We start from the raw sequence: 129,142 nt of genomic DNA, 5'->3' as shown, positions 1-129,142 counted from the left end.
TTGTAGATGGGATGATCTTAATCATCCGCTAATCCAAAAGTACCTCTTAATCATCGATCCGATACCGTTCATTTGTTGGGCCCCGACGCAAACAGGCTATTCCCAGTGGATTTGTTGAGAGACAGCATGTTATAAAAACCTCTATAGATTGAATGGTTAATCATCCTGTGAAAATGATCTACGGGTATAGCCTATGGAGATGACTGGCAAACAAATGAATGGTTTAGATCATCTTGAACTTGTTGAAAAATATTGGACTTCACAGACACTCCCCGTAAAAAATCTCCTTATGAAGTCTGTTGTTGTACCATCCCTTATATTACACACACCTAGGCACCGACATAAAAAACTCTCCAATTGGACCAATTGAGAGCCATTGTACATTTATACTAGGAAAAAAGATACAAACAGTAAGGAGGCGCCAAAGGGAGAAAATTGAAGATAATAAGGTCATGTACTCATGTCTGGCAGCTAGGAATTTTTTTTCATGATAAATTAGTGTCTCCATGTGGTGAGGGACAGGTAGGACGGGTGGGAGAAGGAGAGAGAGGGTGAGAAGTGGCTAAAAAACAGAAAAAAATCAATCCTATTTTGAGTAGAGTTTTTTGTTTCTTGATTTTTAGACACTTCTCACCACTCGGAGACACTAGTTTCTTGACTTTTAGCCACTTCACCCACCCTACCCCTCTCTCACCACACGGAAGGACAGGTTTATCGTGAAAAGGAATTCTTGGTTGCCAGACATGCCCTAAAATTTAGATGTTACAATCTTATTGCTTGAGGAAAAAGATATGCAACCGGAGAGAGTAAATGGAAGATAATAAAGCATAGATTTTAAAATCTTATTTGGGAAGGAGAACATGGGAGGGTCTATCCATCTATTCTCCCACCCCAACCTAAGAAATTAATTGATTATAAGTAGCCCTCTTAAAAAGGTATAAGGTATCTCTTGCTACATTCTATAGAAATTAGGCATCATATGTCCCATCATAAAGAATTCAGCATGATTGTTATTTTTATCTCCAAGAAAACCATTGAATGTTGATACATAAGTCCCATGTTGTCTCTTGATTAAGAACACCTCGTATGTCTGTATTTAGTTGAAAATTGCATGTTTGTTGAAAAAAAATTGTCGTTGTCTTCCTCACAACTAAGTTCTTTGCCTTTTCACATGTTGTTTGAAAATTGGTCTTTCACATTTTTACTTAGGGCCAAGATAAAAGAAAATGTTATTTAGTGAGATTAATCATATTGAACTTCATAAAAAAAGTGAAGGGCAAATTTCATGTCACCATAAGTTTCTTTTAGTGACAGCTAATTTATCCGTCAGTGTAAGTTTCTTTTAGCAACGGTTATTTTCTCTATCGGTGGTGAATATTATAAAAGGAAATATATTAACTTTTTTATATATTTAGTAATGGGTTATGTGAAACTGACGCTAAAGATTTAAAAATTGTAGATGGTTATTTTCCCTCCGTCACCAAATATATGTGTGTGAGTGTGGGAGAGGGATTCCAAAACCGTCGCTATATGTCATTTATGGCAATGGAAAAATCACAGACATAAAATATTTGTCGTGATTAACTTTTTTTATTGTAATGTATGTTTTTATGAGACATGTCTTATAATTGTAAGAAAGAAGTTGTTTCAAAATCTTCAGCTAAATCAAAATATCGATCAATGTCAGCAGCATCTAATGAAGTGGTGTGACTTCACACATTTCACTGACACTCTGTCCATCAACTCCTCTTTGCGGAGATGACGGGATATTAAGAGTATCACTAATTCAATATCTCACGAGCAAACAAAGCACGTTAAAGTAGATTGCTATTGTACGGATCGCGTATGTTCTTTCATCACATCAACCCATGCAGATTCAAAAAAGTCATGCGTACCATGAACTAATTTTTTATTAGCAAATTGATGCTTCATAATCACGTGAATCAATTTGATTATTTGAGTGTGAAACATAGACTACTTATACTCAACTCGACTCAACTCAACAAAGCCTTTGTCCCAAACTAGTTGGGGTAAATTCACGAAGAAGGTGAGAGGAATCTACCCTGCTCTAATCCCGACTCTAGTTGGGTTCTTCTACGAGGATCATTTTCTTCCATTCTATCCTATCCAAGGTCATGTTCTATGTTATTTTCCTAGCTATCAAGTCTTTCCCCACTGTTTCAACCCGAGTTGTTTTCAGTCTGCCCGTACCTCTCTTTACTCCATCAATTTGGCACGAGTCGCCTCTTCTCACTGGACCATCCAAAGGCTTACGTTGGATATGTCCAAACCATCTTAAGCGGTGCTCTCTCATCTTCTCCTCAATTGGTGTCACCCCCACTTTTTTACGATTGTCTTCATTTTTAATTCTATCTAACCTTGTGTGGCCGCACATCCATCGAAGCGTTCGCATCTCCGCTACACTCATCTTATTATAAAACTATTTTTTGAGCATATGATGTAAATGCTTTTGTAAGCAAACACATGAAATGCATTTGCAGGCTCGTGGGTAAAAAAAAACCTAAAAATCCTTTCTCCGATTGCTCCGAGCTACTTACATTCGATTTATTTTTCTTGGAGTTTGTCAATCCACGATAAAATTCAGCTGATCTATGAGTTTTAATTTAATTTGAAGTGCAAGGAGACCCTATCGACAGTTGGAGATATGGTTTGAATAAAGGGGGTTGTGGGGAGACACACATAGAGTGCGCGCGTGCGGGGGGGGGGGGGGGGGGTGTCGTTGCTACTTGTGAAACAACGAATTACTCCAAAAGCTAAGCTTAAGTTGTTGGAGATGGCGTCGTGTAATCTTTTATGCTTTAACACTCCCCCTCGAGTGTGGCCCCTCCTTTTTGGGATTGGCCTACACGTGGGCCCTCTTTTGGGTTGGCCATTACATGTAGAATTTTTAATATCACGGAGTTTTGAACTGAAGACCTTCGCTTTGATACAATGTGAAACAACCAAGGACTCCAAAATTTTAAGCTATTTGAGATAGCGTTGTTACTCTTTTATACTTTAACACTGTTAGAAAAGTGATATGTAAATCTGTAATTTAGGATTCGAGAATGCCTTATAATGAATTATCCCCTTAACTTTAGAAGACAGAAAACAACAGTAACTATTCTACAAGAATCAATTGTAATGAAACAGGGAAATAGTTAGACCACTTATCGAGTTGAGGCACGAAGGATCTTCGTTGTCCTTAAGGCAAATCTCGCCCCCACTGTGACGAATCAATGGTGCAAATGGGCGTCTCAGCATATGCCTCCGGGATATAACAACTCTTGCTCCAAGAGTGTGCACTCACGCAGCCTGGATGCCTAAGAACCCGCTTATATGTGCCAACAACCTTGATAAAAAAGCTTGGGGGAAAAAGATCAGAAAACCAGAGAAAAGAAAGAGAGCAGAAGAATAATCCGTAAAGAATGTCTTTCCGTTTTCTCTAAAATTGATTTTATAGAAAATCAGTAGACCCGTTAGGGTGAAACGTCGCACTCTTTTAGTGCGTAAGAGACGTTTCTCAAACGGTCACAAAACCACAATTAAAGAATCTCAAACAGTAAAAAGAGTTAAAATAAATAAATAAACTCTTGAACCGTTAAATATATATATATATATATATATATATAGAGAGAGAGAGAGAGAGAGAGAAAACGGTTCCTACACATATGTGTAGAGAGTTCTCTACACACTAGCTTAAAATACAGTGGGAGCCCACATTGTTTGGGTGATCCAAGCCATCCATTTTAAAGACCCTCACATAGATAGGGTGTCTACAAAAAATCAGATTCATAGGATCATCCCAACCCTACGATTTGTGGAGGTAAAATGGATGTCTTTAAACCTTCACAAATTAGTCCATTTTTTGCCCCCACAGTTCGAATGGTTAGGATGATCCTATGGATCTGATTTTTTGTGGACACCCTATCTATGTGAGGGCCTTAAAAATGAATGGTTTGGATCACCCAAATAATGTGGCCCCCACTGTATTTTAAGCTAGTGTGTAGATAACTTATCTACACATGTGTAGGAACCGTTTTCTCATATATATATATATATATATATATAGAGGAATGTGTTCGTGCGCTTGATCTCTAACATCAAATGGTGTGCTTGAGTGCACCAATCACATGGGTCCCACAATTTCTGTGAGGATCCAAACCATTCATTTGCAAGGCCCTATCATAGATAGGGTGTGTACCAAAAATCAGCTCCATTGAATCATCCTAACCCCTCCAAAAGTGAAGGGCAAAAATGGGCAGATTTGTGGTCTGTCCATTTTGACCTCCACAAATGGATGGGTTAGGATGATCCTATTGAGCTGATTTTTTGTACACACCCTATCTATGTAAGGGCCTTTCAAATGAATGCTTTGGATCATCCTAACAATGTGGGCCACATGGGTTTGAGAGCTCAAGCGCACCATTTGATTGGACCGCTCAAGCTCACAATCCTTTTCATCATATATATATATATATATATATATATATATATATATATATATATATATATATATATATATGGGAAAGGTGTGCGTACTCGGTCGGGTTAAAAACAGTGGGGGCCCACATTTTTGGGGTGATCCAAACCATTCATTTGAAAGGCCCTCACCTAGATAAGGTGTCCACAAAAAATCAGCCCCATAGGATCATCCTAACCCATCCAACAGTGGAGGCAAAAATGGGCAGATTTGTGGACAAGCTGTGTTTGTCCATTTTTTTTCATTTTTCCCTCCACTGTTGCATGGGTTAGGATGATCCTATGGGGCTGATTTTTGGTGGACACCCTATCTAGGTAAGGGCCTTCCAAATGAATGGTTTGGATCACCCCAAAAATGTGGGCCCCCACTGTTTTTAACCCGACCGAGTAGATAAGCTTATCTACTCGACCGAGTACGCACACCTTTCCCTATATATATATATATATATATAAAGAAAAGGCCTTGGGCCCACGGGCGGCGCACGTGTGTGGTGAGACCAAAAGCCCGCCAAACCCATGTGGGTGATTCATGCGCGTAGGATCCCCATAACCTCTTGCTCATTTACAAGGCTAAGAGTGTGAAAGTATATATATGGCCACTCTCACCCTCTCACACTTCCCATCTACGACTAAAGTTTTCTTATGACTTTAGTCTTTTTGGAGGGAAGCCCAAATAAATTGAATGAGCCATATAATGACTAAAAAAAAAACACCCCATTGTAAGTTTCAATTACTTTTACACATAAAAGTCAACATACACTATAAAACCTTGATTATGCTAATGACCAATTGAAGGATAGTTGAGGAGACAGCATTGTGATGGGTAAAGGACTTCTTCTAGAGTAGCCAAATTAAAGTAACCCACGACATAATCAAGTGGGGAATATGACAATCCCGCTCACTACATGGAAAGGAAAAACCAACTATGGAGTTTGTCACCATTTATAGTAAAAAAAGAAAATCAAGAGGGCAACTTCCTACAGCAAAACCCTCTCTCTCCTCATCTTATTATTCTCTTTCATTCTTAATCTTCATATGAAGTATTCAGATTATGAAGACCGCAATAAATAAAGATGCCAAGGAAGGAATATATCGATTTGATACAATGCAATCGCTGGACGATAGATATGGATAAATTGGTGTATGCATTTATTGGGTATGTTGCGATTGATAGAGATGGATCAATTGGGGTACTCGTTATTGGATTTGTTAATTGATGAGCAAGATAGCGTCGCAGACACTATCAATCGATAAAGTATACTAGAGTCATCATCGACTCATGCACGCAGTCAGAGGGAGCAAGCTGTGGACCCCGATTCGAGGGAGGCGGGGGGACGAACCCCCAGAAAGTCTTTAGATCATCCACGTGATGGAGAGTTCCGCCAAGGAACTCTCGAAAGAGTGCCCCTCACAGCATGAGTGGCGATGTAAAGTGAGATACCTCTCGATTCGGGGACTAGCTCGGATTCGAGACGCACCTTAAACAAAGAAAGAGTCGTCATCCAAGGAAGTGAGCCCTGGATCCCATACTGTGCTCTGTCTCAATGGATAACCAGAGATACAAAAGGTCCGTGCCTGATGATGAATGGGGAAGGGGTTAGGCGCCCCCAATTCGCCCAAGTGCAAGCACTTGGTCTCTTATGCCATTTATTATTAACTTTGAAGAGTTTTGGGCAAAAATCATGCGAAATGGGAACGAATATCCCCGAGATAACGTCTAGCTAATCATGCATGTCTCGGAGAGGAATAATAAACACATACAAAGGAAATAAAAGGCATGCCACCTAAGAATAGCTAGGTTATGAGTCTCATGCCTAATTGGTGTCTCAGTTCTGATGGACAAACACATGCATGCTAAAGCTAAAAGTATAGGGTCTGTACATGAAAGTAAGAAAACACAACAAAACACGCAGCACGACTTGACTCCACACACAACATAACAGGACAAACCCTAAGACTCTAATATGATACTTGACTCGGACCAAGATGGCCATCCATCCCGGCTGCTCTACGTATCCCGGCCCCGGAAAGAATCAGAGTCAACGCAGTTCGACGGCCTATTCTAAACTACAATGATTAACCCTCTAGGACCGCTATCCTAGACTCGATCAACTAGACCTGACTAGTTTTTAAAGCTTCTTGCGCCATTATTTAAGTTCAAGTGAATGGTAATTTTTAGGACTCCCTATATGCCCTAACTAATGCAAGTGGACCCTACACCCTATGTGTGACTAGGTTGTGCGTCATAAGGAAAACCATGGGCTATCTAAGTGCATTCTAGTCTAGCCATCGGACTGACTAAGTGTCTAGCTGACCACGACTCGAGGCCTCCTAACTCTAGAGACACTCACACGACCAGACACGACAAATCAAAACATCCAGGACAGATTCCTAACTATATGGGAAGATCTTTTGAAAAAATGAATTGTAAGGTTATTTTGAAGAATTTTTGTAGTTTTGGAAGGTTTAAAAGGTTTTGAAGCTTATAGAAGTTTTTGAAGTTGTGACTGAATTCAGGATGCCAGCTGCAAGCCTGAGCTGCCTACGTACCCCTCAGCTAGGGATCAAGCCATCCGTAGTTCGGAACATTTCTAAACTACAAAGCCTAGGAACATGCAAAAGACTGACTCTGAAAAGATGGAAGGACGGAATCCTAAACTCTATGAAGGTTGGACAGACTCCTAAACTCTATAAGGGTTGGACAGACTCCTAACTCTATAAAGAGTAGGACAGACTCCTAAACTCTATGAGAGTAGGACAGACTCCTAACCTCTATGAGGGTATGACAGACTCCTAAACTCTATAAAGCTAGGACAGACTCCTATGACACTATAGAGGTAGGACAGAATCCTAAACTCTATGAAAGGCAGGACAGACTCCTATACTCCATATAGGTAGGACAGAATCCCATGACTCTATGAAGGTAGGACAAACTCCTAAACTCTATGAATAACCCTAAAAAATGAAGAAATCCCTTAACCTGCGAGAACCCTAAGGCAGGAATGGAAGGGTTGGCTCAATAAGCATTCCGTCATAGCCTTACCCACAAGGGCAGATTCATAGATTAACAACCAACTTCCTTAAAGAAAAGAAATCAAAACACTGCTTCCCTTTCCTTGCACTAATCAACATCTTTTCGCTATAAAAGTTTCACATTTAGATTCTTGTTACTGACGAAGAGAATAAACTACACACCACATTCTTGAACTGATAAAGGAATATCATTATTGAAACCCAAATAACTGACTTCAGCTATATGGTAAATAGCCCAAGTAACCCTAGATTGCATGTAGCTCAGAGATATAAGGACTGAAGAGTAACAAAAGGCCCAGAGATGATCAAGTTTAATACTTCATAACTGCACCCCAAATTATACAAATCTCATCTCTCACTGCTATTATCACATTGAAATCATGTGAATATATATCACCCTAATATTATTTAAAGGGGAATTCAACCAACATTCTTTGAACTGAAAATAACCTGCAGAATTTTTGAAATGGGTTGAAGAGAAGAGGAAGAGTGATGATGACGATCGGACCTTCGATCAATTTGTCGAAGATGGAGAGATGATGGTAGATGGAGGTGGAATGGCTGCGGTGATGGTGGATGGGAGAAGGTTGGCCGGAGAAGGAGTAGCTGGAGGTTTTGAAAGAGGGTTCTACAGATGTGGGTTTTTTGAAATGGGTTTTGAGGGAAAAGATGAAGGTGTGGTGAAATAGGGTCGGATTCCAGAGGGTTCTCGGTCGGATTCCGGCAAGGTTGTCGGAATCAATGGAGAAAGGTTTGGTGGAAAATGGTGGTGAAGATGGGTGGAGATGAAGAGGGGAAGATGATGGGTTGAACTGGGTCTGGGTTAGAGAGTTTTGAAAGAAGGTTTGGGAGTGGATTAGGAATCATCGGAGAAGAAAGGGTTGAGGTCGGAAGTTGCAGAGAAAGGGGAAGAAGAAGGTGGTGGTTAGGTCTGGACCCCGATCCGAGGACGGTGAGGGAACGGGTCCCTACATCATCTGGATCATCCACGTGAATGGAGAGCTCTATCGAGGAACTCTCGAAACTGTTGCCACCCTCACAGTATAGCATGAGTGGCGATATAAAAAGAAAGAGATACATCCTGATCCGGAGCCAGGGCTCGAAACCAAGATATATCTAAGAATACCTCAGAGTCGCCATCCATGGATGCGCCATGGAACCAAAACAAATGCTCTGTTTGCAATGGATAACGAGAGATACACTGATGACGAATGGAGAAGGTCTGAAGAGCGCCCCATTAACCTCGAAGAGTTTTGGGCAAAATTCATGTGAAATGGAAACAATCCTCAGGAGTCGTATATCTAAGCATGCATTTCCTGCGAATAGAAATAATAAGCGCACACAACATAAATGAAAGAGGTGCCACCTAAATATTGCTAGGTTATGAGTGACATACCTAACTGGTGTCTAAGTTCTGGTGGACAAACACATACAAGCTACAGCTAAAGGTATACGATCAATACAAGAAAGTAAGAGAACATAACAAAACAACAACATAACAAATCTTAAGACTCTAAGTGCGTGTTTGGCGTACCGTTTAAAACACCGTTTGGCGTTTGAAACACCGTTTTGGGGCCAAACGGCCGTTTGGGAGTGTTTGGGTGCGCAGCCACCGTTTGAAACGCCGTTTGAAACACCGTTTTGAACCCTCAAAATGGCGTTTTGCAAACGGAGGGGGGGAGGTACGTTTGCAAAACGCCGTTTTGAACGGAGTTTTTAGGCAACGGGTTTTTACATGTTTGCCCTCACCAAAACCCATTTTTACGTATATGCGTGCGATTTTATGCGTTACGTCAAATATAAAAAAAGTGGGGGTGTTAATATCATTCTTGAGGACACAAATTTGTTAAATTGTTAATATTTAATTCAAAACAAGGGGCTGCTGATATCATTATATGATCTCTTAATTTTGATTTTTTAAAGACAAAAGAATTAAAAGAAACCCTAGTTTCTTACTTTCTTCATCTACTTTGTAAAGTTGCAAACCCTCTCACGCCTCATTGCCTCAGCGCCTCCACTCGTCCGTCAAATCCGGCCGTTGAGAAGAAGAAGGAAAAGAACCCCAAAGGTATAACCATTTTTTTTTTGGCAATGATGTTAAATTTTAATAGTGTTTGAATGAGATCTTAATGACCTTTTAATATTGGGCCTAATGAGAGAGTAGTTGAGTTACATTGAAGCCAACCAAACAATGCCCTTTTTGGTCATTGTACCACTAAAACTCCGTTTTGGGGCATTTGCAACCAAACACACAATACCTCCGTTTGCCGTTTAAAATGCCGTTTTGATCTGGCCAACCAAACATGAAAATGCCGTTTGGCAAGACACCATTTTGAACCAAAACACTGTTTTGCAAAACGGAGTTTTAAACGCTATTTCAAACGGTACGCCAAACACACCCTAAATGATTAGCCCGAGTCTTCGGATGGTCTGGTATTCATCCAAAGAAGCCTACGTATCCCCGCCTCCACGAGAATCAAGGCAACGTAGTTCTTCGCGCCTACTCTAAGCTATGATGCCTAAGACACCTAGACCTCTATCTTAGACTCGATCTAAAAGACCGGACTAGTTATTAAAACTTCTTGAAAGATTATTTAAATTCCAGTAAATTGTAGATTTAAGGACACCTTATATGCCCTAACTAAATGCAGATTAGCCCTAAGCTAATACAGGTGGTTCCTACAACCTATGTGTAACTAGGCTGTATTTCCTAAGGAAAACAAAGGGTTGACTAACGCATCCTATTCTAGTCATCAGTCGGCGATGTGGATCGCCAACTGACCGGACGGAGGCGCTCCTATAACTCTAGGACAAACCCCTAACTTTAAAACAAGCACACAACAAACAGACAACAAATCAAAACAAAACCTCAACTCTAAAACTCTCTATCTAAGACAAAGTCCTAACTCTAGAGGAAGATTTTTTTGAAAAAACAATGCTTTTGAAGATTTTTGGTATTTAAAGGGTTAAATGATTTATTTACAAAGTTTGGCTGGACCTGAGATAAGTATCTCAAGCTGCGCTACGTACCTCGTGAAAGAGGATCAAGCCAACGTAGTTCGAAACGAACTTTCCAACTACGCTACTAAAAACACTCAACACTTTAGATTTTTTTAAGGTTTTTTATGCTTTCAAATGTTTTTGACGTTTTAAATTTCTAATGTTTTTGAGTTTTCAAATATTCCAATACTTTTGGACCTTAAAATATTTTCACTCTTAAAGGGAACACGCAAGCAACACCACAAACTAGGGCAAAGCCCTAAATCTAAAGGGAAAACCCCGAACAAACAACAAGCAATTAGCGTCTCAAAGAGACGGACCACAACAAGAAAGATAGTGTCCCAAGAACAGAGAAAACAATCTAAGATCCTAAGCAGGGAAGGCTCTATATGACTGAGTTAGTCTCTAATGGAAAAACTCCAAACTAATAACACTAAGGAAGGAGTACAAATGAGTCAGAGACTCTCTAATAACACTACCAAGTCTAAGACTCGCTCTAAAAGAGGAGGCCACTCTAACATGAGGCTAGGTAAGCCTCCTAAAGGGGAAACTCTCTATATGAGGCAAGGCTTGTCTCTGAGACACAAATGACGTAAACAAAGGTTCTGATGAGACTGGGCAAGTCTCCTATATACAAATGAGGGGTATGTTACTTGGACTTAGCAAGTCCCCTAAGGATGGGCTTGGGCTAGCGCCTTCATCGCCCCTTTATCTATTCCCTGGCCCAAAAATCAAAAGCAAGAGCTCTGATGAAATCCACTATCAAAGCTGAGCCCTATCTTATGTATCATGTCATCACTGCACCTCAAGAGTATCAACAGTATAGTTCATATAAGGACAGAATATTACCCTCATATCAATATTTCAACTTATGGCAATTACAGGACAACAACATTTTAAGCTCTTGCTACTCACTCCCTTATCCAAATTATGAACATAAGGAATAAAATACACACATTTGCAGAACAGGTTCAACATCTACCCAACAAACCGCATGCATGAGTTAAAGGGATGCAAGTATGAACGAAAGACTCAGCTAGAGAATAGAATATCCAATGCTTGATAATATTAACACCCTAAAAAGAAAATTAACTCATTAAAACAGGGCTATATTATCATCAGTAGAAGAATGAAATCGAAACCTGACAAAGCATTGCTTGGATTATTACCAATTAGGGGCGGCAACCATCTGAATTTGGTTGGGCTACTATCATTTCTCACAAAAGATATTAAGACAAAAACAAAGTGCAGAAGCATGCCCGAATAAGAACAGCAGGCTCCGATACAAATCATCTAAATAGGTTTAATGATTTATTCCTTATATTCAAACAATCCAGACCCATATGACTAAACCATTCCAACAAAATGTACTAGGAACAGGAGAATTGGGTCAAATGACCAACTTCTTATCAAATCAACATTTCAGATGCAATCCACAAAGAAATGAACAAAAGGAAATGAGCTACGGGAATGAATTACCTGAAATTTCAGAGATGGAATCCGTGCCAGGAAGTCGGTTCCGAGACTTTTCTCCTTCTTAGATTGGATGTTAGTGACGGTCAGCGGCAATGAAGAAGGCCGGAAATGGCAGAGCAAGGAAAATGTGGTCGGATCTCTTACTCTTCTTCTTCGAATGATGATTCGGTGGGGAGCGTCGGCCAACTTGCTGGAATTGACAAGGTTTGTCAGCGGAGGAGAAAATGGCCGGAAAATTGATTGTGGCTGCCCGGAGATCGCATCTATTGATGAGAATCACCAAATCTATTGAGGGAAATGCGGTTTCGAGATGGGTTTTAGATGAATAGAGGAGTGGTCGATTGAGGGGTTTGAGAAAATGGTGGAAATGGCATGGGTTTAGGGAAATGGGAATGGGGTGGTAGCAGAGGTGGCTGAGGGTGGAGGAGATGGGGTTGTGAAAAAATGAAATGGGTTCAGGGGATAGGGATGATGGCGGCTGCGATGGTTTTGCCGGATTCCGGCAAACCCACCGGAGAAGATGGGGTTGGATCGGAATGGTTTTGAGGATGGGGTTGATGAGGCCGGATTCCGGTAGGACAACCACCGGAGAAGATGGGTAAAGAGAATCAGATTCCCCTCTGTCTGTCTGTCTGTCTCTCTCTCTCTCTCTCTCTACTTTTCCCCGACGAGAATGGGTTTCTCCTCCCTTCTCTTTACTGTGGTTTTCAAAATGGAGAAGGGGGTTGGGGTTAAATGAGGGTTTGATTAAAGTGGGTTTAATCAGAATGTGGTGGATTATGGTGGTGGTGTTTGAGAAGGTGGAAGATGATGGAAGAGGGTTGAAGTGGGTTGAACGGAGAAGATGATGAACAAAATTAGGAATGGAGGAAAAGTGGCTAGCCGGAGGAATGGCCGTATTCCGGCAATGATTTACCGGAGAAGATGAGGTGGAGATTAGAGGGGGTTTTGGTAGTGGCAGATCTAGGGTTACCCAAATGGAGGAGGGTTTGAGATGAATGGGTTTGGATCTAGGGAAGGAACAGAGGAGAGATCACAACCGGAATTTGACCGGAGCTTTGGGGGAGATGATCGGAGAATGAGGGACAAGGGTGAAGGTTTCGAGACTTGGGTTTCTCTCTCTTCTCTCCCTCTCTGTGAACGAAAACAAAAACAAAAAAAACAATGAGAACCCCTTTCTTCTATTTGCCCTTGTTCAATTGATATTTATGAGTAAAATATATATATATATATATATATATATATATATATATATAGAGAGAGAGAGAGAGAGAGAGAGAGAGAAAAGTTTCTCTAGTCGGCCGACTAGAGAACCTTCTCTAGTCCGCCGACCCAAAACACAGTGGGCCCACAATGTTTGGATGATCCAAAGCATTCATTTGATAGGCCCTGACATAGATAGGGTGTGCCCAAAAAATCAGTTCCATAGGATCATCTTAACCCTTCGATTCGTGGAGCTAAAAATTGGACAAATTAGTGAAGTTTTATACCCATCCATTTTAACCTCCACAAATCGTAGGGTTGGGATGATCCTATGGAGCTGATTTTTTTGGCACACCCTATCCATGTCAGGGCCTATTAAATGAATGCTTCGGATCACACAAAAACTGTGGGCCCGCACTGATTTTTTGGCAGACGGACTAGAAAACTTTTCTAGTCGGTCGACTAGAAAAATCAACCCCATATATATATATTCGACCCCCTATTCTTCCCACAGACAGCCACCTCCAGCGCATTTTTAATACCTTTTAACACACAGGGGGGTGCCCAAGAAGAAAACGAGAAATGATATATCTGATACCCCCAAACCTTCCAGGACACCCCCCTTGGCAAATTTAGGTCAACTATTATTCTATAAGAGGCGGCCCAAGTAGAAAACAGGGGGAAAAATTTGCAAAAATATCTTCTTTTGAAAAATGATCTCAACCATCCAAATCACCTTTTTATTCAATGGTGAGTATTTGGAGCTCTCTAACCACCTAGGAAGCTTCCAGGAAGCTTCCTAAGATTCTCCCATAACTAATTCTGTTGCACACTAATCCGTATAACCCCTGCATCTCCCTGGACAACCCATTACGGAAAATTTGAACTGATTTTCCAGGTTCCAATGCACCCCTGTTTCTGACTAAATCGCCACTCTTCTGAACTTGCACCACGACATCGTCTTAGCTCGTTCGCTAGGCAAACAGGCTCGGATCGTGACGAAATTTTACAGGGGATTTGGTGGGATCCTAACCTAGCTTGGGAACACGTTTGGAATATTAAAACACTAGTTTGACAGGGTTTCTATCATAACGACTCTATTAGGGTTCGGTCAAAATGGGGTGTCTACATTAGGACATGGGTTTCAAGGGCCTGAAATTTGAAGGAGGAGATGAAGTGGGTTCGAATGGTGGATCTAAGTGGAGATGGCGCTAAAGGGTATGGTGGTGGATCAAGTCGTCGGAGATGGTGGTTTGCCGGATTCCGACAGCTTGACCGGAGAAAATGGTGATGGCGGGTGGAAGAAAAGAAAAATGATGATGGAGGTTGAAGAAGGTAGGAAGAAGATGAAGGTGGCTGCTCTACTCTCCTTATCCTCTCTTCCTCTCCCTCTCTCTCTCTCTGTTTTCTCCCTCTCTCTGTGTTATTTTCTCAAACGAAAATGAGACCCCTCCCCCCTTTTGCCCTAACCCGATTTGGGTTTTGTATGGGGAATGATATATTCAACCCCCCCCCCCCCCACATCTCCTAGGGGCAACCACCTCCGATGTATTTATCATTACTCTTTTGTGCTTGCAGGGGGGTGGCTCGGGAAAGAAAAAGGGATCAATAAAAAGGAAGATTCCTTTCACCCTACACAATCTTAGCCTTCTAATTTGATCTAATGGCTCTTAAGGGGTTGCTTACAACCAAAGTAATACCAGACTTACAAACTTACCCTTGTAACAAATGGCAAATCCCCTCTCTTTGAGTGCTGTCTTTTATATAAAAAAGGAGAGTGATATCTGCACAACCCATTTTTGATAATTCATATCCTAACACAACCCAGCTTTGATTATTGCACACACTCCGCCTGTCTTATTCTACATTTTTCGCCCGATTGCCATGAAATTTTGCAGGGGCACCCCTGAGAACACTAATAATATTATGGGGAATTTGTACCCACGAATGCGAGCGATAAAATGCCCACAAACCCTAGCCCTCCTCTCATTTTGGGTCAATTCTTCAAGAATTTCTTCAACTCCAAGACCTCGACTCTATTTTAGGGACTTTAGGGCCTGGTCAAAATGGGGTATCTACACAAGCCACTGCACATTGCCAGACCATAATCATACATGTTGGCCCCATACTAGTATTCATCTATATCAAGATGGATTAATGTAGGAAATGGGATTTTCTGTTAGAATTTGTATCTCAACACATAGTCGGTCTTTATTTCTTGTATTTTTAGTTCGTTTAAAAGTCATGTTTCAACCGAGGAGCTTTGATTGTAATAGGAGAAGAATTTTATTTCTATTGGAACTAGTCTTCGGAGAAGTCTATATAATAGAGTTGTGCGTGCAAGTTAGAGAATCAGAAAGAGAAATACTTCGAATAATGAGTTCAAGTCTTGTACTAACTCAAGTCTATATATTTATATATCATGATGAAGAAACATCATAATGAAGTTTTTTTTCCACAATCTCTTTATCTTTCACCTCCTCTTTTCCTCGTACTTTCTTAAATTATCTTTTGTATGCTATAAACAGTGTAACAAGCCATCTGTTCTTGAGTAAAATACTGAGAAAATTCAATTTACTCTATGCATCAGGTAGAAGCACCTTCAAACAATACCACCATAAGGGCAATGCATACTAGACCATAAATAGTAGGATTTTTAGTGCAAACAATTTATCTGATGGATCCCAAGCAGAATATCTCATGTGAAACTGATATTTTCCTATATTCTCTTTGCATGTTTGACAATCGACAAATGGCAATTGAAATAGAAAAAAGACTTTTCGTATCTGAGATGTATTTTTGGATTCCCATAGTTAGACAACTACATAATTTGATCCACGTGTTTGGAACTACAACCAATCTCGAGCAAGGCCCACATAATCAAGATCGCCAATCATGCGGCTCTTTCTCAAACATCATTTTTATGAAATAGAAATATGATAATGACACAATTGATAAGGAAAGGTAGGAGATTCTCTACTAAGTTGAGAATCGTGCTGTGTATAGAGGAATGCTAAACGAAGGGCGCATTGATAGAGCAGTAACCCCAACCGATCCATGGCACCCAACCACATCTAGATCCATGCCACCCAACCGCATTCATAACAACATTGAAAGATGCAAAATTAAAGGAATAAATTAATGTCAATAGGTGATGCGATTCCAATTGAGGCCCGAAGTGCATTTTTATTTTTATTAGTTTTATATTTTTTGGTGCCACTGTAAATGCACCTTGATGAGATGGTCCAAAGGGGCCACCCTTGTAGCCTATTTTTGCATTGGTGCCCTTAAGTTTAGCATTACTATTTTCTTAGTTATAAAACTACGACAAAGGAGTGTCCCTATTAAATGAGGAGTGAATTTATTAGTCAAATCATATTAATGCTCCATTGGCTATTGTAATAACAATCTTCACTTAAGGCATGTTTGGCAACTACCAATATTTTTCGTGCTAAATTAAGCTTCCCAAGTGGTCAGAGAGGGGCAGTGCTAGTGGGAGGAAGGAGAGACTTGAGAGGGCTCGTACGAGTAGAGGGCGAGAAAAGCCTGGAAACAGAAAACTCCTCAAAATATGATTGTTTTTTTTTCTTATTTTCAAGGCACTTCTTCCTCTACGAATTCATGCGATCTCAAATATATACTTCTCCCACCCGCCCTACCCTCCCTCACCACTCGAGAAACTCACTATACTATGAAAAAACAATTCTCTGTTTGGTTGCCAGTAAAATTTTTGTCCTAGAAAGTTTTTAGTAAAATTTTATTCCCATCCCATGTTCGGTTGCCTTTTAGCACTAGATTTTTTATAATCCCACTCTTCTAATGATTGCTTCTATGGTGACATTGACTCCTTGTCCTCTCTTTTTCTTTCATAGGGAACGATACCCTATCTCTTTCTCTCTCCTTTTCTCTGTTCCCTCTTTCTCCTCCCTTCCCATATTTGGTAATGACACCCCTAAATTTTGGCAGGAATTTTAGGAATTGTAGGAAAAAAAAACCTAGCAAATCCTGTTGACTTCACTGTTTGGATTAAAAACTCCCTAGAATAAAAAATTTATTGGCAACCAAACAGAGCAATGATTGCCAAGCATGGCCTCAGTAAGTTCAAAAACATGCCGTTGAGAAATCCTTCCTTAAGATATGCCACTGAGAAATCATTGCTGAATGATATGAACCATTCAATTATTGGGCTCCATGTTTGATAGATTATGCTATTGAAGGCTGTTTGATGATCATGGCCCCTGTATTTGGGGTGATCATTCATTCGTATGGACTCACTGTCCCTTTTGGGCTGCACGCATGTGCACCATATAAATGCTTCAAAATCAGGGTCTATTTAGATGTGCATCATGGATTCAGAGAGTAGTAGAATAAGAAGTCATATGGGAGGAGACAAGCATTGTATTTGCCTGAAATTACCTCAAAGAACTATGTTAAGTAGTGTTTGGTTGCGCACATAGGCTCAGAGAGTAGGAGAATAAGGGGTATCATTACCAGTATAGAGATAAAAGAGTGACAGAGGGAAGAGATTAGCAATATAGAGAGAAAAGAGAGAGGGAAGAGAGAAAGAGAGAGAAAGAGCATCGTCTCAACAAAATTTCACCTTTGAGAAGAATTTGGTTTGAAAGCTATATATAAGGATTCCACCTCAGCAAACATGCAATAATTACCCATGAAACATGCCGAGGACTTTCCGGCGAGTTCAATACAATACAAACAACAAAACCAAGAATAGCAAACAAAATTCCTTCAAAATCCCGACAGCTGCTGAGAGTTTGTGCAACCAAACACTGCCTAAAAGAAAAGAAAAACAGCTACATTAAACGCCACATTCTGCCTTCCCAGCTTATTCTATCAACTTTCTCCATATATTCCCCAAGCGGACCCCACCTGGAAATGTACCATATAAAAAGAAATGATACATTCACCCTTTTTATTATACATTGTACAGACCCACTAGAGAGAGAGACGCTAATGGCGGGTTTTTTCTATTTCTGCGAACGCAACTGCATTGCCGTATTTTCAGTCATCAACGACCTATTACTAACGTGCGCAGCTCGTATATATCTCACGCCCTGAGAGAGAGAGAGAGAGACTGTAAAAAGAATCTTCTCTTTCGTTCTCCTCGGAGAAATCGAGGCGAATCTAGGGTTAGGTTAAAAAAAAAACTGGAAACGATCGCGGTTTTTTTTGATGAAATTCTCGAGCAAGGTCTGATTAGAAAGAGGAAAAAAGATCGGAGCTTGAACCTAGCATTTAGGGTTTTTTTAGGAATTCAGGATTTTAGAGTGGTGCTATCTTTTACTTGAATTCGTGGTTACTGAGGGATCCTCCACAAGGTTCCCTCAGGGATTTTAATGGTGGTTTTTCTGTAATTGATTGGGAACTGGAAGTTTTGTTGTCGTTTTTTAGTCATAAAATATAATTTATTTAGGGTTTTAGGAAGGGTTCTGATGGTTCTGACGAGGTTCGCGTGGCCTTATGGCGGTCACCATGTTTTCCTCAGTGGATCCTTCACAAGGTGAATTTCTTATCTTTTTTTTTTCTTCGTTTTTTTTTTAAAATATTTTTATTTTGCAATTGGATAATGTGAATTTGTGAATTAATTGATTTAGGTGGAGGGAGCATTCTATGACACTGGTGGAGGGATCATCGACAGTCTTCCAGGCGATTTGCGATCTCGAACCGGGTTATCACCAGGTGATCATTGAATTTTCCACTATCTTTTTCGATAATGTCATCAGTGCAAAATCTCTCTATAAATTTAGAATAGATAGATTGACCACAGAATATGAAGTAGCAGAAGATCTTAGAACTTTTTTGTGTGTGGGTAAGCTGGGGTTATATGGACCGCTACCAGTGATTAGATAGAGGAAGATATTACATTTGAGAGTACAAGACACTCTTGCCCAATCCTTAGAACAATGACTAAAGGAGAGGGGGGAGCATGCAGCGTGTGGAGACCATTGAAAACAAACTAAAAACAGTAAAAAAGGAAAGGAAATACATGAACTGACTGGGAATAAATTGGTGGGACCTAGGAGACCTTTGAACTACCAATTAACGAGCAAAAATCTGCAATTAATGGAATAATTTGCCGCGTGATTTGCTTTTATTTGAATGTAATAAATGTCGCTAAAAATAAAAACAATTGCCATTTGGATGCTGTTGTTTTGATACTTATGGTATAACATGTTTGTTTTCTAAATTTTGGTTCCATACATGTATATATACTAATTATGATATCAACATGGTTATTTTGGCAAATTGTTCAAAAAAGCAAAAAGAAAAAGCAAAAAAGAATCTCGCCATATACATGCACAGGCATATTGATGGGTTGTTTCTTCTTATACGCGCTACAGTGTTTAAGTGGCTTGCTTCGAGGGAAACCGAGACCTCATAAAGGAAAGAATTTTGGAGAAAAGATTGCATGCATTTTATTAACAGTTCTCTTTAAATACAAGTAAACCACGCATGATCCATGATTTGTGGACACGGACACGAGTGTCGCATGATCAACGGCTCAACTACTCTTGTCCTATTATTTGTGGACACGGACACGAGTGTCGCATGCTGACACGGACATGGACACGAGGGTCGCATGCCGACACGGACACGGAGTGCCAGACACGACAAACCCCCAAAATTTAAAAACAGAGACACTGCTAAAATAGAAAGTATACATAATCATGATTTGTGGATGCTGATTCGTGTGTCGAGTTTCAACATGGATACGAGGTGTCTAACATGGCAGAACCTAAATTATCTAGAATTGGTGACATCCCGTATATAACAACAAATATTAGTTAAAGAAGAGATAAAAAGAAGAGTTTAGAACAAAAAAAAGAGTTAATAATAAAAGAGTTAAACACAATTTTTAATAAGAAAATAGCTTGTCACATTGGACACGGTACAAAAACGTGTCGACATGCCCACATTAAGTTTGATACTTCTAACACATTTAAAAGTGTCGCATGGAGTGTTGACACGCGTGGACACACATGTCATGTTGTGTGCCAGCAATAAATTCAAAGTGTTACTAAATCATAGCTCCTATCTCTAACTCAATTGTAGAGATACTTCTAGGATTTCTCTAGATGAGTAAATCCTTCTAGCTCTATTAGCTCACACCCTACACATCATCATATCTTTATTAGATAACTTCAAAGAGTGAATCCTACCTCCTTACTCACTTTTTTTGAATGGTAGCCAATTTCATTAACTAAAGACCGAGATGATAAAAATACAGAAAGCAAGCACAAAGCAAGAACAAGAAAAAAAATGAGAAATATAAGATGCATCAAGAAACAGAGCTTCAAGGAGGAAGTGAATCGTAAAGGGCCAAATCCTCCAAAATCACACCATCTCTGGCCAGGGCATCTGCCATCGAATTAGCAAATCTACGAATGCGCCTAAATAGGAACGTTGAAGATCCCATCCAGTCAAGCATTTCGTCACAAAGATCATCAAATCTCCAAGGGTGAGAACCTGCCCCATTGAGCCAACACACACACACACACACACACACACACCCCACATGCAAGGAAAAAGAAAAAAAGGTATGCTGAACTTTCATGAGCAATTCCACAAGAAAGACATGTTTCCTGGAATTTCACCCTTTACTTCTGAATTTTATTCAAGTTTCAGAATTGCATGGCCTGCAAACATTGCATTTCATGGGTTCTAAAAACCCTCCAAATCCCTGTCCAAAAGTCTTCAAAATGTGCCCATTGAATATAAAATAAAGAACAGCGAGAACCTTGGAATTTACAATCTCATTGGCATGGTTGGGTCCACTTGCTTATATCAGCAAGTCAGACTGACATCATGCTGATGTCAGGAACCTGATCCTCTTCAGCCCTGATGTTTCATCTCCCTCCTCGTTCCTTTATACACGAGTCTTGATCTTCCTTGGAGCCGATGGAGATGGTAGGTACACTTGCATCAGTTTAGTGGTAGGGCGATCTCTGCTCTCTGCAGTTTGCTTCTCTTGTATTTTCAGTAATTTTTCTTTTCGGTTGTGAACAAAAAATTGTCATCTTTTCAAGAAATGAAAGGAAAAGCACGGTTTCTTGTTGCGTACAGTTGTTATGGGCTTATATCTGCCATGGATTAACTGGATGCATCTGTTTTGTAATCTGACTCTCTAGTTAAATTGCTTTTTTATTTTTTTGTGATAATTTTCCATTCGACAGTATAAGTTCTTGGTTGATGGTATATGGCATCACGACGAGCAACTACCTTATGTGACTGATGACTACGGGGCAGTTAACAATATCATATATGTAAGGGACCTGGAGTTGGTCCCTCCGATTTTACTTCCTGTGGCGTCTATTCCTGGCATGGATGTGGATAACGATGTTTTTCAGCATGTGGTAAGTTAATCTAGAAGCTAACATTTGATTTTTTGCTCTTTCTTCCTTTTTCATCCTCGATTAGTCGTGGAAAAGTTAATCCTCCTTCATACTTTTGGATTACCTATGTGTTGTTCATTCCTGTCATACCAATCAGGCTTCATTTCAAGGTGCCATTCGTCGGGAGCCTATCACACGGATATCGGATGCCGACATAGGGGTTTCACGGCTCCAGCTTTCCTTACTCTTGTCTAGATATACGGCATATGAGTTGCTTCCCGAGTCAGGCAAGGTTCGCATACTTCACCCGCTTTTTTAGTCATTGGTCTTTTCATCTCACTTGCATGTATCCATTTGTTTGTTGATTGGATGGTCATGTATGTTTTCAGATTTTCGCACTGGATGTTAAAGTGCCCGTGGAACAAGCTTTCCATATCATGTATGAAGAGGTATACATTGTTTAGTTAATCTGTTAATTGGTTTGTGCAGTTTCTTCAATTATAAACCTCTGTTTGATGATTGGAATCTAAATATTTCCCGGTGGCTTTGCCATTTGTCTGATTGTTCTGTTGCATCATTTGTTTGGAGTGTCCTATTCTTTTGGCCAAATGATTTATCTTCCTAAATCACAGTAAGACACTTTGTGCATCATAGCAGTATGGAAGGCTTTGACTAAAGCCTTTGCAGTGCTATTTTGTGTTTTAGTAGACTAATATATCCTTTATTTATTATTGAAAAAAAAGAATTCCTAATATTTTTAAGGGATTTGCTATCGACCATTGCAGAAGGCATTTCGCAGAACGGCTGTTTCATGAGAGCGCAGCCACCTCAGATGAATTAAATGAATACGACAAAATCTGAGCATGTGTCTGCAGTCTGCACTTTCATGCAACAGCAGTTCCGTGAAATGCTTTCTGTGATGGTCCCTAGCAAATCCCTATTTTAAAAGTTCCTTAAAATGCGTTTTCTTCTATTTGTAGCAGTCAATTCCAAAATGCATTAAATTATTATATTTCTTTTCAATAATGATGATTGCATTAGGAAACGTTTACTAGTGCTTAAAAATTTCTATATTATTGTTATTGATTATTTGGATTCTTTCGAAAATATTCATACCTATTTCCACGCAACTTCGCTTGTTTCCGTCTGTCGTGGAATCTTGAACTCATTGGTTTGTGATTATAATGCTGGGGGTAGCTAGTAGTAACTGAACACATTGGTTTGTTATTTTCTTATTGACTTTGGCATGGTCAAACCTCACACACACACACACACAGTTTTTGAATCCATTCCATGTTAGTTGCCAACCTACCTCTGGGTTCCCTTGCTCATTAGCAACTAATGTTACATGAGGACCAAATGGGATACGGACATACCTTTGATCGGTCTGGTGATATGCCCTGTTGATAGGGGTGGCCAACCGGTTCGGTTCTCGGTCCTTGGTTACTTTTTTTTTCGGTTCTCGGTTCCCGGTTCCATGAACCGTAAGAACCGAACTGAACCGTAGTACATAGTAGGACTGAACTGAACCGGACCGAACATAATCGGTTCGGTCCGGTTCTCCGGTCCTAATGGCTAATTACTAATTACTAATTATAATTTATAAAAACTTTTAATTAAAGTTATAATATAAGTTACTTTCTTATTATAAGAATAGTATTAACTATTACTTATTAATATTATAAGTAATTTATATTAATAAGTATATGAATAATAGAAATATAAAAAATATTATATATATATATATTCAAAGTTCGGTTCTTCGGTTCCAGAACCGAACCAAGAACATTAGACCCGGAACCGAACCGAATAAGTTCGGTTCTTCATCAGTGGAACCGAACCGGACCCAAAATATTTTTAAACAGTTCGGTTCCGGTTCGGTTCTTTGGGTTTGGTTCGGTTCTGGCCACCCCTACCTGTTGAGCAGTGAGGGAGGACCAGTGAGAGTAACCAGTAACGGTAGTACGAGCTGCTTCCCTTCCTCCGTTTCCAATGGAGGGAAGGAACTGATGTAGCTGATTATGTGAGTCGGTGTTTAAAAACTTATACTTGAACAGAAACTCGGCCAAGGTTAAACCCAGTCACCTTAGGCAACTCAAAGGAGTTATTGATTGACTTGATTGGGCCAAAACTTGTCAACTCGGGGAAGTCAAACATTGACTCAGGGTGCTTTTGAACAGTGATATGCACCGTGTGCAACTTTGTATTAGGAAATGAAGTGACAAACTGATGTCCTTTAGTGGGCTTCCAGCTAGGGAAGGAAACTGAAGGAGGTAAATCTTAACGAGGAAATAGTAAAGGTGAGTCAGGTGACAACGTGAGGAACCGTGCAAACACAGTTAATTTTGGTTCCTAACCATTGTTTTGCTTAGGGCCTTCATTATTTTGGGCAAGAAGCTTGTATTACCTGAAAGTACAATCTTGTGAGATGGCATTCTCGGTACTGCTAGAAGTCTGATGTGGTCCAAGAAAGTACTGTTTTGAATTATCCTAGCAGAAAGCCGTGCCCATGTAGCAGTTGCAAAATGAAATGAGAATTTTATATTTTTTTTCTTTTTCTTTTTTGACAAAAGAACGGTTGTAAAGCAAATCGACGGAAAATTTTAAAAGGTGCCAACCCCAAAAATATGAGAAAGTGCAATATTTAACTCTGTGCAGGCAAATTTTTTTTTGGGGGGCGGAGGGGCTGTATAAGCTGGGATTGAACCTCCGACCTCCAGGTTGATGAACAGAGCCTTGGCCATTGAGCTAGAGGCTCAATCTCTGCAGGCAAAGGATATCAGACTTTTCAATTGAAAAAGGAAAAAAACTATAATCTTTGGTAAATATGAGAAACAGAAGAAACACGTACTCGATAAATGGTTCTCTAATGAAAAACTGGAAAAAGAAAGAATCATAGGTGGGGTGAGGGTCTTCTAAACAAGAAGACCTGGTAAGCATGGGGTTGTACCTTGACCAAGAAACCATCCAAACAAATTTAATTTGGTAGTGTCTTACAAAAGAAGAAATAATTAATGTGATTGGTTTTAACCCCTGTTTTGCTTAGTGCCTTATGTTGAGCAAGAAGCTTGTATTAGCTGAAAGTACACTCTCGTGGGATGACATTCTCAGTGCTCGTAACAGTCTGCCTAATCGGGTTTGAATCATGACGGAAGAAAATCATGCTCATGCGGTGAATTAAAATGAAATAGAAAGAGAATAACAGTTATGAATCAAATGGAAGGAACATTTAAAATTTGGAGTTGGAAGCTACTGAAACTTGCATCAACCCCAAAAATATGAGATGAGCGAATGACCCATATTTGACGATGCACATGCAAATGTTGTTAGATTATTTATTTTAAAATAAAAAACACCTTTTTTGGTAAATAGGAGAAATAGGAGAACCATGTAGTTCAGAAAAGTCTCTCTCTCTCTCTCTCCTCTATTTGATATAATTTAGAAAACTTTTGGAATGCATGATTGAGATGCGAAGGAGAAGGTGAGATGTTTTGGTTGAGGGCATTTTTATAGCCTTCAAAGATTCTATTTTTAGGTATTCTTAAGGTCTCTTGGCTAGGAGACCTTAATGCTTGAGGATATGGGGAATGTGGGGTTACGAATTGGTTAAGGTCTTTATGGAAGGTGGTGACTAAAAGAGGGACAGTTTCAAAATGACACATTCCGTCTCTTCATTCCTTGAACTTCATATCAAGCTTTAGTATGTTTTAAGAATGTGAATCCTTTAAATTGATCATCCCACACTTTTGAATGTTTAGATAATCAGATATTTGATCTTTTTGGAGAAATCAAGTTGCATAGTAATATGGGTAAATCTAATTTGTTCTGCACAGCTTGTTAATACTTCTATTTAACCTGTATATCCAGCATTCTTTTACAAAACAGTGGAGGTCATACAAGGAAGTTCAAAAGAACAGAATTCATGATAGATCCTGTACTACAACATGAGAACAAAAGAAGTAAAAGGGGAAAACTCTTCAAAAATAAGGTGGCATCTCACAATAAACTGGAAAGACAAGCTTTAAATCTTAAGGCATAATTCCATCAACATAATCATCCATTGAAAGAAATGTCTTACTACTTTATATAATCCCTCAAGTTTTTCTTAACTTTTTCTTCAAGCAACCCAAACTTTTTCTTCTAGTCTATCATGAACTCTCAAAGACCCACTCAATTTTCTAAACATGTTGGGATTCTCAAATTAACAAATAGAAAGATATATTATTCACTCTTTTCTTAGAGGGAGAACACAAACTGTGTAAACTCACTGCCAACTTTAATGAAAAATTCACCAAAATTCTCCTTAAACAGAACCAATATCCACTACGAAGTTTCACCCTAACCAAAGTCCTAAAGACCCCTACCACTCAATTTAGAAAGAAAAAAACTAATTAACATTCAATTAGATGCAACTTAAAACCCACCTACACTAGTCTTAAAAATCAGTTAGAAGTTCCATAAATCCTTGCAAAATAAGAATTATCCAGCCTCTAAAATTTCAGACCGAAATAGTCCTCTAGACCTTTGTTATCTTCAACTTCAAGTTTCAAGGACAGGGTTTTGTGCTATGCGTTGAATTTACTGTTGACACGTGTCCACACATGTCAACACTGACATGTGTGTCAACACATATCGACACTCCTTTTGACACTTGTATATGTATTGCTAGCATTGCCATACTTAACGTGGGTGTGTTGACATGTTTGTGTACTGTGTCAAGTGTGACATAATGTTTATATTTGAATATTGTGTTTAACTCTTTTATTATTGACTTTTCTTTAACTAATCTTTGTTGCTATTCCCACTCCTCCCCTCAACCTAAAACCCTAAACAAACTCTTCTCTCAATATTATATTCATTGTATCCTAATGGTCTCTCATTCTTGCTGCAGTTTGGAGTATCTTATTATCTCATGTTTTTTAGACTTGTATTTGCTTAATCCTAAGATTTATTAGTTTGCTAAAAATATCATATATATATATATATATATATATATATATATATATATATATTTTGCAAATGTTGATTAATAATTAATAATTTTAGGGCGATGATAAATTCGCACCCCTTGTAGGATAATTCACACCCCTTTAAAGGAGGGTATGTCGTAGACTTTAACGCTTTTTAACGTCAATTGACGTTAAAGGTGTGCGAATTATCCTACAGGGGGTGCGGATTTATCCTTGCCGTAATTTTATATGTATGTAAGCGTATAGGCATGTCTCTGTTTCTGGATTTTCAGTGGTTGCTGTGTCGAACACCTCGTATCTATGTCGACACCAGACACGCGAGTCCATGTCCATAAATCATAGGTTTTATGTTGCTTCAAATCCCTTGCGGTTGGAGAGAACTCGTCCCGGATTTCTCTGCATCCTTGCATCGAAAAATTTTGATTTAGCAGATTCATCTTTAAAAACTTCATGTTAAGATTTTCGGGAAAACCTTTCTGGCGAGTTCAAGTATTTTGAGTATTGTGGCATGGTGGCTTTTGCGGGCTTCGTGTCCTTGATCATTGAAGTTCTCCATTCAAACAGTCTCCTAAATCACTTATATTCCACATGATAAATTCTTGTTGAAAATTCAGGATATAAGTGGCAATCCTCTGTGGACATTTGAGGAGAAGAAGAAAAGGAAAAAAGGAGAGATGAAGAGGAAGAAAGAGCAGTTGAGAGGGGAAGTGGAGTTCTTGAATTCCCTGTTCATTCATACTCCACTTGTTATTTCCTCCTTTTAAAAGATTACAACCTTGAAAAGACAGTTATTCCCTTCAGAAAGAAATAAAAGATCCAAGACCCATACGATACATAACTTACAATACTCCAACTCAAGTTGGAACAAAAATATCAATATGCCCAACATGCCTAGGATATATAACAACCGAGCCTTACATACACCCTTGGTGAGAATATCAGCCAACTGTAATTGAGTAGTGACATAGGGTATGTAAATTAGCCTATCCCACATCTTTTTCTTTATGAAATGATGATCCACCTCGATATGCTTGGTACAATCATTCTATACTGGATTGTGTGAAATGCTGCTCACTTTCACACACCACTCATCACTGTCTTGTTGTCACATTGTCATCAACACTCATTTGATATGATCACATCTCGCGCTTATTGCGTTGAGACCTATGATTTGTGGACACGGGCATGAGTGTCATCTGTCGACACTGACACGGTGTGTCGGACACAGTAAACCTCCAAGATTTAGAAATGGGGACACGGCTAAAATAGAAAGTTTTTATAATCGTCGATATGGATTGGTGTGTCGAGTTTTGACAAGGATCTGAATTGTATGACATTGCAACATCTGAAAATCTAGAAATGGTGACACATACATACACAAAAAATTATTGATTATTACGCATATGTATCCACACGCCCACATTAGCTCTAACACTCCTAGCAATACATTTGAAAGTGTCCAAAGGAGTGTCGAGACGAGTGGATACGCGTGTCTTGTCGGACACCGCAAGACATGCGTGTCAGCAATTAATTCAAAGTGTCGGCTAAATCATAGATTGAGACTCATGAAGTTCAATTTGATAGTGTTTTTCTTGAATCAATTGATACTGGATGCCTGTGAACTTGGTTTCACTTTGACTTCAGAATCCTGTTGTCCATTTTTCACAGGGCCTTTCTGTTGTGCCTCTTTGGGATGATTTTAAGGGACAGTTTTCGGGAATGCTGACTACTTCTGATTTCATATCAATCTTAACAAAGGTATGGATGATCATTTTGTTATTAAATTCTCTCATCTTTTGTAAATTTATAGAACTTTTCAATGTTGTTATTATTATTATTATTATTATTATTCTGTTACTAGGAAGCATAACTTTTTTATATAGCTCAGCAAAAGGAAAGGTCAAAAATGAAATTTTATGATCTTAGTCTAATGTTATTTTCTTTTTAGAATTGCAAGTGTGCTAATCAGGTTAACTTTTCAACAGTAAACTTCTGTAGGGATTTTCTAGAATTCCTGTTGATCCATCTTTGGTACAATAGACACACGTTAATCCCGTGTTTAGTTTTATTGGTCTGGTGATTATGAACTTTGCCATTTAACATATGATATTTTCACATTTTCAAAAGAAAAGAAAAAATCATATGATATTTTCATGTGCTGTTCCATTGGTTCTTGTCATAATACGTGCGTAACTGTAGTTCCACGCATATTTCTGCTTGGTGGTACTGACTTAGTGCAAATTCTCAACTCAATCGAAAGTGTTACTCAGAATTTAGCTGTATATTTGTGCTTCTTACTATATGTCGATTCTTCTGTGCATCCACTTGTATCTGATTTCATATCAATCTTAACAAAGGTATGGATGATCATTTTGTTATTCCATTGGTTCTTGTCATAATACGTGCGTAACTGTAGTCCATGCATATTTCTGCTTGGTGGTACTGACTTAGTGCAAATTCTCAACTCAATCGAAATTGTTACTCAGAATTTAGTTGTATATTTGTGCTTCTTACTATATGTCGATTCTTCTGTGCATCCACTTGTATCTTTTTCACATGAGATTATTGAATAACAATTTCAATCACACTACCTGGAAGGAGATATAGCTGATAAATTATGTTGATTGATCACATAGATCAATCAGAAGCAACCAAAGAGAATTCTCTTCAAAAATTTAATTCATGAAATAAGACTGCAGAATATCCTGGCAGAACATTCTTCAAAAAAAAAAAAAAAAAATCCCAGCAGAACACTATATCTATCTAGATCCTATTTCGCAAAATCTACTCCTATGATCATTAAAGTGCTTATTTCCATTCTACTACCATCCAAGATCATTTAAACGTTGAATAAATAATTCTTAGTTCTCTCACACAGAAAAACAGCTAAATGTTGTACACAATCTCAGCAAAGATCATCTCATAAAGAACTTGAGAGAATTCTTCAAATCTTTGTCATCTGTTAAAATTTCCCTGCTGTAGATCACTTTCTAATTTATCTTCAGCCCCAAAAGCTTCTTCTCCCAAATTAGGTTTACTTTTCAACAGTAAACTTCTCTAGGGATTTTCTAGAATTCCTGTTGATCCATCTTTGGTATAATAGACACACGTTAATCCCGTGTTTAGTTTTATTGGTCTGGTGATTATGAACTTTGCCATTTAACATATGATATTTTCACATTTTCAAAAGAAAAGAAAAAGTCATATGATATTTTCATGTGTTGTTCCATTGGTTATTGTCATAATACGTGCGTAACTGTAGTTCCACGCGTATGACAGAGTGGATTGGCAATGTTTAGATTATTTTCTTGAAAGGATGGGTTTCGGTGTGAAGTGGCGGGGGTGGATTAGAAGCTGTTTATCTTCAGCCTGTTTTTCCATTCTTATTAATGGCTCTTCAAAAGGTTTTTTCAACTCTTCCCGAGGCTTGCGCCAAGGGGATCCTCTCTCTCCCTTTCTATTTGTAATTGTAGCTGAAGCTTTGAGCCTGCTGTTGGTGAAAGGAAGATCGGAGGGACTGGTCTCAGGGGTTAAATGCAACCAGAATGGGATTGAGGCATCGCATTTACAATTTGCGGATGATACGTTACTTTTTAGCTCCCCTCAGGCTTCAAAGATTCTCAACCTAAAGGCGATTCTCCGTTTTTATGAACTAGTAACAGGGCTCAGATCCAACTTCTCTAAATCAAGATTGTATGCTGTGAATATCGATGAGGCAGAAGCATCTAGTTTAGCCAATATCATGGGATGTTCCTTGGAAAGTCTGCCTTCATCCTATTTGGGATTGCCTTTGGGGTTGGGTCGACCTAACAAATGTGCATGGGATCCCATTGTGGAAAGAATCGAAAGAAGACTAGATTCTTGGAAGAGGAATTTGGTCTCTAAAGGAGGAAGATTAACCTTGATTAAGGCAGTTTTGGCCAATATTCCCATTTATCAGTTATCCTTATTTAAATGCCCCATGCATGTTGTTAAGCGTATTGAACAGATTTAGAGAAGATTTCTGTGGGGGGGGGATCGGAGAAGAAGAGGTCTTTGGCTTTAGTTAGTTGGGAAAATATCTGCAAGCCAGTCCAAGGAGGAGGTCTCGGTATTAGAAGGATAAAGCAGGTTAATCAAGCCCTAATGGGAAAATGGCTGTGGAGGTTTGGGGAGGAAAAAGAGAGGCTATGGGCTAAAGTAATAGCAGGGAAATATGGTGTTGCTCCAGGTAACTGGGTTTCTCTGAATAGCTTGTGCAAACCTGGGGTGACAATTTGGCGGGATATTCTCTGTCTAAACTCCAACTTTGATCGAGGTGTTAGATACAGAGTGTACTCTGGCGACAGGATCTCCTTTTGGTCCATGAGGTGGTGCTCTAGTTCCCCCTTAAAAGTTTTATTCCCTGACCGATTGTTAGTTGCTGATGATAAGTCAGCATTAGTGAAAGATTGTTATGAGAGAATAACTGGTAAAGTTATCTGGAAACCTCTTTTTAGGAGAAATTTCTTTGATAGAGAACTGCCTTCGGTGCTTAATTTCTTTCAGGTCCTTGATCAGAATTACATCAGCTTATCAGGGGGGACAGACGGCTCTGGGTTTTAAACTCGTCTGGATGCTTTTCAGTCAAGTCCTTCTATAATAGTTTGATGTCTTACGAGGAGAATCCATTGGCAGCAAGGGTGTGGAAAATAAAGGCTCCCCCAAGAGTTTGTTTCTTTGGCTGGTCAGCGTTAGGCAACAAGATCTAGACGGTGGACTTTCTGAGAAAGAGGAATATGTTGATTATCGACCACTGTGCTCTGTGTATCGAATCAGGGGAGTCGGTAGATCACATCTTCATCCACTGCAAAGTAGCTCGTGAGGTATGGGGAAGGATTTTGGAACGGTTTGGTATGAATTGGGTTTTTCCCTCTTCTATTAAAGAATTATTTGAAGGCTGGCCATGTAATCCATGGGGGAAAAAAGGAAAGACTTTATGGTGGCTTTCATTGTTGGCCTTATTATGGGTGTTGTGGATTGAAAGGAATAACAGAGCATTCGAAGGTAAAGCTAAATCTTCGTATTTTCTATTCATCAAGGTCATTGCACTCTCTATCTCTTGGGCTCGGGCTATCCCGCTTTTCCAATTTGTGTCGGCCTTTGATCTGTGGGAGGGATGGGGAGTAGTATGTAATAGTAAGGAAACTATTAATGTAACTTCTCAGGTCTGGCGCTCTCCCTCCGTGGGGCTAGTAAAATTAAATTTCGATGGCTCCAGCTTGGGTAATCCGGGCCCTGCTAGGATCGGTGGTGTCCTGAGAGATTGTACAGGTGCGGTCATTAAGGCTTTCTCTGGTTCAATCGGATCAGCAGATTCTAGTGAAGCTGAGGTAAGAGCAGTTCATCAAGGCATTCTGAGTATGGCAAGGGATAGATTAGGCAGTTGCATTGTAGAGGGTGACTCGCTTAATGTTATAAGATGGCTTAGGGGCCCTTTGAGTCCTCCGTGGAGATTTCTACACTTCTTTGATGAGATAAAAGATCTATCCGAAGGGCTTTCGGTATTATACCAGCATGTGAGAAGATCGGCTAACGCTATGGCAGATAAGTTGGCAAAGGACGGAGTTTCAAAGCAGGTTTTAGAGCTTTTTGATTTTCTTCCGCCCTAATTGAATATGGTGGGGTTGTAACTGTCTTTTGTATCGTCTGTGTATGTCTTTGTACTGTAAGGGGGACCTTCTCAGTCTTCTTTTAATGAAATCCGTTACCATTCAAAAAATAAAATAAAATTGTAGTTCCACGCATATTTCTGCTTGGTGGTAGTGCAAATTCTCAACTCAATCGAAAGTGTTACTTAGAATTTAGTTGTATATTTACGCTTCTTACTATATGTCGATTCTTCTGTGCATCCACTTGTATCTGATTTCATATCAATCTTAACAAAGGTATGGATGATCATTTTGTTATTAAATTCTCTCATCTTTTGTAAATTTATAGAACTTTTCAATGTTATTATTATTATTATTATTATGATTATAATTATGATTATGATTATTATTATTATTATTATTCCTTTACTAGGAAGCATAACTTTTTTATATAGCTCAGCAAAAGGAAAGGTCAAAAATGAAATTTTATGATCTTAGTCTAATGTTATTTTCTTTTTAGAATTGCAAGTGTGCTAATCAGGTTAACTTTTCAACTGTAAACTTCTGTAGGGATTTTCTAGAATTCCTGTTGATCCATCTTTGGTACAATAGACACACGTTAATCCCGTGTTTAGTTTTATTGGTCTGGTGATTATGAACTTTGCCATTTAACATATGATATTTTCACATTTTCAAAAGAAAAGAAAAAATCATATGATATTTTCATGTGCTGTTCCATTGGTTCTTGTCATAATATGTGCGTAACTGTAGTTCCACGCATATTTCTGCTTGGTGGTACTGACTTAGTTCAAATTCTCAACTCAATCGAAATTGTTACTCAGAATTTAGCTGTATATTTGTGCTTCTTACTATATGTCGATTCTTCTGTGCATTCACTTGTATCGTTTTCACATGAGATTATTGAATAACAATTTCAATCACACTACCTGGAAGGCGATATAGCTAATAAATTATGTTGATTGATCACATAGATCAATCAGAAGCAACCAAAGAGAATTCTCTTCAAAAATTTAATTCATGAAATAAGACTGCAGAATATCCCGGCAGAACATTCGTCAAAAAAAAAAAAAAAATCCCAGCAGAACACTATATCTATCTAGATCCGATTTCGCAAATCTACTCCTATGATCATTAAAGTGCTTATTTCCATTCTACTACCATCCAAGATCATTTAAACGTTGAATAAATAATTCTTAGTTCTCTCACACAGAAAAACAGCTAAATGTTGTACACAATCTCAGCAAAGATCATCTCATAAAGAACTTGAGAGAATTCTTCAAATCTTTGTCATCTGTTAAAATTTCCCTGCTGTAGATCACTTCCTAATTTATCTTCAGCCCCAAAAGCTTCTTCTCCCAAATTATGGAACTTAGCAAATCTGAAACTTTCCACTTTTCTGTAATTTACTAGTACAGTTTTGTCCAAAGAGTTGCTTTTCAAAATCCACTCAAATCCCTCACAAAATTGGTTTTTCAACTTGTTGCACACCTTCTAATTGAGTTCCTGTCCACATTCTTTCATCTCCAAGCATAGAAACCTCCAATTGGGAAACTTTCTCAGTTCCTACGTGTTTGCCATTATTGTAAAATCTAGCTAGAGTGTGATGAATCATTAGAGGTAGATCAGAGGAGAGTTTGAATGGAGTAAAAGCTCAGTTCTATTTGTTATGATGAAAATCAGGTTACAAGTCATATGTATAGGATGTGGTCAAAATGACCAGTCCCCTAATACAGTAAAACTATAATCGATCACTTCTATCACTCTTCAAACTAACATGTTCCCTGGAACTTGTTAAGCTTGACTAAATAATGACGGTGGTCAGCTGTGAATCCTTTCATGAAGATATTTGCAATTTGTTCTTGACTTTTAAGTTGTAACATAGCATTATGAGATTTCTCTATTCTCAGCCTTTTCCCTAAGAAAGTGATAGTCAATCTCGACATGTTTGGTCCTGGAGTAAAAAACAGGATTTTGTGAAAACTTGGCAGTGCTTTGGTTGTCACCAACGCACCATACAATTGGAGGACAGTAGAGTGGTTGAGCTTGCACGATATATAATGGTTAAGCGCCCTTTCCCTATCTCGAAATTCCTCTTAGTCTTGGTACTCGTTCCAAATCATTGTGGGATCCAGTGATATACTAGATTGAAAAATAATTGGTGCATGGATGTCGCACATTCTCTTCTTGTAAAGAACATTTTGGAGATGATTCCAATGGAAAGCTTTGGTGAGAATGCCAACAAGCTGATCTTTTGACCTGGCATGTGGAACCATAATGGTCCTTGTCTTTTTTTAATGGTATAATCCTTCTATAATGGTCCTTGTCTCCACCTTCTCCCTAAGAATGTCACAATAAACCTTTGTATTTTATTCTCTTGTGAAACACTGGATTAGAGGTAATTTGAATAGTTCATTTGCTTGAAATTTCTTTTTCATATTTATCTGAACAACTTGAAAATTTTAAAATGTTGCTACTATTTTCAGCACATAAGAAGTTTATGATAATGTGATAAAAAGGAATGCCTTTCTCATGTGCTGATTGATAAACCTTATCCATTTGACCATGGGAAGCATCTTACCCATGTGAAATATGATCTAACAGAACACTTTACATGAGATTATTGACTCTAATTATTATGCAATCCGGAACCTTGATTCTTCCCAGTAAGAATGATACACATGGTCACGGGGCCTTGCCACCCTCATAGGCTTGCTGCTTTACCACATCACTTCACATTGTGTATTTCATCTTTAAAATTTTATACTTAAAAAACTACCAAAAATCAGTAAATCCCGAGCAATCCCCAGAAGTGTGCTGCTGTCTTCTTGGTGCTGAATATGTCTGCATTGTTAATATTATTTGTTCAAGATTACTTCTAATATGGACATGTTTTCTCTTTTACTCTTTCATTTCTATTGTACTAGTCAATTTGACATGCATTTCTCACTTTTCCTTTTCCTATTTGCTTGTACATTGAATATCCCTTTTTTTATTCGTACGTTTAGATACAAGAATGCTTCAAAAATTATGTACATCTTTCAGAAGTGAAATGTGATGCATGCATTATGTATTACTACATGTATGATGGAGCAGGCTTTGTTTTCCGTAGCTTCTAGGGGCTACACGGATTTTAGAATCCTGGTTTTCCTCAAAATCTTGGATGGGAGACAAGAGAAGGACACCGTCCGTTTCGCTTCTCTTTAGAATCTTGAATTTTAAGTAAGAAATCCAGGTTTTAGAAATCTCTCTACATCCTGAGATTTCTAAAACCTGGAAACATGGGATGATCTCCTGCTCTTTTGCTGACAGAAAGAAGGGCGAGAAATCAGAAAACAACTGTTGGTCTCCTTCTTCTCTCATCTCCCATCTACGATTTTGAGGAAATTCAAGATTCTAAAATCCGCGCATCCAAACGCCCCCCCCCCCCTAGTCTTGGTAGTGCTATATACTTTTCATTTATTGCATAGTCACTGCTTGATAGTTGTTTCCATGGTGTTTTTGGCTTCCTTATTTATGAGATAAAAAGAAATGATAGAAACAAATTTCTTAATCATGTGCTGTTAGATAACCTTGTCCCGTTTGCAGCTTCATACTAATGGATCAATCCTAACCAGCGAAGAGCTTGAGATGCATTCAATTTCTGCTTGGAAGGAAGGGAAACTCCAAATTACTAGTAAATCTGAAGGGCCTGAGCGTCCATTTAGAAGACCTATGATCCAAGTAAGGCTTCTCAGTAATTAGAGAACCAAATGTTTATGCAAATTGCCATGTAATCGTTATTATCATGCGCGTTGGGCCATGATGGTTTCTGTTCTTGTCATTATTTAATTAAAATCAAAGCCATCAAAATCATTCAAATAATCGTGTCAAGAATTTTTGTGAATCTTAGAAGCTCCCTCTACCGAAAAGAATTTACAATGAAGTATACTGTAGCTTTGATGCTAATTTTTTCTTGATGTGGTAGTATCTATGGTTCTGGGACGTTGTGATTCGCTGTTAATTAGAACACCGTGTCTGAATTTGACATAAGTTGCTGTAAATTCCATGAAGTAGCCATTCTTAATTTGTGAGTTCCTTGAACTGAATTAGACTAATTTTTCCTATTAGTAAATGTTTTGTAGAGTTAAACCATGCAAATTAATAGACTGAACCTCAATCTCCACAGAAAGGTAAGATTCACAAGCAATGCCAGGAATGCTTACTCTTCTAGCTCTACCTTTTTTTTTTACCGACACTCTGAAAACTTTATTAAAGATAGTTTACCAGAGTTAGGATGCCACGATTTAAAATACAAATTTAAAGCTACACCAGTTGTGTTGAATTGGTGCAACTAGATAATGTGGCCCTATAATCTAGTTACTTTAATATAGATAAAAGTAGTCTTCAAATATGTTGAGATTGTATATAATTTTATAATTAATTTAAACTCATCAGAGCGAGGCAAGGCTTTTCATGAGTGAATTCTTTTTCTTTTTTCTTTTAATTGAATGGTAACATGGGTAGAAACAGTGAGGAAAGACTTGATAGCTAGGAACATAACAGAGAACATAACCTTGGATATGATAGAATGGAAGAAAATGATCCACGTAGAAGAACCCAACTAGAACCAGGATTAGAGCCGGGTAGATCCCTTTTACCTTCTTCATGAATTTTTTTTCTAAAGGATTCATTTGGCCGACCCCAACTAGCTTGGGACAAAGGCTTTGTTGAGTTGAGTTGAGAATTGAATGGCAACAGATTTCATTGAAAAGAGGGAAGACTGAGAAAGTCGCCCGAGAGTGGAGAGAGAAAACAAAAATGGGAAAAACAGACAGTACAAACATGACCATAGAGGCCAATCATGGAGGTAAGAAATCGAACAACACTAAATTCAGCTTATGTATGCCCTCCCTAGCAAGATTGTCAGCAATCTCATTTGCAGATCTCCTCACATGCGCAAAAGTGAGAGAGGAGCCTTCCGTTCTATACTTGATCTCGTCAAAGAACCGAGCAAATCTCCAAGGAGGCACCAATGAGCCCCTTAGCCACCTTATAACATTGAGAGAGTCTCCTTCTACAATAGTTTGGGCCATGCTATCTTTGTCCAGCAGCCTTAAACCTTGATAAACCGCCCTAACCTCTGCTTCGCTAGCATCGGCTGACCCAATTCACCATATGGTTTTGGTTGATCAATTCTCAACAGCCAGGGACTATCTTTCTTGCAAACCCTCAAGGACCCCACTAGTCCCTGGTGGTTTGGTCGAAGCCAGAGCATGCTCGTTATTTTCTTTTTTTGAAATGGAAGCCAGAGCATGCTCATTTTCACACCTTAATACCAATACTGGAGTTATTCCTCCCACTGAACGCATCTTAACACCATAATATTAATCTGAAGCTTTTCTTCCTACTGGATAGAAATAATTGCCCCTTTAGTGAAGAAAACCATCTTACTGAGACGGTTAATTCATACTCATTTGGAACTCCTCTGGGCAACATGGTAATGAGGACCATAGGTGCGTGGGGCCCAATAAGTGACATATTTGCCCAATAGGACTTTTAGAGATTTTACTTTCATGTTATTTACTCTTTGAAATTTTATTTCCATGTTATTTAGATATAGGATTTTATTTTCCATGTTATTTTATTGCCTATATATATGGATGTCTCATGTATTGGAGAGTTTAGTTTTTTGGAATAATGTTATTGGAAATTTCTTGGCGCAATGGTAAGGTTGCTCCGCTGTGACCTGGTGGTCACTGGTTCGAGTCACGGAAACAGCCTCTCTGCAAAGCAGGGGTAAGGTTGCGTACATCTTGCCCTCCCCAGACCCAGCAATGGTTGGAGCCTCGTGCATTGGGCTGCCCTTTTATTATTGGAAATTTCTCCCCTCAGGTTTTTCTTCCCTTTTCTTCTTCTTCTCTTCCCTCTTCTTCTCTTCTCCTCTTCCCTCTTCCCTCTTTCCCTTTCTCCTCCTCCTCCTCCTATTCTTCTTCTTCTTCTATTTTTCTCGTTCTTTTCTCGTTCTTTTCTCCTCTTTCTCTTCTCCTGGCCTGCATCACATGGCTTAATGGTTTTGGGGGCAACTAGGAATGCTCTGTGCATTGCTAGTGCATTTTTTTCCAATTTTCCCAACTAGAGATTCCATTTTAAATTCATTGTGCATTAAATTAAAAAAAATCATTAATTTGATGTCTGAACTTGTAAATCCTGTTTCATCCTTGTATTGTTGTTATTGGTGATTTAGCCATTTAGATTTTGGTTCCCTTATCTCTGTCCTTTTCTCTTTTCTTTCTTGCTTACATTCAGTGTCTGATATCTGTAGGCCAGTCCACATGACTCTCTAAAAGATGTGGCTCTGAGGATTCTGCAAAATGGGATATCCACAGTTCCTATCATCCATTCTTCCATGCAAGATGGGTCATGTCCCCAGCTATTACATGTTGCATGTCTCTCTGGGATACTAAAGTGTATATTCTATTTAACCCTGCTTGTTTTTACTCTTCTCACCCATACTCCATGGTATTGTTTAAGCATTAACTTTCCCCTGTCAAATGTTCAGATATATGCAGGCATTTTAGACACTCCCCTGGGTCAGTGTCACTTTTACAGCAACCAATTTATGCGATTTCGTTAGGTACATGGGTCACAGGGATAGGCAGAGGTAATGGACGTCAACTAGCAATGTTGCGGTCAAATGCCCCTCTAAGTTCTGCCCTTACTTCATTAATGGAAGGTATGGGTGTATTATTTATTGGTTTCCAGCTTTTAAGAGAGCAATATCATTGTGTAGAAATGAAACTTATCTTGCCATGAACTTCTTGTACATCCCTCTAACATCAACATATGTTAGAATTAAATACTGTATTAAGAAACTTGATTGCTATACTTACAAATAATTTTATCAATTGATAAGTTCTCTAAGTCTACAACTTTAAGAAATGGGCAATAATTGTGATATAAATTAAAGCAATAACAACAGAACAAGGATACAACTGGGGAAGGGAAAGAAAGTGGGACATGGTATTATTTGAAAGATTCTTAGGCATGCTTATATTTATGATTTTTTTTTTTTTCATTTCCCCTTCCAAATTTGACAGATGGTAAATGAGTGGACTGGAAGTCATGCTCAAATTTAAGTTTTGTACTATATTGGTATTTCTATCTATCTTAATTGGACACTTTGAAATGGGTGCCACATTTCCATCCAACACTTCAATTTCAAGTCTAAATGTCTTACCTGGGTAACATGGATTTTTGGCACCCTGTTTGGTATGTGATGCAAAGGTAATAAAGCCTATTTGACATATCCAGTCGAACTGGTAAATAATCATGTGCAATAATCATGTTATGGGGGGCATCTTTTCCCCATCACAATGTATGCTTTTGACTATTGGAATGAATTTGTCACTCTTTTAAAAAAGAAGAAGAAAGAATGAGCAATAATCATGGTATAAATTAAAGCAATAATACAACAAGGATACTAACGGGGAACGGAAAAAAGTGGGGCATGTCATTATTTGAAAGGTTCTTAGGCATGCTTATATTTATGATTTTTTCTTCATTCCCCCTTCCAAATTTGGCAGATGGTAAATGAGTGAACTGGTAGTCATGTTTAAATTTAACTTTTGTACTATATTGGTATTTGTTAACTTACGAACTTCTCCAATAGCTTAAGCTTTTGCAGAAAGGCGTTATTTTATCTTTTATACTTTAACACTTCCCCGCACATGTGGCCCACTTGGCAAACACGTGGCACATGTGGTCCCACTTAATTTTTTTTTTTGACCACTGATAAATTCTAGAGATTTCACTAAACTTGGATGCATTTACAAGAGGATCAATGTGTGCTTATATAGAGCACTTACATGATAAACATGGAATGGAATCAAGATAATTCTAGAAGGAAATAATCCTAATCAAATCTATCTAATCAAATCTACTTTCCTAATCTCTATTGCTTGCCTATTCTAATCCACTTGCCTCGTTTACCCAACTTACCTAATCTACCTCCAAGATGATCCAACGGTGAGATCTTAACCCAATCTAACCGTTGGATCCCACATATTCTAACATGGTACAACAGCTTAAGCTTTTGGAGAAGTTGGTAAGTTAACATGGTATCAGAGCCAAAGGTCTCGAGTTCAAACCTCCCAGATAGCAAAAATCCACATGCGATGGTCAGCCCAAAGTGGGACCACATGTGCCACGTGTTTGCCAAGTGGGCCACACGTGCGGTGAAGTGTTAAAGTATAAAAGATAAAATAACGCCTTTCTCCAACAGCTTAAGCTTTTGGAGAAGTTGGTAAGTTAATAGTATTTCTATCTATGTTAACTGGACACTTTGAAATGGGTACCACATTCCAACACTTCAATTTCAAGTCTAAATGTCTTAGCTGGGTAACATGGATTTTTGGCACCCTGTTTGGTATGTGATGCAAAGGTAATAAAGCATATTTTAAAATGTCCAGTCGAACTGGTAAATTAGAGTACAATTTCTCTTGAAACCATGCTTCTCGTGATATTAATTGAGACCTATGTGTAACAAATAGTTCTTGGGAAGTTTAAGGTACCACTTCTCTTGAAACCTTGCTTCTACTCTAGTTTTATTTTGTTAGTAGCTCCTTTGTTTTTTTTGGTTGTCTGGACTGTTGTAACAATTAAAGATCTGATGTGGTTTGTAAGAAAGACTTCTAGATCTTTGAAAACAGTCTCGAAACCACACACAGCACAGATCTTGGGAAGATCTATGAGATCCAAGCAAGACTAAATCCAAAAAGCGGCAAAGAAATATTCAAAATAGAGGAGAAAAAGAGGTTTTACAAGAAGGAAAGTCACAAAATTCAGCAAATAAGGTGCCAATCCAAGTCGAAAGTATTGGACGCCGAGACCCTTGGAGAGAAAACATGTCCCCTCTCAGCAAAAACGAAACCTGACATAAGACCCTTAGTGACCCTTCTCCCCAATTCACCTAAACCCCATGATTTTTTTTTGAATAACGACATAGGAAAAGAAGAAGAAGAAGAAGAAGAAGAAGAAGAATTTTAGGTCAAAATCCATAACCTAGATCTGCTGTTTGACATATCCTAAGTTGTTTTTTTTTTTGGGTGGGCAAGCTGGGGTTAAGCAAGACCCCTTACCAGAATTTTAAGGGAATAAGAATTACAATTGAGTATGAAGGTCTCCCACTGGAATCCTTCATACTCGATTGTAATTCTTATTCCTTTAAAAATGTCTTGTTCAAATTGAACTTCAAGAGTTGCTGGGTTCTTTTTCTTCTCACTCTGAAAGTTTCAAGATTGTGCTATTTCAGCCCTGATTTTGGTGTATTTTTTTGAGGAGGCAAAATCCTCAGGAGTTGCTGGGTTCTTTTCTTCTCAATCTGAAAGGTTAAAAATCGTATTATTTCGGCCCTGATTTTGATGTATTTCTTTGAAGAGGCAAAATCCTTAAGTGTGTGTCAGGATGCTACAGTTGTTTTTGTAAATTCAATCCTGCATTCCAACTTGACTCTGGATCATTGATGTGAAAGCAACACTGCACTTATGTCACCGATTGATTTTTTTTTTTCATTGATTGAAATATTACATGTACTTTACCAAGTAACTAAGTTCATTTTAATTTCTCTATAATCAATTTCCATAATTCCTTGACATGCTTTTCCTCATATTGCGGGTCTATGGATTTCACATTTGTGCATTTTTTCCAGCTCAAATAAGTTCAATACCTATTGTTGATGACAATGGATCTCTTCTGGATGTGTATTCACGGAGGTAATCCACATCTAATTCTTTGTTATACCATTCTAAGGAAACATACTAGAAATTGCTCATATGTAGTCATGTATTTGTTGCAGTTGCCTTTTCAAATTTAATATTTCCATGTAGAATTTTGAAGTTGGGTCAATGTTGCTTTTGTATGTACAGTGACATTACAGCCTTAGCAAAAGGTGGTGTATATGCTCATATTAGGCTAGACCAAACGAGTATGCTTCAAGTAAGTATATAGTTGTTTTTTGCTGTTCGATTCTATACATGGAGCCTTATTTTTCCATTTGTTCGTCGCTTGCTAATTAATCACGCGGTACTGTGTTTAGCTATTGAATATTCTTATGATTATTTCTGCTGCCTATGTGTCAAAAGGGGACTATAAAGGGTATCAATTGGCATGCTCATTGTATAACTTTGTTGGGAAACAGGCATGTACTGCCGATTGTTGTTATTTTTCTTGTTGAGTTATCCATATCTCTATGTTGTGTTTTATTTTTTGACTTTTTTATGTAATGGTAAAAGAAAATTCATTAAAACACGTGACAGGGAACGGATTACAACAGAGGTTGCCCCATATACAAAGAATCCCCATTTACTCCTCCCTTGGCAAGCGAATCCGCAACTTCATTCTCACTGTGCAGAATACGTTAAAATGAAAAGGTGGTTTGAGTTAAAATCTCGAGGATCTCATCAATGATCCTAGCAAGCCTCCATGGGCCTAGAAATGTTTTCTTTACCCACAAGATGATGCTAGATGACCCCTCCACATCAAAGGATGCCACAAAGATTAATAGTCAAGATCTTTAAACCAGCCAGCAATCCATGAGCCTCCGCTTCCCTCACATCTTTCCTTCCAATTGGTCTCAAGAAGGATACAGCCATGTTTCCCAAGTAATCCCTAAACATCCCTGTACTCGACCAGTACCATTTGGACCTGGGTTACTGTGGAAATAAATGACATATACACCATACACGGTGACTAAAAGTTGTATAGGAGGACTTCTTTGTGTTTACTCATTATACATGAAGTACAAGTGTATATAAATTGTTAGGAATTTTCATTTATGCCCCTCGGCTTATGTCCACTACCTAAGGGCTTTCTATTAATTTGGTTTGGTGAATATTTATATAAAGTAGAAAAGGCAAGTCTCCCTATCACATCTTCTCCCACTATTTCACACTTATCTTCATTTGACAATGATAATACCAAGTATCTGCTTGTTTACCTTATGAAAGAGAGGAGTTCCTCACCTCGTGTCAATAAGTATGTTCGCCTTCAGTATGAAAGCGATAAGCTCTCACCTTATGTCAGTAAGTATGTTTTTGTGGGTTATAAAGATGGCCAAAAAGGTTCTGTCCATCGTATGTTCCTATTGAAATTCCCAATATATTATCAATTATAATCAGAGGAAAGTGTTTCTACTCGGCCGAGTAGATAAGCTTATCTACTCCTCCCTTTAAAAAGTACAGTGGGCCCACACATTGTGGATGATCCGAAGCATTCATTTGATAGGTCTTGACATAGATAGGGTGTGCCCAAAAAATCAGCACCAAAGGGTCATCCTAGCCCTTCGTTTTGTTGGGCCTTGTAGAAACAGAATGGACGCATATAAACGTACTGTGTAAGATGCGTCCATTCTGTTTCTACAAGGCCCAACAAAACGAAGGGCTAGGATGACCCTTTGGTGCTGATTTTTTGGGCACACCCTATCTATGTTAAGACCTATCAAATGAATGCTTTGGATCATCCACAATGTGTGGGCCCACTGTACTTTTTAAAGGGAGGAGTAGATAAGCTATCTACTCGGCCGAGTAGAAACACTTTTCTCTTATAATCAACATATTATCATAAAAAAAAACTACAATTAGAATTGATTAAAATATAGTGGTGAATCCACTAATCCTTTTTTCTGAGGTTTGCTGAATCTGACATGCAGTACTTGTACCAGATTACATTCGTACTTGTACTGATGCAACATAGCTACCCTTTTGTAATGGATTTTACTTTTTAATGAATTCTTTCCTTTTCTCAAAATGCAAAAGCCATGTAGCCATATTGACAAATGTCAAACCCCAAGTGCTCCCACTAACAATCTGTCAAATAATTACTGTGTCTTAGTGGAGCACTTTCATCATACCAAGGAACACACATAATATGGTGGATAATCTTGCTAGTGAAAGAGTTGATATAAAAAAGTTCTCTACTTATGATTTAAGAACTACCACTCCTAGAAAGATGGCCTGGTTGGAATCGGTGGTACATCTAGTGATGATAGAGGTGGTGAAAGCTGATTGATCTTCCTCTGGAAGGGGCTAATTTAACATGGTCCAATAATCAGGAGAATCTCATCTTGAGTAGGCTGGACAGAATTCTAATCACTAAGGAATGGGAGGAGAAATTTTCAAGAATTTGTCAATGTTCTTTGCCTCGCCCGATATCGGATCATAACTCAATATTACTCGAGTTGTCGGAGTTCTCCGGTGGACCTAGGCCATTTAAAATGGACATGTCTTGGTGCGAAGATAAAGGGTTTGACGGAGTTCTCCGGTCTCCGGTGTGAAGGATTGGTGGGGGGCTCAGAATGTGACTGGATGGAAGGGTTTTATACTTAGTCAAAAAATCAAGGGTCTGAAAGTCAATATTCGGGAATGGGCAAAACTGGAGCGCGCATCCCGCGAAAAGCGAAAATCGGATATTCTCTCAAAACTTCAGCAACTGGATAGACAGGAAGAATCCAACCTGTAGGGAATTGTTGAAAGGCTATTGCGGGCTGACCTCAAAATCGAATATGAGGAATACATACGCAGGGAAGAAATCAATTGGCATAAAAACTCTAGAGCCTTATGCTTAAAGAAGGCGATGGTACTACAAAGTTCTTCCACAGAATGGCGAACGCAAGGAGAAGGATCAACAGCATAAACTGCTTATCAGTTGAGGGGGTGCTGGTTGAGAACCCGGAAAGCATTAAGGCCATAGTAGTGGAGTAGTACCGAAAGCTTTATACCCAAAACTATTCATGGAGACCCAAAGTAGAGGGTTTGGAATTCAAAGTCAGATCTGAGAATAGAAGGAAATGGCTTGAAAGGCAATTCACAGTGGAGGAGGTCGAAGAAGCTCTTGGGTCGATGAAGAAGGACAAATCACCAGGTCCTGACGGCTTCCCTATGGGATTCTATCTTAAATACTGGGATGTGTTAAAAAACGATGTTATGGGTTTCATGAATGAATTTCATGAGAGGGGTATTCTTAATGAGGGCAGCAACTCTACATTCATAACCCTAATTCCAAAAAGGGTGGGGGCAGCAGAGCTGAAAGGCTATCATCCGATCAGTCTGGTAAATGGAATCTACAAACTTCTGGCAAAGGTCCTAGCACGGCGTATCTCCTCTACCATGGAGGAAATTATCTCCAAATATCAGGGTGCCTTTGCGAATAGGCGCCAAATCCTGGATGGAATATTAATTGCCAATGACATTCTGGACTCAACAAAACGGGAGGGATATAGGGGAACAATCGTGAGGGTGGATCTTGAGAAAGCTTAAGATCACGTGGATTGGAATTTCCTTGATCTAACACTTCAAAAGATGGGTTTTGGCGAATCTTGGAGAGGGGGGATTAGAGCATGCTTATCGTCGGCAACTTTTTCAGTTCTTCTTAACAGACAACCGGCGTGTTATTTCAAGAGTTCAATAGGGCTAAGACGAGGTGATCCTCTCCCCCCTTACCTCTTCATTATTGTGGTGGAGGTGTTAAGTTTGGTAATTAGTAAAGCTGAAGCCAAAGGATATCTGTCGGGACTTATGATCAATCATCGATCAAATTCAATATCTCACCTTCAGTTCACCGATGACACTTTATTACTGCTGTAAGAAGGGGTTAATCGAATGAGAAATATAAAGACTCTTTTGGTGGTTTGAGATTGTATCTGGTCTCAAAATTAACGTGTAGTGGCTGGAATCAATATGGAATCTGATCAGGTATTGGAACATGCACATGCACTGGGGTGCGAGATGGCTGCTTTACCGATCAAATACTTGGGCCTACCATTGGGAATCGGGATACCTAAAGCATCTCTTTGGGACCCTGTTTTTGAACGAATCGAGCGGAAACTGGCGACATGGAAAAAAAGGTATCTTTCCTCTGGTGGACGAATTACACTAATCAAAGCTGCTCTCTTGAATATGCTAGTTTACTTCATGTCCCTGTTCCGAATCCCGGCTAAGGTCGCATCCCGAATCAAAACTTTCTCTGGGAGGGCAACGGACTTAACAAAAAAACCAAACACTTGCTGAAATGGAATGTGGTATGTAAAGCCCGTAAGAAGGGGGGTATGGGGATTGGAAAAATCAGACAAAGGAATCGGGCTCTCCTTGGCAAATGGTTATGGCGATTCGGTACGGAGAAGGACGCGCTGTGCCACAACATTATTAGAACCAAATACGGCTCTGATTGGGGCGAATGGGTATGCGGATCACCCTCAGCCGGCAAGGGGTCGGGTGCGTGGAAGTCCATAAGCTCAGCCCCACCATCATTTCTACCGCACCTACGATTCAAAGCAGGTAAAGGTACTTTGATTCGTTTCCGGACTGATCTTTGGATTGGAGATAAAAAATTTAGCACCGATTTCTGGATCTCTTCCAAATTACGTCTGAAAAAGAGGTGCGTGCGAATTGCGGATGTCTTGAACCGAGGGGATGCCAATGGGCGTGCATTCTGGGATATCAAATTCAGAAGAAATCTGAAGGATATGGAGATACGTAGCTTTTTGTCCCTCATGCAGCTTCTGTCCAATCATTATCTGTCTCCGAATGTTGAAGATTAATGGATTTGGTGCCCTGACTCTGACTCTCAGGGTGTTTTCTCGGTTTGATCCTTTTTCCGTAAATTGAATGAGGGGACGAACCCCGACTCTACTCAGGCTCGTGTTTTGTGTAGTGCAGTTCTCCACGCATCTCAGCATTTGCGTGGACTGTTGCTCATGAGTGCATCAACACAATCGACCGTCTAAAGCATCGTGGGTTGCACTATGTCCACTGGTGCATTATGTGTCGAAAGGAGGAAGAGTCACCGTCCTTTTGCTTTCCAGCTATGGATGGCTATCTTCTGTTCTTTTGGCGTGTCGTGGGTAATGGTCAATCCCGTATCATTGGTTATTTCACACTAGGGTGGTATGTTTAACGGATGCCTGGGAAATTCTATGTGGTTTGCTATCCCCTATGCTATACTGTGGCATATTTGGAATGAACGCAATGGCCGGATTTTTAATGGAAAGGAAAAATCTTGGAGGTAAATCTTGCTGAAAGTAAAGCTAGCAATTATAGCTTGGGCTCGTCGATCTGGCGGAATCCCTTACCCAGTTGGTTCTATTCTCAGACAATGGGAAACTGTGGCATCGGAAAAGAAAATTCTCCCTCAAATTTCGCCGAGATGGGAGCCACCGCCGGAGCGCTGGTTCAAGTTAAACTTTGACGGTAGCTCGCTCGGGAATCCCGGGAAGGTGGGTATAGGTGGAATCATTCGAAATTATGAGGGCCAATCCATAATGACATTCTCCGGTCTAGGTGGGCTCTGTGATGCCAATGAGGCCGAGGCGAAGGCTCTCTTAGCTGGATTGCGATGGTACGCAATCATAACTTGGGCCCGCTGATTATTGAAGGAGATTCGTCTAACGTAATCGGGCTGGCAAAGAATTTGGGGGGTGGTCCTTGGCATCTTCATCAAATTCTCTATGAAATTCGGGATTTAGTGCGGATAGTCCACCCCTCACTGCGACACCGTCGGAGAACGGCAAATACCGTGGCGGATGTCCTGGGGAAAGATGGGGCTAATCTACCCGAAACCCGATTCGTATCTCAAGTCGATTCGGGTGTCGATGCCCTTTCATGAGATCAGTGTATCTTTTGTTTTTTATAGGGGACACCTTGTCCCCACCCGGATGTAATCTGTTTCGTTATTAATAAAAGTCATCTTTCAAAAAAAAAAAAAGAAGGTGGTGAAAGCCTTCTCTGGTCGATTATTGTATAAGCCAATGTGGGGGTCGATGCACTGCTGACTGGAGTTGAATTTTATGTTAATGACTAAACGGGTTATTTTGGGTGGAAGGTGATTCAGCAAATTCAATACCATGGGCGATTCACAAAACTGCGGTCCTTGGATATTAGCATTGGTTGGCTAAGATGTTTGATCTACGTAGAATGCTAGATATTTCTTTTTCACGTACAAAAAGTGGTTAACAATGTGGCAGATATGTTGGCTAAGGAGAGTAGATTGATCATTAATCTATTTAAGCTTTAGGGCAATCTCTGCCTCTCCTGTAATTTTCTGCTTTTCTGTTTTCTTTATAGATAAAATCTGCCATCTCTAAGAAAAAAGAAGAAAACAAAAGATAATGAACAGTCGGGTTTCTTTGAGGGTGAAAGATCCCTGGATATATTACTGTCTTGGTTATTTTTTCTTTCTTCTGTGTGTTTCGCTATCTTATCCCTGGACCCTTTGTTTTTACTATTTAGCCTATGGTTTTATAATTATTATTACATTTAAAATATAATCTAAGCACTTTATTTAACGATGCCATTAAAAGAAAGAACTTGCATTAGCAATCTGGCATATACTGGGACAACTAAGTTGTTCCACCTCCATGACAGTTCGGACACAACTAAGACACTGCTTTCCTGTTGGCCCTATTTGCCAAGCATTTGATATTAAACTGTGAGGAAATGAATGGCCTGAAATTTCAAGCATGCAATGACTAAGGCTCATGAATGACAAGAACAACGGTTCATACATTGTATGCTGGTTTCTTACAAGACAATGGGCCATTACATTTTATCTACAACTGTCAACCCTAAGGAAAAGATATGGTTTGTTCAATATTATTAAGTACACATTTTTGTAGTAGAATTCAAGCTAATGAAGTAACCCGTTGAATCTGATTCCAGGCATTGCAGCTGGGATACAAGGCAAAAGACGTCATTAATGGCCCAAGGCGATGCCAGATGTGCTTACGTTCTGATTCCCTCCATGAGGTTATGGAACGTCTCTCGGATCCAGGTAGTCATATCAATTTATATGTGCAGGTGTCCTGTATCTGCATATACATAACATGTTCCAAATAGTTGATAATTACATTTCTGCTCTCATTTCAGTGGTCCGGAGGCTCATTGTCGTTGAAGCTGGGAGCAAGCGTGTTGAAGGCGTAATCACATTGAGAGACATATTCAATTTCCTTCTCAGATGAAGCCCTCCTGTAAATCTCCCCGAGATTCAATTTTTGTCTAGTTTCTTTCATTCAAAGAAATAATAAATTTTTTAGTACAATCAATCAACAAACTCTCTTTAAGTTGTCCCGAAAGTTTTATGCACAATATCTATTAGAATGCCGAATGTAGAGCGGGGAATACCCCTTGAAAACCATCCAGAATGCTAAGCAATGTTCCTATAACTAAGGGTCTTTGGAGTTCTGTTAGCTCCGTTTTTCAGAAGTAGGAAGACTGCTTGTCAATGACGTCCATCATGCTAAGCACCAATGCAGCCTTCTTCTTGAGTGTCTCTTCTTGGAGAAGGTGGATTAGGATTGTCTTACACCGCTTTAAATGTGGAATCGAGATCTCAGAGTTCTCAAATATCTTTTGGAAGATGTCAAGAGCCTTATTCTTTGCAGTCAGAGATCCCTTTTCCAGCACATCAAGAATAGCGGGCACACCCTTGTTCTGTACTATTTCGGTTGCAGCATGTGAGAGTGTGTCGTTGTCCTTGAACATGGTGTCAAGAGCCTGTAAAGCGGCCTCTGCAACCCCAGAATCCTTCTCACTCAGGGTCTGCACCAGTGGCTTCACTGCATCCGCCTTGACAAGGCAGAATGTGTACCTGGACGAACAGGCGGAGCCATGGAGAGAGCAGTGGCTCTCGTGTTGTGCGGCAGCCGAGGGGAAGCACCAAGAAATGTTGGAAAAGAGCCGGATTAGCTGTGGTATTGGCATGGAATTGTGTGGGCCCGTACCCATGCTGGCGTTGTCTGAGGTTGACGAACTAGTGGATTGGGATAGATGAGCCATTGCAATGGCAGTTCTCTGCTTTGCTAGTGAGCTGCCATTAGAGAGGACGCGAACGAGTGAAGGATACAGTTCAAGCTGACCCAGTTGCGATTGAAGCTCTGGTTTGGTGGGCTGTGAGTAGCGTAAGAGTGCTGCTAAAGCGTTCTCCAACAGGGACTCAGATGGGGTGGCACTTGCCATGACCCCTACTGTCCACTCGTCCGTTGCACGTATAACCTCACCAATGGCTTTCAGAGCTTCAGTCCTATGGAGTATCATGTCAACAGTGGTATCATCAAGGGGAAGATGGCTAATGATTCCGGCAGCAATGGATCTCTCTTCCATCTCCTGTGAACTTGTCAGAATTGTCACTAATGCAGTGATGGCATCCTCTTTGGCAGGGGATGGTGGGAGGGGAATCCCAGCGGGATTTTCTTTGGCAACACAGTATATGAGCTTCAGTGCCTGTAGACTCTCGTCGGGCTGGTCACCATTGAGGGAAGAGAAGAGGTGGCGCATCGCATCGTCATCACACTGCACCAGGTTTCTTGCTTTCTCTGATTTATCACAAATTGCTAGTAGCAAGCGCAAGAATTGAGCCTTCATTTGAGGAGAATTGATCGCGAGGTGCAGAAATAGGTCGATGTTGTCCGGGGATTGTAGCTCCTTGAAGTTTGAGTTCGTCTGGAAATCTGCGAGCTGGCTCGCTCCAACAAGGGAAGTTAGGATATCTGTGGCAGTTAGTTTCCAATGTGGGTCTGAACTGAGAAAGGAAATTATGCGGAGCAAGGCAGGTATTGTCGTGGGTTCTTCCAGAAACCTTTTTCCCATCTCGGGGTAGGCCGAGAGCTTTTTAATGCACTGGAGGCATGCAGATCTCCAAGCAGGAGAACATGAAGAGAGCACCTGAACCAGAGCGCTAACAAATTGCCTGTCTTTGAAGACCTGCACACTCTTTTCGTTGAGCTGCATCGTTACCAGATTTGTAGCCATTGAAGCCTGGGTCTCCAGCGGCCCTGATGGAAAACAAGAAAAAAGGTTTAAAAAAACCATAAGTTTTCGAGTGAACGGTCAGAAAGAATTTATGGGTTTGCATTTATGCACCTTGTTTGAAACGAATGATTAAGGGTTGGAAGTGCCCCGCTTCGGCCATCTTGACAACGAAATGGATGTTGGAGGAGAGATTTTGGACCACCTTCGTGGCTTTCTCTGAGATGTTGGGGTTAGGGTTCTGGAGCAGAGAGACCAAAACAGGGATGCAGTATTTTGCATTTCCTATTTTCTCTGCTAGGGTTTCTTTCTCAGACAGCTCCAGTAAGACTGCTACAGCATCTGGTTCAGTCTCACCTCTGTAGAACTGCTTCACAATGTGGTCGATGGCTCCGGCTCCGGCAATGGCTTCCTATAAATTGTTCCCCAACAATCAAATCTCCTTATTATTAATGGGGAAAAAAACAAGAGATTGGCTTACAATTATGCTCTGGTGTATGTTTACCTTGTTGTCGTCGCTATAATTTGCAAGGTAGCTGAGGCACTTAAGAGCTGCTTTGGTGTTCACGTCGGTGTTAGCTTTTAGCAACTCCGCAATCTTGGGAATGAGCCCTTGTTTTGTAACTTCCCCTCTATAATTTGGCGTTTCCATCAGAAATTGTAGGTCATGTAAGCCCTGGTTTACCATGTTGGGATCGTCATCTGTGATGGCTGATAGAGCGCTCTGGAGCTTCATATTCATGTTCCTCTCTTGCCATTCCTGTATAGAGTTCCGAAGAGAAATGTTTGGGGTTAAACACAGAGAAGATAGTTCCTCTTTGCAGAGAGGACAAGTTGTCGCTCCTCTTTCGAAGTGTTCTGCAATCGCCCTTCTCTCGAAGCTGTGCCCACACCCAATGGCGACCGGATCCTCCATGACCTCGTTGCACAAAGGGCATGTAAATGAGCTAATTGGGTCATGCCGATTTGTGGCAATCCTCTCATTTCGTTTGCTCAAAACTATTTCTGAACTGCTCAAGAACTGTATCAGTTGAGATAGCTGAAGAGCCTCCGCCTGCTGCTTTTGTGCTTCCATCTCTTCATTCTCTTTCTTAAGCACCTCCAGCTCCTTACGCAGGAGCGAAACTTCTGGGCTCACACCGATGGCTTTTGCAATATTTCTCAGGAGCTTTATGGCGTGATCCCTGTTCCTATCATTCTGGCTAATTGATCTTTCTATGTCCAATATGATGGCTTCAGTCCCGGCTACAGATCTAAACTCCATAGACCTTAAATTACTAGCAATTTGATCAGTCTTGGCTTTCAGGTCGAGCGTCACACTGAAATTGGCTGAACCCAATAAAGAGATGGTTTCGGCGATATCTTTGGCTGATTGTTGCATCTGTGAGAGCATCGAACGGCTGTTTACAAAGAGTCTTATTCGACTCCCGGACCTGTAATTTTCTATGATCTTGCATGTATTCCTCAGCTGAGAAGCCAATGTCTGTAATGTCATCCTCATGGATGCAGAGCTCGTTGTGCTCCCAACTCTTTTGTCGTGCAGCACTTGAACAAGGGACTTTATCTTCGCAATGTATTCTGAGAATTTCCGAAAGCTTTCCTTCTCAAACATATGGTCTTGTACTTCAGCTTCAAGCACCATCCCCATGACGTTATTGCAGAGTTCCTGTACCGCAGTGATTGTAATATCCATTGGATTCATATGGTGTCCAAGGATTCTCAGAATCTGATTCACCAACCTTGGATCCACCGTTGCTCAATTCTAAGGATCCTCCAGGGTCTAGTGATGGGCAGAACCAAAGGTGTGAAGCCTAGAATCCGTAGTTACATCCTGCGGCCACAAACCCACTTTTCTCCAGAGCTCTCCTCCATTGGATCTTCATTGAGAAGTAAAAGCACCACCTGAAATTCCTGCTGTTCTGCAAGTTAATTCATGGACCTCTAAAACTTTGTGGAACAAACGCATAGAACAAAAGCTCCGACGATTACCTGATTCTTACACAGCACAGCACGTGAAGGATCGCCAATCTGGGGATCAAAAAAGGAAACCTCTTGTCATCGGATCGCCAGTCTCTGAATAAACCACGGTTCGTTCAATAAAAGAGATGAAGATCAGTGCAGTTCTTTGAAGCACTCTCCAAGAACACCTGCTGCATGGAAATAATAAGTAAAAGATCAATGAGAAACTGAAAATGGATTCTGGAATTCTAGCAGTTACATGTTGAAGGAATTGATTTTTTTTTTTGAAGAACTTAATAGGAGACAAAGGAGAGTTTAGAAGAGGGTGATTGATTCTCTCTTATATTTGTGCTTGGTGTAGATGAGACTTGGAAGGATATTCAAAATTTATAAGGTGGAAACTACCGAGTAGTTCCAAGGAGACGAGGAAAGAAGCCGCGTAAGTCTAACCGCGGAAAACTAAACCAAGACAGGATGTGATGGGGCCTACACGCTGCATTTTTTGTGGAAGTCCTTAGCCCCTCTGAACTTAGTCTGTTAAGTGAGTCCTGTTGAATTTACTGAGAAGTCCCTCTATATGTGAGAAAATTAAGTGCGACTCACCCTTGGGCCTTGGAAAGGGTCATGCCGTCATGAGAGATATTTCTTAAGTAGAGCACATGCCCATTTTCTTTTTTGTGGAGGAGACTTCTGCTTACTAATCCCTAACTTGTAAAAATTTCTCAAAAAAGTCCCTAATTTGCAAAATATTTGTCAGTTAGTCATTACAACTTATGAAATGCCAAAAAGATTTTTAATTAAAAGCCCTTAATTGCTACCCCAAAATTTTGTTGACAAAAAAGCCATTCAATTATTTTCGTATTCAAAATGAGAGGAATGCTAAACTGAAGGGTGACCTTGCAAAAACCCAGCCCCAAGGGCAATCCTATGGGGCACCCTTTTTGGTTGGGTTTTTGGCTAGAGCACTTGACCAACTTTTGGATCTCCATCACCCCATATTCATTCCTTTGGAATGGCTCATGCCACCAAAGCTGACCAATACAAGGTTGAAGCTTGCGTCCAAATTCCAGGTTCCTCATTGAAATTTTCTTTAAAGATTTTTTTTTTTTACAAAGGAATTAATAATAAAATCAACAAAAATCTTCAAAGAAATTAATATATAATTAAATAAGGCCATGCTTGGAAACCTTGAAAATATATTACATGGAATATTTTTGGGTCTACCATTAAATTTTTTTTTTTTGTGGGTCCAGTTGTGAAAGATGGGCTGAAGATGGAGAAACTTGAGAGGGTGGGAGTGAGGGGAGCATGAAAAGCTCCGAAAATTCGGGAAAACAAAAAACCAATTTCAAGTAGGTAATTTTTTCCCACTATTTTAGGTATTTTTGAGGTTCTCTCAACTCCCCCCAACTCAACTCTCTTCCTCTACCTCTTTCTCCACCTCTCTCAATCAATTGGCCCATGAATATTCCATGGAAAAATTTTCCATGGTAGCCAAATATGGCCTAAACACCTACTTCCAGTTCCAATTTTCCATGGTTGCCAAACATGGCCTAACACCCACTTCCAGTTCCAAAAAATTTCTCCTCTAACTTCTTTTCTAATCTGAGTGGCAACAAATCTCGATGCAAATTATTATATTTGTAATACGGAAATGTATTTCCACTCAAATTTTGTTTGTCTTTTCCTGAGAAATAGGAAACAAAACAAGGTGGAAATGCAGCTTTGTTGAAAAGGATCAATGGGAGCGGTCCTAGTAGCTAGGTTTTGCAAAGGCGCCCTTCATTTTATCATTCCTCTTGATTATTAAAAAGTATAGATCAAGGGTTAGTATTGTAGGTTGAGATTGATTTTTTAGGACTTGGGCCATGCCTAGCGGGGCTTAGCCGAGGAATTGTTTTGATAATAAAATTAAAGGTAAAGGCTCCTTTGTTTGATGTAAAAAGGGTGTAAAAGTTTATGGGGGTAAAATGTGAACAGTGTAAAAGTTTACCCTTGTTGAAATGAAAACTCATTCTGATTCCTGCACAATCCTACTCCCGAAGGTGGTGGGGACATCCGACGCAGGGGCGGAGGCACATATAGCTTGAGGGGGGCCATGGCCCCCCCATGACTTGCAAAATTCCTTTTATGGGTGCATGGTTATACATGCATGCCTAACTAGTTTAGTGGCTATGGCCCCCCAATGACCAATGCAGAACAGTGTAAATTAATCCGGCCCCCCAACTGTTAATTCCTGGCTCCGCCCCTGATCCTACGTCATCAAAAGAAAAAAGAAATGGAAAAAAGAAACAATTTAGGGTTGAGGTTCAAAGCATCTAATCACAATTTCAATAAATTGTTGAAGTGTGAAAGAAGAAGAATTCATATTTTAGAGAGGTGAAGGTCAAGCTCCATGCGTGGAAAAATCAAGATGAGTCCACAGATTCCTTTTGAAGGTCCAAATGAATTACGTCCATGCAAAGCGTGCATTAAGAGGCGACAAATAATGTTATGGTCTGTCTTAGAGAAAGGGATAGAATTTCCAACTCAAGGGGTAGAATTTCCTCTCTCTCTCTCTCTCTCTCTCTCTCTCTCTCTCTCTAATAATGGATCCCAGAAAGGGAGGGGTGCAACTTGGGCCGGGCTCACCCCATACCTGACGGGTTCAACCAGTGTTTAAAAACTCCTTGACTCCACAAGGAACTCGCCCGGGTTGACTCTATTTTACCTTGGCCGCATTCCGCGTTACACCACATCTGCATTCCGCATTTTGCCTTACAGAGTCAATAAACTCCTTTTGACTCTCCCGAGTTATGATCGCGATAACCGCGTTCTTGGCTGTGTCCGCGCCAAGTCGACAGGGATTTTTCTTGGCCACGTTCCGTGTCACATCCGTGTTCTTAACATCGGGTTCAACCCAATTCTTGTTCGGGTTACGTTGGCAATTTCTAGGGTTAGGTTGGGAAAAGCCAGCCCGCATTAATTTCGGGTTTGATTAGGGTTGAGGTCTTGGGCAACCCGACCCGTCCTGTAACTTTATTGTGATTTTCAAAATATAGGGGTTTTTGTTGTTGTTGTTGTTGTTGTTGTTTTTGCACTGGGCTAACCTGACTCAACCGGATTGGATTTGAAAAAAAAAATGTTAGATAGATTGGGTTAGGGTTGAGAGAATTAGAGGTGGCGTGGGTTAGGGTTGACCCTTCTCAACCCAAGGCTCGGAGTGTCACCCTTTGATCCAAAGACAACCGACTTTTTAAGATGCTATCATTTGCTCAATGTAGGAAGTATAGTTATTTTCAAAAATTGCAGTGGGGGCTACTTCATAGGATGATCCAAACCGTTCATTCTTTCGGTTAAAAACATAAATTTGTTGTGATCCTAACCCTCCGATCAATCGTTCTCTGGTGTCAGCATCATCCTATGCTGATGATTTGTGGGGTACGAACTATTTACGTTGTGGCCCAACAAATGAATGGTTTGGATCATCCTATGAGGTGGGCCCACTGTACTTTTTGAAAAAGTACCTATAAAATCTGTTCGGATCAGATCTCCATATAAAATGAGGTAAAACTCGTTCATTCCAATTCATTTTTAACACAAGCTACACATGTCACACCTACCTTGTTTTTGGGCGTCTCCGTGAGCCCACTACGCAGCAATTAGCTGACTTTTGACTATCACAATGCCATCCCCATGCATTTCTTTCAAACGAAGTTTTCAATCTAAGTTATCAACTGACGTTATAGAATCATAACATTACATCATTCAGTACGTTGCATACTTGCGTGATACTAAGAAAGAAGTAAACATAGTGTATGTTTATACGGAAAATCACATAAAATGCACATATAGTAACACATAAAATGCACATATAGTAACGATGGTTATTTACCCATTTGTTCTATAGTTATTAGGGATTTGCTAGGCAATTCCGTGGAAAGCCATTTCCCGGCTCACTTTCAAATTTTCTAAACCGTAGACTAACTAGAAGAGCCCACACTAGCGAACGATGTGATGCATGTGCATCTCATCAAATTGGTCAGATCAGCGGTCGGATGCTTCAAAATCATGATCAAATGGATAAGATCTATCAGATCGATGATCGAACTACCATACTGTTGAAAACATTCAGAATGAAGATCGGATGGTTCAGATCGACGATTGGGCTGAAGAATTTGCCAAAATATCAGTAACAGATGGATCATCCAAACACTAGCTGTAAGGCGGCCCACCAAACTGCTAAGGAGAGGGAGCACACATGGGGGACATCATCGCATACATCATATGATGCCATCCCTTCTTTCCCTTTCGAGGATAACAATTTTTCAGTTTAGTCTTTGACAAGGATAGTAATTCCCATTTTGGTTTTATCTAAACTAGTAAAAAGCCATGTGCACCCCACGTGGGACGTCTCGATGAACTATATGCATAAAAGGATAGCAATTTTGGAAGTCAAAAAATCCTAAAATCCTAATTTCTTTATAACAAAGAGGTCCTAAATCAGACCAAAACCCTATATTAAAATTTTAAAATACCTAAAAATCCTATCTTTCTCTGAAAAAAGGTGAGCAGAGAAAAAGCCCAAACTCTAAGATTACTCTCAAGTATAATACCAACATGTTGAAACGGAAATGGATTCATAAAAGCAACATTACCAAAATGGGTTATTTTCATAAATACTAATTGTTAACATGTCACATCAAAATTTCAAGAGAAAAGCAAGTAAACTTATAGATTCAACAGCCTTCGCTCGCTCGCCCCTCCCTATTAATGACTCAGCCGAGATTGTCGTCGAAGCAACTGGACCGGATTGGCGGGGACGACTTCAATGATTGTATTTCCTTTGGTCTTGTTGAGGAAGAGGTGTTTTGGTCATTCTGGTCATTTTCTTTTTTCATTGAAACAAGCAACCACGATGGTTTGGTTAGTGTCTTTAAACAACAACCACATATCGTATAGAACAAAATGATAAATAAACAAAGGAAAGGAGCAAAATAAGACAATATGAATTCAACAACATGATGGGCAGCAGAGACAATTAATAATAATAATATAAAGAAACATCAATCTAAGATAATAGAAAATGTTAACAAAAGAAACATGCACAGATGGTTCAATTCTATAATAGAAAACTTATGGTCGGGCCGGGTCATGGTGACCGGAGGCATTAACCCAGAACCCGACCCGGCCTGAGTTAGGGTCCAAAAAATGAACCCTGACCCGCCCTCAGAGTTGGAAAATCCAGGCCTGGCGCTGTTCGGGGTCAAGGCTGACATGGCCAAACTTGCACCCCTAGCAAGCGCGCATTCCCAACAAAATGGATTGGTAGAATACTGATTTTTATAAACCTATTTATCTATTTATGTAGATAAATAGTACTTTGATTTACTTTGTAGTCTTGGGCTCTTCCCCCTACATATCACCCAGAAGATTATAAGCCAACTTTTACCCCTGTATATCAAAAGGAAGAATAGAAGAATAACTAAAAACCATGAACCAATGCAAAACCAAGACTCAGGAAATAAGAGAACAACAATCCCTGGCAAAGCCTTTACTTAGGGGAATGAAAAGTAAAATACGCAAAATGAAGGGGCTCTAATAAAACGGAACATGCCTTCAACAATACAGACCTTGAAATCCCTAAAACCATTTTCCATGGCAAATCCTCACCTGAAACATATTTACTCAGGGAATGAAAAGCAAAATATGCAAAATGAAGAGGGTCAAATAAAACAGAGCATGTCTTCAACAAAACAGACCTTGGCAAATCCTCACCTGAAACATATTTGATCAAAAAGCAGAGACAGGGGTGTTATTATTCTTACAATAGATTCTAATATGCATAAATGAAGAACTCAAATGAGAAAAATATCAAAGGAGATCTGGAAATTGGACAAATGAGAAAAATATTCTAAGCATTGTTTCTCAGATATTAATGCAAGACTCCTATAAGTTCCATGACAGACATGGTATGTAGCATCCCATTCTTCATTTCTGGCCTGATATTTCTACCCTTTCTAAGTTCCTTAAAGAACCCTAATCTTCATTTCCAAGGTTCAGGAAATTAACTACATGGATGTAAATACAGTGCTATAAAAAAGCAAAATGTCAGATTTGATCTCTATTGTGTCTAGGGCCTTCGACATTATTAAACCTAAAACAACAGGGGGATTAAAAATAGAAATAAGCCATCAAAATCCAACTTTCTTTATGTCTCTCTCCAAAAAAGAATGTATCCTGGGCGGAAGAACTCAATCAAGTCCACCTTATTCAAGCCGAACATGAGGATAACGGTGAAGAGGAGACTCCGGATCTTGGACAATCAAACTGGCAGAAAGTTCCTAGGAGAACCTGGCCAAAGCGCTCACAAAGATCCCATCTCACCCCCTCAAAATTAGATGATTATGTAATTCAGAAGTATTGATCATTTTGTTCTCTTAGGCTTAGTGCTTGTCGCTCTTATTTGTAGAGCCTTGGTTCCCACTTCTCGTTTGTTTCGAGTTAGGGTTGGTTTGTGATCTTATTGTTCTATATTTTTCTTTATCTAATAAATCGGTAGGGGTCCCCGTTAAACCCCAGCTTACCCATAAAATAAAATAAAATAATGCATTTGTCTGGGAAAAGGTATTTTTGGTTGGTCTAAGTAATGCATTGTAGGCATTGTGACTACAGTGAAAAATAGAAAACCGTATGAAATGGTAAAGATTGCATGTAGGCTTTAGCTAGTTTGCTAACATTAGCTAGTTGCTAGTTCCTTATCTAAAGCTATATTCCCAAATGGAAGGGAGGACAACACTTGAATCAGTTTATTTTTCTGTTTTGAAGACTACAACAAAACATAAACAAGAAGTCAAGAACGTCTTTGCTGTTTATCTTCTTCTCCTTGTTTTATGCAAGAATAACTACCTTACACTGCCTTTTCAAAAAAAAAACTACCTTACACTTAGTCATGATCTAATGATCCCCTTTTATAAAATCCTTAAATCCAAGCAACGTGTTGTTCGACAATTCATTATCTGGAGTTTAGTGGCTGCTTAAAGAAGACCCCAACGTGTGGTTCAAATCTTTGTTCTTGTTACTGTTTACAAGAAAAGCTCATGGTGTTCGAGCAACTTCTTTGTTAGAATTGTAGCCCACGCGAATCTAGTTAGACAATAACAGCTCTGTATCTTCATTCTTTGTAAACTTCAATGTTTATCAAGTTCATCATCCTGCTAGGTCCATCCAAGGGTCTAGATCAAAACCAATTCCTTTATGATCATACTTTAGCATCAACAAAAACAAGATGGGATGCTTCAATAGCTAAGAGACTTGAATCAACATGAAGAAGAGCTCAACTTGGATCGAGCTCAAACTCCGTTAGTGATCCAAATTGAATTGAAGAAGGGGAGCAACTAAAACTCGATCCACAGATGTTTAGTAGTCCCTACGGATACACGCAACGACCCACTCACCACGGGTATCAGGTAAGTCGGGGGCGGGATTCGAAGACTCGTCAATAGGGAGCAAACCCATGACTTTAAGCCGAAGAGCCAAAGCCTTATTATTTGTCAAGGGATGAAGGGTCTTGTTGGGTTAGACCCTTTATCTTGTGACTTTTTCTTTATCATTAATAAAATTTAAGGTGCCACCTTGGGTTCCTAGATAATCCCGGGTTAAAAAAAGTACTATAATGGACGGTTCAGATTAGTAAAAGGTGGGACCAACTATGCAGGAGTAAGCTTTCAATGGGGAGTTGATCGGTCTTCTAATCCGATAATTGCCCAGGATGATTGATGTCAATACAAAAGAAAAAGAAAAAGAAAAAGAAAAAGATTTCCTTTACAAGTAATGATAAAGTGTGTCGGTTGTCCATTTCTCCAAAGTATTATCTGTGGTGACTCATTTGATAAAGTGTGTCGGTTGTCCATTTCTCCTTGTGGTACCATTTTAAATGCAAAAGAAAAGGAGCGTGGACGGCAGGATTCGAACCTGCGCGGGCAGAGCCCACATGATTTCTAGTCATGCCCGATAACCACTCCGGCACGTCCACCCACATGTGTATAATTTCAATTTTATTTTATAAGTAGGTATTTGAACTTTGAAACTTTTAACTACACCCACATTCTAAGAAGACAATTTATGTTTGGATCTATGCTAACAGCTATTTTTTTTTGTCCCACATGTGCCACATGGACATGATAATTGTCAACAGACCTAGGCAGTTAGATGGATCATTTGTATCCAAGACATGCAACGCGATCCATCGGATCTGAATCCTAAAGTCTAAAATCAAATTGGATCAAGGACTAAAGTTAGTGTATACTTTGACGGACTGTCCCATGTTCGATTATAATCTACTAGTAAAAAAACCCGTGCGATGCACGGGCCGAGAAAGAACTGTACGGACCACGTCATAGGTTGATCCAAACCGTCCATGTGATGGAACACAACATAAATAGGTTGTGCCCCAAAAATCATTTCCATAGGCCGATCCTAGCCCTCCAATCTATAGATGTTTCCATAATTCCTCTTATCTTAAATCCGATGGTCAAGATCACCCTATAGTTTTTTAATTAAAAAACCATAAAGGCGGGGGTAAGATCGAAATTATACGGCTTTAATGGGTGCCGTTGTTAAAGCATAAAGGAGGGGTAGGATTGAAATTATTTGATATAATGGGTGCCTTTGTTAAAAGCATCAAGGGGTAGGATTGAAATTTTCTCGGTGAAAAGATGCGAATGGCAACTGTTGCTAGCAAACACAAAAAAAAAGTAATAATTACAAATAAAAGATCCTCGTGCAAAGATGCGCATGTCAAATGATGGCAAATGTTGGTAGCAAAAAACAGAGTAATCATGACAAAAAAAAGTAAATAAGCTAAAGTTATAAAGTTTTCAATGACAAATTACCAATAAATGGTTACAAAGTTTTTGAATTACCAAAAAAATACGAACAACATGTAGTAATTTATGACAATTACTGAAAAAAAGTCAAACATCTCTGACATAACTATACACCGAAATATCTCTTTAAAATGGGGTATACACAGAAGCTGCATGTATATGGGGTAAATTGAGGGGACGTATGCCTTTCTATACACAGAAATACAGTGTATATCTTTCTCTTTAAGAGGAGGTATACACAGAAGCTGCATGTATATGGGGTAAGATTGAAATTAAAGAGGGAAATCAAAATTTGTTGGAGGGCTGAACCGTAAAGAATCAGACAAAAAGCAGCTGGGGGAGGAGGGGACGATGACACGCGGCAGGGGTGAACAGTAAAAAATGTATACACAGAAGCTGCATGTATATTGGGTAAGATTGAAATTAAAGAGGGAAATCAAAATTTGTTGGAGGGCTGAACCGTAAAGAATCAGACAAAAAGCAGCTGGGGGAGGAGGGGACGATGACACGCGGCAGGGGTGAACAGTAAAAAATGCTTCCGGCTTATTATAGTAGATACTAGTAAAATGGCATGCGACACTGGGCTCACATGAGAGAGAGAGAGAGAGAGAGAGAGATTTTTAATAAATTCATTCGTATTTAAGAAAAGTTAAGTGGTTGATTTATGTAGTCCTTTATCTTACGCATCTGATGTCATTTCGGCACAGGACTAGGACAGTGTGGGTCTACATTGGTCGTGATAAAACATATAGGCCTCCCCCGAATCTTAAGTCTTGATCCTTAGTATGGGCCTCGACAATGACTGTTCACCTAGTTAGGTCTTATACTACAAACTTAAGATTTAACTCTGTCCTTTTCTCCATTTGAAGGTCACAAATCTCACAGCTGATTAAATAGTAAAAGGAGAGGTGAGTTAGGGCAATTATCAAAACATGGTAGTGCAAAATATCAAAAGCCAAAAATAATTCTCAACTCAACTCAACTCAACTCAACTCAGCTAAGCCTTTGTCCCAAACTAGTTGGGGTTTGCTAATGAATCCTTTAGAAAATTTTCATGAAGGCAAATATCAATAGCCAAAAACAATTAAAATGCAAAATTCATTCTTTTGGCTACTCATCATAGTTATAAATTACGTTCCGTTCCGGCTGGAATGGACCGGAATTCTGGTCGTTCCAGCCAGTGACCGGAATTGAGAATTTCGGACGAAACAGGCGGAATGTGCTGTTTTGTCCCGAGTTCCAAAATTCCTGTTTTTTTTCATCTCTTCCTGTTTCTTCTTCTCCCTGTTTCTGCTACCTGGTTCTGCTTTTGTTTCTGCTTCCTGGTTTTATTTAAATGTAAAGTCATTTAATGATTTTACATGTAAATAAGGGAATATCCCCATTTGGATCTATTAAAAATAGTTTCAAGACTCAAATATAAAAGGATAAAAAGTCAACTTTTCAATTATAGTACAAAATGCGAAAAAATGGGTCGGGTCAAAATCCTAACTTCCAACTGATGGGGTATTTTTCTAATTTTAAAAATTATAAAACCTGTCATGTCCAAATATTATTAAATCCCAAAAGTCCGGTAAAAAAGGTCTCATAATTTGGTCTCTAAAATTTTTTCATCTTATCAGGCATTGGTCAACGCACTGGTCAACATGCCTGTTAACACAGGCATTTCAGCTGATAGTGATTTTCCTTTAAGTAAATGTTGGATCTTCAACATATTTTGTTCAATTAATTGTTTCTTCTATTTTTCTCACAATTTCTTCGAACGAAACGAACGAAACACGAAACGTTCCGTTCCGATTGCCAAAACGAAATGGCGAACGAAACATAATTTATAACTTAGCTACTCATTATTATAACTTAATTTCTCTATTCTTTCCACATTTAGCATGTAATTCTCCTCCTTAAAAGCATTAGAGAATTCTAGTTATTAATTAATTACAATTTTTTTTTTTGCACAGTCTTACCAAATTTAGCTTGCAACTAACTTCCCCCTTTAAAAGCACCAGTGTTTTAGGTATTTTAGGTATTTAGGTCATCCTAAAATATATCCTTACCTAAATTTGGACAGGTAGAGACAGTGGTGTAAAGTGGACTGACAACCCATAAAGGAAAGACACACCTAAAAACATATTATCCCTTTATATTTCTCTATTTGGCCGTTTTGATTTCTTTTACTCTCTTTCCCCATCCATTGAACCTTTATAAAAGGAGCCCACTATCCCTTTTTCCACTCACTCCTCTCATCCATTTCTCTTTTTCATAAGCTTTTGCTTTCACCCTCATGGACACAAACGTGGCCTTGTTGTCCTCTTCTCTACCCTGTGAGGTCTTCCTTTAGTGACTGATAAATTAAATTAATCAAAGCAAGAGAACAAAATCACCCCTTAAGTAGTGGCGATAAGTGTGAATCAATCAAAGAATTTTATATTAAACACTAGCCATTCGTGTACAAATCAGCATGTTTTATAATCTTAAAAATATGGTGGGATCTCTAATTTCATGATTATAAGATAGCCTACTCCATAGAGAGTGGTATCTGTGCGATTGACCTTATTTGTTCCCGCACTTTAGAGATCTGACCCATCATGTTGAGGAGGAGGAAGAAGAAGAAGAAGAAGAAGAAGATAACGATGATGGCAAAGACAGATGCCATTCTGTGATTGAAAATATGCGCTAACTAAGGCAAGTCATTTGGGCAAAGGGGAGGCAAAGCCTTTCTTCCTACTCTCTTCTTCTACCTAGTTGTCTTCATCAACTTCAAAATCTGTGTGAATGTTAGCTGGTCATCTTCATCAAAATCTTCATTTTGGAATGGTAAATGTTATTTTGTTCTAGGCAACAGCCTTAAGAGTTGTTCATGGTTCCCTAGTTCAATGAATAAACTATGTTTTTTGTGTGCTATTATTGGAAGAATGCAGAGGTGATATCAATTCCCTTGTAAAATAGGCCTTTTGGTAGTCTCCCAACATTTTGTCAAAAATCAAATCAAGAGAAATAATTACTTTTATGGTATAATAAACATGACTTTAAAAAGAGAGAGAATATAGGAAGATGGTATCTCAAGCACAAGATGAACATGACACGTGTGGTGGGGCCGTTGATCCAATGGTCATCAAAGGGAAACCAAGTAGGTCCAGGTCCTATGCCTCATGGAGATCCAACTAGAAATTGGCCAATAATACCTTAATTTAGTGTCCCTTGAACACAAATTTTCGTAACATTTTTTTTTTTTTTTCAAATAGAAAGATGCAAAAGGCGTTATTACTAACACAGATTTTCCTAACATCTTCAATATAATACAGTGAGAAGCGCCTGTATAGCATATGTTGGCCCCACATTTGATTGATCCTAACCATTCATTTGATGGTGGGCCCTAAATTGGATCTCACTTCGCCCAAATTTGCTTTGATGGAGAAATTCACCGAACATAAGTTATAAACTTTGGCTATTGAACATGGATTGTTTCCTATATGGATTCTAATTACTGCTCTTTGTTAATGTCTTTCCCATGGCCAAGAAATGATCCTAGCCCTTGATAAAACGGACACAATTTTAAGGTTTTCTCTAAGGGGTGTGCGCCTGAAGTCCAGTATTTTTTCAAAAAGTACAATGGACCCTAGAGAATGCACATTATGGAGGGTTAGGATCATCTTATGTAGCTGATTTACGGGGAACAACCTATTTATGTTGTGGCCCAACAAATAAATGGCTCAGATCATCCAAAGAAGTGGGTTCGTTGTACTTTTTTGAAAAATCGTGGACTTCAGGCGCACATAGCATATAAAATATCCTTTTATATATGCTCCCTAAAAGACACTTACTGGGCCCTTTTAACTTGATCGGATCCATTGACAACCATAATTCCGGCCAAATGCTGTGCAGACTACATTGATCAGATAATCCTAAGCTCTTGATCCATCAAGCCTCGTTTAGGGTTCCACCGAGAAAATCTAAACCACTGATTTTTGTAGTCCTCTATCTTACATATGAGGTGTCCATTCTTGATGCGACAAAGACTATATGGGTCGCTTCACGATGTTCTACAAGATCAATGGTCTTGATTTCACTTACATTCCCCTTATGCTCTACTGTAGGACCCAAAAATCACCCATTACCATTGATCTGAACCATCCACTTGATGGCCTTGATTTGGATATCCTATAGCCCCAAAACTATGCTAATCATCTAATTCCAGCCAGCAATGATAGAATGAAGGGCGCCCTTGCAAAAATCAGCCCCAAGGGACCCTTGGGGCTGATTTTTGCAAGGGCGCCCTTCATTCTATCATTCCTCAATTCTAATATCTAATAATGTGTATAGTTGAGACCATAAATCAACTATAGGACTCATTTCATATGAGAGTGGCAAAGTTTACCTCCGGCGACCAACCCACGCCAGCCCTCCTCCTTTATCCTTGCTTGGGATAGACCGTGAAAAACACAGGTGGAATTGAGACCATCAATAGCAAAAAAAATTATTGGAATCTTACCATTGCATGATTGTCTCGATTTTTAGGCCGTAGGGTATCCCACGACCCACGTTATGACTCTCAGAAGAATGGGTTGGATCAAATCAAATGTGGGACCCAATATTCTCTAATAGGCGAAATAGTGTTGAACCCTAACGTAAGGCCCCCCAGTCGGACGGCTCTGATGGATCAAAAGTGGGCCCACATATGCATTCCAAGCGGAAAAGGGACCCATTCAGGAGAGGGAGACAGGCCCCGTGACACTGGTTTTGGTACGGCAGGTGAATATTTCCCAGCCCGAGTTTCTAACCCTAGAAAACGACGGCTGACTTTAGAGGTCTTGCCTAACCCAAGCTTACCCATCAAAAAAACAGAACAAAAGAAGAAAACGACAGCTGGCAGCGAATAAAAGGCCCCCAGTGGCCCCACCCCGCACATACACCGAGGCTACGTGTGAGCAAAGAATCTCAGCTCATCCCAAATTCCCAATAAGGTAACGGTAAAGTTTTAATTATCTCAAATCTGGGCGTTAAAAGCTCGTAGAACACGTGTCGGTATCCATTTGGTGCATGATATATTATGCATGATGGGTCATAACATCAGGGATCATGCCATGGTCATGCATATCATGCTATATGGTTTTTTTCCCGCGCGATTGAGATTAGAGGCAAGGTAATAGAGAAGAAAAAAAAAAGAGAGGGTTTCTTTCGTTTTCTTTTTTCGCTCCAAAACCCTAGCTACTCTGCTCGATCGATTCGATCTTTGGAGGAGTTTTCCGGCACTGAGTTCGCCGGAATTTCTATTTTCCGGTATTTGTTGGCTGTTCTTCGACCGTGGATCTGGAAGGGGAGAGATTTGGGGGCGATCTGTTGTTTTTCTTCCTCTCGAATACAATCTCGCGTTTTTACTTTTCTTTCTGCAAAACATATATATCTGGTTTATTTCTTGAGAAAAAAACTCGTGTTTTCTTTTTCGAGTAATGTTTATAGATCGGTTAGGGTTTGAGAGAAAACGAGAAGGTTTGAATACATGAGTCCCGCTGCTATGAATATGGAGGATGTGAAGCCTGTGATTCCTTCTATCAATTCACATTTTGATGTTGCTGGATTGGAAGCTCGATTTGCAGATCTCTGCAAGGTTCTTGATTTTTCCTTATTTTTCTATTTTTTTTCATCTATATTGTCTTTTTTTCCTTGATCTGTGATTTCAGTGATCTAAATTGAGATTTGGTATCAGTTTGGATTATCACTCGATGAAAACACTTCGAAACAAGCGACGATTTTGCTCAAAGAATGCAAACATCTTCTTTTGGCAAACATGTCTGCGATTGGATGCGGAACTGTATGTGTTTTCTTAGTTTTTTATTTCCAATTCTGATTTTTTTTTCAATAATTATGTTTTATGTTTGCCTCTGTATATTTATTCTTGCAATGATTTGCTTATGGTGTTCTCTTTTTTCGCTTTTTATTTCTTGAAATTGATGTGATCTCATTATATCAGCCTGAAGAAATCGAACGGTCTTGGTTTGCGGTTGTTCTGTATTCTGTTAAGAGATTGAATGCTTCTGGAGAAGTAAAACAGGATAACGAAGATAGCGGTTTTACTTTATGCCGAATTTTGAGGGTTACGAGGCTGAAGTGAGCGTTTAGTTGATATGATCGTGTTTTTTATATGAAGAGGATTCTTAATTTATCAAACAAATTGTTTTGTTTTATGAATTTTGATTAGTTTTTCTAACTCTTTTTGCAGTGTTGTGGATTTTTTCAAGGAGATGCCTCAGTTTTTCCTCAAGGCAGGTCATGTTTTGAGGAACCTGTATGGTTCAGACTGGGAGAAGAGACTTGAGGTATTGCCACACGGAGCGAAGATTTTTGTGTTTTCTTTCTACACTTCTGTCCTGTTACTAATTGCTATGTGTTTTTTGTTTTGAATTAGGCAAAGGAATTACAAGCGAATTTTGTTCACTTGAGTCTTCTAAGCAAGTAAAATTCCTTCCAATTGACCTTTTCTTTATTTGGTGCTTCTTAGAGCACTTCATGCCTGTTTTGGTAACTAATTGTTTTATGATTGATATCACTGCAGTAAGATTTAGTGCTTCACATTTGTCTGTCCTGAATTTTTAGTGCTGGCATCATTTCTTTTAGAATATAGTTGGTGTGGGCATTATGTGAGAATATGTTGGCTTCATTTACTTTCGGACTATGATTTGTCCGACACTTTGAATTTATTGCCGACACACGTGTTGTGTCCGCACTTCATGCCTGTTTTGGCTGACACTTTGTCCGACACGACACCCATGTCCGCACGTGTCGACACTCCTTTAGACACTTTTAAATGTAATGCTAGAAGTGTCAATAACTTTACACGTATGTACGTGTATGAGTGTGCTACTATTTCTATATTTTTAGGGGTTGCCATGTTAGATACATAATATCCGTGTCAAAACTCAGCACATGAATCTGTATATCCACAAATCATGATTATATGTACTTCCTATTTTAGCCGTGTCCCATTTTCTAAATTTGGGAGTTTGCTGTGTCCGACACTCCGTGTCCGTGTCCACAAATCATAGCTTTCGGACAATGGTTTGTGCCTTTTTTTCCAAGGTTCTTGCACAAGCTCTTTTCACCAAGTCTTGATTTTTTAGGAAATTAGGCTTAAGAATGCCCATATACATGGGAGAGGGGAGTGTGTGATTGTGGTGGGGTGTGGGGGTTAGAGGAAAGGTTTATCCAATTTTCTTTTCTTTTCTTTTAGGTAGATGATCCCAAGAAAATTCATTATTCTCTTGGGACTTAATAATATGTGTGAAGCAGTGTTGCATGGATCCAGATTAGTGTGTTAGGACCCGACACGGATTCAAGGTGTCGGATTCGGCAAACCCCCAAAAGTAGGATTCGTGCATTCAATAATAAATAAAAATTTAAATATATGAGAAAAGCGTTTTTGTGCTGCAGTGCAGGGGCTTAACTGCAATTTAGTGGTTTATAAAGCCTCCCATTGGTTCCTTTCTTGTGGACCCGCTATATGTTTCAAAGGGGGACCGAGGTACAAGCTGTGTCAAGTTTTTATTTAGAGAGTCGAAGGAGAAGGGGGAAAGGGGTTGACATTCGAGGGTGGAGTGTCGGGGCGTTGGGGTTTTTATTAAGAGGTACAGGTTGTGCTTTTATAGTAGAACTTAAGAAGAAAATGTGTTTAAAGGAAGAAATATACATGACTCGCATTTTAAAAGGGACATTGACGTGTTGGATTTGCCCAAAAGAATAGAATTCGTGTAGGGTACGGCTACGACAAGAATCTGAATCTATCCCATGCAAACCCATGTTCGAAGCGTGTGTCCAAAAGTATTGACACGGATTCGGCATAGCGTGGGTGGTTTTTGTGTGGGTGGGTGGGATGGGGTGGGGTGGGGGGGGGGGGGGGGGGAGCCAATAATCCATGCAACACAGGTATGGAGTAGTTCTAGAGTCTAGAACAAGTGCATGGAGTCAGTAATAGACTCTAAGAACTTCTAAGCTATGAAGCATGGGTACGGGGTGCGGGTACAGGGTGCGGGTACGACACGACACGGGTACGTGATTTGCCAAAAAAACCGAGTGCGGGTACGTTCGGGTACGCCGAATATAATAATATATTTTAATATTTTATTATATATTTATAAAAATTAAAAAAATAATAATTGTAGAGCAATCAAATAACAATAACATCACCAAAATGGAAAATTCTAATATTACTCTTCATTTCATAAGTGATTAAGTTTCATATTTCATAACATGAGGCATCAATACATCATTCATTAGAAAAAAAAGTCTGTGACCAGTGTTGACCAGTGCCTGACAAGATGAATAATTTTTAGAGACCAAATTATGAGATTTTTTTTACCGGACTTTTGGGATTTAATAATGTTTGGACAAAATAGATTTTATGAATTTTTAAAATTTGAAAAATACCCCACCGTTTGGAAGTTAAGAAAGTTAAAATTTTGACCCGACCCTTTTTCTTTGAATTTTGTACTAGAACTGGAGAGTTGACTTTTTTTCCTTCTAGATTTGGGTGTTGAAACTATTTTTAATAAATCCAAAAGGGGGGTATTCCGTTATTTACATGTAAATCTTAAGTAAATGGACAATGACATTTACTTAAATGGTTTACATATAAATACCGAGTACAGGAAAGTAGAGAGAAGTACAGGAGAGGAAAGAGAAGCAGCAGGAAGAAGCAGGACGTGTCGGGTACGCGTGGTGCGCACCTGACACGCACCCAACCACCAAAACTGGTTTTTTTTTTAAAAAAAAATGGGGTACGTACCCGGGGCGTACCCGGACGTATCCTCACCCCATATGTGTCGGGTGCGGGTGCGGGAGCCCCGGGAGAGTACCCGTGCTTCCTAGCTTCTAAGCCATATCTTAGCCGTTTGCAACTATCAGTCTGATAAAATAATTTGTATAAAATGGATTGGATAAATAAATTCCTTTTTAAGCACATTCGACTCTCCCTCTCTCTTTCAAAACTAAGTGCCGGAAATGCACTATAAATAAGATTGGGATTTGCTAAGGTCCATCGCAAAAGGCTTTTCGCGGCTGGTCTGTTGCACGTCAGACCAGCCACCTCGTGAATGGAGACAAAAGCTGTTGTCTTCATTACCGAGGTGGCTGGTCTGATGTGCTACAGACCAGCCGCGAAAACCCTTTTGCGATGGACGCTAGCAATTCCCAATAAAATTAGTACTGTACAGAATCTGAAACAAATAAATGATGACCACCCCCTTTTTGTGTGCAGAGTACCCCTCTTTTTAGTGTGTGTATCCACACGACTTAATACACACTAAGTCATTTTTAGTGAGTGTTACTTGTCCTTGGCTTGTAATTTTCATCATTAGTAATCTATAGTCATCTTTTAAAAAAAAAATTTTTAGTGAGTGTGAAGAACCATGTCATTAAATAAATACTTCCACCAAAACATCAGGCAATTCGTACGAGAAGAAAGTCAAGAAACATGTAATGTATCCATGGTAACTCACCATGTTATAAAAAACTTTGCATTCATAAATCATCCAAGCACGATCTGTTTCTGAGCTAACAGCACTTCCAATCAACCCTTTGCTTATTTACCTCTAATGTGTCATGATGGTAACTCACCATGTTGTAAAAAACTTTGCATTCATAAATCATCCAAGCACGATCTGTTTCTGAGCTAACAGCACTTCCAATCAACCCATTGCTTATTTACCTCTAATGTGTCATGAATATTCATCCAGCGTGCACTTGGCAATAGTGGTATAATTCATGAGCCACTCTTCAAATTAGCTTGTGAGAATAGAGAACAAACTATATCAAAACAAAAATTAAGATACCATCCAGATGTCGATTCCAGTTTTGTTGAAGTATGTTCTACATTGCCTTTTGATGTTATAAGATTACATATATTATGGCCTCTTGACATTGCTTGTTACAACTTAACAACTTTATTTTTGGATTGTATTTGCTTGATACTCTTGCTCATCTTCTTTGTTAAATCATTTCTAAAATGAAAACCAAGCTAATATTATTTTGCAATTATCTTATGATACCTAGGTTCTACAAACATGCATACCAGGAGTTCTTTCTGACAGCTGATGTAAATGATGATAAACATCCAGCTCTTGCCAGCAGCACTAGCTATGTATCTGATCATCATCGCTTTGGGTGGTTGCTGTTCTTGGCACTACGTATCCATGCATTCAGCCGTTTCAAGGATCTGGTCACCTGTACGAATGGACTAGTTTCAATATTGGTCAGTTGAATGCCACTTAGCCCTCATTGTTGCTAAAAAATGTTTTTTACTGCCGATCAAGAAAAAAACAGAAGAAAAATCATCTGCCACATTTTAACCAGCAGTAGTACTAAAACTTGAATGGCAACTTACATTTGAGATACAACTAATGTGTTGCAAAATTTATGCAGGCCATTTTGATTCTTCATGTTCCTGCCCACTTAAGGAATTTCTCTCTCTGTGATTCCCCACTCTTTGGTAATTATTCCCCAAATCGTGCATGCGCATCTTGTGTCTCTCTTTATCTTTTTTTGATAATCTCATTGTGTCTTTGACATTCCCAACTCATGATGATTTATCTTGATTCAGTTAGGAAATGCAACAAAGATGTGGACCTTATAGCGTCTCTTTGCAAAATTTATCATACCTCCGAAGATGAATTGAGAAGAACAATGGAGAAAGCTAATAATTTAATAGTGGATATTTTGAAGAAGAAGCCTTGCCCTGCTTCAGAATGTAAAACTGGAAACCTAAACAACATTACCACAGGTTAATTTGATTGTTTATATTATTGTAATTCTGACTATCTTGTAAACATTTATTAGTGCTTATTTTATTCTTCTTCGAACTACTTAAAAACCTCATCTGTTTTGTGAGTGCAGATGGGTTGACTTATTTTGAAGGTCTAATGGAAGGGGAATCTTTATCATCAAGTTTACTTATTCTAGAAAATGATTATGATGATGCAATTCATAATAAGGGTGAACTAGATGAACGTGTGTTTGTTAATGGGGAAGACAGTTTACTTGGTACTGGAAGCTTATCTGGAGGTTCCATGAACATCTGTGCCACCAAGGTATGTTTCTACCGAAGGCCCAATCATGTGAGCCGTGCCTATCAAAATTCAGTAGCTAAATAATTATCTCTAATTATCATTCAAAAAAAAAAAAAAAAAACAATTGTCTCTAATCTGTCATGGTTGTAATCTGATTTCTGCAGAGGAAGTTTGATGCAATAGCCTCCCCGGCAAAGACGATAACAAGTCGACTGTCTCCCCCGTGTTCTCCTTCCACGAAACCTGCAAATGGTAGTTTTGCAGGTTTTAACTTGAAGATGGCACCAACACCAGTAAGCACAGCAATGACGACTGCCAAGTGGCTCCGTACTTTCATTTCTCCACTTCCTTCAAAGCCTTCAGCAGATTTGAGGAGCTATCTTTCATCATGCGACAGGGCTGTGACTGGGGATGTTACACGTAGGGCCAACATTATATTGGAGGCCATCTTCCCTAGTAGTTCTCATGGAGAGCGATGTGTTGGTGGAACTCTACAGTGTGCAAACCTAATGGATAGCATATGGGCAGAACAGAGAAGGATGGAGGCTCTGAAGTTGTACTATAGGGTCTTAGAGGCAATGTGCAGGGCAGAATTGCCCATATTGCAGGATGGTAACTTGACCCCATTATTAACCAATGAGAGGTTTCATAGGTGCATGCTTGCTTGTTCGGCTGAACTGGTTTTGGCTACTCACAAAACAGTCACTATGTTGTTTCCTGCTGTTTTGGAGAGGACCGGGATAACAGCTTTTGATTTGAGCAAGGTGATAGAAAGCTTTGTCAGACACGAAGAAACTCTTCCAAGAGAGTTGAAACGACATCTAAACTCTTTGGAGGAGCGGCTTTTAGAGAGTATGGCATGGGAAAGGGGCTCTTCGATGTACAATTGTTTGATTGTTGCAAGACCAGCCCTTGCCGCTGAAATAAACCGTCTGGGTTTATTAGCAGAACCAATGCCCTCACTGGATGCGATTGCAATGCAGCATAATGTTTCCAGTGGAGGATTGCCTCCTCTGCCTCCCTTGCTAAAGCATGACATATCACCAGGTGACTCTTTTTTTCTCTGTCGAGGTTGTGGGGTTCTGTTTGAAGTGTGTACACATGTATATCTTGGAGTATTTTTTTTTCACATGGATCTTTACTAAACCAACCTGATCTTCATGTTTTTTGTTAGTCTCAAATACTTCTATTCATTTAAAGTCTTTAGAAAATTGATTCAGTGGCACTTGTAGTTGTATATGCGAGGAAGCCATCATTGAAGACACGGAATACCAATGCGTGTTTTTTTTTGCATGCTACAGAAAAAATTGAAGTGTAAAATTTCTCAAAGTGCACAATTTGCCTATTTATTTAGTTTTGATCTAGATGCTTTTTTTAACCTTTATTCTTATTGCTGCACAGATGTCTTTTGGGTTGGTGTGTAAGCACTCTCTGGAGGAGCGCATATGAAAATTAACACAAATGTTTAAAAATCAGAGCTAATCATTATTTTGTCTGACCAGAACCATTTCTGGTCTAACCATGTCAGTCAAGAACTCATTTGACTCACTTGAGTCAGTAAAAAATTTGTTGGACCAATCATTAACTCGTGCAGCTTAACCCAGTTTTATCTTAGGCAAGTTGTTAGATTGAATTTGAGTTTTGAAACATTTGATTCCGAACCTTACCGCATTCTGGAAAATTAAAAGATAAATGCAACTTATGCATGCTTTTTCTTGTATATGATGGTGGAAACTTCACCAAAAAGTGATTTTAATTAAATCGATTTTTCTACTCTCTTTAGTGCTGACGGCGATGAACAACTTGCACATTGGTTTCTATTAAGATGTGATCAAATTAATTTATTTTGGTGCATTTAAATCCATGGACTGATTCTGCAGATCGGAATGGAGATCCCAGATCCCCAAAGAGAGTATATGGTGATTGTAGGAGTGTATTGGTAGAGCGTAATTCCTTTACATCACCGGTGAAGGATCGTCTACTCCCTTTTAGCAGTCTCAAATCAAAGTTACCACCCCCCTTGCAGTCAGCTTTTGCGAGGTAATGATGCCCAAATATATTCAGATTGCCAAAGGTATCCATCCACACATCATTATATCATTAGTAGTTCATCTTGAGATTTTTTGTATTCAATGTTTCATTTGCAGCCCAACCCGACCAAACCCGGCAGGAGGAGGGGAAACATGCGCTGAGACAGGAATTCATGTTTTCTTCAGTAAGGTACATAGGCTCATAATAGTCTTCTTACCGAACCTTTGCTTTTGGTCTGATATTGGTGATCTTCATAGGTGGGAAGTTAATAGCCCTAGCCTAATTGCTAATAGGGGCAGACATGGTTCGGTTCGGTTCAGTTCTGGGGTATACCCAGAACCGAACCAATACCAGTCGGTTCCCAAAACTGGGAACTAGAACCGAACCATAACTGAACTTGATCGGTTCGGTTCTAGGTTTACCCAACTATTTTTTTTCCATTTTTTTGCTGAATTACTTGTTTAAGGAACCGAACCAGAACCAAAATCTAACCAGAACCGGAACCATGCTAGTTATGCACTGATGCTCTATACAAGAATATGTAGACATTTAAGTATGAACGGCTAGGATTGATCCCTTGAAGAAATGATATAAGGCAGCAGACCCTTCTTTCATTATCTATACTCTTCCAGACGGTTCGGTTCTCAAGTCAAAAGAAAAATTGTAAAAATTTAAAACTCAGTCTCTTAAAAGGTTCGGTTCGAAGACCCAAACCCAGAACCGAACCGGGAACAAAATGGTTCCCAATTTTGGGAACCGGAACTGAACCACCAAATCCTAGAACCGAACCGAACCTAACCGAACGGCATAGGCCGGTTCGGTTCGGTTCTTCAGGTTGAACCGGAACCATGTCCACCCCTAATTGCTAATCTTCTCAGACCATTGTGCACAGCGGTTGATTTAGTGGCACTGCCTTAACTCCATCTTGCAATAGTGGTTCTCACCTTTTGCATATCTAAGTCTTGTGAACTTCCGTTTATTTCATAGATTCTGAAGTTAGCTGCTATCAGAATTAAGGGCTTGTGTGAGAGGCTGCAACTATCACAGCAAGTCTTGGAGAAGGTTTATAGTCTCATACAACAAATCCTTAGTCACCGGACCGCTCTTTTCTTCAATCGACATATTGACCAGCTTATTCTTTGTAGCTTCTACGGGGTTGCAAAGGTCTGTTTCTAACACTTCTCAAATGTTTTTTTTTTTTTGAATGATTTCTCAAATTTATGCCTTGTACATGTTCAGACTTTAATGAGGTTATAATATTACTTGCAGATTTCTCAACTAAGCTTGACCTTTAAGGAAATTATTTACAACTACAGAAAACAACCACAGTGTAAACCTCAAGTGTTTCGCAGTGTCTTTGTTGATTGGCCATCTACAAGCCGCAACGGGGTATTTTTCTTGGCTTTTCTCTTTTAGCTTAGCTTTGGTAGGAGAGTCTAAGCTGGTGTGCTTTTGTGTGTTTTTTTAAAAATGGAGTCTAAGCTGGTGTGCTTTGGAAACAGAAAACAGGGCAGGAGCATGTTGATATTATTACATTTTACAATGATATATTTATTCCGGCTGTGAAACCTCTGCTGGTGGAGCTTGGACCTGCTGGCACTACTCTTAGAACTAACGGCGTTCCTGAAGATAGCAACAATGCAGATGGTATGCTCTGTCTCCCTTTCAGTGTACTGTACCTGTTATTCTCCTCACTTTTAAGCTTGTTACCAAGAAATCATTGGTTTTTTGTTTTTTTATTTAATTTACCTAGAAATCATTGGTTGACATACTTCTATTGTGCTAAATAGGTCAATGTCCTGGCTCACCTCGTCTGGCTCCATTTCCAAGTCTCCCTGATATGTCTCCCAAGAAAGTTTCTGCAGCACATAATGTCTATGTCTCTCCACTACGGTCATCAAAGGTACATGCTCCTGCTTAGTTATTGGCTACCCCATTGCAGTTTTTACTATGCTTGAAAGAACAGAAAAGAGCTTTTGCCAACCGTCTGTAGGAACCAGATCTGTTGTGAACTTTTAGTTCCTTTTCTCTCAAGAAGATAGCATTATATTACTGTGTGTACTTCTTTATTGTCCAAATTATCTGATCATTTATTTGAGATTCTTTAGTCACCAATCACCATTATTGCTATCTCACTTTCGGCCGTGTATCAGTATTACCTGGATATGGTAACTCTCCGAAATTGGATCTAAATGCAATTGGAACCTATTTTATATCTGCATGTTTAGAGTTTAGTAGCTCCCCTGTTTTCTGCCAGCCTTTATGTATTTTTTCTTGTACATTGTCAAAGTATGTGCTGAATTTTGTGACTAGTGCTTGGCCATGTCGCCGGGGGTGGGGTGCATGCGTGGGTGCATGCTCTTTGGGAACTGTAATTACCTTTGACGGCTGTTTAAATAATATATAAGAGAAGATGGGCTGGTGCAATTATCAAAATATGTTAGTGCGGCTAGTGCCTCATATCTGGACAAAAATGACTCATAAGTATTTGCTTCTAAAATGGGGGATGGGAGTTTTAGTCTACTCTTATCTGTTGGTAGTATTCTTTGTTTCTTCTTCCTTCCTCTCCTCTATGCCACGAAACCGATCACCACCTCCTCCATGTACCTCCATCAGTGGCCAGATGGATCTCTGGTTGAATCTTTGCTTATCGTTGCAGCCATCACCGGTGCCATCGACTATTGCCATTCTTCCCCTTTTAGCAGCCACCGTCACTACTTCCCTCTGGCAGTCTCTTTAAAAGGGTCTAAACCCTAGTTTATACAGGACTTTCTGGACAATTAATCAAAATTATGTCTTTCCATTATCCGTTGTAATAACATGGTTTTATTTTTCAACCATGAAAATAGGGTGATGGAGAGCAAAGACTGATGGGTATATCAGGGCTTGTAATAATTTAACGGTTTGGCACAAAATGCGTAATCTGTGATTCGGTTGTGGGGCTGTGTCTTTGCTTCCCTATTTTGTAAGGGCTTTTGTCCTTTTGTTTATATTTATGCGATACTTATTTGAAAAAAAAAGAAAGTTTTCTTGTTTTGATATAATAAAAACAAGATAAATCAAAATCCTATATGCGAATCCACCTAAAGAGAGAAGAAAACCAAATCAAAATCAAAATCCCACTTGGATTTCACTCAAATCCAAATCCAGATGTCATAAAGGCTTGCCAGACGCCGAATTTGGATTTAGAAATCCAAATTCACCTCCAAATCCAAATCCAAGGGGTATCCAAACGGGCCCCTATAGAATTTGATAGAGCTGTGGGCTCAATGATATTAAAGGAATGTAACCAATTGTTTCTTAAATCAGTTTCTTTCCAAGCTCATCGGATCAGGTTTTCTAGATTTCCTTCGTTTTTGGTTTGTAACCATATGTCACAAACTGAATTTAAACTGAATAATAATATTTAGATTTTACAAAAAAAGAGGGAAGGATATTATTTCATTGGCTGTCTTGAAGACCATTCTTTGGAAAACCATTAGAAAAAACACATCTACCTGTCTCTAGTTTTCATTAGTTCGGCATAGTCAATTAGTTGCTCGGTGGGGCAAAATTACTCTTCTTATCTTCTGCAAGTTGTGGTCGTCATTCCTTTTTGAAAAGAAAAAGGTCCAAATTGATGGGAGTTTTCTACAAGAGAAATGAACGGGCAGAGACGGAGTTCGTAGGAGTTTGTCTTGACTTCTCATTAACATGTTCTATATTTGCTAGGATATTTTGCTACGACATAGGATACACCAATTTATTTTATTTTGCAAATACATATGTTTGATATGTTGCAAATATATATGGTTTTTTGGTACGTTGCAAATACATATTTAATGGGGTGTAATTTATAAGCCTCAATACCTAAAGGCAATAGTTGAATTCTTTAAGTTCAGAGTTCTTCATTACTTGCCTCCCAACCTTTCTCTGTATTTAAGGATTAGGATTTGCAGGTCTCCAAAATCCGTAACAGCACAATCTGCATGTGCTTAAACAGTGAGAGGCCTATCAAACTATTAGTTTGATTTGCATTCTCCTGTTATTTGGCTCATTTTGTTACAAAATCAATGCTAAGTTACACTGATACTCATTTTGTTACAACTGTTTTTTTTTGTTAAATTGGGTGGACAGATGGATTCTTTGATCTCACACAGCTCCAAGAGTTACTATGCTTGTGTTGGTGAGAGCACTCATGCTTACCAGAGCCCTTCCAAAGACCTCACTGCCATTAACAACCGCTTGAACAGGTACACGCTACATTCTAACAATTTGAAGCCAATATTATTTGGTAGAGACAATGCTGACACCCCTCTTTTCTCATTTCTCTCCCACAATTTCAGCAATAGGAAAATCTGTGGCAAACTAAACTTTGATGATGTTGGTCTGGTGAGCGATTCTCTCGTGGCAGGAAGCCTTTACCCTCAAAATATTACGACTCAGTCTTCTGCTTCCACTGCCTTAAACACGCCGTTGAAATGTGAGCAATCTGATCCATAAGCCTTCGTGGTACCCTTGTATTTTAAGCTTACTTCTCTCTGTTATCTTTTAGTTGCTAATGTATACATGCGTTTATTGCAATGGGGTTTGTGTATGAGCAGTAAGTTAGTAGAAGTAGTGAATTCTGCTGCCAATGCCCCCCAATGTTGTGTATATTTGTCATGTCAGTTCTAACTAACCTAATTTAATAAATTGTTTTCCATTTCTTGCGGCTGTTGGGTTATCTTTCTCTATCTGAATTTCAAGGAAATTGTGTTTCTTCTTCGATTTCAATGCTCTTCTCTGTACTAAAAACTGTGGTTATTGAATTCTGTTGTATATATTTGAGCAGATTTAACCTTTTGTGAAATAAGGTTCAGCAACTGATGAAAGCATTTTATGGGTGTCACTGCATTATTGATTCTTTATTGTTTTTGAGAAATGACAGCCTACTTAGGGAAGGCTAATCTCTTGATAAGGAAAGGCTAATATTTTTTCATCTTGTGGGTGACGATCTGGACCATCGATCTAGTCGCCACTATGAGACAGGATTGTTTGCCTATTCACATGCCAAACAGTGATCCTTTCTGCTTGATTCTCCTCCCCACATAGCATTAATGACACCAAAATTTTCCAGCGAAACTGGTATTAGTGTTGGGTTTTTTGCCGAAGAAAACCCACTTTAATTACGAAGCAAATAAATATGTGGATAAAAGAAACCAAATAATCAAGAGGGCAATCACACGAGAACACAAAGATTTACATGGAAAACCCTCCAACAAAAAGGGAAAAACCACGGGGCGAATCCCACGAAATATCCACTAATCAAAATAAGTAATACAATGTCTTTTTCTCAAGTTTTCACCTGAAACTTGAGTTAATACAAGAAATAAGAAAGATAAAGGGTTACTTGTTGCAAACAACAAAATCTACTTTCTCACAAAAAATTACTCACTTCGATCTTCAAGTCGAAGAAATCCCTAAATCCTCACGAAGTCTCCCGCAACGAGAGGATTCAACGGCGTGGTGAAAATCTCCAAGAAGAATACTCTAAATCCTTGGCTTTGATCCCGCACAAAACCCCCAATAGAGCCACTAAGAAAAAACCCTAGTTTTCTTTCACTTCTTACCCCATGTCTCTTTTTCTCTAACTATTTTCACTATGCGTTTTCACGCTTTTCCGTTTTTTCACCACCGTGCACAGCCCACTATTTTGGGTTTTTTTCCAAAACGGCAACTCTTGGCCTTATTCTTTCTCAGCCACATACCCACGTCACCTTTTTTTTTTTTGTTTCTAATCGGAACTCTTATTTCCTTTTATAATAAGGAAACCCAATTCGTTTCCTAACTTAAATGGGTGAGAGATGTGGGCCCACACATGGGGCTGGACCCTACAACTATAAGCACCCGTTTGAGCAAACGGTCAGGATCATTTCTTTGTCCCATATGGTCTTGTGGTGCCTTACAAGATCAATGGTTCTGTTGGGTCTCACCAGATGAACGGTCTGGGTCATGTAACGTGCTACATGTAGCCTAGAGATGCTGATACGTTTACTCCCAACACTTGATAATTTTTTCCTTGCCAATCCATAAGCATTCTTACAAAGAGACTGTACAGGGAATGTTTTCAATGATGTGATGCCTCTACTGTACAAGATGGGCCCCCTGCCATGTCAAGTCCCTATCAGCGGATGATTTTGCCCTGGTGGGGCTCACTTGTACTTCTACCATCTATTAATTTTCCTTGAAAAAATTATGTACTTCTATCATATAAGAACTAGGTAAAGAACTCTTTCAGGGTTTCTCCAAGCCATTGATGGATTCCACATCCCTATCTTTTGGGTTGGGATTTTAATTTTTAACTCAGCATTGAATTTAGACCCACTGGGCCTACTTCTGGTGATCCATCAGATCAACGATCATAAAAATTAGGTGATAAATGAGGTGTATCTTTGTACTAGTCAATCCATCTAACTAAAGATCCAAACCGTTCATCTGCTGGGACCCGCTATGGAAGACGAGTCTTTGAATAAAACATCCCATGTCAAACAATCCACTTTCAAATCAGGGGCTAGAAAATAGAAAGGCAATCGAAAAATCAGAGATTTGGGAAATATGTACCGCACATCCATAGTAGATAATCGGTTTGGATTATCATAGGTGGGCCCAACTTGAATTTTTAATTGCTGATTTGTTTCCTAAGAAAAACACAGTAAGAGGTTCACTGATTGGACAATCCTGACCATTCAAATTAATAGCTTTTGCCGCATAATCCAACGGTTTCAAAGATACAATCGGGACCCATTTGTGGGACCCACCTGTTCGATTGATACCATTTATCTAAAGCCTTACAGACGTTAATTCTTTGTTTCTCACCGTCCATTTAACGGCCACATAATTGGAGAGTTAGAATCATCAACGGGGACCCGCTCAGGAAGACAAGTCATGAATAAACACAAATCCCACATGCCAAACAATCCTGAACTTTAAATGGGCGGCTAGAAAATTCTCCAGAAATCAGAGGGTTAGGATTGACCTAAGAGATTTGCAAAGCATGGCCTGCCAATCTATAGCGGATGAGTGGTTTGGATTATTAGATTGGGGTAGGCCCCAGTTGATTTAACACGCTTACACGGTGGAATACTTTCTTTTCTTTGAAAACTTTCCTAATAAACAAAGGTATGCAAGGATACTGTTTATATAACTACGGGTTTCATTATGATATGTCTCTTCGGTGAAATAGGGGCTGTAAATGCTGGAAAAGGGGATGAAAAAATCATTTCCATAATAGAGCAATATATGCACTCCATTGGAACATATCTCCTCTTTTTTACTTGCTACCAATGCACCAAATAAGTACATAGAGAATTTGGATTTTCTGAGCAATCAAATTGCTCTCTATCTCAACGAGAAGAAGTAGAACAGAGAAAGCTTTATTCCTTCTCTTATGGGTTCAGTCAAATAGCACACATAAAACACAATAAAAACCAAATAATGTTACAAACTTACAGACGACATGCTATGATAATTGATGCCAATTTACAGGACCCAACTCCTAAACATAATCAATCTCCTATCAAGGAAGCTTTACAAGTGAGCCTATAATTCACATTGCCAAGTTTTGCATGATCTGATCATGGATTTCCGGCATTGACGACGAACGGAACGAGCCGCCTGTAGTCCCTTCTCCTCCCGAGCGCACACTTATCAAGCACCCTCCCAAGAATCAAACGTGTATTTTGTAACGCCACCTCTCTTTGTGACAGCCCCCCTTCGGTAACACTCCCCCCCTGCATGGCTAATGCCGCCGAGCCTGTCCCAAACCCTGACCCAACTGCGTACTGCAATGGCCCACTTCTGGCCTTAAATGAGCTCTGAGAAGAAAGTACATTCAATGATACCTTCTCTTCGTTCGAACCAAGCCCGTTCTCGAATGACCCTGGTTCGTGTGAATGACCCCCGGTCAAACTACTACAACTCTGCAAGAGGGCTTCCAGCACACTCAAAGCCTCCCAACACAATGTGCTCTCCAGAAGCTGGGATACAACTGCGTACAAATGAGGACTCTGGGCAGTGTCCATGGGTGTATGCTCGAGAAGCGCCTTGAGCATGAGTAGGATTGCACGTTGGTATTCGACCGGCCCTTTCTCTAACAGCCGTAGCAAGTGCCCAAATGCCAGAGCTGAGTGCTTTGGGAACCACTCGGCGCACAATAATGGTGATATACTAGCAAGGAGGTTGTCAATGCTCGTGATTTCAGCTCGAGAGTAAGCTAGAAACACATCTGCGAGTTCATCTAAGGATTTAGCTCGGCACCATAGAGAGATATTGGCTGCGACAGAGCACGCCTTTTGGTACTGATGTTGAAGTGGCGAAGCTGAGCCGAGCACCGAGTCATTGCTGAGTTGCAACCCGAGCCAGGGCAGCAAACCCGTAATGTGCATTAGGAGCCGTGTCTCTGAGTCGCCGAATATGGAGTCGCACGAGTGGACAGTGATCCGAGAGAGAACCTCAATGGAGGAACCATGGCTCACAGTTGACATCAGCCCTTTAAGCACGAGAGGCTGCACACCCTCAAAAGCTGGAACCTTGCCACTCTCTGGTGGTGGCTCGCCGGTCCTTGATTCCATTCGCCGCAACTCTGCTGCCTCATAGCCACCGGAGTCTAACTCATCACGAGGCATGCTTGATAAAAGCACATTTTCGGTTGTTCTATCACGGAAAGATAATCGATCGATAACACGGGCAAAGAGCTCGAGCACCTGGCAATACACGTGCACGAAATCCGTGTGCATCATAGCAACACACCCCCAGAAGAGCTGTGGGTAAAGTATCACCTTCTCCGGTTCCATGTTCTCCACCATCACTTGTAATGTCATTAGAATCTCCATGGCAAAGCCAAGGATGGCCGGTACAGGATTCCCCAGGCACCTGTGGAGGCAACGGAGGAGAGAAACACATGTGTCGCTAGTGACGGTTGGACGCAGTGCACGATAAATCTGATGGGAGCGGCACGCAAGGTGCCTGGATGTACACTCCATCGCCCACTTGAGCGCCTCAATACCCCATGTCTCACGCAGGTCCCCTTGAAAGAAAATAGCATCAACCATGCTCAACACAAGTGCCGACAAAAGTGCGGCGCTAGGGAGTTCAGTCCTCATAAGGGTGGGGTCCTCATTCTCCCACATCATGCTCCCCCTCTTTGACTGCACGTACTTGATCAAGCTTACAACTTGTTGCTTGTTCTCCCCATCACTATTCTCTACCTCATAAAGCTCCAAGTGACGACCCGCAAGCGAATATAAGAGATTAACAAGCAGATGTTGACAGTGCTCAAGTACAATATCTTCAGAACTATCCATGGACACGAATGTGACGTGAAAGAGGAGAGGCAAGTGGCCCCGAAAATCCTCATCGTTCTCATAAGCAATCTCTGCTAGTAGAATCAATGCTATGTCGGCACGAGACAGTGAGTGCTGGTGGTGTCCGGACAAAGCCGATGAGAGCTCACCCGCATTGACCCCATGCAATCCGATGACAGAATGCAGCCCATCCTCGCCAGAGTTGGGTGTGTCAATGAGATAATCTCCGCTGTCCCGCGAAACGTGGCGACTCCGCAGGCTCCCGGTCGAGCTGCGGACCCCCATCAACGGCCCTGACATGTTCATCATTGCCGGAATGAGCTGTCCTGACCGGCCAGTGGCAGTCACAGGGATGTTCACCTCCGGAGGCATTGGAGTCAATGGACCTGAGATGCTCCGACCCGTCACAGCTGAAGTCCGCCAACTTAGGCTCCCACTTGTGCTCCTAAGTGGACCGTCAAGAGACCCTCGTACGAGTAATGGTGACATGTGAGGTTGGCTATCAGCAACAGCTGCGAGTTGAGCTGCTGTGGGCCCTTGAGAGAACTCCAAAATGAAATTTCCACCAACATCGTTTTTGCTTGTGCTGGGCCTAACAGGCTCTATACTTTCCTCCAGCATCCTCTGAGACAATTCATACACCAAGTGATCAATGGTACGCTGTGGACATATACGTGCAAGATATAAACTCACACGTTTGGCGACTGAAAAGTAAGTAGCAAATGCTCCACTAATTTCTGCCGAGGCATTTGAATCACAATCTTCGATTCCTTTAGTAATCAAAAAGTCGAGAACCGGAATAATATTTTTGGGCTTGCTAGCAATGGTGCTCCAGAGCTTCTCAATTTCATCAGGGAACTGATCCCCGTGTCGCCACGTCACATAGTAAAGGCTTTTCAATAACCTCTCACTCCATCCTGAATCCCAGAGGCTCGAGAAGTTGAGGTTTTCAATCCATGGAGCCATACATGTTAAGACTTGATGTTGTGCGATTATATCGACAGCATCAAGTTGCCGTTGCATGATTTCCTCACAGAGGAGCTCACTCATCTCAGGGTGGTCTTTAGCAAGTTTGGAGGACAGTTTATATTGGAACTGTTGGTAGGAATCGGGGAGGTTGCCGACAACGGCAGCTCGATAGCGGCCCGCGCCCTCGACGCCCTCCTCAGCCCACTCGCGGACAGAGAGTGTTTCAAGCATTTGGAGAGCATCATCACGAATTTGTCTTGAAAGATCTACCACCTTGTAGAGGATCAAACTCAGGAGTCTCTGGATTTCACATTTTGGGATCTCTTGGCGCATGTAGACTTCAGCCAGCACACTGAAGTAGCCCTCAGCTATGGAAGCGTCCGAATAGTAACACTGCGAGGAAATGAAAGAATAATTAGTCCTTCCAAATGATAATATAAACATGATTAAGAATCAAAGCTTGCTTAACACTCATTTTACCCCTCATGCAAGCGACCCAGTCATATAGGCTTGTGATTTTTGGAGCCAAATCTAATAGGGCAGCAGCCATATGAGGGGGCTGCATGAGGGATAAAATGATTGTCTTTCTCTATGTTTTCTACACTCCCAGAAAATTGCAACCCTTCCATACATGCCAGAGTGACGTTACGCCCATCTTCAAGGTCAAATTTGTATGTCAGGTTCGTCTAAAAATGAGAATGATTTTTGATGACATTTTTCTAAAAAGAAATTTTGACAAAAATGTTTCAGCTAGATATAACACAAAAATTTAAAAAGATAGCGGATAATACGGTATGTTTCTACTTTTAAAAACCAGGACAACAGCTTTAAAAGTCAACAGGTTCACCACCGTAATTCCATGAGTATCTTCATCGTTTTAAAGACACTATTGCCGATTTCAAGAATTTATAGTCATTTTGCCCAAAAGCAGGGAAGCTTCTAACTGTATGATGTGATTTCACCAAATTACTAGTAAAAAGTTCATGAGGAAATGAATCTTTTTTGTTTTCATTGTTTATCTGCTCATTAGTTTGCAATTCAAACTCCCCAACACCTCCAGTTTGACTAAATAAAAATAAAATCATCTAACATTAGCACAGCGGGCCCCGGCCCCAACAATAAGGCACAGACCAGGAGCTATCATCTTCATTTTTCTTGTTTTTGTCAGAAGGATCTAAATCATTTCTCATATTATAAGCAACTGATATAACTAGATGAAAAATAAACACAACAGAATAAATTAAATGGAAGTTACCTGGTCAATGCAAGCAGGAAACAGGTCCAAATTTGTCTGAAGAAGATTCTTTAACGCTGTTTTTGCCAACAAAATCCGGAGGTGGCCACCCCTTTGACGATCCTTTCCAGCATTGGTACGTGTCCCATCCCCAGTGTATTTTGAATAAGATGGAGTTCTTGGGTCAGCTGGAGAGTACCCAAACGGTGCTCGAGAAGCTGGCTCTATGAACAAACTGTTGATCCAAGATATTACTCGGCCACTCATTTTTCTCGCATTATCATCAAAACAAGCTCCATATAACAGAGAGGCCATAGCATTCATGGAGACCCACTGAATTGCCTCTACTTGCTCACTAACCTCTTTATCAAATGATATTTTATCTATGGAGTCCTTTGACCGTCCGTGCTGAGATGATTTATAGCGTTCAACTTCACGGCGATAGTCGCCGACAGTGTCCTGGCCCCATGTACTCAAAGATTCATCACACCAAGAGAGAAGAAGATCGAAAAGCCGCTTTCTAGTTCTAGGATCGAATTTATCAGATCTCGATTCCACAAAATCAGGAGCAAGTGATCTTACAACAGAGGCTAGGGCAAAACGGAGAGGCTGTATTTCCTGGAAACTCTCAGCTGGCGAAGTTACTATCTGTCTGGTTGTTTCTTCAATGAATTTCAAAAAATGTAGACGGAAAACAGGTTTCTGTCTCAGCATTCCAGGCCAGATTTTCTCAGCAACCATACGGTATACATTTGCAATGTGAGTACGTAGTTCTTCGCGGCGGGCCTTTTGAGTCTGTACACATACCGTTAGATGCATTTTAGAATTTTGAATTAACATTTAATATTTTCTAAATGCTAAAAATAGACATGAATGGTTCATCAAAGGAGAACATCTAAAATGTCTGTAGTCCTTCACTAAAGTGATTAGGTTAATAGTAAGCTCCTCATTTTTTTATTTTTTAGGTAATGGTGACCTCTGGTAACTAAAACCAAAAATAAATAAATAAATAATGGCATCGGGTCAACGTGACTACTACTTTCCTTCCAGAACTTAACTCCATTCTCATGGTAACAAGTGGAAAATTATTAAAAATCCTGACATTCTATGGCGAAAATACCAATAACACCTGAAATTTTGAATATGTCTAAGGAAATGAAGAAAATCAATCAAAGATAGGCTGCCACAACTTTTTTTCCTTTTTGAATGGTTTGGTTTCCACAGATTGATTTCAAGAATTCAAGAGAGTTTTCTAAGTCTACAGCCATTGAACATTCATTCAAAAACTTTTGCAAGAGTATATTTGCACAAAACTCCAAGAGTTAATCCAGTCATTCCACGATCAAGAACCATTTACACTGTGGTGCATGGATTTATGTGGTGAAAACAGAGTCTTTTCAGTATTAAACCTGTAATTCATACCTTCCATTTTGGTTTCCCCTCTGTTTCTAAAGAAATCTCTTCAACGAAAGATGCAAGCAAACCAAACATGCTTTCACAAACTTCCAGATGTGAGTGGCCAAGAGCCACGGTGGCAGCATACTGCAACATAAAAAAGAAAAAAGGAAACTCATTCAATTAACCATTGCCTACATATCTCTAAGCAGAAAATACAAGAAAATGTGTAATTAACTTTTCAACTTTATTTTGAAGGTTATAAAGATCTTTTAATAGAACAGAAAACGAGTTACATAGGGGGCAAAGTTTGCCCACATACAACTCAAATGTCAAAACATAATGGGTGAATAGGCAAGAAAGCACCATTTTACAATGTCATGTTTTAATAGAGGGGGGACATAATAATGCCCGTGGATTTAGAAAATTAAGAGTGTTAACAGTCTATTTCACAAGGCTGATTGGCTATGGGCCATCAACAACTACACTTCCTTGATGAAATGAAAATATTAGTATGCACTTACCGTCTGAGCATCAGATCCAGATTTCAGAGATGGAAAAATCAAATGGAAGATCTCTTTAGTTGTTGTGATGCTGCCACCTTCCCTATTATCAGGTGGAGAAGAGCACGCAAACATTGAATACATGAACCACTGGTCCAGTTTGTTTTCAGTATCCTGTGACTGAGTAGCTTTCCCTCCTAACTCTATCGGGGTAATATGAGCAAGCCTCTGTATGACCTCCAATCTGCCATATTATGTACAAAGAGAAATCTTAATTATTTTTCATTTAAAATGAGAGAGTTTTACCCTAAACAAAAAATTAAGCAGCATGACACACTTAAATCCCGATGTACAGTTTTTTTTTTTTTGAATAGTTGTGAAATTTATAACTCTTAGTTTGTAAAAGACTTAGTCACATATTAGCGAAATCAAGACTACAAAACAAAACATGTATGGTCTATACTAAAAAAGCCTGAAGAAATAGGTGAATATCTACTTAACATAAATAAAATTCTTTGCAATGGAAACAATGATGTTTATTCTCTAAAAAAATTGGCAGCTCCAATAATTGCACATCAATGTGATGTCCTTGCCTTGCTTCCTGCACAGAATTTGGGCAAAGTTCACCGGCATATTTGACAAGCTCGGTAAGACAGCGGGCCCATCTGTTCTTATCAGGGCTCTCCAGAATGTATTGAAGCGTCACATCAGGAGGAACTACATCAAACTCCCGTTTCAAATCATATGGACGGCCTGAATCCCAATAGCATGATTGAACAATGTCATCCTGTAGATTATTTACATGAAAAAGTTTTATATTTTCATGCGCTCATAACCCAGAAAATTCCCATTCCTTACACTCCCCGCTCCCCCATCCGTTAACCAAGAAAATAAAAAATAAAAATAAATTGCATTTAAGTATATACAGTCAAACTCACCCCATTTTCTTCCAGAACATCAATAATAAATATCGGTTCAATTTCATTTCTCAGACTATGATCAGATCTTTCATTTATTGAGCTGTCTCTTATATCATTTCTCAAAGCACGAACACAACGCAACAATTCTAGTGCTGTATGCCTTATCTGAACATCCACAGAAGCAAGGAAGATAAGACCAACTGCATCCATTTCTGATGCTCGGAATTCAATTGTTTCTCCTGATTGATACAAAGAGGACGGCTTTTGAAGTGCATTGCTTCCTGGGCTGGGTGGCTTCACAGTTTGCGCATCATATTTTAACCTCTCATCAGATAAACAAGCTCTCCACAACCTCATGAGGTCCACCAGGCGCCCCAATGATGTTTTAATCAGAAGAGGAAACTCGTCAGGTAGCCGCAGGATGAAGTTGGCCATCCCTTTCATCACTGAAAACCGACGGTTGGGAAGAAATCTTACAGTCCGGTTTAGCACCTGCACAGCCTCTTCACGGACACCAGGATCAAGACTTATTCCATGTTGAGGAATAATTTCTGTGATTTTATCGCTTCGGCCTACTTCTTCAATCAGATAAGGTATGCACTTCAGCACCGATCGGAAGAGAGATCCTTGAGATTTTTCCTTGGTGACAGCATCTGGAAAATTTTATATGTTACAATTCAAATTTGTCATTCTCAAGGGCAGCAGTAGCATGGGTTACACACAAAATATTGGCTACGTGAATGTGTCATGCACATGCATAGAGTTACATAAATTTCTGTGAATTAGCAAATTAAAGTTGAATAACAAACAAAAGCAGTATACAACGGATGTCTAGAATTCGCAAATCAGTGATTCTAAAGAGGACATGCATGAAACACATTAATGACAATGATAGTGCCCCAAAACTTTGGCCCGTGAGTGACATGTGAAAAACTTCTCATTCACATTTGAGGAAATTCCAACTTTAGTAGTTCTTGATTTCAATTGTGTTGATTGCAGTATTTGTTGTTGATCTAATATTAAGAGAGCAGGTAGTCACTGTAGTCACTCATAAGACATGACAATGATCAACTGGATAGAGTCATGAAAACTGAGCATAAGAAAATTGGGAAGCCACCATTCAAAAAAAAGAAAAAGAAAAGAAACTTAGGAAACCATTATTCAAAAAAAAAGAAAAAAAGGGAAACCTGGATGTTGGAAAAGCTCCTCTTTTTAGTGTTTGATAATTTGCAAGCACAACCATACTAATGTGTGTTGCCCTTCCGCGAGAAAGCTTCACCAAAACTGAATGACTTAAACTTGATCTTTTCAAGGGAGTGGGAGCTGGATTTTCATTTGTAATCTTTGGATCAATCCTCCAGTATCTTACAAAAATTCATAAATGACATCTTCACATGTATCCCTGGTTTACATGTTGTTTATACATGTCAAAATTGTACTTTTCAGTAGTCTTCTGGTTATATTTTGGAGAAAAAGGAAATCTGCTTTTGGAAAGAGAATGGTCCAGGGAATAATGTCTTCCAAATTCAAATAATATTGCATATTTTGAACTAGATATAAGAATTATGGTTGGGAAAATCTTTAAATGTAGAGAATTTTAAGGGAAATAAGTTTACTCTTGAAAATAAGGGATTTGCTAGGCAATTTCGCGGAAATCCATTTTGCGGCTGGCTTTTGCATATGAGAACAGCCACCTCAGATGAATTAAATGACTACGACAAAATCTGCCAAAAAGTTATCCTATGTGGCTGTTCTCTCATGCAAAAGCCAGCCGCAAAATGGCTTTCCACGAAATTGCCTAGCAAATCCCTTAAAATAATTAAGTACGGCAATTATATTATAGAAAATAAGGATTTATTACTTATAAAGTAATAAAACGAACATCTCAATTGATACCAGAATATGAAGATTCAATTTTCATTATCTTGGTTAAGGAATCAGTATTTTAATTGTTTCCTTGATCAATTACGGGTGAGAGTCATTAGTTAATTTGTTTGGAATTTTTTGTCAAAACACTGCATTTCCTGACTACCATATGTTATTAAGTCTTAATTTACGAAAACTATTACAGCTTGGGAAAAGTAGCATGGTCGTTATTTTAGAGCCATGCTTATGCTTCATTAGTTCTAACAGCCTATCGTGTTATCTAAAATTGAGGACGGAAACATGATATACGCTATGTCTAATTTAAAGGCAGGCTTATCATAAATCAACAGAAAATAAATACAATCTCCCTTTTTCAAACAGCTCATCTAGGTTTCTAGGATAATGTATCTATCAATGTAAACATTTGATTTCTGGAAAACGGCAATGGATACCTTTCTGCACTGATCTATCTGCATTATCATTCCAAATGAAATTGAAAAAAGGACAAAGCTAATCAATGGTTACATAAAATGTTAAACCAAATGATGCATAACAACGCAACTGAGTTCAGAAGTAGTTAATCCACCAGCTAGAAGACTTCTATAACAAGACAGTTGATATCATCCCCCTTGAACAGTTTTCGGGAGTCATTTCCATGACAATATTTTTTGCATAAACAAAACCCAACCTTAAGAATCAGAATATCAGCTAAAACTTATTACCTATTGTAGTCTTGGAAGAAGTAAGAAGAGCCTGACTATAGGTTCTATGACAAGACCGTAGGATTGACTCAATCGCAGCCTTCACTTTTGGAATGTAGGGGCCGATATCAGGACCTTCCAATGCAATAACACATAAATCAAATTGGTGCTGACATGAATAATCATTTGGACTAAAGGAATGAAAACTCAAATGAGAATCGGATATAAGGTTCCTACGGGCAGGTATTAATAACCTCTGAATATATCCAAACCTGCATGGCTACTTGAAGGAGACATGACAATAGCAAGCAAAGAACGTAGCCCGATAACCTTTGCTTCACTTAAACTGTCAGACTTCAACAACTCTAGTATCATGTGATTCATGGAAAAATTTAGGTTACTTTCCGCTATAGTCACACAGAACTCAACAAGTTTATCATGCTGGACGTCCTGAGTTAGCAATCCTTTCTTCAAAAATGTGAGCAACTGTGAGGTTACACTGTCTAAATAATCCCACACACGATTCCTTGGTTGGTAATCAGCATAAACATTTAAATAAAATCTCACAACCCGATGAAGACAGTCCAATGCCATAGAGCGGTGGTTCTTGTCCTGCACACAGAATAGGACTGCATCAAAGGCTGGTGATGATTAAAGGAAACCACATCCTACCCTCGACTAAACGGAGATGCACAAGAGGCATAAAAGAACAGGAAGAATTATTAATTTGAAAAATAAATCATCCCACCGACCACCCGACTAGGTGGAATATATCAGATATACTGAACTTACTCTAAGGTGCTTGTACAAGTGCTCCATATGAAAACTAAAGTTATTATTGAATGTTTGTGGATCGCCAAGACAAAGAAGAAGGGTCACCAAGGGGTAGCCAACCTGGAAAAAGATAGTATCTTTAGTAAGGAAAAGACTTCCGAAATAATAAACATCAACATTGAAGGATGTGAAACAGAAAAAGAAAAAAGTAAAAAAAAACTCCATAGCACACACTTAAAGCAGCATCAAATAAAGAATTTCAAGGAACACCCAACGAGCATACACAAACAAATCCAGATAAAAGATGGAACAGTATCAAAACCTTTGAGGCACATTATGCCAGATTTTGTAGAACTTTCCTGAGCAAGGTCCAAGGGAATACTTGTATCCAAACTTATGAAGCCACGAACCGAACAACTTTCTAGAAAGTTAAGGCTTGCATATTTGAAGGTTCCATTTATACCTTTCATATACTTCAATTGCCTAAGCCAAGTGAAAAGATCAAGGAAGCATGATTCTTCCCTGGGAGCCTTCGATTCCCGCTCTGGCAACCTTGAGCAGGATTCTTCCCTGGGAGCCTTCGATTCCCGCTCTGGCAACCTTGGAAAAGATTCATAGAAACTACCAAAGGTAGCACATGATACATCACAACCCACATATCTTTTTAAGCATAAAATAAGATCTTATTAAATTATATTGTGTTTATTAAGTAGGTAGCATATTATACAATCCGGCTGCTTTAGGCATGAGAGATAGAGTGAGGTCCACACAACATCAGGGCAGCAATTAGAAATAGAGTATGAATGAAAAAATAGGTAGCAAATATAACTTGGAAAGAAATAATCATAGCTTTAAATTTCGTTCGAAATCCGAAATTTTGGACTGAAATCATCAAAACCGAAATTTCAAGAAGTTTTAAAAAAAAAAAATATTTTTACAAAATTTCAGCGGAAATTACCGAAATTTCAGCCGAAGAATTTCCGAAATGATTAATTAATTATTTTTTTACCGGATTTCGGCCGAAATTTCGGATTGGGCCAAGGCCGAAATTGGGACCGAAACTGAAATTTAAATCCATGGAAATAATCATAAGAAATGATCTATGATCAAATAGAGAACTATAATTTAGAAGTTGAACTTAGCAACATAATGCTTTACAAGCCAATTAGATACAAAAAAGGCCAGATATGGAGAGGTAAGTGCGGTAAATAGAATGAAATAGAAATTATAACTGATTAATAAGATTTTAGAGAAAATAGCCAATAATTGGAACAAACAAAATGCTTTTGATTTCATTTGAATGTCACTGATTTTACAAGACAAAAAATTACACCTATGTTTCGAACAAATAATATTTACATCTATTACTACTGTTAGGTTGGTAGGTGCCACAATTTCCACAATTGAAAGTATTATCTAGCCAAGATGGTAAGTGTTGGAGAAATAGCATCACAGGAAATTGACCAGGAACTTTTTGAGTTAAGAAAATAATGTCTCAGATCCACTTACGGCTATGTGTTTGCTCTGCTTCTCCATCCAATGCATAAGTTGTCCTCGTATCCGAGCAACAGCTTCATACCATAGAGTCAAAGCAGGATCCACACCCGATGGGGGCCACTGGCTTTTTCCACCGTCTGCAAGTGGCGCTAGAATGCTTGAAAGCATATTGCATAGGGCATGATGGAGTTCACTTTTCCTTTTATGTGGGGTTCGATTGAGAGGGTTTGCTTTTGCTACAAAGGAAGCTGATGCATTAAGCCCACCCTCAGTCTTAACCTAAATTTCAATTAAAAATGTCATCAGGCTATATCACTTTCCACCAAAGATTAATGGTGAAAATTAATTCAACGTAATGATGGTATCAGATTATCACTCTATGATACGAACAGATATGAAAGAAATCCACTGCTTGGTATAAACTCAAAAGCATGAGACATCTAAAATCAAAGGACTTTAAAGTCTCTAGACTTTCAATAATAAATTAAGTTACAATTACTCTGAAGCCAGTGCGAGAAAGAAGAAGGGAGAATAAATAAGTTTCAAATCACAGAAATGCTAATTGAGACACTTTGACAGGGATAAGGGTGTTTAAAACCAAATGTTGATGATAATTCCAGCTGAATGAGAGATGTATCTGCAGTTTAGAATAGCTTATAATGCATGAACAACATAAATAATCCCCTTGATACAGTAAAATGTATGATCCTTCAAAGAATGACTTACTGGCATGATGATAAATTGATAACAGAACAATCGTAATAGAAACTCGCCATTTCTATGTAATTCTAAAGAAGGATTTTTAATTCCATCTGAAGAGAACAGAAACAAAACTAGGCGTCTAAACCACTTTGACTGGGCAAAATACTAGAAAAACACATTTCAAAGGGCAACCTATCAACCTTATTTTTTAGCCATTTTAACCATCATATAGAATTTTGAAGGGCATTTTCCATCCTCTTCCATCCACAAAGAAGAAAACCCCTATATAAACACATCTAAGCCCTCTCTTCTTCTTACTTCTTCTACCAACCAACCTTTGTCTCTCACACTAATCCCTAATCACCTCACTTCTTCTACTACTTTCTACTCATCTTTACTAATCTCAAAGATCAAAGGGTATTTTCACCATTCAAACTCCAAAGGCTTCCACTTCTAATATACATACATTTTCAAAATTCAAAAGGAGGCTTGGAAGTGGAGGAGCCATTTCTTCACAATTCACAACGGTATACATACATATACCTATACATACATATTCAAAAGAGGTACCCTGTATACCTTACTTTAATGTTTTAAGTGATAATATGTGTTTTTTTAATATTTGGTTCATATAATTGTTTCTTATATTTTTCTAGCATTTTTTTGGATTTATTTAAAAAAAATTAACTATTAAAAAAAAAAAAAAATTCTTCGATCATAGTGACTTTTCTGAAACAAAATGCCAAAACAGCTAAAATAGTGAAAAGTTCCGTTCCGCTGACCAAAATGAAGCAGCGAACGAAACAGAATCGACAACTTAGAGTTGGCATAAGAAGGTTGAAATAGGTACGGTTTATAATTAGAAACAGTTTAGGACTTTGCTATATCTAAAATGTTTCTATATTTGTTTTGAAAGAATTCTACTTTGTTAACGAAAGGATTTTAATGTCAGAAAGTGCTTACAAAAGGGCCATTATGTTTGTTTCCAAGAAGGGAAGTGTTTTAGAGGTGAAAAAAGTATATCTACATGATGAAGACACTCACTTTGGGGAGTTTTGACTACTTACGAATTTGAAGTTATTGCATGGATTGTTACTCTTTCTTTGTTGTTTCTCTTTTGGGGGCAGTGCCATATCTTACTTTCCTGGCATTTATTGAGGTATGCATTTGGAGGGTTGAATTTAAGTTGAAACTGGTGATTGTTGTTCTACTTTTGCTGCACTAATCATGTTTAACCATGTCACGCAGTGGGTTGCTGGCTCCAAGTTATTTTCTGGTACATCATGCTTTAAATTAAGAAGGCTATGGGATTATTACAGGACCAACGTAGGGGTTAGGGACACATGGATCCCTCAGTGGGCTCCCACTCCTTTTGGACCCTTTAAATTGAAATTTGATGGTCCTAGCATTGGTAATTCCCATCCCACCTGCTTGTGGAGGAATAATTCGAGACCACAAGGGCAATGTCAAGCTTGCTAAGGTCCTTCTTGGTACTAAAGATTCTAATGAGGCAACTGATATGGGTCTTAAAAGGGAGTCAAGGCGTCAACTTATGGTCTCGTGCCATTAGGATCCTTTGATTGTGGAGGTGATTCTAGCAGCATTATCAAGTGGATACATGCGAAGAAAGGCATACCTCGGCGCATTGAGGATTACTTTGATGAGATCATGGATCGTTTGGAGGGCTATCAAGTTTCATTCATACTCACCATTCAGCCAATGAGGAATCATTCCAAGGAGGATGTCTCTAGACCCCCTCTTATCTCTTTCGCTTCCTTCCTGATTGTATTGGGACCATAGCTGGGTTGTTTTGCGGTTTTTTTTTTTTTTGAAAATTGACATATCTATTGATAATAACAAATATACAGAACTTCGGGACCAGTAGTCCCACCCCATTACATCATAAAAACACCAAAGCAAAATAGCCCATATATGTACTACCCCAACAAAACAATCCAAGATTTAAAAGACACAGATAAAGGAAGACTTGATACGTGAAAGTCCAACATTAATCGGGCCCAAATTCGCCATCAACTCTGAGGTCTTTCTTCCAAAAGAACCAGAGTGGAGACCAAAAAACACTATACCCCCCTGTAGCGAAGGACCACGGTCCCTCAAGCACACTTGGTAATGTTATTAACTTATTATACCATCCTTTTCCAATTAGTAAGAATGAACAAAACTTCCAAAAAACACCAACTAGGACCACCATCTCCGCACTCTCACAAAAATCATCACAATCAGTGCTTCCTAAGACACTGTCAACGCCCATGGGCCAGGAAATGCTTTATCTTTTCAGGGCCTTGAGTTCCCCTACTGCCCTTACCCCGAATCTTCCCCTCTTTTCCCCGGCATCACGCCTCTCAATTTCATTGAACATTTTCTTAGTTTGGTCCACGTCTTCTTCATAATCGATCCCTAAAAAATTTCCAATTTTCGCCTTTTCATCAAACTCTTCCAATTGCATCTCGTCTTCCTCCCCCTCCGATGGTACATTATCGGCCTTGTTTAGACACGATTTAATGTTGACACTAAGTTCCGCATCCTGGGAGTCACGAGAAAGCCCGGTTTCGCTGACCTCAATCACCTTTTCACTTGTGCCCTCAACAGGTTCTTCTTTCCGATTCTCTTCTTCCACTGACCCTTCCTCCATCTCTTGTTTTTTATTTGCTTTAACGAAGGGCAGTTCAAAGGTCAGGACACATACCTCATCCAGAGACTTTTTACCTGTAAGTTCCTCCAGTTCCTTTTCTTTCCCTTTTGCCTCCTCTTGCGGCTTCCTCCATTTGAGCTTGAGGTATTCCTGTGCCACTTCATCCCTGTAGAAGAGATCCTGCCGCTTCCTTCTTTTCTTACTGCTCTGCCAAGTCCTCTTGAAAGGTCTCTTTCCATCCATGCCCAAAAAATTTTCCCCTCCTGAGGTCAGGCCCTTTTGCTTAGGTAGTCCGAAAACTCCCCATCATTCGACGATGAGGAATCGTCAGAGCAATCTAAATTTTCTAACATCGTCAGGGCTGTTTTGATGCTTTTAATCCTCTTTGCTTTTCTCTTGTTTCTTTTTCTAATAAATATTCACTATCATTAAAAAAACACACAACTAAAGTACTACAATCAGTTCTCTTATTAACTCTGACCTACAACACTCATGACAACTTCACGTAAAATATTTCAAATTCATAACAATTTATTTTTAAGGATATAAGTAAACAAAATAGAGTTTAAGAAGATCACTGGCAGTCATAACTCCAAGTTCTAACTCAGAAAACAAGTCTTGGGTTTACTGGATAAAACTAAGTAGGCACATTTTATTGGAAAGCAATCAAGGCAGGCAAAGCTACCTGTAAATTTTATAAGGAAGCATGTAGCATTAACAGTCTCTAGGTCCTACGTGATAGCAAAAGCAATAACAGAAAAGCACTGGGATGAAAAAAATTTCACCTGCAGTTACAAGTCTCAAGCACATGACAACAAAATGAAACCAATAGTAACACGTACCCCCAGTTTAAGGTAGCGCATCCCATTAATTATACTAAGTGTCTCACTTCTGGCAGCACTGGTGTCAATACGGCGAGTATTTAGCTCCATAAAAAAGCGTTCGGTCACAACGCTAAACCTATAAGGAACAGAAAAGAGCAAAAATATTATTAGCTACTCAGATAACTCTTTGTTCTGAATGAAGCTATAAATAACATGCAAACCTCTCCCAAGTTTCACATCCAAACCTCTATAATATTGATGACTGCAATCCACCATTTTGGGATAGAAAGCATCTATTATCTCAAAACAGAGAGCATCATTTGGTTTTAGGTCATCACCGCCTTTCCTTTTAAGTTATTTTTTTCATTTGATCTGTTAAAGTGAGAACTCAGTAGGAAATACCGAGATACCAATACAAAGAAACTTCAGAAAGTAGAAAAGGCATACAACTAGGCAACAATCTCCATTTGTAATGTTTCTGATAGAGACTTCTACGCTCAAATGGAGAAATTACATTTTAACCAATCCAGGAAAATGCCTTGCAGACAGATGTGAATATGTGATTACTATAGAGAGAACACACATACATCCAATTGCCTAACTCCATTGCAATTGTAAGCCCCGTCTGTCACATTTTAGAGCTTAGGAATTTCATGGTTGTACCAAATCACAACGAGAACATGCAACAAATTTGGCCATGTCAAAATGAAAACCAAGTTTAGGGACTTCGTGGAAATTAAAAATCTTGATGATTGAATGAGGGTATGGGAGATTGAACACGAAACAATTTGTGCTGTGGTTAGTGAGAGAGGAAGGTATTTTATGAACATAAAACTGGGGTGGGGTATTGATCCACTTTGATTGTGCTGAAGAGCCTAATTCAGCATCACTTCAGCTTTGGTACTTAGGCACATCCCACATAATATACCATACAACCATGGCAGATGGATTAACCTATGTTCTCATTACCCATCGATATTTAAGTTAGTATTCCCCCAAGTAAAAACAAAGCCTCAAATTTCAAACTAATTTGATTTTGGAGGATCTGTAGTTATAAATGGTAGTACCATCCAGTGATGTTTTATGGACTAGAACCAAAAAGCAACACCGAAATAAATGCATATATTGCAATCTAGAAGTGGGGAAAAACAAAAGAACATAATTGCAAAAAAAAAAAAAAATGGCAGAGAAATAAATACTTGCAATTAAAAATTCAGTAGTACACAAAAAAGCAAAAGAAATAGTTTCTTATGGTTATATACCTGATCAGTGATAAAGCGCCTAGGAGTTGTGCAACTAGGTCTAAAAGGAGCCCTCGCAAATCAACCAATGAAGGGTAATCAACTTGACTCACAACCCTGTAATCAGTAATGGGTCGAGTTAATGCCCAGAAATAATTATGCATAAATATTTTAAGATTGTTACTAGAAATGTTTCACTAACAAATATAATAAATATTCAAAAAGGCTCATAGGATTCAATCTACAACTTTCACATCGTACTGTTAAACCTATAATCATTGAGCGTGTCATGAACTAAATTAGAAGTGGAAGGTTTCAAAGAAAAAAGATAAAAATGTCAGAACTCGGTCAAATATGAAGCAAAGGTGATGGTTGCTGTTAAAGTATAAAAGATTAAATAACGCCATCCCAACAGCTTAAGCTTTTGGAGTAATCTAGTAGTTTCACATGCTATCAGAGCAAATGCTTGAGTTCAAACCTCCCGGATAGCAAAAATCCACATGCAATGGGCAAACCCAAAAGAGGGGCCACATGTGACATGTGTAGGCCAACCCTAGAAAGAGGGGCCACACGTGAGGGGGAGTGTTAATCTATAAAAGATTAAACAACGCCATCTCTAACAGCTTAAGCTTTTGGAGTAAACTGGTAGTTTCACAGTTTCAATGCACTAGAATCTTTCAAGAAATGCTTCCTTTACATGACTAATGAAAATTTCATTGCCCAAAACATCTGATCCACAGAATATGGCTACGATTACCATAATTCCGAATTATAAACATCAAGAAAAAATAAACAGAAGTCAACCTTCTAAGATGGACTGGATAAAGATTAAAAAAAAAAGCAGATTTTACTTTGTTTGCTCCCTGTTCAAGCCCTAGATAATTCCATTGAAGATGACCACACTTGTAAGTTCTGAATCACAAAGGCAATACAGGATTTCCAAAACAATTGCCCTGGCTCAACACATGATTAGTATCAGAGGCCACCCAACGCGAAAGCAGAAAATTGAACATAGAAAGGCTCCCTGAAGGGTGATATGCACTGATATATGGAACTTAAACAGGATGACAGCAAATCAGAACTCCATTTGGGAGTCGGTGGATGAATGATAAGTGTTGGAACTTTGAAGGGAACTTCAAGAGCCAAATGCTTTACTTCAAACTTCAAAGAACTCTCTATCACACTGAAGTATACAGTATTACAATCATTAATTACCATGTTTGAGCCCGTAAACACAGATATTTACGTGAATTACCCAGACATAGGAGCATAGTTACAAAAAGGCCATTTTTTGTGAAAAACACGGAAAAACCATCTCTTAATCAAGCCGTAATAAAATTTAAAATGCATATAAAATAACAATTTGTATATAAAACAAATTAATCATATATTTTCCAAGTAAAATGAAATTAAAACAAAATTGTTTTTTTATATAAAAAAGATAAACCCTAATGCGTGATTGCATGTACGCTAACCCCCATCTCTTAATCAAGCCGTAATAAAATTTAAAATGCATATAAAATAACAATTTGTATATAAAACAAATTAATCATATATTTTCCAAATAAAATGCAATTAACACAAAATTGTTTTTTTATATAAAAAAGATAAACCCTAATGCATGATTGCATGTACGCTAACCCCACCCCCCACCTCCACCCCCTCTTTCCCACCAATCCCCAATCGCAAAGAGTCTTCCCTCTCCCTTCCCTTTTCCTTCCCGTGTTTCACTTCTATTCTTGTTCTTGCTTTTGTTTCTCCTATTCATGTCGCTTCTCCGATTCCTTCATCCGACGAGTCTAATCTTCATATTTCCCTACACGAAATGTGTGTGCATTGCTCATCCTATTTCTAACTTTGTCTCTTATGATTCCTTGACTCCTCCAAACCATGCTTTTGTGGCTTCTATTTCCTTCAAATGGCTCAAGAGAGAGAAACAAGGCTAGACTCATTGCTAAGGGTTACACACGGACGTATGGTATAGATTACTAGGAAACCATTGCTCATGTAACAAAGATATATTTCCACGTGGGTCATTTTTATCATTGGTTGCACATTTCTTATTGTTGTTGTAGCAGTTAGATGTGAAGAATGCATTTTTGAATAAAGAACTTCAAGAAGAAATCTATATGGTGCCTTCCCTAGGATTCAAGGCTCCTAATAGCGAAGGAAAAGTAAGCAGGTTGAAGAAATAAATATATCGGTTGAAAGTCTTTGAGGGCCTGGGTAGAGAGATTAAGTTGAGAAGTGAAGAATTGGGGCACTTCTAGAGCCATGTTGATCACACCCTCGTTATCGAGAGAGAGAGAGAGAGAGAGAGAGAGAGAGAGAGAGAGAGAGAGAGAGAGAGAGAGAGAGAGAGAGAGAGAGAGAGACCATCATTAACTGCATTGATTGTTTATGTGAATCATATTGTGGGAACACGAAATTCACCTCCTGAGGTGAGAAAGTTGGTGGGCATTCTTAGCAAAAGAATCAGAAATCAAGGATTTGAAACGACTAGTATAATTATTATTTTTTTTAGGAAGTAGCGATTTTATTCCATATCTAAGGATAATTTTTTATTTGGAACAACTAGGATATTTTCTGGATATTTAAGTTGCAAGGTCCAAGAAGGGTATCTTAATTCCGCAAAGGAAGTACATTCTGGACGTAAGGATACATCATACATGGAAGCTTGGGGCTGAAGATGTAGATACATTGATTGATCCCAATCACGGGTTAAGTGAAAGTGATGGCGGACTCCTACCCAACAAAGAGTTGTTTTAGAGATTGGTTGAACATTTCCTTTACTTATCTTTTATCTGGCCCGATATTACATACGTCGTCAGTGTGATTAACCAATTTATGCATGCTCCATTAGTTCTTCATTCAGAGGTAGCAGAGAGGGTGCTGAGGTATCTAAATGGCTCTCTAAGAGTGGGGATTTCTCTCTCAGAGAGAGAGGGGGGGGGGGGGGGGGGATTCCTACCTAACAAAGAGTTGTTTCAGAGATTGATTGAACGTCTCCTTTACTTATCTCTTATCGGGCCTGATATTACACATGCTGTTAGTGTGATAAGTCAGTTTATGCATGCTCCATTAGTTCATCATTCAGAGGTAGCAGAGAGGGTGTTGAGATATCTAAATGGCTCTCTAGGTCTAGGTAGGGGTGCAACTTGGGCGGGCTCAACCCGAACCTGACGGGTTCAACCTGGGAAAAAGTCGGGTTGGGTTGAGTTCGGGTTCGGGTTCGGGTTCAGGTTCGGTTTTCTCAACCTGGGTTGAGTTCGGGTTGGGTTTGGGTTGAGGGCTTGGGCGACCCGACCCGAGTGAACCCGACTTTTTTAATAATTTTTTTTATTTTTTAAGCTAAAAATCTCGGGTTGGGTCAGGGTCGGGTTGGTAAAAAGGGTTCCTCAGGTCGGGTCGGGTCGGGTTGAACCTTGTCGGGTTCGGGTTGACCAAATGGTTGCTCGGGTCGGGTTCGGGTTGGCCTCAACCCGACCCGAGTTGCACCCCTATCTCTAGGAATAGGGTTGTTGTTTTCTAATCATGGTCGTCTTCATGTGGAGACATTTATTGATGCCGGTTGGGCATGTATTGTAGATGATATTCTACTAGTTATGGTACCTTTGCGGGAGGTAATTTAGTTAATTAGAGGAGCAAGAAATAACCAGTTGTTGCCAAATCAAGTGATGAGGCTAAACATAGGACTATGACCCATGGAGTTGCCAAGTTACTTTGGCTAAGGATTATTCTATATGATCTGGGAGGGAAGATAGAAAGGCCTATGCAGCTTTACTGTGACAATAAAGCTATTATTAAGATAGCTCATAATCCAGCTCAGCATGATCATAACAAACAATATAGAGATTGGCAAGGTCTTTGTTCGAGACAATTGCTTCCAAAGATATATATTTGCCAATTGTAAAGACATAAGATCAACTTGCAGATTCCATAACTAAAGGGGTTGTCAAACCCAAGTTAGTCTTACCGTTTAAAAAAAAAAAAAAAAAACCCAAGTTAGTCTCTTGTGCAACCTGGGCATGATCAATATTTATGCACAAAATTGAAGGACAGTGTTGCTGTATTTCACACTATAAGGTAACCATCACATGTGACGTGTCACTATTCACATAAATAGTAACTCATGAATAGTGAAACCCTATTTATAGTGTTTGTCCATATATTATAGACATAAGGGGTCGTGCAGTTCTTACTTAAACCTACAACTCCCTTCCTTTCCTCTCTTCTCCTCCCTTTCTTCTTCTCTCTTCTTCCCACCTTGATTCGTTTATCTAGCTAAATCGCAACTATATTTAAGGGCAACAATGAACTTAGATGTACCAACAAACATCTTCCTTTTTCTTTCCTTCCACGATGTCCAAAGAAGGAAAATAAGGCAATGGTTATAACGCAAATTTCCCCCAGTCGGCTCAAAAGCCTAAACACCTTGGCCAACGATTTAGGCATTGACCATGCCACATCAAATAGAGAGAATAAGAATATCCACATGTAACTGGTGATCAAACAATGGATCAGCAGATAATTTTTTTTTGAAAATATAGGATCAGCAGATAATCAACCGACTATGCCAGCAACGCATATGGAACAATGGTTAATAATGACCCACATATAGTGAATAAGATGGTCCAAAGTCCAAATTTAGTACAGGCAAGTGGTCCAATAGAAAACCGTGATCCAAGGAGGTGCTGGGATAACGTATCGTTCATTATGCTGTTTTGTTATTGTTTTAATATCCAGCTTATATGAATTAGGACTTGGGAAAATTAGCTGATATGCAAGGATGTTAATCACGAACCATTCAAAGAAAAAAAAGGGTTGATAATCACAAAGATCATGAGAAGGTAAATTGGACAGGCTTCACAATCAGAATTGTAGTAAAAGCCAATGGCTCACAGCCACTTGGTGGATTTGGCTATTTTCAATGGAAGTGGAATGATTCTTTGTGTCAAGCGGTGTATATAAGCAGTCCAGTTGGAAACTAAAACAGAATTGGTAAAACAGATAAATAATAGAATATATAAAAGAATGACCAAACTCATTTATGGGGTCCTCACCTGTCAGCATTGATTAGCCAATCGAACACAAAATTTTCGAGTCCTGACCAAAGCTTTTCTGCAACACGGAAGAAACTAAGACTGAATTTTAGAACAGAAAAAAGAAAGAGCAGTAAAGCCATATTTTCATACAAAGAAATCCAAATCTGATTGAAGCAAATATAAAAACCATAAAGTCCCTCCGGCGGGCAGCACTCCACAAAGCGAATGCAGGCAGAACAAAATATGCACTCCACTGCAAGCTGTTTTGAGGGTAGAGTCAAAATTAAATTTAAGAATAAATCAGGGGCACTTTCTTCTATCAGGAAAATAAAGTTATATAATTATAGGGCTGATATTGGCACTATCATGTTTTGATAATTGCACCAACGCATCTTGTCTTTTATTATTTAAACAGCTGTCAAAGGTTATTGAAGTTCACAAAAAGCTCTCATAAGCTAATTAAAAAGAGAAGACAAGCCGAGTTTGTGCAATTATTAAATCATGGTAGTGCGAATATCAGTAACCTAATTATATAATGCTCATATCCACAAGCACAATTACACAATAATAATATTTTTATTTCAGAAAACTTACTGAACTGTGATATATATACAAGACATGCACATATGTGCATAACAGTAAATGCATGCAAAACATATATGCATGTATAGATATAGGACATATGTATGTGTACAGTTATAATCACCTATGGAGGCACACAGATCATACATTGACATGTTTTGGAAAAACATAAAGATTAATTGCATCACTCCTACCCAGAGAAAAAGAGTTAACTTGCTTCTTTTCTAGATTTGCATAGTGTCAAACACTGCATAGCACGAATTTTCTAGTCTCAAGCATGGTTTCAAATTTCGGTTTCAGAATGCGTTCGGTCCTCACCAAAACAGAGATTTCAGCCAAAATCCGACGAAATCAATTAAAACAGTATTTTATTTCATACAAAATTTCGGCAGAAATTTTGGGAAAATATTATTTAATTAATAAAATCGAGATTTTTGGGCAGATTTCCTTGAATTTCGGATGAAATTTCAGAAAAAGGAAATTTCGACCGAAATTTCAAAATTTCAGCCAAAAAATGTACCGTTTCAGGAATACCTAATTTTGGTTTTGGTCTTGGCCGAAATCTGAAATTTCGGTCCAAAATTTCGGATTTCGGCCGAAATTTAAAACCATGTTCTCAAGTAATATGTTGCACATTTGTGTTTTTCCTGTCTTCTTTTATCATTCTTTCAATATAGCAAGGAAATGAAGCCAAATTAATTATAAAAGCTGCAGACACAGAAATGTCAATAACGGCTACCTTATACGCAAATATGTGCCCACGAGAATAGTCCACTTTATAAATTATGAAATATAGAGTATCCATATGAAACCCTTTGGTTCCATAAGACATAAGGAATTATGTAAAGAGTAAGAATGCAAACCTTTTTCTGAAAGGTAGAGGCATCATTTGCACCCTTTGGAGATTCACTGCAACGCATCCAAGAAAATTTCATAAATATTTAAAAATAAGTAATTTTATAAAAGTAGCCACAGCTACAATCAACAACAGTGTGCAGGAAATAAGCATTATAAATATGCAAGCGCCCAACTAATAATATCTAAAATCAAGTCATAGTTATCTATTAAAAAGTTTTAAAATTAATAAGGCAGATTTCATGAGAGTTTTAATGTATTTTACTTAAATAGATCAATAACTTCTGTGGCTTGTGTTAATGACTTCCAAGATTAAAAAAAAAGTTGACACGAAAACACAATATGAAAAGAAAATTCAAAACATTTCTATGCACACAGGAGATTCCTAACAAATTCTTTGTGGATAGTAAAGTTAGGGTTTGATCAAGGTCAAGGGATACATCCACTTTACTATTATTTTCACTGGTTGAGCAAGGAAGTTCCAAATTGAAGAGAGAGAGAGAGAGAGAGAGAGAGGTAACATTTTTTGGGAATGGTAATCAAGGTCCAGAGATACAGACATCATTTTTTGGAATGGTAATAAAAACATGTCTGTTGGCAAAAATGGTCGCAACTAAAACACAATCATACCCTACACCATGGTTTTAAATTTCGTCCGAAATCCGAAATTTCGTTGGAGACCGAAACCGAAATCAGTAATACCTGAAACGGTAGTTTATTTCGGCCGAAATTTCATTTCAGTCGAAATTTAGCTTATCCCGAAATTTAAGGGATTTCACGCAAAAATCTCGATTTTTTAATATTAACCCGAAACTTCAGCCGAAATTATGTGCGAAAATTTTTTTTTGAAATTTCAGCAGAAATTTCTGTTTCGGTAAGGACCGGAACGCATTCTGAAACCGAAATTTTGAAACCATGCCCCACACCTCACACCACTCTCGATCAGACTTGATCCTCAGACTATCGATGGGCTTCCTTAATATTATTGAAGTGTTGTCTTTTAGTAAAATGGCACTCAGAAGTCAGCACGACCATACCAAACTTCTATTTTCTATATAGGGAAGCAAAGGAACCCGCTTACCACCTTTTCATTCATTTTAAGGTACATGTTCACAAATGCTCTGGAGTCTTGGGTGTTCCCCACCTCAATTTTGGAGCGATTTTGAGAAGAAATTTGTTTTGTTTTGGGATTAGTGCAAAATTTTATGGAAGAGAAGATCATGCCTTGGAAGAAATAAAAGGATCTTTGAGAATAAAAGTTTTCCCATTGGGAAATTGGAGAGTGATATCAAGCTCCTAGGGCCATTATAGGAAAAGAGTTCTACGGATTTTCAATTGGAGACCTCTTGTGAAAGTGGAAAGAAATCATTTGGAGTTCTTAGAGTGAGAAGAAAGTAAGGATGTGTTCTTTAACATTAAAAAAATGCATCTTTCACTTTTTCAGCTCCAGTGAGGAACGAGAATGGCAGAATTGCATTCAGAAACCCCAACCCACTTAACCAATTTCTTCGATTTCCAACTATCAAGTGATCGAGTGGCAAGAAAGTTGGATTTGCATTGAGTGCTCGAAGTAAAGCAGAGTTGCTCCAAGCAATTCTGTTCCGCTCGTTTCTCTCGCTTCGAAGTTCGGGGAATGAGAAGCATTGAAGAACTCAACCAAAAAGGCTAGATGTTTTCTCTTCCTAGTTGAAATTCAATGGGAGTTCAACAGGTAGCAGGTGGTGTCTTCATCTTTGTGAATAAACTAGCATTCTTGGCCCATGCTATGCATGGGTGTAAAATATTGGGCCCCACCCCCTCAAAACATGGTGTAAAATGGTGGGCCCCATCTTTACTTGGGTGGATATCATGGAACCCACATCAGAGCATGAGGTAAAATAGCGGGCCCCACCCAACATGGTTTGAATGAAGTTGGCGGGACTCATGATACCAATGTTGATCATTAATCCTAACAATAGGGGGCAAAACCAATTTGGTTGGGAGAATTTTGTAGGGGATGTGGCAAAACCAATTTTTTAAAGGGGCGGCAAAACTCAATTAACTGAAAAATGACTTTCTAGGAGAAAAGGGTTTCCAATAAAAAATTCTTGGAAAAAAGCGAAAAACATCAGAAAGAAAGGAAGGAGAATTAGATTTCATAGAAGTGGAGGTTTGTGCCCTTCTAGTGGCTTTCCATACTTTTAGGTAGGAGTTCGTAAATCTCCTAGAAAGGAAGGAGACTCTTCTAATGTCATCTCATTTGCATTGAAGCATAATGCATGGTTGTGGACATTGGAAAATTTCACCTTGAAACCATACTCCTTGTAGAAAAAGCCTTCCTCCACTTTCGCATATAAAGTTCAGTTACACATACCTTCAATATTCATATTTGGCTGATTCATAATACCTCAAGCCCCAATAACACCTTATGTTTGAGTAGGAGCTGAAGTTTCACCAAATCAACCATCTAGTTGTCGACGGATTATCGGCTTTCGTCGGTTGAACCATAGTTACCATGTTGGGGAGTTAATTCGAGAAGCAAAATGTGAAACGAAAAATGAGGGGGAAATAGAAGGGGAACGAGAAACAGGGAAGCGATAGGAAATCGTATGAAAAACGCATAGACAAATGTCTTAGAAACGCGTTTAGGAATGATAGTGAAACGTTCAAGGAAATGCATATAAAACACGAGGGAACCACATAGTAATATGTGAGAGAAATGCATCTAGTATGTTTTTATTTTTATTTTAGTTATTCTTTATCTTATTACCTTGGCTATTTGAGATCAAAGTCAACTGTTTCTTAAGCAGCTAGCCTTGCTATTGCGTGAAGCTGTCGCCCTAGCGTCTGCATCTGTTCTTTCTCTAGTGGCAGCAGCGTATCTTTCACTTAATTCTGCTTATTCATATGTTGAATTTGAAAAATTCAGAAATTCATTCCTGGATCTTAGGATTTGTATGCTTCTAACTAATCAGCTTTAACCCTCTTTTCTATTCTCTCTCTTGATTTGGCATAATTTTTTTCTTTTAATTTGTATTTCCATAAGTTTTTGTGTATTTTTATATGTGTTTGTAGAGTTGGAATTTGTTAATTTCAAATTTCTTCAAGCTTTTAAGAACAAATAATGTATTTATAATATTTTTCATAATTTTTACTTAAATTAGATGTATACATTGATGATTTATGTATGTTCTTTATATTTTTTAGCAGAATGTTTACTTATTTCTGTTTTTTATTAATATACATACTAGTGTTTTCCTTTTAAATATGCATTTCACAAGTTTTTGGTGTGATTTCTGCAAAACGTTTCCCACGTGTTTCATATGTATTTCACATACATTTTCTATGTGTTTCTCATACGTTCCTCACGCGTTTCACACTTGTTTCATATAAGTTTCCCATGTGTTGGTAACTTCTTAGATTACGGTAAGTAAAATCCGTTTAGTACTTTTCTTGGTTTTTGGTACAGAAGCTGGGATTGAACCCATGGACTCAGAGTAGTGTCACAGAGCAGAGAGCCCCATCCAACTGAGATATAGCTTGATCCAGTTATTACTAGTGAAATGAATAAATGGCAAGAAAAGGCACCCATGCTGGACCTAATGAATGTACATATGTACCCACATACATGAGCATAAACAGCTATATGAGATGGCATTCTAGGAATTGTATATGTAATCATGCAGCATTATAGGAAGTTTGAGATGGCATTCTTTGTGATGTTTGAACATTACTAAAGCTCAAGATGCTAAAATATCCAATGTGTTAAGACTTATGAGCATGTAGAAAAGGAAAGATTTCACTTTCTTAATAACTCCATACTAATTACAGCATTCGTAGGTAAAATAAGTCATAGGGAAATGTGATACCTTTCTCTCCACCTAAGGAGAGCTTCTAAGAGGGGTACAGGTGTATGGCGAGCCACCATAGCTAATGAATCCAATACTTGCTCATAAGCTGGATCAGATGGTCGAAGGTATTGCCCATCCTGTTCATTTCCAGTTAATTGTAGGAGGAAAAGAGAACTCATCAACAACCATTGTACATTATAAAATCAAAACATCATGTCCCTGAATAATTTTAAGTCGAGTGAATACGGTTCGAAAGTTTAATTAGTAATTGATACATAGGCATGCAAAATTCTGTGGCAACTAAAATGAACTCAGAGTTTTTTAATGCCTGTAAATCCTACAAAAGAATATGAAATCCAACCACGAAAACAAAGGTAAGAAACAGCTCATTGCTTACTTAAGAAATAAAAAACTTAATTATCTTGACATTAAAAAAAATCCACGCTAAATCATGTCAAAGAAACCAAAGCAAAGGAGAAAAGACATATGCAATCATTTTAGCATTGAATTGAAAGCTATATTTTATTGCTAGACTTCAAACTTTTTGCAGTTTTGTACACGGATAAACTGCCATTTTTTATTTTATTGGTAAAAGACAATATGACACCAATTGCGGATGTAATACAGTAGACAGATTGATAAGGCTCGTTCCTCTCGTTTGATTGAAGGATTTAAGATTGGCCAATCAGTTGCAGGAAAAGTATGGAGCAAGGAGTGGATCTGGTCAAGGAAGAAAATCTCGGGGAGGGTGAAGGTTGGTGGGCCACAATTCGCAACAAAGAGGCAAGATGCTACAAGAGGGAGTTGAATAAAAGAAGGACCATAATACTGGTTCACTAATTTCAAACATCAGATAGCGTGTTGGCGATGCGGAAAAATCTGGACTTCTCATGATCGACTATCCCAGAAGCCACCACTGAATCCAAGCATTCCTGGAAGATTGCCGCCAATGGTCCATTCTGGCCCGCCTCCCCTAATCCAAGTATGTAGTGCTGTTTAATGATTTCAATACCCAAAGCCTAACCTTGTGCCTGCTTAGTGGGGGTTTTCTGGAGTCATTCCCCTCCAAACCCTCCTGGATTCAAACCAACAGATTTGGGAAAAATGGCTTCTCGTTGGACGGGGACTCTCCACATCCTCGAGACCTGGCTCTCTAGTACGAGTGGATTAGCGGCTAGCTTGAAGCCTTTGAGGTAATCATTATGTCCCCAACTCGGAAATATTGCTTCTGTTACGGAAGAGCAAGCCCCAAGGCAATTGTCGCCCGAAAGGAGTTTTTCGGGTCATAACCCCCTCGTTTTGCTGATTCTGATTACTACCCCCATCTTTCTGCCTCCATCGATTTCTCATCGGCTTTTCTATCTTTGGCGCTTCTGCCGGATGTGCCACCTTTGTCCCAGCAAGAGGCCCCACAACAGCTCAGAATCTGCTGACCGGGACCACGGAGATAACTGTTGGCATAGCTCCGGGCAGGTTTCAATTTTTGAAATGTTTGGCCTAAATTGTTCGTCTATGCAAACACGTGATGCTGATCCCAGGTTGTCAGGTGCATTGGAAAGCAACATGTCGACCCCCTATACAGAGGAAGCAATGTTATATGAGGCTCCAGCGGATGGGTTGGTGGACATGGTCCTCCAAAATTTTAATAGTGTGGCTCGTCCTATAATGAGGAATAGATTTTCTGAGGGGACCAATAGTGGGCTTTTCGAGGCAGCTGTAAACAAGTGCTCTTCTTTATGCCATGTAATAGTGTGGCTCGTCCTTCAATAGGGATTAGCTCTTATGAGGGGACCGACAGTGGGCTTTTTGAGGCTGCTGCAGCCCAGGGCCCTTCTTTATGTGCAGACGAGTATGGGTCGGTTTCAACCCAAAATCACGTGAGGCTTGTCGTGGGCCTGGCTGTTCATGGGCCCGTCTCTTCAAGGCACATAGGCCTAACTCTCAATAGATGCTCTAAGGCTCAAGATAAGTCGTATGGCTCAAAAAATCTCTTCGATGAGCGGCTAGTTATGACAAGGGGACAAAACCAGGTCCTATAACTGGCCTCAGGTTCCTCTGTTAACACCTTCTAACCTCGTCACTGTGCTGAGCAACTTGGCTGACCCGATATCCTCCATGACACATTGTCCTTCTGATAATCAATTATCTATGCCTACAACCCCTTTAGCTTGTAAGACGGTGGTGGATGACTCTGCGTAGCTAGGAATATCTTGGACATTTTGAAATATCTCGATTTTATCACGACATTTTGATAAATGACAAAACCCTAAAATAATCTCGAGATTTTAAAAATACTACGATATTTTGTTTCTATCATTTCTTATGAAAAATATCATGAAATTATTGAGATAATTTTATGATATTTTTTAGTATTCTTTCCTTAAATTATATATTTTAAAATATTTTATTTTTTTCAAGTTTTTTCCCAATATAAACCTGAAAGTAACCAAAAAAAAATTAAGATCTCCCAAGATATACGCTACACGAGAAATTCCCAAGGCAAATATTTGTGACTATGATGTTGCCTCCCAAACCACAAGAGTTTGAGCGGGACTCGGCACATATCTCATCTTTGCCTTGGTTGGGGGTTGAAGAAGATAACCCCTCCATGAAGCAAGGGATGCAATTTCAGCAAGTACACGCTCTAGGCTATGTTGATGCAATTCGGGATCGTTTCCATTCTCGGTTTCTATGCAAAACAGTGGGTTACCCCCCCAACCCCCCAACGTCGGAATGGAGTTAACTGTGATGCAGACCCTTGAAGGCTGAGTTTGGCCAGAAGTAGGCAAGCAGAGAACCTAATTTTGAGCCAAGTCATAGAGTGTGGTGCAGATGATGCAGTCCAGGACAGACAAAAGATATCTAAGAGGAAATTTGGGGTTTCGAACGAGATGTCGGGGACTTTTCCCTACAGCTCATTCTCATTGCGCCTGTAGAGGAAGATTGTCGCCCAATTGACTAGCGAGAATCAGAGGGCGATCTGAATGAGCTGGTTGATAATCACATAATGGTAACTAGTAAGGTGTTGGGACTATCGTTTAAAGGGCTGGAAGATGATCTGAGAAGGTTTTTATAAGAGTTGAACTAAGGGACAAGCATATGTGAGGCCCGTCGGAGGAAAGTAGATCGGAATACTCTAGAAGACTTGGAAATGATCCATCTCCAATCGACAGTTGAATATGATAAGTGTTTGACTAGAGGAAGAGGAAGAATCAGAGGATAATGATCCGTCTCCAATCGACAGTTGAATACGATGAGTCTTCCATTAGAGGAAGAGGAAGAATCGGAGGAAACAAAAGTAAAAGGGGGTAATATGCAGTTGTTGGCTTTCTCATTAAGATCCTCAGCCGGAATATACGAGGGCTGGGCTCATTAAAAAAGGGCTCATGTAAAACAGGTGCAGAAGAAGTACAAACGTGATCTAATTTGTGTGGGATAGCTTGGTTCTTGCTATCATTGATCAGTTCAGAAAGAGATTCTCTGTGTCGGCTGTGGTTTAAACTTCAAAAGATTGCTGAAAATTCAATGTGGACCATCATGGGTGTTAAAGTTCTTAACCAGGTGGCGAACCGGAGTTATTTGTGGGAAGAACTAGATATTGTTAAAAACAAGCGGTTGTATTCATGGTGGCGGTGCATAGGAGGAGATTTTAATGTTACCAGATATATTGAGATTGAAGACTCTTCTTTGAGAAAGAGATTTCATAAGCTTCAAGTTGATCAATGGGAATAGGCTTGTGGGCACCAGGAGTACACCTAGCATGGCGGCTATTTCGAACTTCATAAACAGGAATGAGCTCATCGATCTTCCCGAGTGGGAATCAATACACCTGGACTAGGAACTTAAGTCAAAAGCTCTGTTATGTGAAGAACAAGCTTAAGGAGTGGAATTGGGATAGCTTTCAGAATTCAGATGAAATAAAGCCTTGGTTGCTCCTATGTATTAAGGAGATTAATCGAGCAGAAGAAGCTGGTATGGCTAGCCCAGAGGAAATCAGATAGGTGCCCTTCCTTACCCATCATTACAGGGAGGAAAAAAATTGCTTTATAGAGGTCCTTCGTACTCACTATGTTTTTTTTTTTTTAATGGCAATTGTACTCACTATGTCTTACCACAAGTATACAGAATGTGCCTAAGCCAGATCTGGGGACTGACCAAGTTTTGTGATAAAAATGGATTAGTGTACCATATCGAATCCGCTGTGTAAACTAAGTCAAAGTCTGAATTCAAGCAACATACAAGAGTCACTTATTTAGCACTTAATCAAGTTCTGACTTCAGGGATCTATGGTTCACCAACTGGACTCTTTTTCTCATTTTATGTGTTTGGGAATAATGTACCAACTACCAACCACAAGTTACGAAATATACGAGAAATTCAAAACTGACTAGTATCAGCCTTACTCTAGGGTTTCTAAATTTCAAATAATTTCTCCGCAGTTGTTTGAATTCGTCGTCCTCTCACAAAATCTTGCTAAACCCATCTCTAGATTCCTAAACCACACTTGCCTCTACGAGGGCTTCAAGTTAACAAATTCTACTGTTTGGATCCCTAATCACACCGTAGCTACTGTGAATTGCACAATAAGACAAAAAGCTTAGCATCATCACTGTTAAAATCTACATACATAAAAATAACAAGTAGGAGATTTTTGTACCTGGGCTTGAGCGGTTTCAATCCTTCGTCTAGCAAGGGGAAGAAAACGTTGGAGCAATGCATCAACGATCAGCTTCGCAGCGCTACCTGCCCTCATCTTGCCCTAATTTTCACTAAACCCTAATTGAATCCTTCAGAAAGCAAAAGGGCATGCTTTCTGCAACTCAAAATCACAGAAACATAGTGTTTTTTATTTTTATTATTTTAATGAAAAGGAAAATCCATTTCTCAAAGAGATGAGATGGAAGAGAAATGGGATCTCAACGAGGCTGTGAAGAAGGAAAATAAAAAAGATGAGGGGAAGAACAAGAGGGAAATTATGTATTCTTAGGTTTGATAAATTCGCCCCCATAGAAGTCCCCGTTCGCCCACATATTACCTGGCGAATTTATCAGCGCCCAGGAGAAATTGAAAATGAGGGCACGAGCAAGATGGAAATGATATACTCGTACCTTTATCTACCTCTATACACTCCCTCTTGTAGTGTAAAAAAGGGGTCATAAATATATCAGAGAGGGGGTGGCCGGGGAAGAAAAGGGGACGAATATATCACTCCCTGAGATGGCTGTATTTGGGAGGAAAAGGTGTAGTAATTTTAAAAGAATGTAAAAAATATCAACCCTAGTTTTTTTATCGAGGCGCCCCCGCTTTCTGTAGTTGTGCATTTCATACTTTTTTTTTTTTTTACCAAAAAAAAATGGTTGAGATAAATTTGCACCCCCTGTAGGATAATCCGCCCCCATGTAACGTTAATTGACGTGACAGACTTTAATGTTTTTTTACGTTATAGTTATAGTGGTGCGAATTATCCTATAGGGGGTGCAAATATATCATCTCCGTTTTTTTTCTGAATTTCACACAATTGATCAATTTCAAAGTAGATTCAGTAATGTTAGATTTGGTGTCACGCCCCGACCCCACTGTGTAAATAATGTCCGGTTCTGGGTCATCTACCCTCTCCGGTTTTGTTTTCCAGCAGCACTAACCGTGTCCGACCAACTCCGTGGGGCCCGCCCCTTGGAGATGCTGAAAACGCGCCTATATAGAGAAATGAGAAATTCACATATATAGCCCAATAACTTTTCCTTCATTTTCGATGTGGGATCTTTCAATCCACCCCCCTCAGGACCCAGCGTCCTCACTGGCACACCGTACTGGATGGAAGGTCCCGCCTTGATACCATTATGTCACGCCCCGATCCCACTGTGTAGATATTGTCCGGTTATGGGTCATCTACCCTCCCTGGTTTTATTTTCCAGCAGCACTAACCGTGCCCGACCCACTCCGTGGGGCTTGCCCCTTGGAGATGCTGAAAACGCGTCTACATAGGGAGAGGAGAAATTCACATATATAGCCCAATAACTTTTCCTCCATTTCCGATGTGGGATCTTTAATTTGGGAATTCTTTTTAAAAATAAAAAAATAAAAAAAATAGAAGTTTTAGTGATTGGGTAAAAATCTCCAAGTCCAACCTTATCTTGATGAAGCGTTTCAAATGAGAGATTATCTAGAGCTTGAAGAGATTAATCCCATGACTAGTGTTAAGAAATGAGGAAAACTTTCACTTTTCGATATGTTTGGATGCCCATGATTTCAAAAATTGAAGGAGGCTGTTGGTACCTTACCAATACGCCAAAATGCATCAGAGCTAATGGAACATGTTAGGCAAGATCCGTTAAACTTGTCTCATGCAGGCAGGGTCCCACATTGTCCATACCTAGTAGGCCCCCACTCAAGAGCGGTAGTCTACTCTATGAGAGCTTTCTCTGGCCTTTTTTCTAAGTAGCCATTTTCCTAGGTCACCCCTTTCGCCGTGGCCCACTCTTTGGCAACTACACTCTAGCTTTAATTTTTTATGTAAGTAGCCCTTCCCAAGTAGTCTTCTCCAAAGGTCACCCCTTACATGACTCGAACACAGAATGTAGAGGCTGCTACGATACTAAATGTTAGGTACGATACCAATACACCAAAACAGCCTTGTTAGGCACACCATGCTTATCAAGAAATCTCCTAGATGGAGAGGAAGCCACCGATCTGCCAGTAGACATGTTTGTACTTCTAGCGTAAGCTGTTTCAATAACTTTTCATTGATAAAAATCTTTATCAACCGCACACCTTCACCCTTATCATTAGCACCCAACACCAACACGATGAAGACATATTAAACTAAAGGGATCAATGTAAGGGTCCGATCAAAGAAAATGCACCAAATATTGTATCTTCATTTTTATGATCTTGCAATGCGCTTGTGTGAACGTAAAGAGGAGAGGTACTCAAGTCCCCTTGGTAGGCTAGCTAATATCAAATTCCTGCAAAGGTCGGTCTGTCCATGAAAGGTACATGAACAAGAAATAATATTTTTCCATGGTGGAAATCATGCCAAGCTTTTTCTATCAACTGTTTATATGCAGTTCCAGTAACGCAAGAAGTTTCAACTACACAAGATAGCCAAATCAAAGATTCTGATTAGGCGACAAAAAAACAAAACAAGTAATACACTTGAAAAGTCCAGATTATACAAGATAACACTTAGAAAAAAATTGGCAGTTTTTCAAAAGAAAAAGTTGTCAGGTGCTTCAGGTACTTTCTCAAAGGTAGAATTCATGGATGAAAATTAAGGAGAAACTTTCCAATAACAAAACGATTCAAAGTTTGACCTAATTGGAACTTACCCAAGTCAACTGTTAGGCAAGGCTCTGTATATTGATCCAAATTTCATTTTTCGAAGTTGGTGGAGATTTTGTTTAAAAGAAAGAAAACAACAGAATAGAATCGCCAAAGAGATTAGATTGCAACACAGGCATAAAAAGATTTCCATGTAGAATATAAAGGGGTTGGTGATGCAGGGGAAATGCGCGGAAGCCTAGTATCACGTGCAAGGTGGGACTCAGAGGCTAAGTTGATACAACGGCTCCGAAAACCGAGCTCTGGAATGATAGCTACAGTGTTGAAATATATTCAAGATAGCCTGTGAGTGACAGCCAACTGGTAGCAAGGAGTTCATCTTCCAATGACCAAGTTCAATGGGGAAAATTCAAATAGCACCACTACAAATGAAATAAAAGCATAAAACTTGAAAAGAGAACTGATAAGAAAATTCGAGTTAATAGATCAGAAAGGAGTTCACCTGTACTAATTATCACAACTAGTACTCCCCCTCTGTCTCTTTGAGCATTCATGGCTCAACAGTGAATGGTTTGGATCTTTGAAGAAGGTGGACATCATAAAAAGTATTGTAAAAAAAAACTGACTTTATGCCGACCTGATTTGAAGATCCAAACTGTTCATTTGTTGGGCCCCAACGTAAATAGACCTTGCCCATAAAATCAACTCCATAGGATGATCCAAACCCTCCGATTAGCCTCTACAAATAGGAGAGTTAGGATCATCGTATGGATATGACTTTCAGGAAAGGCCTATTTACATTGGGCCCATCAAATGAACAGTTTGGATGCTAGAAGAAGGGTTGCAATGAATTTTCTAATAAATATGTGTCATATGGAGTATATACGGAGTTGCACTTATTTTTATAAAGTGGAGTCCACCTTGTTCAAAGATCTAAACTATTCACACCCCAATCTAAATACATCATACCATGAAAATCATTTCCATTGGATGATCCTAACTCTTCGATTTATAAAGATTTCTATATGGTGTACTTTATCTATAGATTAAAGGGTTAGGATCGTCTAATGGAGCTGATTCTTGGGGCACAATCTAGTAATATTAAGGTCCAACAATTAAATGGTTTGGATCTTTGAAAAAGGAGAAGCTTCATTGTATTTTTTGAAATATATGCTCACCATGCAATAAACACTGAGGCCACCTCATTTACATGCATACATCATACAAGGCAAGTGGTTTATAGAAATGCATAGTAAGTATATTAAACAGAAATGCATAATAAGTGAAATGTTAAACCATAAGTGGTTTATAGAGATGTGTGGAGCCGAATCCTAGGGAGATTCAAGGTGTCATGGGTTTTACCCCTAGGGCTGGTTGTCTGATCTTCTTGATAACTGGTATTTTGTGCCTTGGCCTAGAAAAAGGGACGATTTTTTGGAGCTTAGTGTTGCAGACCACTACATGGGTCCTTTGGAATGAGATGAACACTCAAATATTTAAAAACACTGCCAAAGGCCGGTATTTTACTTAATGAAGGTTAGTTCGATTATTATCTTCTGGGTAAGAATTTTACCTTGCTTTAAGTTCTCTAACACAAATCTCAGATGGTATTGGAAGCGTAGGGTTGAGATTATCTCCCCTAGATGGACCCCTCTAGATTCCATTTCATTTGGTCTAATTTATGTGGAAATTGTAGTTTAAAAGAAATCATTGTTTCTGCGGTATTTCGCTCAATTTGTTCCCTGCTATATCATTAAATATAGGGCGCTGATATTTCCTCCTCCCCCCCCCCGGGACGGCTGGCTAACGTTTTCCCACCATTTGACCTCTCTCTCTCTCTCTCTCTCTCGCCACACACACAACAGGAACAGTTGGTGGGCCCAACAGCAACCGTTGGTGGAATGGTGGGCCCATCTTTGAACAACGTAGGCCCCGCCCATACCACATCATAGGATAATCCAAACCGTCTATTTGATGGGCTATAAACATAAATAGGTTGCGTCCCAAAATATTATTTCCATAGGCCCTCCGATCTAAATAGAAACTACGTCTTATGCAACCTCTATAGATTGTAGGGTTGTGATCATCCTACGGAAATGATTTTTGGGGCACAACCTATTTACATTGTGGCCCATCAAATGGACGGCTCGGATCATCCTTTGGTCTGGACAGTTTACTTCATTTTCAAAAATATGGGTGGGGCCTAAATTGGTACGAACCACCATAGGATGATCCAAACCATGGACGGCTTGGATCATTCTATGTTGTGGACGGTACGCTTCAATTTGAAAAATATCGGTGGGGCCTACGATTGGGCCTTAATGTTAGTGTAGGACCAACTCCATAGGATTATCCAAACCATGGACGGCTTGGATCATCCTATGTTGTGGACGGGCCTTAATGGTACTGTACGACCACAGGATGATCCAAACCATTCATTTGATGGGCCAACCCTTTTGGGGGCACAACCCATTTACGTTATGGCCCATCAAATGGACGGCTCAGATCATCCTATGGTCTAGACGGTACACTTCATTTTCAAAAATATGGGTGGGGCCTACATTGGGCCTTAATGTTACTGTACGAACCACACCATAGGATGATCCAAACCATGGACGGCTTGGATCATCCTATGTTGTGGACGGTACGCTTCAATTTGAAAAAATATCGGTGGGGCCCACGATTGGGCCTTAACGTTACTGTACGACCAACTCCATAGGATTATCCTAACCATAGACGGCTTGGATCGTCCTATGTTGTGAACGGGCCTTAATGTTACTTTACGACCAACTCCATAGAATGATCCAAACCATTCATTTGATGGGCCACAATGTAAATAGGTTGTGCCTCAAAAATCATTTCCGTAGGATGATCACAACCCTACAATCTATAGAGGTTGCATAAGATGTAGTTTCTATTTAGATCGGAGGGCTAGGATCAGCCTATGGAAATGATATTTTGGGATGCAACCTTTTACGTTTATGGCCCATCAAATGGACGGTTTGGATTATCCTATGGTGTGGTATGGGCGGGGCCTACGTTAGTCAAAGATGGGCCCACACGGTTTCTGTTGGGCCCACCAACTGTTCCTGTTGTGTGTGGAGAGAGAGAGAGAGAGGGAGAGAGACCGGTCAAATGATGGGAAAGTGACATTTAGGTTAGATCCTAACGTTTAACGTTAGGAAGCCGTCAAGGAGTGCCGGGGGGGTTTGATATCAGCGCCCTAAATATACTGGCCCTAAATATACTGCTTATATTTCTGTTTTTTAAATTTATTTGTTTGACAGTAGATTCCATTTCATGTGTTAGAGTCATTCGTCAAAATTTCTTGGTTATTTTATCTATTTTCTATGATGCATGGGGTACTTTGATAATGCAATATGGTATTTTGGTTACGTCAATGATAAATTCGCACCCGCTTTAGGATAATTCACACCACTTTAATGTGAATTGACGTAAAAAAAACGTTAAAATCTGCCACATACGCTCCTTTCAAGTGGTGTGAATTATCCTAGAGGGGTGCCAATTTATCATCGCTCTTTTGGTTATTTTTCATGAGTTAATGACTTTTTGACCATTTTCTGTGCGATAGGGACATCTTATTCACTTTTTCTGTGGTAGAGTTGCCCCAGTTGCAGTGAATGGCATGGAACTAAAGGGGCAATTTTGGTTTGGGCTCTTGCAAGGGCACCCTTCACTTTATTATTCCTCAAAATAGATTTTCATAAAAATGTTGATCAACATTAACCAAATAATAAATTTGAAATTGCAAAAAATTTAAACGATCTGATTCAAACAGCATAAAAAGTTTTCAGGAAAAATCCGTAAAAGACTTTTTGTACATCCAAACATAGCCTTAAGGTTGAGGATCAACCAATTGGTGTGTTTTATGGGCTTTGTTTCGATGGTTATGAATCTTATGATCAATCAATTGACAGGGTTTTTCCATTATAGGCCAACATCCATGATGAATTGACCAGATATGATGAGGTGACAACGTGTGAATGCGTGCGATCCCGACCATTCACTTGGTGAACCTTGTTACGTGAGAAGAAAAACAAAGGAAGAACACTCTCATGATTCAAAAGTAAAAATGATGAAACATCACTAGAAACCAACATTTGTTACTACATATAGAAAGACCTTAATATCATAGATGAAACATCACTAGAAATCAACATTTGTTACTACTTATAGAAAGACCTTAACATGACAGCTCTGAAGGTAGGAAACTATAGATAACAATGTCCCTAGTCTTTCCCTTAACAGTGAAATAATTCCTCAAGAGGCCCTCTTTGGTGAACCCTGCCTTCTCTAGCACCCTTTGAGACCCCTTGTTCTCTGCAAAAACTAACCCTTCAATTCTTTCTAAATTTGGCAAGTCTCTAAATATAGAGGCAAGAGCCATCGTAACGGCGGATGTGGTAATCCCTCGCCCCCAGTACATGGAGGAAAGCGCGTACCCAATCTCACCCCTACATCTGTCTTTCTCCGTCCCCGGAGAAACGTAAATGGATCCGATCGGCCGGTTTTCCAAACATATGGCCCTGAACCAGGGGTGTGGGATGACCACCTCTTTAAGGTATTTGAGAGCCTCTTCTCTACAAGTAAAGGTGTCCCATCTACAAAACTGGGTCACTTGATCATTACCCGCCCATGCCATAAAATGATCGACGTCGGATTGCTCGAATTGCCGGAGAGAGATCCCCGGCAATGCCTTCTCATCCTTTGCTTCTTCCATTTCACTTGCTACGTACTTTACGTTGAGGGGTGAGTCAATGTTATATAGTAGTAATTGCACTCAAATAAGTGGATGAGAAGTATTTTATGGGTCAAATGCCATATAAGTATAATAATGAAATAAAGTTTCTAAACTATTACATTAACATGAACGAAATAAAGTTTCTAAAATATTACATTAACATGCCATGTAAGAATTTATGACATCACTACATGACATCCCTACATGACATCCCCTTTGGCTAAAACAATAAACAATTGCATTTCCCACCCCGACAAGGACTTACTCAAACATGTTAGAAGAAAATTAATATTCAAACTTGTTAGAAGAACAATAATAAATAATAGAAAAAAAGAAGAGAACTAAGTATTTCATATACACAAGTAATTATAATAATTTAATGGTCACTTGTAGTATAAAACTATTAAGTTTTTTATAATATCAATTAAGAGCTAAAAAATATATCGTTTGTTAGTCACAGGTCAAAATTTGTTGATTATTTTATCTATTTTCTATGATGCATGGGGTACTTTGATAATGCAATATGGTATTTTGGTTAATGTAATGATAAATTCGCACCACCTGTAGGATAATTCGCACCCTTTAACGTGAATTGATGTCAAAAAGCGTTAAAGTCTGCCAAATACCCTCCTTTAAAGGGGTGCGAATTATCCTACAGGGGTGCACACCAATTTATCATCGCTCTTTTGATTATTTTTCATGAGTTAAATGACTTTTTGACCATTTTCTGTGCCATAGGGATATCTTATTCACTTTGTCTGTGGTAGAGTTGCCCCAGTTGCAGTGAATGGCATGGATCTAACGGGGCAATCTTGTTTTGGGCTCTTGCAAGGGCACCCTTCACTTTATTATTCCTCAAAATAAATTTTCGTAAAAATGTTGATCAACATCAACCAAATAATAAATTTAAAATTACAAAATCCATAATCTTGAATCAGCATAAAAAAATTTCAAGAAAAACCCGTAAAAAGCTTTTTGTACATCCAAACATAGCCTTAAGGTTGAGGATCAACCAATTGGTGTGTTTTATGGGCTTTGTTTTGATGGTTATGAATCTTATGATCCGTTGGAAAATTGCCTTCTTTCTCACCCACCGTAGCTTGCTTGGGTGGGAAGGCAAGAGGCAAAAAGGAAAGCTACTTTTTTAGGTTTTGAGGAAAACCTAAATACCAAAAGAGAGTGGGTTTTCTCTTGTGGGAAGAAAGGCAAGAGTAGAGAGGTGTGTCGGTTGGCTCTTAGTGAGAGTGAGAAAAAGAGAGAGAAAGGGAGAGAGCGAAGGGGAGAAGAGGATTTTCTTCTCGGGGTTTTCTCCTGGGTTCTTTTTCAGGTTTATCTCTCGGGTTATCTCTTGTGTACGGTCTTGGGGTTGAGAAGCAAGGAAAGGGTTGCGGGTTTGTTGGTTTGGGTTTAATCCATTGTAATCCTTGTATATTGTTTTTCTCATATATAGTGAAAGATCGTGTTTCTCGCCCGTGGAGTAGGCTTTGCTGAACCACGTAAAATATCGGAGTTCATCTTGTGGCTTGTTTATTTTACTTTTCCGTTTAACTTTTGAACGATTGGGTCGGATTGACCGGCAGATTTGCTCAACATGATCAATCAATTGACAGGGTTTTTCCATTATAGGCCAACATCCATGATGATTTGACCAGATATGAGGTGACAACGTGTGTATGCATGCGATCCCGACCATTCACTTGGTGAACCTTGTTACGTGAGAAGAAGAACACTCTCATGAGTCAAAAGTAAAAATGATGAAACATCACTAGAAACTAGAAAATAACATTTGTTACTACATATAGAAAGACCTTAACATCATAGATGAAACATCACTAGAAACCAACATTTGTTACTACTTATAGAAAGACCTTAACATGACAGCTCTGAAGGTAGGAAACTATAGATAACAATGTCCCTAGTCTTTCCCTTAACAGTGAAATAATTCCTCAAGAGGCCCTCCTTGGTGAACCCTGCCTTCTCTAGCACCCTTTGAGACCCCTTGTTCTCTGCAAAAACTAACCCTTCAATTCTTTTTAAATTTGGCAAGTCTCTAAATATAGAGGCAACAGCCGTCGTAACGGCGGATGTGGCAATCCCTCGCCCCCAGTACATGGAGGAAAGCGCGTACCCAATCTCACCCCTACATCTGTCTTTCTCCGTCCCCGGAGAAACGTAAATGGACCCGATCGGCCGGTTTTCCAAACATATGGCCCTGAACCAGGGGTGTGGGATGACCACCTCTTTAAGGTATTTGAGAGCCTCTTCTCTACAAGTAAAGGTGTCCCATCTACAAAACTGGGTCACTTGATCATTACCCGCCCATGCCATAAAATGATCGACGTCGGATTGCTCGAATTGCCGGAGAGAGATCCCCGGCAATGCCTTCTCATCTTTTGCTTCTCCCATTTCACTTGCTACGTACTTTACGTTGAGGGGTGAGTCAATGTTATATGGTAGTAATTGCACTCAAATATGTGGATGAGAAGTATTTTATGGGTCAAATTTGGTAGTCCATTAAGGTGGCTGAGAAATAGAGCTATTCTGTAATACACGGCTCTACCATAAGAAAAACCCTATTTCTTAAATGGGGCGTCTTTATAAAAAAGCTAGGCTTAAAGTTTTTAAAGTTTGTAGGGTACTATTACCAAAACTAAGCTAAGTTTTTTTTTTTTTTTTTTTGAAAACTTGTGTGGGTGTCATTATCAAATAGCTGGGAGGTAATTGGAAGAAAGAGATCAGTTGAAAATGCATTGGCATGGACGTCTTGCATAATGGAGAAATCTTTGAAAATTTTCTCAATTTGTAGGGGAGTGAATTGTTAGGGTGCAACCATAAAAGCACTCTTGCAGAAACAAACCAATAGGGGCACCCTTCATTTTATCAATCCTCATCTCTTAATTATTTAAATTGGAATATGGCTTTTTAGTAAAACGAATTTCGTGAGAGTGAGAGATCTTAGGATATATTCGTGCACCCAGCTTTTACAAAGATATAAGTTGGTTTCTTCCCTAAAAATCCATTAGAAAGGAATTCCCATTGGTTATTAGAATACTACATAGAGAGAGGTCTCTTGTGACGACATGAAATAAAGTATATAATTGTACGTGTTGGACGAACAACATGTATAGATTCTTTAAAAAGGGGATTTTACATTAGATGATCTTCTCATCTTCTTCGGTTGGGTATTTCAACAAAAGCTGGTTTTGGTTTTCATTACTTCTCTTTAACCCCTCTCTTTTTCTTTCCAAGGTTGCCAGAGCGGGAATCGAAGGCTCCCAGGGAAGAATCCTGCTTCCTTGTTCCTTTCCGATTTCGAGTGGCGTCATGCCAAATAAGTTTATTTGAAGGGCCTTGATTCTATGCAAGTAAAGCACACAAGCAGCCGTTCCATCTTCATACTTCATAGGGTGTGATCTTTAGTTCTCCCAACAAATGCACTCACTGCTCAATTTTATATGGTGAGTTAATATTGATGGGGTATTGGGAAAGGAAAGAAAAGTAAAATGGCATCATTTTCTTTGTTTTTTTTCTTTTTTTCTAGGGACATTGGTTATCATGCACTGTTCATTCTGCCTTCCTTGTCTAAAAGGAATTTTCCAAATCATAGGTTTTCTAAATTATTAATTTTGAGACAAATAATCAGTTTTGGTTTCGAAATCCGAACCTAATGAGGGCTTAAATTAGGGCTGCAACTTGAGCCGGGTAAAACCCGACCCGCATCGACCCGACCCGAAAATAGCCTGGGTCGGGTTGATGTTTCTTGGGTCTTGGGTCGAGCCGGGTTTAGATTAAAAAAGCCCGCATGAATCTCGGGTCGAGCCGGGTTTGAAGGGGCCCGACCCGACCCGACCCGAGATACTTTAAGTTTTATAATACGTAAAAGCAAAAAACGTAAAAGCAAAAACAGGGACTCTTTCCAAAAACGTATTATACTTAAATTTTATAATACTCTCCCTAATCAGCAAAAGAAAATTAGTATTTAATCATCCCTTTATTTTCTTCTTTGATTATTTTAGTGCTAAACCAAAAACAGGGACTCTTTCATAAACGTATTATACTTAAGTTTTATAATACTCTCCCTAATCAGCAAAAGAAAATTAGTATTTAATCATCCCTTTATTTTCTTCTTTGATTATTTTAGTGCTAAACTTTTTAGCCTTCTGTTTCCCTTGTTATGTGCTCTGGGCGAGTCTGATTCTAAAGATACCTTTCATCTTTAGAATAGTTCTAAACAGTGGTTTCATGGTTCTTATAGCCGGAGGCAGAGTTTCGTCCTCCTATGTCTGAAGTTGTCCAAGCATTGGTCCGATTAATGCAAAGGGCAAGCATAGTCAAAAGGCGTTCGAGTGATGAATTAAGGTTCTCATATAATATCCCGGATCGGATCATGAGGCGGCGGATATGTCCTTCTAAGTGTCCGAGGTTAAAGCTAAATGCCGTTCTTATGACTTCTTCCAATTTTGTATGCTTGCCTAATAATTGTTAGTTTGTCTGCTCTCACTGAGGACCAACTTGTTGAGGTAGTTCCTTGGACAGGCTCTATCTAAGAACTGTGTTTACAACATCGCTTTGTAGGTTCTTGCCAAACAAGAGTTTTCCTTAAAAAATTGCGTCAACGTGAAAAAACCCGACCCGACCCGACCCGACCCGAGATTTATCATGGGTAGGGCCGGGTTTGGGTCTCGTGGGTTTTCCGGAAAAAAACCCGACCCGACCCGACCCGAGATATTTCTCGGGTTGGGTTGGGTTCTTCAAAACCCGACCCGCCCGACCCGAGTTGCAGCCCTAGCTTAAATGTTGGAAGAAAAGAAAGGACACTGATATCCACTTTTTAATTTTGTTTTAAATTATCTGATTGGCTGATGTGAGTTTTTTGGGAATTATAGTAGCGTTTGATAGCTGTTTAAAGTACCCCATTGGGAATTATAATAGCCTTTGATAGCTGTTTAAAGTACCCCATCCTATCCTATATATATATAAGTAAAGTGGAATCCTCTAAGCCGTGGTGCTGCCACTTTTCAGCCCCTCTTCTATCCAGCAATTTTAAAAAGAAAGCCCTCTTTAATTATGTTTAAAAAGTAAAAATTCGGAAAGTCTTGACGGCTGGCTAACGTTTGTCCTGAATTTCAACAGGGGTTCCATGATCTGATCATATCATTGTGGATGCAGAGCTTCTGCTAATAAAATCACAGTAATCTGTAATAATTTTAGGTAGGGAAATGAAAAGCAAGTAACATAAAGAAAAGAAAATGGAAATGGAAATGATGTCTGCACTCCCTTGTTTAGTTTTGGCACTCCTCTCCTTATTTGAACATTTTCCAAGTTACTTGTTAAAGATTTTTACAATTTCCACAAATCTATGACATGCAATGTAAATCTTAAATAAGTAAGGTGTGCCAATATCAAATAATGGGATATAGATATCATTTCTCAAAAGGAAAAATAGTCATACTTTACAAACAAGGACCATTTCTAAAGGTGATTTTACCATTCTGTAATTAACGCTGATTTTTCCATTCCAATCACGCCTTTACCTCCTCCTGAAACCCAACTAAAAAAGTATAACAACTTCCGTCGTTTCTCTCTGTTCATCATCTTTTTCTCGCAACTCTTCTCACCCAAAACAGGGAATGAAGAAAGACATGTCCCAACAATTCTTATCCAGCACGACTCATTTCATAGATCTCTTCCTTGCTGATCTTCTCTCCTTGTTATCTTTCATACACTCTCACCCTCTCTACATTGTATACTTCCTCTTCTTCTTCCCTTACCTTATTCACTTCCTCTCCTTCTTTCCACCTCCCTCCCCGACCTCTCTCTCCTCACAGTCTCTACCCACAATCCTACTCCTAAAACCTCGAATTTTCAGTATGGGTTCACCGAAAACACAGGTTGGAGAGTCTTAGACATACTAGAGATGAGACTCGATGGCGTTGTTGAGGATTTTTTTTTTGAATAGCAATGGAGATGTTGAGTTCCACCTCTTTGATCCAATTGCATCAATGGCATCGGAATTTGTGGCATTTATGCAATCAGACGCACTAACTAATACGATCAGAGAAAATTCAGTTGAATTTCCACTAGAAAGTAGTCCAAATGACACTCGAGAAGTTGTGAATTCAAAGGGAAAAAAACTTGCATCCCATCTTGTGGAAACAAGTATGGTGTCCCATGAAGTTAGTTATTAGGCAGGGGAAAATCCTTTCAAAGTTGAATTCTCATACAACATTGGAGCATTTGAGAGTCATGACATAGTCATCGAGTCAAGTCCCAAAGGTTTCGATTGGGTGCCCAAAAGATCAAGTACATTTTATGGGACACTAGCTTACAAGGTTGGAGAAAGCCCCATTGAGGCTAATGCTGATCAAGGCAATAGCTCTAGATTATCTGAGAGTCAAGAGGCCTTGATTTGGAGTCCTGGAAGCTATGGGTGGGACTTTGAAACAGTGAGCGGCATCGGAGTCATCGCCTTACAAGCAAGAAGAAGACCCTTCTGCAATGGCTCTGATACGTATCAGATCCAAAGGTTCTAAGTTCAAACCTCCTAGATAGCAAAAATCCACATGCAATGGCCAAACCCAAGAGAGGGGCCACACTGCAACATGTAGGCCAAACCCAAAAGAGGGGCCACACGTGAGGAGGAGTGTTAAAGTATAAAAGATTAAATAACCCCATCTCCAACAGCTTAAGCTTTTGGAGTAATCGGTTGTTTCACAGATTGTAAGGAGAATTCCCCTAAGTCTCTTGAAAAACATGTTGAGAAGGTTTTGGATTTGGGAGGTTTTGGGTCAATGAGGAAAGAGAAGGAATGGAAGAGGACATTAGCTCGCAAGCTCTGTGAGGAGCGGCATATGGCTGACAGAGGAGAAGGGATGGATTCACTTTGGGAGGTTTATGAGTCTGAATCTAGTAAGGCGAAGGAGAAGAATAAGGAGAGGAATGAGAAGAAGAGCAATTATGATCTGTATGACACAGAGGAGGAAACAAAATCCTACTCACCCGCCTGGCTTGAAAAAGAAAATCAATCACAATTGTCTGAATTTGATGAAAATTAACAAGTTCAGTTCTTCGAATTGTTATTTCTAAAAATCCATTAAGCAAAGTCTAGCTTACCAACAAGGCTTGAAAAAAATCAATGACAATTTCCGAACTTGATGAAAATTGACATGTACAGTTCTTGGAATTGTTATTTCTAAAAATCCATTAACATAAAGATGTCTAACAGACAAGGAGAAGAAGGCATCGTAAAAAAAAGGGAAAACACACTTACACCTTCAGAATGTCATTTCATAAATAAATATACAGAGAGCAATTCTCTAAAACAAGCCAACTCAACTCAACAAAGCCTTTGTCTCTAAA

The 129,142-nt window shown here is 39.3% G+C and overlaps 6 protein-coding genes and 1 non-coding gene across 10 annotated transcripts; 2 read left to right on the top strand and 5 right to left on the bottom strand.

Annotated features, from left to right (window-relative positions):
• The first annotated feature begins 18,145 nt into the window (after positions 1-18,145).
• Positions 18,146-53,529, top strand: LOC143860511 (sucrose nonfermenting 4-like protein). The gene is made up of 13 exons (XM_077371191.1): positions 18,146-18,712; positions 18,807-18,891; positions 21,387-21,566; positions 21,703-21,837; positions 21,935-21,994; positions 28,184-28,273; positions 35,731-35,865; positions 38,447-38,591; positions 38,684-38,857; positions 41,831-41,894; positions 42,048-42,117; positions 48,831-48,942; positions 49,038-53,529. Exons 1-13 carry the CDS (start codon positions 18,645-18,647, stop codon positions 49,127-49,129), a joined length of 1,410 nt encoding a protein of 469 aa, XP_077227306.1. The 5' UTR covers positions 18,146-18,644; the 3' UTR covers positions 49,130-53,529.
• Positions 48,651-53,290, bottom strand: LOC143860510 (U-box domain-containing protein 44-like). 2 transcript variants are annotated; one of them, XM_077371189.1, is made up of 4 exons: positions 52,905-53,290; positions 51,421-52,826; positions 51,030-51,327; positions 48,651-50,941 (listed from the first exon to the last, which is right to left on the bottom strand). In XM_077371189.1, the coding sequence occupies exons 2-4, from the start codon at positions 52,615-52,617 to the stop codon at positions 49,368-49,370; spliced, it is 3,069 nt and encodes a 1,022-aa protein (XP_077227304.1). In that variant the 5' UTR covers positions 52,618-52,826; positions 52,905-53,290; the 3' UTR covers positions 48,651-49,367. The 2 variants fall into 2 exon arrangements, with proteins under 2 accessions (XP_077227304.1, XP_077227305.1); XM_077371190.1 differs by having other exon boundaries at positions 51,421-52,817.
• Positions 53,530-60,806: 7,277 nt separating the features above from the next.
• TRNAS-AGA (transfer RNA serine (anticodon AGA)) lies at positions 60,807-60,888 on the bottom strand. Its single transcript has one exon. It is a non-coding gene; the product is annotated as a tRNA-Ser (tRNA).
• A 5,953-nt stretch (positions 60,889-66,841) lies between these two features.
• Positions 66,842-79,521, top strand: LOC143860893 (retinoblastoma-related protein-like). Its single transcript, XM_077371741.1, has 18 exons — positions 66,842-67,346; positions 67,446-67,550; positions 67,710-67,846; positions 67,959-68,055; positions 68,145-68,191; positions 71,783-71,981; positions 72,152-72,218; positions 72,330-72,509; positions 72,623-72,816; positions 72,960-73,842; positions 74,676-74,835; positions 74,943-75,015; positions 75,814-75,990; positions 76,096-76,215; positions 76,329-76,473; positions 76,617-76,729; positions 78,943-79,058; positions 79,152-79,521. The coding sequence occupies exons 1-18, from the start codon at positions 67,239-67,241 to the stop codon at positions 79,306-79,308; spliced, it is 3,078 nt and encodes a 1,025-aa protein (XP_077227856.1). The 5' UTR covers positions 66,842-67,238; the 3' UTR covers positions 79,309-79,521.
• A 2,679-nt stretch (positions 79,522-82,200) lies between these two features.
• Positions 82,201-114,823, bottom strand: LOC143862083 (ARM repeat superfamily protein). 3 transcript variants are annotated; one of them, XM_077373082.1, is made up of 17 exons: positions 114,398-114,823; positions 109,759-109,877; positions 105,919-105,964; positions 104,661-104,733; positions 104,492-104,549; positions 99,450-99,545; positions 98,206-98,323; positions 94,021-94,287; positions 92,530-92,631; positions 91,992-92,349; positions 91,759-91,872; positions 89,189-89,823; positions 88,844-89,037; positions 88,272-88,494; positions 87,775-87,894; positions 86,374-87,147; positions 82,201-85,511 (listed from the first exon to the last, which is right to left on the bottom strand). In XM_077373082.1, exons 1-17 carry the CDS (start codon positions 114,491-114,493, stop codon positions 82,422-82,424), a joined length of 6,483 nt encoding a protein of 2,160 aa, XP_077229197.1. In that variant the 5' UTR covers positions 114,494-114,823; the 3' UTR covers positions 82,201-82,421. The 3 variants fall into 3 exon arrangements, with proteins under 3 accessions (XP_077229197.1, XP_077229195.1, XP_077229196.1); XM_077373080.1 differs by having other exon boundaries at positions 104,492-104,733; XM_077373081.1 differs by having other exon boundaries at positions 92,010-92,349; positions 104,492-104,733.
• Positions 114,824-121,225: 6,402 nt separating this feature from the next.
• Positions 121,226-121,762, bottom strand: LOC143861663 (uncharacterized). The gene has a single exon (XM_077372548.1). It carries the CDS (start codon positions 121,760-121,762, stop codon positions 121,226-121,228), a length of 537 nt encoding a protein of 178 aa, XP_077228663.1.
• A 1,862-nt stretch (positions 121,763-123,624) lies between these two features.
• LOC143861662 (uncharacterized) lies at positions 123,625-124,189 on the bottom strand. Its single transcript, XM_077372547.1, has one exon. The coding sequence runs from the start codon at positions 124,187-124,189 to the stop codon at positions 123,653-123,655; it is 537 nt and encodes a 178-aa protein (XP_077228662.1). The 3' UTR covers positions 123,625-123,652.
• Between the last annotated feature and the right edge of the window lie 4,953 nt (positions 124,190-129,142).

The sequence above is a fragment of the Tasmannia lanceolata genome, unplaced genomic scaffold (assembly GCF_043159265.1).
Source record: "Tasmannia lanceolata isolate RefF3 unplaced genomic scaffold, GAP_Taslan_0.1 ptg000037l, whole genome shotgun sequence".
Classification (NCBI taxonomy): domain Eukaryota; kingdom Viridiplantae; phylum Streptophyta; class Magnoliopsida; order Canellales; family Winteraceae; genus Tasmannia; species Tasmannia lanceolata.
Note: the sequence above shows the minus strand (reverse complement) of the source record. Positions and strands in the feature narration are given on the sequence as shown.

What these genes read in the sequence shown, in the direction of transcription:
- LOC143860511 (XM_077371191.1), top strand. Translation starts at nt 18,645, where the DNA reads ATGGTTCTGACGAGGTTCGCGTGGCCTTATGGCGGTCACCATGTTTTC. An exon ending in TGCTTCCCGAGTCAGGCAAG is followed by an intron (nt 21,838 to 21,934) that starts GTTCGCATACTT and finishes GTATGTTTTCAG; the next exon opens with ATTTTCGCACTGGATGTTAA. An exon ending in TCCATATCATGTATGAAGAG is followed by an intron (nt 21,995 to 28,183) that starts GTATACATTGTT and finishes CATTTTTCACAG; the next exon opens with GGCCTTTCTGTTGTGCCTCT.
- LOC143860510 (XM_077371189.1), bottom strand. Translation starts at nt 52,617, where the DNA reads ATGAATCCAATGGATATTACAATCACTGCGGTACAGGAACTCTGCAAT. An exon ending in ATTATAGCGACGACAACAAG is followed by an intron (nt 51,328 to 51,420) that starts GTAAACATACAC and finishes AACAATTTATAG; the next exon opens with GAAGCCATTGCCGGAGCCGG. An exon ending in AATCATTCGTTTCAAACAAG is followed by an intron (nt 50,942 to 51,029) that starts GTGCATAAATGC and finishes GTTTTCCATCAG; the next exon opens with GGCCGCTGGAGACCCAGGCT.
- LOC143860893 (XM_077371741.1), top strand. Translation starts at nt 67,239, where the DNA reads ATGAGTCCCGCTGCTATGAATATGGAGGATGTGAAGCCTGTGATTCCT. An exon ending in AAAGCATGACATATCACCAG is followed by an intron (nt 73,843 to 74,675) that starts GTGACTCTTTTT and finishes CTGATTCTGCAG; the next exon opens with ATCGGAATGGAGATCCCAGA. An exon ending in CTCCACTACGGTCATCAAAG is followed by an intron (nt 76,730 to 78,942) that starts GTACATGCTCCT and finishes TTGGGTGGACAG; the next exon opens with ATGGATTCTTTGATCTCACA.
- LOC143862083 (XM_077373080.1), bottom strand. Translation starts at nt 114,493, where the DNA reads ATGAGGGCAGGTAGCGCTGCGAAGCTGATCGTTGATGCATTGCTCCAA. An exon ending in CCTCTACCTTTCAGAAAAAG is followed by an intron (nt 104,734 to 105,918) that starts GTTTGCATTCTT and finishes CCCTCAAAACAG; the next exon opens with CTTGCAGTGGAGTGCATATT. An exon ending in TTCCTGCTTGCATTGACCAG is followed by an intron (nt 85,512 to 86,373) that starts GTAACTTCCATT and finishes ATTTCCTCGCAG; the next exon opens with TGTTACTATTCGGACGCTTC.
- LOC143861663 (XM_077372548.1), bottom strand. Translation starts at nt 121,762, where the DNA reads ATGGAAGAAGCAAAGGATGAGAAGGCATTGCCGGGGATCTCTCTCCGG.
- LOC143861662 (XM_077372547.1), bottom strand. Translation starts at nt 124,189, where the DNA reads ATGGGAGAAGCAAAAGATGAGAAGGCATTGCCGGGGATCTCTCTCCGG.